General features: G+C 35.3%; 5 protein-coding genes and 1 non-coding gene across 6 annotated transcripts; 3 read left to right on the forward strand and 3 right to left on the reverse strand.

Annotated features, from left to right (window-relative positions):
• Positions 1-632: 632 nt before the first annotated feature.
• LOC123665486 lies at positions 633-1,734 on the reverse strand. The gene is made up of 2 exons (XM_045599783.1): positions 1,503-1,734; positions 633-1,003 (listed from the first exon to the last, which is right to left on the reverse strand). Exons 1-2 carry the CDS (start codon positions 1,638-1,640, stop codon positions 824-826), a joined length of 318 nt encoding a protein of 105 aa, XP_045455739.1. The 5' UTR covers positions 1,641-1,734; the 3' UTR covers positions 633-823.
• A 746-nt stretch (positions 1,735-2,480) lies between these two features.
• On the forward strand, positions 2,481-32,949 carry LOC123665476 (ubiquitin carboxyl-terminal hydrolase 20). The gene is made up of 21 exons (XM_045599775.1): positions 2,481-2,803; positions 6,728-6,847; positions 10,915-11,019; positions 11,888-12,020; positions 12,954-13,104; positions 13,667-13,754; positions 14,281-14,373; positions 15,095-15,194; positions 16,986-17,064; positions 17,577-17,677; positions 19,441-19,573; positions 21,893-22,007; positions 23,332-23,469; positions 24,073-24,188; positions 24,571-24,749; positions 25,126-25,315; positions 26,526-26,639; positions 26,991-27,134; positions 30,201-30,327; positions 31,353-31,481; positions 32,012-32,949. The coding sequence occupies exons 1-21, from the start codon at positions 2,726-2,728 to the stop codon at positions 32,495-32,497; spliced, it is 2,919 nt and encodes a 972-aa protein (XP_045455731.1). The 5' UTR covers positions 2,481-2,725; the 3' UTR covers positions 32,498-32,949.
• Positions 32,950-36,744: 3,795 nt separating this feature from the next.
• On the reverse strand, positions 36,745-38,244 carry LOC123665505 (zinc finger protein PLAGL1-like). Its single transcript, XM_045599798.1, has 2 exons — positions 37,755-38,244; positions 36,745-37,619 (listed from the first exon to the last, which is right to left on the reverse strand). Exons 1-2 carry the CDS (start codon positions 38,242-38,244, stop codon positions 36,745-36,747), a joined length of 1,365 nt encoding a protein of 454 aa, XP_045455754.1.
• A 3,551-nt stretch (positions 38,245-41,795) lies between these two features.
• On the forward strand, positions 41,796-48,696 carry LOC123665705 (elongin-C). The gene is made up of 4 exons (XM_045599967.1): positions 41,796-41,921; positions 44,093-44,175; positions 45,678-45,870; positions 47,875-48,696. The coding sequence occupies exons 2-4, from the start codon at positions 44,097-44,099 to the stop codon at positions 48,014-48,016; spliced, it is 414 nt and encodes a 137-aa protein (XP_045455923.1). The 5' UTR covers positions 41,796-41,921; positions 44,093-44,096; the 3' UTR covers positions 48,017-48,696.
• A 3,922-nt stretch (positions 48,697-52,618) lies between these two features.
• On the reverse strand, positions 52,619-98,330 carry LOC123665469 (focal adhesion kinase 1). Its single transcript, XM_045599771.1, has 26 exons — positions 97,891-98,330; positions 88,023-88,132; positions 79,537-79,721; positions 78,692-78,847; positions 77,029-77,108; positions 75,565-75,721; positions 75,218-75,362; positions 74,457-74,578; positions 73,499-73,585; positions 72,809-72,890; positions 72,459-72,494; positions 70,864-70,986; positions 69,832-69,912; positions 69,122-69,274; positions 67,811-67,943; positions 66,879-67,011; positions 66,249-66,390; positions 65,793-65,997; positions 65,036-65,183; positions 64,031-64,773; positions 62,955-63,069; positions 62,215-62,323; positions 61,516-61,589; positions 57,101-57,303; positions 53,813-53,923; positions 52,619-53,498 (listed from the first exon to the last, which is right to left on the reverse strand). Exons 1-26 carry the CDS (start codon positions 98,328-98,330, stop codon positions 52,970-52,972), a joined length of 4,602 nt encoding a protein of 1,533 aa, XP_045455727.1. The 3' UTR covers positions 52,619-52,969.
• A 43,294-nt stretch (positions 98,331-141,624) lies between these two features.
• Positions 141,625-141,697, forward strand: Trnak-cuu. The gene has a single exon. It is a non-coding gene; the product is annotated as a tRNA-Lys (tRNA).
• The last annotated feature ends 2,482 nt before the right edge of the window (positions 141,698-144,179 follow it).

Consider the following 144,179-nt stretch of genomic DNA (forward strand, 5'->3'; position numbering starts at 1 on the left):
TAATAACATGAAATAATATATTTAGTTACTAGCTGTGCCCGCAACTTAATCAGTGTGGAATTTAACAAAAAAAATAATTCAGTTCGCAGTTATAAAATAAATAAATTCCTAAAATAAAATTAGCCTAAGTTACTCCTCACTACATCAGCTATCTACCAGTGATAGTCCCGTCAAAATCGGTTCAGCCATTTCAGAGATTAGCCAGAACAAACATACATACAGACAAAAATTATAAAAAATATTATTTTAGTATATGTACTGTGTATAGTGTAGTGCGTGTAGTGACAGTTGTAGTGACAAGGCATTATTTTAATATTACAAACAGACACTCCAATTTTATTTATTTGTATAGATTTGTTTGCTTTTTACTGCTGCCATTTATTCAGGCTGGTTATTAGAGTAATATTCTTAAAAATCAATAAATAAAACATACTAATGTCTACTGTGAAACCTTACTATTTGTCTTCATTGGACATTATATGAATATACAAACTCGTATATTTATATAATGTTCAAAGAAGAAAATGTTACAAATTGAAACGTTACAAAATTGCTAATATCTAAAGTTAAATCCGTGCAAAATGTATTATAATGGTGTTTTCAATGCCAATGTTTTTGAAATAAACATAATATTACTTTATGCAATTGAAATATAATTAACAATATAGAATATAATGTGATAGATAGTAAATTTAATGTACAGATGTACTACTCATTATATCTAAGTTAGACACGCCTATCATTAAGGTAGTTAATATAATTTAAGGCAGTTTAAATAACTATTTCTGCCACACATTAGTAGTTATAAATATAATTTTGTTTATCATCTCTGCATCATATTGATCTGTTCATTAATCTCTGTCAACATTTGAGCAGATTTGTGGATATTTTCGAACTGGTAACCCATGTGTACTGATATAAGTTGCATTTTCTTAAGATGTTCTTCACTGCCCTCCATCAAATGCTCAGTAGCCGCAAAATCTCGTGCAGCCTTTGACAGGAGCTGAAAAATATTACAATAATTAGTCACGCTACTCCTTACGTAGCCATATAATAACTTCTATAGTATTATTAGTATTCTTTAACAATGCACTCGACTAGCAAGTATTAAACTTAAAATTTATTAAAATAATTATAACTTTATTTTTAAGCCATTTTTTTGTCTCCTATTACACTGCAATCTGTCGCCACAGGGACATTTATCAGTGGGTAGATTGGAATTCTAAGCTCAATGGTAAATGTATAAGTTGCCTTTAAGTTAGAAATATTTAAGACAATTCGACAACCCACTGATTGATAAAAGACAAAACTATCAAATATCAACGACTCGTAAAAAATTGGTTAGAAGGCAAAATACCTATTAGCAACGAAAAAATTGTGTCAAGCTTCGTTATGGCTATATCCGATAAGTAGCAGTACAGCATTGCAAAATATACTGTAATTAAGAATTTTTAGTAATAAGTGCATTCATAATTATGTATAAAAAAGTTTAATAAAGTCACCTCATTAGATTTCGATCCTCTTTGAATCTGCCGAGCCAGTGAAGCTATGTTGTTCATATTAACTTGCACCCTTTCCGCTAAACGTTGTTTAGATTCAGCGAATAGAGTTCTCGCACTACTTGACGAAGCTGACGTCATGTTTTTAGATATATATTTTTTTTTTACTTAAACCGTAAAAAGGTATATTAGAGGAAAATGTTGATTTATTTACATTTTGAACTTCGATCTGTCTGTTAAATTGAAGTCATCTATCATCAGTCATCTGACATTTTGGCTACGTTCCACTTAACGCCCGTAAAGCTGTCGACCACGACTACTGAAAATTGCCGTTCCACTAAGATAAAAACGCCGCGGCCGTTGTTGGTGGATTTTATAGGTGGAACGCATATTTGAGCGCTGAGTGCTCGCAATGCAATCACTGTGTGGCGGCATGATAAAAACATGCAACTGTGGAGGTTGCGAGTAAATATTCCACGTCGATTAGAGTAAAATTTAATAATATTCGGAGGATTTTCGAGGGTTTTCCGCGATTTCTCTGAGATCCCATGATCATCTCCTTTCCAAGAAAAAAAAAATATCAAAATCGGTTCATAAACGACGAAGTTATTCCCGAACATATATATATATATATATATATATATCAATACACGGTTGAATCACAGACATATAAGAGGAATATATGTCTGTGGGTTGAATTGAGTAACCTCCTCCTTTTTTGAGCTCGGTTAAAAAAAGAATGTTTGGACAGATTTTTAAATCAAAACAGGCGAAGTTAGTAGACATATTTATCAAAGCTATACTCAAGTTTTTTGTTTATTTTTTTTTTATATATATTTTTCGTAACGCTCATTCCTCATTCATTACTACTGGAATAAATTACCTAGGTACCAAGCTACCAACCTCTATACTTTTAATTATTTTACTATTGTAACATTAAATTATAAGCAGTCAAATATGCATATTTTATCTATAGAATTCTGAACTGACTTTTCGCTCGTCACGGAACGTTTTGTGTTAGAAATTTCTGTAAATTAAATTAAATTATCAGCCTTAATCAGAGATGTGCTTTTCTAATCTTATTTTTCTATCATTTTCTTCTATTTTTACAACAGTTTCAATAATCTTTACAATATAGAAAATGTTTATTTGCGGGACTACTGTGATTCAATAATTTCTTATTGATATTTACCTATTTCCTTAACTATAAAATCGTATTTTTCGCAATGGACAAAGGCGTGACGTGTGAACATTTAAACAAGCTCGTAGACTTCCTGGAAAAGGATCTGTGGCAGTCCAAAGAGGTAAGGTTCAATATTTTTATAACACATAACCTCTAACGTTATATCAGTGTAATTGGTAATTAGCATTCTTTACCTGTGCTCTCATTGTGTAATATACTAGCCTATGTAAACTACATTGAATTGGCCAGGAGTTACGGCTCGTACTCCTGATACTTTATGACTTCCTGGAACTTTTGTTATTGTTTACATATCTTTTAGATTTTTTCGCCTAACGTTCGTCTGTCTACGTTCTTAAAGTCAAAATACTATATATTAAAAACTGCATAATACACAAATACTCGTAAATTTTATTTAAGTTACATTATGTTATGTACTGTATATAATAAATATAAATATGGTTCAGAGTCCAATGTAAGCTTTCAATTATGTATGTCTAAAGCAATGTATGTATATAAATATTTTGAATTGCATAACAATGGATAGAAACATTTTTAAATATTTATAAAGTCATTTTATTTTGAAAAGTTGATTATTTTTGACAATATTTGTTTAATTAAAATATTTATATTGATATTATTTACTAAATATTGTTGTAAGTAAATGTAATATAAATTCCAATAAACTTTCTTTGTCTGAGTTAACTTAAATATTTAAAATAAATTATTTCAATGTAATCACTGTTTCAAGATAAATTTTTAATAATTATTTAGGTATATTATGGATATAAATAGTGACCTTATATATTTTGCTTTTTCTTGTGATAATTATTGTTTAGTTATATTATAATTTCATACTGTAAAAGTATTGAACTGTATTAACCTTTTAATTAACAGTAACATAATAATTTAAACTAAATATTTTTTACAAAGTATTTATGATGTAGCAGTGTGTACAGTATAAGTTTTACTGTAAAATTGAAATTGTCATCCTCAGACTGAAAAGTTACTAAAAGTGGAAATGAATATATTAAAGAAAGTTAATTGAGGTAGGGCACAGCAGGAAATATCCTGCAAAAAATCTGGAGCAGCATGACTGGGAAAGTGCCTCGACCTTACAGAAGATCACAGCTAAATAATACTAGTTTCAAGAAGTTTTGTTGTGGTTAGTATGGTGACCAGAGCTCCGGGGGGATTTGGGATAGGGTCAGCAATGCGTTTGTGATGCTTTTGGTGTAATAAGCTATGATAATTACTTTGGTTAGCGTTGTGCTAATTGCTTATACTGTTAAAATTCTTGGAAACTAATTTGATAAAAACACATAATTGTTATTTAATGTGTATAACTTATATTAATCTATTACAAAATCATTTAAAATTTAGTAATAATAATTTAGCAATAAGTTACCATAGCTAATAAAAAAACCCTTGAAACGCCTCAATAATGTTGTATCCAATAGTTTTGAGTACGGTTACAGAGCTTAATGACATCCCTAATACCAAGAATGAGTAATTAAAACCTAAGCTAGTTAGTTTCCTTTGCATTAATTATTTGCTTCATATAATAAAAAAAAAAAAAAAAAAAAAAAACAGGAAACATGACATAGACAAGCAGCGGTTGCTTATATTTCTATTTAATATGTACTATGTTGTATTGAAATTTACGAATAATGTTTTTTAAAATAAAAAAATAAAAAATTATATATTATTATTCAGTAATTTATTCATTTACTTTGTTAAAATATAAAATGTAATTATTTTTAAGTTAATAATAAAAACGAAATCATCATCAGGTATGATGCATTCATCTCTATATTTAAAATCGTTAGGTCATTGACTCATCATGAAATTTCAAAAACCGCTAGACGCATAAAGATGAAATATGGCAGGAAGGTTAGTAGACGTCCACTAAGAACGGATTTTTCGGTAGGGCCGGATTCCAGGGGTCTAAGGACTCACAGAAGCTTGAATGAAAGTCTTTAATTTCTTGTACTTGTAGTACAAGCTTCTGTCTTAGATATGATATATAGCCTATAGCCTTCCTCGATAAGTGGGCTGTCTAACACTGAAAAAATTTTTCAAATCGGACCAGAAGGTGCTGAGCATTCAAACAAACAAACAAACTCTTCAGCTTTATAATATGATTTTTGCATAAAGCTTTGTCTTTTTGCTTTTGAAGTTGTAAATATTATTTTACTCTTTATTTTTAGACCAATTACATTAGCAGCAGTCAGGAGGTCGAAAAAAGCCAAATAGTTATTAATTATTTATTAATATTATCTTAATACAATTTTTATCTTATAACTAACGACTACTCTACTCGAAGTGTGAATAAAAAGTGATAAAATAATGTTACGATTAATAAAATTATAAATTCAAACAATAGGACATTGAAAGGCTAATATGGGGAAATCTGCTAGTACGGGAAACTAGCCTGTGTGGTTGCCTGGGAAGATTCCATCAGTTTGGTACGTCAGCATATTCTTGGGATCAGGTTCCATTACTGATCCAGTTAGGTATTGGTTAAAAATAAGTAAATAAAAAAAATTAATTAAGTGTGATTGTCTTACGCTTCAGCCTGTAACATCCCACTGCTGGGCATAGACCTCTTTCCCCATGTAGGAGAAGGATCAGAGCTTAATCCACCATGCTGCTCCAATGCGGGTTGGCGGTTTTCTTAGTCTTGATTTAATTGTACGTCTCAATATATCTTTAAAAATTTCCTGTCATATTGGAAGTAAAAATTTTTGAAGGATGCAATTTTATATTTAGGGTTTTAATTGTATAGGTATGTCATAAATAAGTATCTCAACGTTTATGAAAATTCTGTATTATAAAATAGGAGATTAGTTGGTAGGGCACAGCAGGAATTTCCTGCTCAAAATCTGGAGCAGCCCGACTGGGGTAGTACCTGGACCTTACAGAAGATCACAGCTAAATAATACTGTTTTCAAACAGTATTGTGTTCCTGTTGGTGAGTAAGGTGACCAGAGCTCCTGGGGGGGATTGGGGATTCGGTCGCCAACGCGCTTGCGATGCTTCTGATGTTGCAGGGGTCTATAAGCTACGGTAATTTCTTAACATCAGGTGAGCCGTACGCTTGTTTGCCGACCTAGTGATATAAAAAAAAAAAAAAAAAAACTACTGAAATTACATAAAAATGGCTTGAGAAACGTAATTGAATGTTGTTTTTCGCACGAAACAATCAGAAATGGTACATGGTAAAATGGTAACAAGAGGTCACTTTAGCCCCTCTATGAAAGTATTATCAATTTCTACGCGAGCGAAGCTGCGGGCAACTCCTAGTTAGATATGTAGTTATTTAATGTTTACCAGACAATGCTCTCTATTATTGTCCATTGTGATAAAAGATACAAGTGTCAACATTGCAACGTAAGTTACTTGAATGTATGTTTTTAAATTCGAGCCTAATCAAAATTTACTTTAATGAAATAGTCTTTTTATATCATAATGTTAAAATATTTTACAGTTATTTAGACGATGTCACCTTGGTGTTCAGGTTTTACGGAGAATATGCAGGAAAACCTCAACTCTTACTCTTATAAAATTTTATCAGCTTAGCGAAATGTCTTCGTGACAACCTGCGCTCCTAACCACTGAGAGAAAAATATGGACAGTGATATCGTATGAAACAGTAATGTTTACTGCGTATACCGATTTTGATAATTTTTGTTTTCATCGAAAGCTGGTGCTTGTTTTGTGGTACCATTTTAATTTAATCGAGATCTAATTACCACTTTTACATATTAAATATCACGGTTGAGGTAAGGAATTATTGTTGTTATGGAGTCCAGACGCGTCGGACCTGACACACATTTTTTTCGAAACTTATATATACAGGTTTCAGCTATAGTTTGCGCTGTAATATCCCCACCTGTAAATCACGAGTATTTGTTATTATATGTTAATCTCGTACCGTTTATTATATAATATTTTTATATATAAATAAATATTTGTTAAATATATCGAATATTTGTTATTATATCTTAATATCGAATTACTATAATTAATTTTGAATTATTTTCAGAGTTTAACATGTTTCGACTGTGGCTGTCCGGGACCAAACCTTTGGATCTGCCTGCAACCTGACTGCCATCATACAGGATGCTCCGAAGTTAAAAATGACCACAGCACTTTACACCAAAAGGTAAAAAAAAAACAATATTTCTTACTTATTCTTAATGCCATTAGTTCTTGCCATCACTTTTTCGTATTTCTCCCATGAATAAATAACCACAAGTAAATGAGAAAGGTTTTGTGTTTTAAAGTAATATATAATTATATAGATAGAATTTGTTTTTTTTTTTAATGTAAACTATGTATGCTTTATAAATTTTCCCAAATACATGTAATCTTATACATATAAGTTGAGTGTCTAATCGCAGTAGTCCAAAGTCGTGGTTTTTGATCAATGTATTTCTCCATTAAAGAAATAAAGCGCAGTAGGTATATAATTTTATTTTTATTTAAAATAAAATATTATGGTATAATTGATAAAATATAAGGCTTGAAAAATTTACTCAAAATTAAAATTTGCTAGTTTACTAAGCAGTTATATCACGCTTGCTAAGGGAAGTTATTTCACAAAAAGGACATTAATTGTAAACGACAATTAATCTCGTAAACTACTGGAAATACGCGTAGCGAAAATCGCAAGCAAGCATCACTTGCAAATCTATATATCTATAGAAATAAATAAAATTGGAGTGTACATAAATAAATAAATAAAATTTAAATTTATTTGTGAAAACACACTGCATCAGGTTAAAATTATATAAAAAGAAAACACATAGTACATAATTTACAACAAGGACTAACTACAAAGAGTAAAACGCAAAACAAAACAAAAAAAAAGAGATACAACAAAAGCTTATCGATTTAAAGTATTTAACAAAATACATTGTTTATATAAGTTTGCAGCATGCCTCACAAAATGGTGTGACCTCAGTTTACGTTAGGACTGTTAGTCCTAACACTGGTTTTCAGGACCACCCTAAGTTTGTAATTAATTTTCATTTTGGCGGCACTCTGATAGAAATACACATACACATGGATACATACATAAACATAGAATACATACCAAAATAACATTTTTTACAATTTCTGTCTGTCTGTCTGTCTGTCCGTCCGTCCGTCCGTCCGTCCGTCTGTCTGTCTGTATATTGTTATCGAGCTAGGGCACAGCAGGAAATATCTACTTCATCCTTACAGAGAATCACAGTTTTCAAGAGCTCCGGGGGATGGTCAGGGATAGGATCGGCAACGTGTTTACATCGCTTCTGGTTTTACGTCCATAAGCTACGGTGCACGTTTGTTACCGGAACCGAGCGCTTGCTTGCCACCTTTGTAAAAAAGTATAAAAGAACAATTGAAAATTCAATATAACTATATTGAAACTAGGCTTAGAGAAATCTAAAGTCGTGTGGTCCATCGATAATTACAAAAAGTATTCTTTCTAAAATATTTTTTTCGCAAAATATGGAACCAATTTAAAAACATTACGCCAACAGACTCTTGGTGTTCGGGATTTAAGTTGATTCTTACATAAAGAGAACCTTTGCCAACTACTTCGGTCTTTTAAATTAATAGCAAAATTTTAAAGTATTCACGGTTTGAATTTTATATTAAATTCTTTTCTTCATTACTTCAGCCTATCGCAGTTCACTGATGGACATAGGCCTCCACAAGTTCAACAACTTGTGTGTGTTGCCCATAGTCACCACGCTGGGCTGGCGGGTTGGTGACCGCAGGGCTGGCTTTGTCGCACCGAAGACGCTGCTGCCCGTCTTCGACCTGTGTATTTCAAAGCCAGCAGATGGATGGTTATACCTCCATCGGTCGGCTTTTTCAGTTCCAAGGTGGTAGTGGAACTGTGTTATCCCTTAGTCGCCTCATACGACACCCACGGGAAGAGAGGGCGTGGCTATATTCTTTAGTACCGTAGTGAATGATTTCACTTTAGGGTAAAAAATCCAAGTTTATTTAATAAATTATTATATTTAAAAAAAAAAAAAAAAACAACAAGAGCTTCCTACTTACTTGTGATGTGTCTATAAATAACTTATTAGTTGGTCAAGAGTTCAAAGGCCAATATGAACAAGTTGACAAATACATAACTCCTCTTTGTTACGCATAATTGCGTTAGGCACAAAGCCAAGTCTGTTGTACCTACTCGCAGGATGTAACTTGTACTAGATTTAGATAAAGGCCTTCGTGTACTTAACTCTGTATTATTGTTGATATAGTTAACTGAACAATCAGTATTTTATGAGCTTTTAACAGTTTGATCTTTTAAAATAGATATTCGTGACGCTTTTAACTACCTTTTTTATTAATAATTGTCAATTATATGTTGTTTTACAACTCCTGATCCGGCTTTAAATACATGTAGCTTTAAATGGTGCAAAAATTTTAATCAAATTTAGAATTTAACATACTTATCTGTCAGTTATGAGTTATTAGTTCAGTTAAAGGTAAAAAAAAAAGAAAAAGTAGGTACTCTTTTTTAAAATCCATAATAAAGTTTTTAAGTGTAACATTTAAAACGATATTATTTATATATTTGACGTGTCATTCTTATTTATTAATCCTTTAAAAACATCGTCTGCGGAAGTGATAAAGAATTATAATATTACTAAGTCATTCGTATAAATACGTACACACTGACATAGAATGCAAATATATTTTTATACGACTAGGGCTGTAAACAAGCGTACGGTCCACCTGACAATAATCGTTTACCGTAGCCTATCATAAATATTAATACACTAAGGTAATATGTGCACTGGACTCCTTCTCTATTTAAACTATAAGTGTGCGAAATTTCATACTCCTCCGTCAAGGCAATTTTCGTAAAAAGGGGTACAAAGTACTATACGTATCATATATATTAATACGCTAAAGTTAAGATGTTTGCCTCCCTTTTTAGAAGAAACCTCACAATCACTCCACATAAATTGTATATCATTTTATAGATAATCTCTTGCTCCACCGGTATCCGCAACTAAAAAATTTAATCTATTTCAAAAGGAAGGTTAGGTATGCTTTAAAAAGAAGAAAGGCTATTTTTTCCTCAAATCAACGCAGGTGAACCGCAGGGCCCAGCTAGTACTCGATAGACGCCTGAAGCACCAGAAACATCGCAAGCGCGTTGCTGACCCTACCCCCTCCTCAGTAGCTAGCCATTTGGCACTAGCACACAAAGCAGTCTTTTTTAGTTGCAATCTGCGGTAACGTTGAGCTACTTCCCCAGACGGACCGCAATGGATTTTGAGCAGGATATTTTCTGCTGAGCTCTATTTCAATTAAGAGCATATAAAATATATAGACGGCTAGGTTTTTTTAAAATTTACATTGGTCGAAACTAATTTATCTCCAGTTTACTTTTATCCATGCGGAAATACTGTTTTTGTCATATCCAGATAACGAAGAGATTTTTAGGATTTATAAATCAGATCATACTTATTTATCATAACAATGTTACAATCGTATCTATTACTTATAATGAATCAAAATTTTATACTATTTTTAATTTCAATTCAAATGACAATTGTCATCAAGGAATTATTATTTATACGACTAGCCTGTTGGCGCAGTTCGTAGTACCATGCTTTCTGGTCCCGGGTCCCCGGTCCCCGTATATGTATTTTCTCTAATATATAAAATTCTCGTGTCATGGTGTTAAACATTGAACTGCTCCGAAACGGCTCGACCGATTTTAATAAAATTTTGTGGGCATATCGGGTAGGTCTGAGAATCGGCCAACATCTATTTTTCATACCCCTAAGATATAGGGGGGGGGGAGATTAAGCGGGTTAATAACATATATGGCAAAACAACGTTTGCCGGGTCAGCTAGTTTATATATATTATTTATATGTATGTTTATCAAAAAAAAAAAAAAAATATGCAGCTACACTAGTCGGCTGTTACCTATGACACAAGCATTAAGTTGCTAACTTTAGGAACAGACGACCGTGTGTGTATGTTGTAAATATCTATTTATTCATTTATATGCTTACCTATAATAAGATAATACTATTTTTGTGTGATGGTAATGGATACAAGTTTAATACTTCTACTCTGACTTACATTTAGACTAAAAACTTACTTTCCTAATGTCTATTATTAGGCTATTTTACGCAAAGACTTGACAAGCAATTGACAAGCTAAGATGTAAATAAAATAAATAATATATAAAAATATTTGCTTACAGAATAATTCATCCCATTGTGTTCATATGAATGTATCGACAGAGCGAATATGGTGCTATTTATGCGAGAAAGAGGTCCACATCAGGGCAGCGCTCGCGCAGGCGAAAGTAAGTCAATTACATCAACTATAATGAATATATTTTATATTATTTTTAGATATTTGTCATTATATATTTATCTACTTATTGATATATGCGACTTTTATTATTATTGAACATATCATTATGTAATCAATACAAACAGAACATAAAACAATAAAGAATTGTTTTTGCTTGCAATTGAAAAAAAACTGATTTAAATTACATCGACCAGTAGGAATACAACGTAGGTCGACGATAAAAAAGTTTAGTTAATACTCATTGTTGAATGACTCAAAAAGTACTAGTCAGATCTCGATTAACCACATGAAAATTGCCAATTTTCTTAATCTTCGATAACGACTATTTCGTCGATACTTTTACTTGTCGATGTAACTTCAAACTCGGTTTTCTTTTTACGTTTGCGAGCAAACACAATTATTTGAAGTTGGTTAACAACATTGAGAAAAACAAATGCACACATTAACTTGGTTTTTACTGGCTTTGTAACTAATTTTGCTATTATAATCTCGCTTCAGCCTGTAATATCCTACTGGGCATAGGCCTCTTTCCCCGTGTAGGAGAAGGATCAGAGCTTAATCCACCACGCTGCTCCATTTTAGTATAATCTAATATGTAATATTATATAATCAGATTTTATTATAATCTAATATTTAAAAAATTTAGTCTGATATATTGTGTATGTTCTCCGAGACCAACACAATGATTCAGCCTATACTATCCCACTGCTGGACATAAGCCTCTTTGTCCATGTAGAACGCTAGACAACATGTTACAAATAAAAGTTCTTTTGTGATTTGTGTGCTATAAAAGTAACAGTAATCTTAAAATACGGTAATTCTTTATAATTTCTGTAAATCAGTTAAAATATTCACAGATGAATCCAGATTCAACAACCGTGGAAGATATGACGGTGAGAACACGTCAGGGGTCGATCGGGATAGCTGTGAACTCAGACGATGACCTCGATCCCGACGACATGGAGAATGATGAGGAACAGCGGCCTAAAGGTATCAGAGCCTTTATTTGTAACAGCTTCAGATAATGAAGCGTTTAATTCTAGTGTGTGATCAGATATTTCAATGCAACATTAAGATGTGTTCCTATCATGTAGTAAAAGTACATTAAAAAAAAACACTTATCGTGTTCTTATCAATTTATAATAATCATTTAATATATATATTATGTTAAATCCCTCTTCATTTTTTTCTGCTCTATTATTCATGCTATAAATATAGTTAAAGTGGCGATAAAATTCCTGAATTTACTGATATAATTTAAAAAATGAGCAAAAGATCCACGAAAGTTCCAAAGATCGCCATCTACCTGGTGAGCAGAAAGAACTCTTTCCCACTAGAACTTGTTGCCCCACTCGCAATGTCTTGTGTACCTAACCCTTTCTCAATAAATAAAGTAAATCCATTATCTAATAATTCCAACCTATCCGAAAATTAGGCTTTAAAGGGACACTTAGGCTGTATGACTGACGCTTAAATCAGGATTAGTGCCTCCATACTCCTCGGCAATACATGTCTTGTGACCATTTTTCCGGGTCTATCGGTCCAGCCTGCTCTATAAACCAGTCGTGTCATTGTCTCCATTTATGAAAAAAAATATATATAAATTTTTGAACGCCATCTTTTGGGTCTGTGGACTATTTATTTATTTTTTTATACTTTATTGTACACCACAAATATATTACAAACAAAGCATAAAGATAGTTACAGACAGTGAAGTACAATGGGCGGACTTATGGCTAATTAGCCATTTCTTCCAGACAACCCATTATCGTGTAGCTGCTGGCACAGCGCTCTCTACTTAACCTTTCGCTTGCCGGTTTGAGTCTCGTCAATACACCGATCTTCATAGTATAACATTAAATCCCTTACTTTAGGAGCAGACGACCGCGTATGTTGTAGACATTAATTTATTTTGCCGGCCAGGCCTGGTGGGGCTGCAGAACATGGGCAACACGTGCTACATGAACGCCGCGCTGCAGGCGCTCAGCAACACGGAGCCGCTGTCGTCGTACTTCCTGCAGTGCGCCGCCGCCGTGGCCGTGCTCGCCGCCGACAAGAAGCCGGGCCTCAGCCGGTAACTGCCCCGCGACCATATGATGACTACCGGGGCACGACACCCCGCAGGGACCATCCCGAGCGGGAACCGAACCCGCAAACCGTTGCTGTTTTAGGCGACTACTAGCACCACTTCACCGGAGCGATTCTTATAACTAGCTCTATATGCTACCGCCTCTGTCTCCATGCTAAAGAGTATCTAACACTATTCAGTTAATTTTGATTATTTAATGCTCCTTTCTTTACTATTGTTGCTTGTTGTACTTATGTCACTATAGTCATTATTAATTCATAATAAACGAACACACATATGTACAGGTTTCATGTTTATTTTTACTATTTTTTTTTTTGAAACAGTAGTTTTGTTTGAAACTATCCTGTAGCTTAAACTGTGAATAATTAGCTATCAACAGCGTTCGTGAGGTTCAAACCCATACACGCATACACATTATAACACACACAGCAGTTCAAACTAAATCAAATCAATTTGTAATTTTGTATGAATATTATTAATTAGATATAGTTTGTTATCAAGAAAACAAACAAAACTAGTAATAATTTGTAAAATATTTTCTTTTCAGAGCATACCAAAAATTAATTAAAGAAATGTGGAGTAAAAAAACTAGAGGCTACGTTGTACCTAATGGTATTCTATATGGAATACGAAATGTAAGTAAAATCTTAGATTAAATACGTCAAATAAAAAAAAAATCCTTATTTTTTTCTAAAGGTATAGAGAAATTAATATATCTATACAAAAAAATAAAATTGAAGTGTCTGTTTGTAATATTAAAATAACTGCTTTTTACTAAATGCAGATGGATGTATGCACGGTACATATACCAAAATAACATTTTTTATAATTTTTGTCTGTCTGTCTGTTTCGGCTAATCTCTAAAAGGTCTGTTTAACATTGTTTTTACTCTATTTAAATTTACTGTGAGGTTTCCATCAAATATAAAAAATAAGAAATTCTTCTATTATTAATAAAACGAAATAAAATTAGAATAGAAGTTATTGTAAGTATTTATTTACATAACTAACTGCTAAGATACAAATAACCAGTATTATATGATATACTCATACTCAGTGGCTAGGATTTCTGTTTATCTGTCTAGTTATTATGTGTCAATAGTATGCAATTTTTGTGTATTTTCTAAACAATTACATGAGTAATAGAATTTTTTCCTGTCAGGTTCACCCCATGTTCCGAGGGTACCACCAACATGACACTCAGGAGTTTTTGCGGTGTTTCCTCGACCAGTTGCATGAAGAGTTGAAGGAACCGGTCAGTATGAAGATATATTGATGATGAATCTGTTGAATATATACGACTAGGTCGGCAAACAAGCGTATGGCTTACCGGATAAAGCTACTGTAAGCAGTTACCGTAGCCTATAGACGCCTGCAACAATCCCAATCCCCCAGGAGCTCTGGCAACCTTTCTCACCACAAGAACACAACACTGTTGCTATCAGTATTGTTTAGCTGTGATCTTCTGTAAGGTCGAGTTACCACCCCAGACGGAATGCTCCAGATATTGAACAGAATGTTCCCTTCCCTTCTTTTCCTATCCTCAATAAAATAATACATTCTTTCTATATATTTATATAGAGCTGTTTAAACAACTAGCAGTACTATAACACATGCTGTTATAGATTGCAAACATGCAATTTTTTCTATATTATAGCTAAAATTTATCAGACTGATTTTAAAAGTTCTTTCACACTTTCAAACTAATAAAAATCCTAAATTTTATTGAAAGAAAATGTGTGAAGGAAATTTGTATAAATTTATAGTTGTAACCTATATCAATTGTGTCCATATTGTGAGCAAATTTTATCCTCAGTACAATTGCACTAAGATTGGATAGAATTCTTTTAACAGCAACAAATACTACATCTTAGATGGTTTTTTTCTTTTGTAAGATAATAGTGTGTCAAGGATGGATTATATGCAATAACACAGAAGTGTATATAATATGGTTAACTAAATCAAATTTATTTCAGGTGTGGGATAGTACGTCAGAAGACAAGCTGACCTCAGAAGCAGACGGCGACCACGACATCCGAAATGTACATATTAGACGTAGAGCCGCTTCTTCTGGAGGTAATGAAATATTTAAATTTTCGAATTCGACATAAAAGTTATTGTTCAGTTTACAGGATTATCAAATAAATAAATTTCTAAAATAAAAGTAGCCTAAGTTACACCTTTATTATATCAGCTATCTGCCAGTGAAAGTCCCGTCAAAATCGGTGCAGACGTTTCAGAGATTAGCCGGATCAAACAGACAGACAGACAAACAAAAATTGTAAAAAAAAATATTATTTTTGTATATGTACCGTGTATACATCCATATGCATTTAGTAAAAAGCGGTTATTTTAATATTACAAACAGACGCTCCAATTTTATTTATTTGCTTAGATAAGTTATTGCTTAGATACGCTATTACTACAAGATCAATAATTTGAATGTGGTAATATAATTTGTCTATAGACTTTAGGAGATACCTCAGAATAATCTTTTTATGTTTCTTTATTTGCTTGATGGGTAGTAACATAAGGATATGTTTATGCGATTAGAATGTATGCATTGGTAAGTCTGTTGAGATAGTTCATAGGCTGTAAAAAAATCCCACTACATCATCGGCGTCGTCTAACTAGACGAACTTCTAATTGAACTCAATTATGCAATTATTTCTAATGGTCTAAGATCCGAACATAAATCGATCTTCACCGAGCCGATAATAGAATGAAACATACTTTATAATAAATTTAGTATATTAGATAATTTAAAAGATAGATCTATCATAATATTCAAATACTTTTTTTCCACATTGATGAAATGCTATACAGAATTCTTATTATTTAGTCTCTAGTGTTGTTGTTACTCTTTTTTGTTTATTTGTGTAAAACGAATGATTATTCAATTAAAAAGACATATTTAATACATAAAAATATTTACTAAGATTGTTTGCGTGTTGTTAGTTCTGACCTATTTATTGCAAACCGTCAAATTTACCGTTAACTGCATCAACCGGCGACGTTTCTGTAATTTCAAGTTATCACTAATCCCCATTACGATCGCACTTAAAAAATAAAAATTTATATAAAAAATTATCATCCCCTCCTGTTTCCCGCCCCCTTCTGCCTTCCTGATTCCGATTCCCGCCCGAGACTAGATGGAATATTTGTATTGATATATTTATATAGGTATTATTTCTATGGATATTTATCAAAACCATATTTACCTATAACAGTCGACTGTTACCTATAACACAAGCATTAAGTTGCTTACCTGAGGAACAGACGACCGTGTGTATGTTAAAAGATATTTATTTATTATATCTATTTGCTTATAAAACCCACAGAACAAACCTCGGTTATTATTCCCTCATCCCTAGACTGAGTAGGCTCTACAGAGAATTTACAGTTAAAAACAAGTCATTAGACATCTTTGCAGATAACTTAGCTGTATTTAAAAAGAAACTATTAAAGTCATTTGATTCCTCAAATCAAAAGTTATGTAGCACTAATATTAACTTATCTTAATTTATAATAGTAATAATTATGTATTTAGTTCTTTATTTTGTATGTATTTTTTTTTTAATTTAAATCCTATATGTTTAAAATATTTTGATGCTGATGACTCAATTGTCTAAAGCGCATGCTGTAACTACCTTTAAGAGGAATTATATGTATATACTTGATACCTTTGCATATATCTAATTGTAAATTTTTTAAACATGCAATTCTGTTGGTGGTTCTAATTAAATAAATAAATAAATTTATTTATTTCATTCGGAAAATCTTACTCGGGTTACTACTATTGGGTTCTACGTAGGTAGAATTTCGGGAAATAGCGACTAAATAGAAACAATGATTGTATGCCGATAGCCAGCGACGCGCCCTACTTCGCCAGGATGAGGCGGAGATCCCCCGCGCCCGGCAGCGACCCTCGCGACGGGTACTTCCGGTGAGATTTATTTATTTTGCTATCTTTTGTCCCTAAATTCGTCTGCATACTATTATTACTTAGAAGAGCATTCGATTTTAGTAATATGTTTATTTTTATTAATAAAATTGTTTTAAAACGGGATATTTGGCATGTTTTTTTATTTTCATTTTGCGGAGTCTCGTGAACAAGACATTCGTAGATAATATCGAAATATTGAGCTCCACAAAATGAAAAAAAAAGGCAAATATCCCGTTTTTAAATAATTTTAAAGAGCATTTTTGGAAATAATATAACTTTTGAGGTTCGCATATACAAATTTACTTTTTTGCATCTTCGAATATAAAGTATTTTAACGCAAACATTTTTCTTCTTGCTAAAAGTCTACCCCTGTACCAAATTAAAAAAAGAAGTATCCGATTGACAGTTTATTAAAATATATTGCCTCCTGTATAATATACATTGCATACTAAGTAAAAAAAAAACACTTAAATTTCATGTTTTTTTCTAATCTAGTAAACTTTTCTCCTCAGGGTACAGTCACAGTCAGAAGGCATATCGCGTCACCGGAGGTCGGCCAGTTTCGCGGGCACCCACCACTTTACTTATAACGTACTCTCACATCAAATGAATGGTAAGTATTAAAGCTAAATAAGTTATTATATACTAGCTGTACCCTGCGCGCGTTGCTACGCTCTTGTTTGGTCGTACCATCTCAGAAACCTTTGTGGGATTATGCTCAACACTTTACTGAAGATCATGACGTGATCAAATGCATAGTTTACGATTCTATAAAGGACATACAGACAAACATTCGTTTTTATATATATAGATTAAACCTATTTTCTAATATCTGTCTAAAAATTAAAGTAAAATTCTATGTTAATAAGTAAAATATTTGTAATGTCATTGATACCTTTAAGGCAAACATAACCGCGGGCTGATTTAATAGTAATCATTTATTTCAGAAATAAATCCCATGTTCTAAATTAAATTATGTGCTAGTAACAAGTACACTTAAAATAAAATAAAACAAAAATAGGGTTAGTAACAATTACATTATATAAATTAAATTAAATCAAAATTTGTGGCTTCCGGTGAGACTCCCGTGCTAAAACATAGTAGTCCGCAGCGAGAGCACGGAGCTGTATCCAGCGATAAATCAGTGGGAGTCCCACCGGTTGGCCGACACACGCACACTCGGGACGGTGTTGTTCCGCGCACTCGGCCAGTGAGGCGCACCGCTCTAACGATCGCGTGGGAGCATCAGTGCTGCATCCTGAGCATCCTGAACGCGTTGTTGCATTGACACGCAGCGCCGTGAGCTCGCTGCGTGCAGGCGACCCACAGGCTGCACGTGTAGAAAGATTGGCAGGAAGCTTTGAAAAGCGTCAGTTTGGTTTGTTTACTACAGCGTGCGAGTCTGTGAATCGACATGTTACGACGAACAGACAGCGCCCTACGCTCTCTTTCAATGTCAACCGTGTCTGACAAGTTCCCAGTGCCCCAGATATTTGAACCAGTCAACTCTTCAGCTGAGATCCACCAAGTAACACAAGTAACTCTCCTACTCCCCGTATCCTTAGCCCGAAAAACCATTAATTCACTTTTAAGCGCGTTATATTTGAGCCCATGAGCCACTGCATATTCCTGACATAATTTAAGCAACTTAGTCAGGGCACCGATAGACAGGCTCAGCGACACCATATCATCTGCATAGCTATTGATGCACGTCCCGCCTACAGGGCATCCTACGTAAGTGCTGCTGAGCCCCTCGATCAGTTTATTCATATACAAGTTGAAAAGCTTTGGTGACGTCAACCCCCCTTGCGTCACTCCACATTCTAGCCCGTACTCATCCGACCTCAAGCCAGCCCATTTAACGCAATTCCTCTGATTGTCATGTTGGGTTGGTAACCGTAAATATGTGTATATATGTATATATAAGAAAATATCTAAATGAAATATTAAAATATATTTACAAAATGAAAATAAAGTTTAGTTTCTTATATTTTTGAGCGATAGATGTGTAATTGATATGACTTAAGTGAAAATGCGCACAGTGTATAAGCACACTTAGGTTTTACCCGAACTCCTTGCAAAATTGCTTAGTCTACCTGTACATTAGACAAATGTATGAATTAGCTTTCAACAAATTGTTAGGGCACAACCAGAAATATTTTGCTCAAAATTTGGAACAGCCCGATTGGCGAAGTAACTCAAACCTTACAGAAGATAAAAGATAAATTATGCTGCTTTTAAGCTCCTGGGGAGGGTCAGAGTCAGGGTCGGCAACGCGGTGGCAATGTCTTTTGGCCAATATACATAGGCGTTTCTACGCCAACTTGTAGTTAGTAAAAATTACACACTTCTAACCAATCCCACAACATATTCCAGGTACAATAGACTCAAACCAAAGGGATGTGGGTTCGGAGTCAGAACTGTCGTGCTCCAGTGAAGCGGAGGAGAGGTACGAGACATGTTCGAGCGGAGCCAGCGACGCGCCCGACCCCAGGCCGGACCCCGCCCCGTGAGTTGTCTAAAATATTCTAGAATTTTCTATTTATCCTGTAGTAAGTTATTAATTTAGTTTCTGAAGACAAATGTTGGTATATTACTGAATTTGGAAATTGTTATTGGTCTGTTTGGTTTTAATAGTAAAACAATGGATTTAATGAATGAAGTTATTTAAGGTAACTATTATTATTTAATGTTTAAAAACTAGCAAAATTTATTAACTCCACATTTTCTAACAAATTTCGAACTAACATTTACAAACTAAGTGGCTAATGTAGGTTATGGTCTATTAAAGTTTTAGATTTGGTCTATTAAGCATTTGTGAATATCATATCAAAAATTGACCGCTACAGCGGGGTTCGAACCCGCGTCTCCGACTGACCGTGTCGGCTCTCTAGCCAATTAAGCTATGGAACGATGTACCCGCTAGATCGAAATTTTTGATATGATGATTTTTATATTCGGTTTTGGTCTATTAAGGATTTACTCTTGATGACGCGTTAGCGCAGCGGTCACAGCAGTGGCTGTTGCGCTGTTTGTATAACGCTACCCCTGGTACCACTGTCACACTTCGAAACTCCATGTTTATGGAGATATTCATGGTTAAAGTTTTGAGGTTAGAAGAAGAATTTCGCAGCTTTCACACGTTATTTTCACATTTCACAAGCGTTTTTTTTTTCACATTTCACACGCTATTTTCACATTTATTACGTTGTTTTTATGTTTCATAAGTTATTTTCAAACGAGTACGTAAAAACGATCTCAACTCCAAGATCGACAAACAACACAACTTACGTTACTCATGCTTTCTTCCGTAGTTTTCACATGTTATTTTCACATTTCGCATATGATTTTAACATTTCACACGTTAATTTAACGTTTTCACACGGTTTTTTAACAAACGATACAACTGATGTTTTACAAGTGAGAGATATGTTTTAATAAAAACAACAACAACAAGCAACGTAAGCATAAATTCATTGTTTTTGTTTAAATAACTATAAAGGCAAAGGCCTAAGACCATACAGCCTTGTTTCATGTTATGTTTTTTACTCAAATATATTTTATTTTTATTTATTTACTGTTATATACGAAAAATACTCAATATTTTTTTTTTTCATTTTATATGAAAATAAATAAATAAAAAATATATATATATAGTGAAGTGAAAAACATGACATGAATAAAAAAATTACCCTAATCTATCTGACTTCAGAAAGGGCCGTTTATAGGCATAATTCCGTTACAAAAAAAAAACCCTTACCTATCTAATTTAAAAATTACACTTTTTATCGACAGTTTCGTTACAAAAAAAAAATAACCATAACCTATCTAATTTATATACCTATATAATTTTTTTTGTAACATAGTTTTCTTACAAAAAAAAAAAAAACCGCAATCTATCTATTTTAAAAATAACTCTGTTTATAGACGTAGTTTTGTTATAAAAAAAAAATAACCCTAACCTATCTAATTTAAAATTACTCTGTTTATAGACATAGTTTTTTTTACAAAAAAAAAAAAAATGAATTTATGCTTACATCACTTTGGAGTGAAACGATAAGTGGTGCGCCATTTTTTTAAAGCATCTATATCTCAGTCATTAAACATCAGTTGTATCGTTTGTAAAAAAAAACCGTGTGAAAACAATAACTTAACGTCTGAAATGTTAATATCAAGTGCAAAATGTGAATATAACATGTGAAAGCTATGGAACTAAGCATGGTTACCGCAAGTTGTATCGTTTGTTGATCTTGGAGTCGAGATAATTTTTACTTACTCCTGTTCGAAAATAACTTATTAAAGTTGCGAAACGGCGCATGGGTGGCACTCCCCGCAGCACCGGAGCTAAGGTGAAGTCAGGCGCGGAGCTCAAAGGTATTATAATAGCTTTAAATTCTTCCTAATCTCAAAATTTTAACCATGGATATCTCCATAACCATGGGGTTTTGAAGTGTGGCAGTGTTATCTTGTATAGCTTCCCCTACACCCTCCCCCATCCACCCCCAAAAACCCTATAATTCGTTTTTTTCTAATCTAAAGCTTAGCCAAAATTTATTTTTGAGTTTTTCCAACATGTGTTTGTATTTTGCCTCATGTGGACTCCAAATAACTGTGTTACTTTCCAGAACGCTTCTTACGAAGCTATTGTATAATATTTTCATAAGTGCGGCACTTTCAAGGTCAGAAGATTGTCTAAAAACATTTGTAATATGGTCGGCAAAACTAAAATCTGGACGCATTAAAATTCTCAAGTCACTTATTTTTATACTTTCTTCTTTACTTCGAAAATAATGAAAATGCTCAATGTTTCTAGTACGCATACGTGGAGCGCTGGCGGTTCGGGCGGCGGCGACGGCGCGGGCTCGGCGCGCTACCGCAGTATCGTGTCGGACGTGTTCGACGGCAAGCTGCTGTCGTCCGTGCAGTGCCTCATCTGCGACCGGGTGAGTTGCTTCTAGTAATCTATATATAACAAGCTGGGCCCCGCAGTTCCCCGTTGACTTAAGAAAAAAAATTTTTATCTCCCCTCTCCTTAATGCATACCTAAACTTCCTTTTTAAACAGTTGAAATTTTTAGTTGTGGATGCCGGTACAGCAAGCTATTATCTATAAAATGATAAGTAATTTCACGCTTCACGCTTCAGCCTGTAATATCCATACTACTGGGCATAGGCCTCTTTCCCCATGCAGGAGAAGGATCAGAGCGTAATCTACCACGCTGCTCCAATGCGGGTTGGCGAATATATTCCCTACTATGAGTAACGATCGCTATCAGGTGTGCATGATAACAACCGGGACCGACGGCTTAACGTGCTCTCCGAGGCACGGTGGGGAGACCCACAATGACTGCACAAACACCCAGATCACGGCAAACACCTGTATGGCCAACACAAATGTTTGTCATGTGCGGAGATCGAACCCGCAACCGCCAGCGCAACAGGCACAATCCATGGCTGTAACCGTTGCGCCAACGCGGCGTCAATTTATGTGGATAAGTAATTTATGTGGAGTAATTGTTAGGTTTTATCTAAAAAGGGAGGCAAACATCTAATCCTTAGCGTATTAATATATATGATACGTGAAGTAAAAACTTTATACCCCTTTTTACGAAAATTGCGTTGACGGACGTTATAGTTTATATAAAGAAGGAGTCCAGTGTACATATTTTTTTAAATTATGCATAAAAAATACAATAAATAAATTAAAAAAAAAAAAACATTACACACTATAACTATTAACTAGCATATATTTGACACACACACGCATATATACTCTTTTATTATTATTATTATAGAAAAATAGCCTTAATAATTTTCAAACTTATAATTTAAATTGAGTATGATCAAATTTTGAGCACTGGGCGACCACTAGTAATAATAAATATATAAATAAAACTTAAAGATTCCTCTAGGATTATCTCCGGTATCGAATACACACAATATGCAAGCATAAACATCCATACCACGGCAAACATCTGGCAAATACAAATGTTTGCTACGTGCAATTGTCGAACCTGCAACTGCCAGCACAAAGGCCGTAAGCCAGGGCTGTGACTTTTTATGTAAAGTGTCGACCAACTTAGTTTAAGTTACTTTAGTGTAAGACCCGGCCTAAGAAATATACCCTCATGTGCTTAATGACAATTTAGCTATGGTCTTCTGTAAAGTTGAAGTACATTCTCAGTCGGACTGCTTCAAATATTGATTTCTAAAAATACTACTTAATATTGAAACTTGCTAAGCGTTTAACAACTCCGATATCCCGCAGGTATCTACGCGCGTGGAGACGTTTCAAGACCTGTCGTTACCCATCCCGTCTCGAGAACACCTGGCCATGCTACGCTGCCAACAACCACCTCTCAGCCATACACCACATGCTTCACATGCGCATGCGCAGGAATCTTGGGTGAGTGTGTGCTTGTGTCTTGTTAACCGACTTTAATAAATGAAGAGGTTCTCAATTCAATTATAACGTGAAGTGACGTTGTGTTTAATCGAAAGTGGTACTTGTCGTGTGGTTCCATTTAAAGTTGATTGAGATATGACGAATATTTTTTGAGCTATCACTAATATGATTTACTTGACAATCTCTAATGCGATTTACTTGACAGATTTTTCGTTTACCTGCGTTTTATTGCTTATATAATATCATAATATGTAGTTGAAATCAGTTTTTTCGTTTACCTGCGTTTTATTGCTTATATAATATCATAATATGTAGTTGAAATCAGTTTTTTTTTTTTTTTTAATTTGCTAACAAACAATTATTGCACGTTATTTTCTTCTTTTTTTTAACTAATTGATTGATTTCACACACGAATGAATTTTCCTTAATTTCATTCACATTGAGTATCAGCCAATTATAATTTTATTTCATGATTGATTGATTCAGCCTGTATCATCCCACTGCTGGGCTTTAGCCTGGAATGGACAGCATTGAAAAAGATTCCAAATAGGAGAAATTTTCTTCTTCTTACTTGCTTCTTAGTTAGTATAATATTTCTTACAGATCTGGTGGCTATTGAGTTGGTTAAGGTCTTGGTTCTACGGACCCGTGGTGTCTCTACAAGACTGCCTCGCCGCTTTCTTTAGTGCTGACGAGCTCAAAGGAGATAACATGTATAGGTAAGTTGTAATATTTTTAAAGTTTTGTACCAAAAAAAGTGTCAAAGAAATTACATAAACTTTAAAATAATATAGTATGCTACAAGAACCGAAATGCAATAATGAGGAAACTAGAAATCTCGTGTTTAAATAAGACCTTTTTATACCCATGTAATACTAATCTAAGAAAACCACTCCCCTTAAAACAGAATTTTAACAAGTTCATAGAAAAGGTATGTTTAGTTTTGTTGGAATTTATCAGCATTTCTATAAATTTATATATAGAAAATTTCCATTTCAAAATCAATCCAACTCTTTTGAAAATTATTCTCAAACAAAACTCTTTTTAAATGTGTACTTTCACCTATGTAACAAAAATTACTCATTAAATGATTAATTTCAGTTGTTCCCGCTGTAACAAACTCCGCAACGGTGTAAAAATGTCAGGCGTGATCCGTCTACCGGAAGTTTTATGCGTTCATCTCAAGAGGTTTCGTCACGAGTTAATGTTTAGTGCGAAGGTTGCGGCGCGGGTGTCTTTCCCCATTAATGACTTGAATATGGCGCCGTATACTCATAAAGGTGAGTTTTTTTCGTCTATTCATTAAGGTAGGATATGGAAGAACATATCATTACAGTGATTCATTGAGGTAGGATATGGCAGAATATGTCATTGCAGTAGGGTACAGCAGTATATATCATCCAGGTAGGATACAGCAGGATATATCCTTCGCAAAATGTAGAGCAATCTGGGAAGTATCCCAACCTTACAGATCACAGCTAAATAACACTAATCTCAAGCAGTGTGGTGTTCCTGTGGCCAGAGCACCTGGGGAGAGTTGGGAGAGGATTAAAGATTAAAGGAATATAAAGTAATAACTTATTATTATAGTAATGATACGCTTAAAAGAGAATGACAAATGAGAAAATAGATTTAAAAAAATGAATTGTCGTTCAGAGTGCACATCGAAAGTCAGCCGCTACTCGCTGTGCGCGGTGATCTGCCACGCGGGCACGGCGGGCGGCGGCCACTACACGTGCGCCGCGCGCGCCGCCGACGGCCGCTGGGTGGCCTTCGACGACGCGGCCGTCGCGCCGCTGGCGCCGCACCACCTGGCCGCCTGCGAGGCCTACGTGCTGTTCTACCGGTGAGCGCCCCGCACACTGCACACTGCGTGCCGGTGTACTCTGTACACACTACACGTGCGCCGCACCACCTGGCCGCCTGCGAGGCCTACGTGCTGTTCTACCGGTGAGCGCCCCGCACACTGCACACTGCGTGCCGGTGTACTCTGTACACACTACACGTGCGCCGCACCACCTGGCCGCCTGCGAGGCCTACGTGCTGTTCTACCGGTGAGCGCCCCGCACACTGCACACTGCGTGCCGGTGTACTCTGTACACACTACACGTGCGCCGCACCACCTGGCCGCCTGCGAGGCCTACGTGCTGTTCTACCGGTGAGCGCCCCGCACACTGCACACTGCGTGCCGGTGTACTCTGTACACACTACACGTGCGCCGCACCACCTGGCCGCCTGCGAGGCCTACGTGCTGTTCTACCGGTGAGCGCCCCGCACACTGCACATTGCACACTGCTTGCCGGTGTGTTCTGCACACATTGAACGCAAACTACGCGCACACTACAGACACTGCACGCACACAATACGGACATTACACATACACAACACCTACATACACAATTCAAGTCATTTGTTATAATATCATCAGGTCAAATAAAATTGGACATTTCTACACCATATGCATACTATACGTACAACTACAGTCACGTTCATATGAGGCTTAAGTGGCAACATACGTACCCAATTTTTTTTATAGTGTAGTAAGAGGTGACTAAAGGATAACACAGTTCCACTACCACTTTGAAACTTAAAAAGCCGGCCAATGGCGGGATAATCATCCAACGGCTGGCTTTGAAATACACAAGCCGAAGACGGGCAGCAGCGTCCTCGGTTCGACAAAGCCGGCCCTGTGGTTTCCCACCCGCCTGCCCAGCGTGGTGACTATAGACAAAACACAGAGTTCGTACCATTTTTGGCGCAAACTTGGGGAGGCCTATGTCAAGCAGTGGACAGTGTGATATGCTGAAGTGATCTTCTGTAAGTTCGTGTACTTCCCCAATCGTTCTGTTCCAGATTTTGAGCAGAATATTTTCTGCTGTGCCCTACTACATCAGTTAAATGTGCATTATATGTGTTCATATAACATACTTGTGATGGTAAATAATTATTTTAGACACGCATGTAACCCACAATTTTAACAGTTAGATTAAGGGTGAATTTTTTTGTTTGTATTTGTAGGGTTTTCCGATTTTTAACAGTGTAAATTACTTTTACAGAAAAGTTAACCCACAAATGACAATATTGCGGCAGAAAGCAGCGGAAATACTAGAAAATGCAAGTTCGGAGCCTAATGACCTAAAATTCTACATTTCAAGGCAATGGATTAATAAGTGAGTTTTATGAAGATTAGTCCAATTTATTGTAAATAGCTGAATATTATAATTCTTCTCTACGCGTGGTTGTCACTTAACTACTTCTAAGCGGCGGGACTGATTTGGTTAAAATTTCGTGTGTCCATTTCAATGGGTCGATGGATGGTTCGAAAACAATCGGACCCGCTAGGTTCCGCCGATATCGGCATGTAATTAAATTCGATAGCTGTTATTCCGCCGGGACAATGTCTACCTGGTCCGCTAGTAGTATATATCCTCGCATTTAGCCCGTAACATCCCAACGCCGGGCATAGGCGTCTTTCTCCGTGTAGGGGCTCGCCTCACGGTTACAATCGATGTGTGCGCCAGGTTCAACACGTGGGCGGAGCCGGGCCCCATCGACAACAGCGACTTCGTGTGCGTGCACGGCGGCGTGCGGCCCGAGCGCGCGCCGCACCTGCCCGCGCTGGCCGCGCGCCTGCCGCAGCCGCTCTGGGACTTCCTCAGGGACACGTGCGTACGCTGCTAGCGAGCATTGACATTTCTTTGTATTGACGATTCAAAGGTAGCCTGAAGCCTAAGCTATTTTTGATTCTAATTCTGATTTTGACTGACAGCTCACTTACACCCACACACACATACACACAACAAACAAATGGACAAACACACACATACACACATAGTAATTTACATAAATATGTACACTTATAGGTAGATGCGTATTTTAGCAGCATACCCATGCAATAATACGCATTTACATTTAAACGTACAAGTAGGTAAGATAGTTTATTTTATAAAACTGCCCTACCCAGGAGCTCTGGTCACCTAACCACAGTAACACATTACTTGAGAGCAGTACTATTTATCTGTAATTTTCTGTAAGGTTTAGGTAATTCCCCAGTCGGGCTGCTTCAGAATTTGAGCAGGATATACCTGCCTTTTGTTATTTTATTATATACCTGCTACTGTATCGTGTCCTGTGCTCAAAGATTATCCGGAAGAAATTGTTATTATCTATAAGATCGCCTTTGTACATTTTATATTGCAAAGAAATCACTGACACGCACACTTTATCTATTTCCCACACAAAAATAATCGTCTGTCACTACGAAACTTACACAGGGGACACTTGACAGAGGGGAACGCCTGTACATGGCTGCTCCCCTCCGTGTTGCTCTATGTTATATTGTATCTTTCTTTATACATGTCTGTATTTCGGTGTACATTAAGGATAAATAAATAAATAAATACCTGCTTTGTCTTACCTCAATAAGTTGCATAAACACACGGCACGTATGTTCCACGAATACAATTACATTTTGCACACTCAAACGTGCACGCACAAACAATTGAATGATTTTGATTTTGAAAAATATCTTATTTTTAGTTTGATACTGCAATTATCGACATATTAAAGAAAGATATTTCATACTGAGTTACCAATGTATTTTTAGTCATATTCTTATAAAAATTATTGATAAATAAAAAAAAAGCTCAGACACATTGCAAGAAAAAATCATACCTTATAACCACGCTAGATGTACGAAATAATCGGAACAGAATAGAAAATATACTTTATAGCACAATCTTTATTCACATATACAAAAGCGGTCAATCGTTCACTCTCATCATCATAATTATACAGAGTGACTGGTGAATTACTATCAATATTTAAGGACGTAATATTTGACGATGATATATGACAAATTAATAATGATACATAAAACATAAATATTAATAAACTTCTAAGTAAAGTTAACCAACAGTTATCTTCTTAATTATGCGTTTTCTGGACGCCCTAGCTGCGCTGACGACACAAAACAAGTGTAGTTACATTTAGTTATCGCGCGGTCGTTTACCTACGTCCAAACGCCGCCTCAAGTTAACAGGGTAGCAGGCTACTTTTGATAAACAAGCATGATCCAATCCCCCTTCATACTTCTATCCTGGCTTAGGACAGGCAAAAATACCAAGATAAGAATAGGCTGACCCCCTTTTTCCTATTTAATATTTATTACATAAGAATCTAAAGGAAAAAATGAACACACTTTTGATTTGTTTTAATATTTATTTTTATTTGTACTTACAAAGGTACTAAATTTTTTTATTTTTTGGTAGTTATAAACTTTGGCTTTAATTATTGATCTTTACCGACATAAGATTTTCAGTCCAGAGGCTCAACGCAAGAAACAAATAAAAGAAACTATTCACACATTCAATAATTCAATTACGATTCAACTACAATATTAAAATCATCAACGCAATAACGAGTGTTGTTTACGCAAATAAGTGACGACTAATCCACAAGCGGGAGTTCCCGGGGGCCGCAGTGCGGGTGGCGCGTCTTCGTTGCCATGGAAATGAAAATCGTTTACCTATACGCATCCGAGCCAATCCCAGCATTCGCGCGGTTGGCCGCGATTTTTTAAAGTATAATTTTAAATTTGCGCATTTTTGTGATCTTACCTAAGAACTAACGAGACTCCCGTCCGACGAGGTGGGAATCTTGTAAGAAAAAAGACATAGTCGACCCCTCTCGGGGGATATAAATCGTCTTACGTAATAAATGTTTCTTTATTGATAAGCCAAACCTAATTACTAAAGACAGGTCACATTCACAGACGACATATTAGGTATACGCATAAGATCGATCACAAGGCGCGCGCGTCGGAAGATGGACGTACTCCGGCGTGAAAACCTTACGGCGGCGCTCGCCCAACTGACCTAGTGACCTACTAAAACTAATCGAATTTAGCGGGAATCAGAATTGGTGGGGGTGGCGGCGGGCGGTGGCATGCGACACAGTACAAGGCCAAGGCCGCACGCGCCGCCGCTATGGCTGGAAATTAATGTGCCTACATTTCATTTATTTAAATTAAAATGTATGGGAATTTGGTAAAAAACTAAGTACCTATTTTTTTTACATAATTCGAATAAGAATCATTATTATCTTAATTATTAATAGTAATTCACCAGTCACGCTGTATACTAATATACTAAGGTGTTTGCCGACTTAGATTAAGAACCATCGAATTATGGAGTTTTGAGGGATGGAAGGCGGAAGGGGGAGTTATTTTCGAAAAAGAGTCCATAAAAACGATCTCGACTGCAAGATCAACAAACGATACAACTTACGTTACTCGTGCTCCGTTCCGTAGTTTTCACATGACATTTTCACATTTTGCACGTTATTTTTACATTTCACACGTTATTTTAACGTTTTCACACATTATTTAAAAAAAAAACGATACAACAGATGTTTAACGACTGAGGGATATTTTGCTTTAAAAAAAAATGACGCTCCTCTTAACGTTTCGCTCTAAAGCAATGTAAGCGTAAATGCATTGTTTTTGTCTAAATAACTGTAAAAGGCAAAAGATCTAAGACCATACAGCCTAATTTCATGTTATATTTTTTACTGAAATATATTCTATTTTTACTTACTAACTGTTATCTACGAAGAGTATTCAATTTTTCAGTTCATTTTTAACAATTATTACTGAATATATATAAAAGTGACTAAGTAAAAATAAAAATATATTGAAGTGAAAAACATGACATGAAGAAACCCGCGAACAGGTTCGGCGGCGGACCGGCCGTGTCGCACGCGCACGAGTGCGGCGTGTGCGCGCGCGCTGCGCTGCGGCTGCGGGCGCGGCGCGCGCGCGAGCTCGCCGCCTTCGCGGAGCTGCACGCGATGTTCCAGGTGAGCCTAGCGAATATCTGTATGGCCAATACAAATAGAAAGAAAGAAAGAAACACGTTTATTCGGAGCATCACTCAAAAACGCAGACAGTTTTTACACAAAAAAGTCACACTTAAATAGACATAATAATAATTAATAAATAACTACATATAGAAAAAAGAAATTTGCAAGACCTATTGGTCTATATTATTATATAGACTACAAAAAACTATAACATCAAAAAAAAAGTAAAAAAAAAAATGTAAATACAAAATTCCAAAGAAGTTATGAAAAAAAAAGACGAATAAACAAGAAATGTCCTGCGGCTAAGTGCTGTGCCACAAAAAGGTATCACTCAGCTTGGAGTTGGTTTGTCGTGTGCGGGGATCGAACCCGCAACCGCCAGCCCAACCAGTGCTGCTGCGCCAACGCGTCGGGGAGTTAGATCCCTACGGGTAACGCTGTAATCACGTTCATTGTTTTATAATGTTTACGGAAATTCCTCTTATTATAAATGAAACTACTTTTTCGGATTTTATCGCGGTTTATTATGTTTTTTTACCGGAGTTATCCCGTGACCATGGTCGTAGAAAAGTATCCGAAACCTCGGGCATCTAAAAAACATAATAAAACGCGACAAAATCTGAAAAAATTGTTTAACAATAATAATAATATCTTTCATCGTGAAATGTGATTACAATATAAGCTACACTGAGTCTTCCCAATAAGTTATCGGAGACACTTATTGTGGTAAAATGCGTGAGCCAGTTGTGCCCTTACTGCGATCAGACCGACCGTGTCCCACTGCGGGGCGAAGGCTTTGTCTCTTATGTTGGAGTAATCGCATCCCCCGAGTCAGTCCTTCGTGAGCCGGATTTACGAGTATCAGAATATGATGAATTTAATAATATGTTAAAAATTACATTCTGTCAATCAATTTAGTAGTATATATAATGACAGGTTTAATATACGTGGATTATAGATCATATCCGTACTTCGACAGTCAGATAAAAAAAAACAATAAAACAAAAAAATGTTATTTACAGGAACAAGAACATCCCCGCGCTATTTACGCGATCAGCATGCAATGGTTCAGACAGTGGCAGGCTTTTGTACGGAACAAGTCGCGACACCCGCCGCCCCCCGTCGACAACTCGTCTATCGTTACCAAACAGGTGATGGCATTTTATTGACCAATCATAACGACCATGCATATTCTCATAAATATTCTATTTTCTTAATTAGTGGCTATTAATAACATTCAGCACTTAAATTGGTGTTTTATTTATTTTTTATTTACTACAAAGGTGGCAAACAAGCGTACAGTCCACCTTATGGTAAGCGGATACCGTAGCTTAGGGACGCCAGCAACACCAGAAGCATTGCCAGTGCGCTTCTGATCCTACCCCCCGATCCTCTCTAGGAGCTAACTCTACTTTACTCGCCACAGGAACACAACACTGCTTAAGAGCAGGGTTGTTTGGCTGTGATCTTCTGTAAGGTTGAGGTACTTATCCAATTGGGCTGCTTCAAATTTTAAGCAAAATATTTTCTGCTCTACATTACCTCAATAATTCCTCAATTATATAATTTTGACTATGTTATATATATCTAAAATACTTTGACAAGCCACTACGTTAAGTTTTTACTCCATTTATTCACTCCTCAAAACATATAATTCATATAATAAAATTATTTTAAACAGGAAATCGACGGCGTCACCACCTACGTCCTCAAACCTGGCTCCGATCACGCGCAGCTCAGCGAAGAACTATGGCGGTTCTTCACAGAGACATACGGTGGGGGGCCCGAGGCGCGGCTGTCGCCCCCCAACCCCACTCCAGCCCGCCCCCGGACCTCCCGGAGCTACTCTTCATCCGATAGAGAAGACTACTGCAGCAAGGTCACCTCAGATGTCAAGAACCAGTCATTACAAAAGAACCAATCGCTACAGAACATAAGACCCCGTCGCGCTGACTCAGACGATGACGTCGCCTACTTCCAGTATCGACGCGAGACCAATGGGAACTGTGACTCGGATGAAGATATCGAACCCCGTGAAAATGGCTTGGACTCCGACCGCGATGCCACCGACAACCCCCTCGATCCCCCCGACCTTGAGACTATGTCCCTCAAGTACAGACCGAAAGCGGGCAAAGTGAGAAAGATCAAAAGACGGACAGTGAAATGATTCCTTCTAGCTCTACAGTTCGTTCACAGACTGATGCAGAGGTCTCCGACCGCGGACGATTCCGTACATTCCTATAGTAACTGGTGTTGATGTGCGCATTTACTAGGTTTCTGAACGGTACTTCACATCTGGCACGGAAAAATTAAGAATATTTTTCTATAGATATACTTTTGTCCCGCGGCCTCGCTCGGATGTTAGTGTTTAGTACAATTTTAGTTCAAATTCAGATAGTTAGATACATGCCTCCGTGTCGCTCGGATCTATCTGTAATATTTACAATTGAATGTATGTGTTTACAATCTATCAAATGTAACACATCGTGTAAAGAAAATTCATATTTGTAATGTATATATTCTACACCTGCATTTCTTCGTTCGACTATTATACCGTGGGTTAGGTATTTATTTTTGTTATTCCTGGTTCTAAGTCTATATGTTATTTGTTAATGGATTGATCAGCAATAAAAATATATTTCAATTAAATGCACAATTCATTCATTTAATAAAAACCATTCCATTTTTACATTTTATTTGAATAGTTAAGCAAGTTAGTTAGCAAGAGGTTGAAAAGAAAACGAAATTGATGTCCAAAATATTTATTACAATGAAGACCATATTACATTGTGTTATTATAAAACAGGTACAATGTTTATAATTATTTAATAGGCGTTCCTGCGAGGATACATTCGGTTCACATGTCCCTTTACGTGTTAGTACTAATGTCAAACTACCTTCATTTTACAAAATAAGTTAGATCAACGATCTCAAAGTTTATCGATAAATTTCTATTAAAAGTATATTTTATAAATATTTATATTGACGATAAAACTGTGTCAAAACTTGTAACATTATTTAATATTTTTTTTCCATTTATTTTTAGTAAGTTTATAACATTTGATAAAAAATGCCTTACTCGAAAAAAGCGTAACAAAATAGATTCTTTGTATTTATACATCGTCGATATATCAAAATATTTTTTTTTCTTTTGTTATAATTCGAACAACTAGATGTTTTAAAGGCCCCTATGTTATGTAACATTAATTACGTATACCTACGGATCAGTGTCGCACATTGCTACGAGTAAAAAAACTACAGAAGTAATTAAAATAAACTGTAAATTTAGTTAATATACTACAGAAGGTATATTTTGTGATGATTATTCGAAAATTTTATTTAAAAAAATATATTAAAATTTTGATTTTTTTTTACTTTTTCTTACTCGCAGTACTTTCGTTGCAGTTAAACCGAACTTACGCTTACATTTACATAAATAAAAAAAATATTCGAATTCTTACAATTGTAAACACAAAATAGAATTATGTAATTATTTGGTATTACACAACGTATTTCATTAAATATATATAATTTTATATATAAATACAACGAGTCACACTCATTACCTGATAGAAAACACTGGGAAACGAGAAAAATAACAATAAAAATTATGCATAAAAATATTTTTAAAAGAAAATAAAAGTGAACACTTTGTGTCTCAAAAACAACATACATTTACAATTTATCGTCTGTTGACTGCTGCTTAATAAATAAATGCCAACCACTATGTACTCTAACATTACATATCGACGAACAGCGGCAAACAAATCTTCATACAAGTCTTTGATATGTAAAAACAATTAAGGTATATTTATAATCTAAAAACTTTTTTTTTAAAATACACAAATATATTGCATACATCGTTGTATATCTCTGTATAAATACTAAAAAATATATGATATATAAATCCTGTGCTTTAATTTCTATTTGTACTCAGAGTGGATCTGCACCTAATGTTATTGTAAATATATTATTAATAGAAATCGGTAAATATCACCTGGTAAATTACTTATTTGATATACATCACTGCTATTGTATGACTAGTGGATTAAGACTGAAGTAAATGAAAAACTAATTGATATAGAACAGTTCTTAAAAGATTGGATTATTTAAAAGTTGATAGACAAATAATTGTATTTCTTATTGCCTGCCTGAGAAAAGTGGACAATCTTTCTTTATCTAAAAGTTTATCTTTGTATGTATGTATGTATGTATGTAGGTCTGCAATAATACTATTATGATTTTTGATTGATATTCTAAAATAGGCTGTATTATAATATTTAAGTGGAAATATTGCTAATTGTTATTTTGTTCTGATTATACATTTAAAAAAATTTTTTTTTTTGATTTTATAAAATGAATGAACATAGTATAATATATATACCGAAATTTGTTGGAATGGCCCTAAATTATGAAAAAAAAAATATATTAAAAAATATATTTTTTTTTTGTTCAATTAAAATTTTACACATGTTATAATAAAAACTACAATGTCTTTGATTAGCATAGATGTAATGTACTCAGTTTATCCAAAAATATAATCAAAGACAAATTATAATTAATTACAAAAAGCAAAATGATACATAATTAAAAAAATTAAAAATAAAGATTTCGATATTGCAGCACACACTAACATTAACACAAGATGTTAAATGTAAACCAGCCCTAGGTTGCGTGTATTTCTCAAAGAGAGAAAAGTAACATTCTCTTTTCTCACTAACCTAATATAGTAATTACATTTCTAGACGTAAGAATAAGTTTCAATTGAGGTAGATTAAATTTTTTACAGTCCTATTAACCTAAAAGATTAGAAATATTTACATATTCTATAATATGAAGCGTGTACAACATTGGATCCTTCCGTAACGTGTTTATTTCTCGCTTTTACTAGACGCCCAACATCGATAACGACTATTATTAAGAAAGAAAAATTTTAACATAAAAATTTACGATTAAGTTTTCAAAATCGAAAAGGTTTAATAAACGTAGCTCTCAATTACGAAGCCCTATTTGTTACAATTTTAAAAGACAAAGATTTGGTTTTGTTGATATTTGCTTAACAATCGAAATTGATGTTTTTTGTTCAAAACGAGTGATTATACTTAGGGAGGGTAACCGATTTTAGTGCTTAACGTAGAGCTAAATATTCGCGAAGGTTTTAAAACATATCTATGCTATTCTCTTGGGTGTTACTTTTACTTTTATTCTTATTTATATTTTAATAAAAATTAAAAAGAAAACATTTCTTCTGCAATTGACTCGACAATTTATATGTTTTTAACTCTTCAATAAGAAAGAATAAATGTAAGGCACCTAATAAAGCTGTAACCCTTTCATTTCTTTTCAATCGTACCAAATCGTTTGAATTCCTACAACATTTTTTACAGACGTCTTGACACACTCACCTAGTCTCAAAGTGAAACTTACTACAAATTACATAATTTGGCTCATACTCCTAAAAATATGCTGAGACTATTTTTTGTTTCTCTTTTTTTTCGTATTTGTAGTTTATTTTTATTTAAATTCGATATACATCAAAATAAGCAAGCTTCTTTTGTTCAATTTGACAAAAGAGTTATTGCTTACGTTTATATGTTTGAAATTCTGGACAATTAAGGAAATTTGGCACATTTTGTTTAATCATATCATATCATATCAAGCTCAGTGTACGTCGCTCTGCTTTAGACCCAATCTTTTATTGTCTTAAATGCTAAGGAAACACATAGTGTTTCTGAGGTAAGTTTTCTGAATTTTGATATATAGAGTGTTTGAAGCTAAACTGTAAAATTCAATATAATTAATTAGTCTCAATGGTACGTTTGATATTTATTCGTTTGGTTATTTATAATTGACAGATCTGATTCGATTCCAACCAACAACTTTTTAAGACTATTCTCCAAACAAGGATTATGCTCTTTGTTGTACTAGCTTCGCGTCGAAAAGCAGCACGCCTCTCTAAAACATATCATACAGCATACTGCTTTCAAGAGTCATAAACCTTCATACTAATCTTGCTCACTTACTGTTATTGTCCTAAAAATATTAAATCAGAACTAAGACATGGACTACGCGCGCTGTTACCCTTCTTACAGCTTAGTGTTGGTCCCATTTATACACTATAAACGTCATACATAAACGCTATAAATAAACAATTTACAATTCCGAAAGTACATACACGACTAGATAACATTCATGTAGAATTCGGAAACATTTTGGTATACCTGAGACAAACGCACAATTTGGCAAATTCAATCTGGATCGCGCATTCTTTAGTCCGAGAGAATGTCGTTAGAAAGTGTAAACACATGTTAATGCACTACTCCAGATTATATTTTACAGCTTAGACCAATCTTACCTAATGAGGTAGCTCGGTATTGACATAAGCTAAATGCAGCTAATACGGTACGGGCGAGGCTAGTGAGGCGGCGGGGGGGGCGGAGGAGGCTTTGGGCTCTGAGCTGTCTGGAAGGCCTGCGTGAAGGCCGGCAACCGTTGCTGCACGCGGCCCTCCTCAGTTGTGAATGTCGGTTCACGTTCCTCTAGCAATCCTAGCATTTGACTCGATAACCCCGACGGCCCCTCCCCCGGGTCCATCAACAGAGAACGAACATTGCCTGAACCGAGCAGATGAACATCCAGTGGGTCGGAAATAGGCTGCGTCGGCATATATGGCAAGTCGGACGGCGTCTGAGGATAAGGCGGTGGGACCATATACACTACAGGGTATTCGAGAATTTCACTGGGTGAGGGCGGATTCTCTAATTTTATATCTAAAGGCTCCACTTTTATATCCAGGTCTGGTGGAATTGCAACAATTATATCAGACGCAGGCACCTCTGGTTGACACTCCTGTGTCTCTTCTTTTGGAGTAACGGATTTCCAAATATCAAAACTGGAGCTCTCTATAGGGAAATCAGTAAAGGTCTCCTCAAACGACGAAGCTTCAGGGAGTGGATCTTTTGAAGTACCAACTGCGGCTGACTTCCATGATTCATCTGGATGAGCATTTTTAACGTGACGAACCAAATGATCTTTACGTCCAAATTTTTGTGGGCAGTAAGGACATAAAAAATCTCGTCTACCTGTGTGCACAACAAGATGCCTTCGAACATCTTTTGCTGTAAAAAATCTTCTGTCGCAATGATCACAGGTAAATTTTTTATCAGTCTCGCTCTTAGGTGTGCGACTCCCTGTATGAACTTTGAGGTGATTCACAATGTCTTGTTTGGTACCAAAGACCTCATCGCAAATTTTGCATTGTAAGTTACCTTCTTCGGCAGAGTGTAAAGCTGCATGTTTCCGATAGCTCAGTAGAGATGTATAAGATTTCCTACAATCTGGCCGTTCACAAGTATAAAGTTTTTTAATGGGATTATGCACCCTAACATGATTAGTGAGATGATCTTTACGATTAAAAGTCTTACCGCAAATATTACAAGCGAAGGCTCTCGCCTCACTGTGTATGAGGCTGTGGCGCACGAGTTTAAATTTAGAATTAAATCGCTTGTCGCACAAATCACACGAAAAGGGAAGCTCACCAGTGTGGGAGAGAACGTGCTGGCTAAGCTTGCCGGGGCTGGAGAAGCGCTTGTCGCAGGTGGTGCAGACATGACGCTTGCTGCGGTTGCGCGGGCGGCGCTCGGGCGCGGCCCCGCTGCCGGCCGCGCCGCCTGCCTCAGGCTTCTTGGGCGGCAGTGTGGGCACTCTCCGAGCGAACTTGACGGTACGGAAGGTGTGCTTAACACTGCGGCCTGTACCACTACGGGCGACGAATTCCAGCTTCGTGGGCAGCTGAGAGGCGGGTGGCGCTACGAACGTCTTCTGCGGGGCGGCCGGACGTTGGCCGCCCGTCTCCTCCGTGAACTCGGACCCGCTCTCCTCGCCTTCTCTTGGGTTCGGTGACGGACTGGCCATCTCGCGCACATTTTTGACGAGCTCGGCCTATATCTCCTTGTGTTTAGCTCGCCTCAATGTCGTTTCGGCTCCGCGGTGGCGCTGGATCGTCGCGATGGCAGAAAACATTTCTGTCACATTGACGGTCTGGAAGCCCTTTTTCGTATTCGTGTCACATGGTTCTCGCGGAATTTCTGGAGTTTATCCTCGATTTCCTGTAGCGCTCGTATCGCACTGATATCTTCGCTTTTGAATTTGAGTGAAAACGGCGCAGGAGGACAGAAAAATTAGGTGAATTTGATTTTTTTCAAAGAAATACGTAGCGGTTGACATCGAAATGTCAAAATAATGAAATGAAGCCAAAAAGCCATGTCAAAAAAAAATCCGCCGATTCGTCGTCGTTTCTCCTTGTTTAGTGATGCCATTTTTTTTTAAAATACCATGAAAATCTTTTTAAAATATTTATTTGACTTACAACAACTTTACAGCTTTTTTTATTTCAAACAATTGTGTGATTAGTATGTTAAACAATTTATTCATGATAATTACAATTAACAACTGACTAACATAAAAAAGCAAAATTACTGAAGTTTAAAAGAACAGAAAAAAGTAGACTACAAAACGTGTACGACTAGTGACCCGCCCCGTATTTGCATGGATAGTAAATTATGATCTAAATCTAGTTGTAGATGATAGTGAAGGGGCTGGTGCAGGGGTGGTCGCATCAAGCATTTTATATTGGTGAGGCTTGCGCTTGGATTTACTTTCTCTCACTGTTTTTTTTTTATGATAATTCCTAAGTAATTTATCTTAGATGATATAAACCATATATGGTTCAGACATTGCTATATTGATTATTTATTATATATATTTTTTGAACTACAAGGAAAGCAAAAAGCGGTATGGTCCACCTGATACTAAGACCATACCGCATTTTATGGACGTCTGCAACTCCAGGAGTATGACAAGCGCGTTGCCGACTTTAACCCCGACATCAGGACTTGGTAACGATCCCTAATTCTCCACTTAGAAACCAATAAATATTTATCAGTTTCTAAGCGGCTTTTGTCGCTTTTGATGGGATCCTAATGACATTTTTTTAAATAAGGATACCGATAACGTCGTTCCGCGCATCGAGTTAATCAATTTTTGCGCGGAGTGGCAACGTCTCAGAGATGACGGTAAAAAGACGAGTATACTGTAGACCACACGACTGAAGTAAAACTTCTTTAGTTGCCCCTATACTTACAGTAATATACGAAACATAACTCTCATAACTAACTTGTAGTGGTGTGTGGAACAGGGTGTGAAATTCCTCATCCACCACCGCAAAGGGAGGATCCTCCAACCAGACGGGTGTAGTGTCTGGTGGGGTAATGCCCGAACGGTTGTTTGTCGGGTTCTTGTATATATACTCGCTCTGAAAACTTTGATAGCGCGATGTTGCATACGTCAGTTTTCTCTATTTACGTAGTTTGGATACTGCTCGATAGATGTCGCTACAAACTTATACGTCCCTCTCTTCTTCCGTTCACATCACCCGATCACACTTTTCGTAACGCTTTCATCACGAATTCACCAGTTTACTACCCAAGTCAAGCATGCGTAAAAAACTCTTACTTCAAAAAACATCTTTATTTAGTGAAGTTAGAGGTAACGTTATTGGTATCATTACCAAGCCCTGCTGGACACTCTCTAAGAGCTGTGGCTACCTTTTTAATCACAAGAAAGTTATAAGTAATGAAACTAGTATCGTAATATTGTTTACGTGTTTCGTACTATATCTACTTATTTACATTTTAACATACATTAATTAACTTTTAAAAAATTATTAATTAATTGGTAGGTTTAATAATGATAAGATTTTACCGATGTTCATAGCAACACTCGATATCTCCCTGTAATAGTAATTTAATAATTTTTCTGTGGTTAACTATACCCTGTTTTTTTTCGCTACGGACTAAATTGACACATGCAAATGTCAATTTTCGAAATAATGATACCAGATTTTTAGTAATAGCGTTGTACTTACGATACCGGTTTTATGAATCGTAACTTTTTACTTTTCCCACATAATTTTATTACTATTTTTTGACGAATCTTTTAAAAAATCATGGTAACTATGGAGCATCACAGATAAAAAAAATTTTTTTCAATTTTAATTACTCATTATACGGAGTAAATACAAAAATTATTTATTTTTTGTTAAAGAATACGCAATAACAAATTAGAAATCGGTTGATAGACTGTAGCTAATGCCATAAAAAAAACGAAAACATGGCGCTTTTTTGAGTAAATGGCATTCGTCCTTCAACCTCTGAAGTGTTTGAATGCGCCCGTTGTAGTATGCGATTTCACGTGTTATTTGTTTCCTTTTCCTTGAGTTTGTTTGTTTTGTTTGTTGAAGTGAAACTTCGCTAGGTTACGCGTCACATTTTTCGGTTACGCGTCACATTTTTCCGTTACGCACCATCTTTTTCTTATCTTTCAATCTACCACGGTTGATTCGAATGGAGTTTTTACTTGGTTACTGAATCTTGTGGAATGTAAACAATATATTTCATATTTCAGTTACCATAAGCTATCAATAACAAAAATATATAATAGCGATAACATGATAGTAATAGTTCTATTACAATTAATGAAATGATGTTATAATCTTAGTAGTGATAATATAAAATGAAATAATTGTATTATTTGTATTCATGTCTATGATAATAAAAGCCTTTTGTTAAATTTTATCTAATTTAACTTTAATATCCAATTTCTGTAAAGTTGAATATAGTAGATCATTTTTCGAAAAATAAGGTCATAAAGAAGTTTCACTTCTTAACTGTGTACACAAGTACATGAACACATTTTTTTGTTACGTTGTTTATTTTTATTGTGTTGGACGCTCAGCCCTCAACTTTGTCGCGTAAACGCGATGAAGAAAACTTTTCGCCAAGAAAAAGACAAGAATATTTCTTTCATCGAAAGTGAAAAAAACATGATAATGAACGCGTACAAATATATATACCTCGAAAAGAGAACAGAATCTCCAACCGAAACGCCCAAGAAAAACGAATGTGTTTTAAAAACTGTTGAAATACGATACGAACTGACATAAACCACAAAGACAGCATAGACTGAGATAGATAGATTTCCATGATATCTCCATAACCATTGGTTTCCAAATGATGGCAGTGTTACCTAGTGTAACTCTCCCTCCACTCTCTACCCTCCATCTCCCAAAACCCCATAATTCTGTAGTTCTTAATCTAAGGCATAGCCTTAATTTGCATGTGATTACTAAGATTAATAAATATTAAAAAAATAAGTGTGTTTCATTTATCATATCTATACACTACCCATACAGGTACATATATAGATATGCCTATAGGTACATTACGGTTGTCGCCACATTCTAAAGTTTTAAAGATACGTTTTTGTAATTATTGCTGAAAAACGATACTCGATTGTAAATTACGTAAAGTTACGGTAGTGGCATATCACTATTAATGATTCGCAAAAAACTAGCAACACCGCTTATGTCAATTTAGTCCGTAGCGAAAAAAAACAGACTATAGTGATTGAAAATTTGACAATCCTAATACAATAACCTGAATTATTTAGTTTAAATATATCTTTAACGAATTTAAACATACAAATAAACATTATAATATTGTTTGTAATAAACTGTTTAGTGAATTAAACTGGTATGTATTTTATAATTTAAAATATATAAAATAACATTGTTACGGTGTTGAAAAGTTGACCATAATATCAATTTGTCCACATCTATTTATGGAATATTTTAATTTTGTTTAAAATAAAAAGGATAGAAATGCTTCGTAATCCAGTTTTGATTCTTAATCGTTTTTATTTTAATCTTATAAAAAGTATGATTTTTTTATTTAAAAAATTTATGAAGATATAGAACCGAGTCCAAAGTATACAATGATAGGGTCAATCTCTAAGATATAACTTTCACTGCGGCAGTTGTAATATTATGTATAGCTGAAAATCTTTTCTCATATTATTGGTGTATTTTATTTTATTTATTTAAAGTACAGTAAGTAGATACTATACGACGATCCTGAATGATGAAAAATATAAACAGGCTTATATTACTAAAAGCTAAACAACAGTCTAAATAGTAATAAATTCATGTGTGCGGCTTAATAAGGAATTTGTGTGGAACTCTATTTACTCGGTCTTAAATTTTTTTTACAACTGAAAGTTTAGTCTTCTAAAAGGCCATAAGGCAGTCTATGCTGCATCTATTAGGAAGTCACTAGTCTTCCGTTAAACTTTTCATGGTAAGGCTTTAGATTAAGAACTGTCAAATTACCTAAGCTCAAAATTTGACCGTTAATTGGCATAATTTCGTTACAAAAAAAAAAAATAACCCTAACCTATCTAACTTCAAAATGAGGTTCTTGATCTAAAGCCTAGCCCTTTTCATTAAATCAACTATAATTAAGAAACAAATATTTGAATAAATAATCAATTAGGATATTCGGACATTAGCATGACTCCAGTGGTAATTTAGCGTGATTAGTGTGACTGGCACTAAGTACAGATTCAAATCTATTGTGGTTTTGTTTCCGTAATTTAATCACATTGAATACCCCTAGAGTGTTCTGTAGATGCCAGAGATCCCGTGGAATGAAATTATGCCAATGAACGGTCTAATTTTGAGCTTAGGTTTGGTTAGTTTTTTTTTGTTCTTAAGAAATACCAGTCACGCTATATTATCGCTAGAGTCACGCTAGTGTCCAAATATCCTCAGTCATGTATAATAGTAATTAATATTGTTTTGTTTTCTTTTTTTTTTTAATCTTATAACATACACACGGTCGTCTGTTCCTATGGTAAGCAACTTAATGCTTGTGATACAGGTAATAGCCGACTATATATATATATATATATAGAAATAATACATATATAAATATATAAATACAAATATTACACCCATACTCAGGCGGGAATCGAACCCGCAACCCGCGGCACAGAAAGCAGGGCCACTACAAACTTTGCCAATGGGCTAGGCTGGTATGTTTCTCATTACACCTTTGCTGTTTTGCCAACGGGCTAGTAATGATTGTAATTAAGATAAATTTACAACAAAAGAACTTAAACAATATCTATCTATTTATTTGATAAAAAGACTAGTTTGAGACTAGTGAGATTTAAGTTGATTCTTACATAAAGAGATGAACCTATGCCAACTACTTCAGTCTTTCTAATAAATAGCAAAATTTTTAGGTATTCACGATATGAATTGAATATTAAATTCTTTTCATCATCATCACTTCAGCCTATCGCCGTCCACCGCTGGACATAGGCCTCCACAAGTTTGCGCCAAAATGGTGTGAACCCGTGTGGTGCGCATAGTCACCATACTGGGCAGGCGGGTTGGTGACCGCAGGGCTGGCTTTGTCGCACTCAAGACGCTACTGCCCGTCTTCGGCCTGTGTATTTCAAAGCCAGCAGTTGGATAGTTATCCCGCCATCGGTCGTCTTTTTAAGTTCCAAGCTGGTAGTGGAACTGTGTTATCCCTTAGTCGCCTCTTACGACAGCCACGGGAGTGAGGGGGTGGCTATATTCTTTACTACCTTAGCACATACTGTTAGATCTCCATCAAATTGAAATGGGAGTGCATGACAAGTAGAGAAAGCTAGTGCTTTCGATTAAAGAAAAGAATCATGAAATGGTTATTACACTTGGTAAAAAGTTATGAGATAACAAATAAAGAGTATAGTCAAACTAAGAACTTGAAAGAGAGACTTTCAAAACAGACTTGGCCTGGTATATCCACAGGCTATGTGTTCAGACAAACTAATTATTTTTTTATTGTATTATATTGTTCATCTATTTTTTCAGCAATATGTCTGATAACGCTGTTCCCTCTGCTGCCCCCTCTGCTGCTAGCGCTTCCGATGAGCAGCGCTCTGGTACTGCTTCTGGTAATATACAATTTTAGATAGTTATGATGACTCATAATATTTCTTAAATAGTGATGTAAAATATATATGTAATTGTTTATATAAATATATGTGTAAATGTATGTTATCAATACAATAGCAATAAAACATGGGAAAAACGATGTCAGAGTACATCTTTCTTCTTCTCTTCTATTAGATAATTGATTCAGCCTGTAACTTCCCACCGTTGAGCATAGGCCTTTTTCTCTATGTAGGAGTAAGATCCACTCATCATTCACCATCCTGCACTGCTTGTTGGGGGATATATTATCAATTACGAGTAATAGGGTACTATCTCTGTCGGTCTGATAACAACTGGGACCGACAGCTTAACGTGCTCTCCGAGGCACGGGGGGAGACACATAAGGATAGACATCATCATCATCATCATCATCATCATCATCATCATCATCATCATCATCATCATCATCATCATCATCATCATCATCATCATCATCATCATCATCATCATCACCATCATCATCATCATCAATGCTGTCCAAAGTCACTATTCCACGAGGGCGAAGTCGCGGGCACAGCTAGTAATATATGTTTAGTTATATACACATATTACAAATTGTAATAAAATACCTTAAATATCAACGTGTAATGTGTAGTGTACGAAAGACTAACATAATATCTAATATATAAAATTCTCGTGTCGCGGTGTTTGTAGTTAAACTCCTCCGAAACGGCTTGACCGATTCTCATGAAATTTTGTGTGCATATTGTTTAGGTCTGAGAATCGAACAACATCTATTTTTCATCCCCCTAAATGTTAAGGGTAGTCCACCCCAATTTTTTTTAAATTTTTAGATAAATTATTTATTTTTTATTTTATTATGATTTGGCGTTGAAAAATACAACCCTAGATTTTTACCCTTCTACCACCGGGTTGGTGGTACTAAATTTTTCGTTTAGCGGCAAGACAACGTTTGCTGAGTCAGCTAGTATTTTTCTATAATTGTGTTTGTTTTCAAACAAAAAAACTTACTTCAATTTACAATCTACAAGTGACAAAACACATTATTAGGGATGATTCCAAAACTACTCGTGAATTCTCACTCAAAAAATTGAACACCATTACAAGCATCAGCTAATGAATAAACAATCATCAAAATCGGTGCACTCAGTAAAAATTTATGAGGTAACACACATAAAAATACAGTCAAAGTTAGAACCTCTTCCTTGTTTAACACAACTGGTTCAGCAAACAAGCCAACGGTCCACCTGATGGTAAGCAGTTACCATACCCTATAGATCTTATCCCTGACCCATCACAGCAAATCTGGTCACTGGTCACCTCACTCACCACAGGAACACAACACTGCATGAAAACCGTATTATTTAGCTGAGATCTTCTGTAACGTCGACGTACTTCCACAGTCGGGATGTTCCAGATATTGAGCAGGATATTTCCTGTCAGCTTTAAATGTAAGAATTTCTCAAAAATGGAATATCATAAACATTTCATTGTTCAACAGGAACAGAGGAGAAAGTATATGGTGGCTGTGAAGGACCAGATGCCATGTACGTAAAGTTGGTGTCTTCTGATGGTCACGAGTTCATAGTGAAGAGGGAGCATGCGCTCACATCCGGAACTATTAAGGCCATGTTGAGTGGACCTGGCCAGTTTGCTGAGAACGAGGCTAATGAGGTCAACTTCAGGGAGATACCGTAAGAGTCTTAAATTACTAATTTTTGATGCTAATGCAGTGTATCAGTGTGCAATGAGGCCTTTTTTTGAATCTCTAATTCTTTTTTAGTTTAATAATAATAATAATAATAATAATAATAATAATAATACTACTCTTTATTGTACACCATTAAAAGAAACAACAGAGAAAAAAACATAAAATGAAAGATGTACAAAGGCGGTCTTATCGCTGAAAGAGCGATCTCTTCCAGACAACCTTTGGGTATAGGACACGAAATAGAAACTGCAGTTAGGAAGTAAAAAAACGATTGGTGGGCGAATTAGAATACTCGAACAAAGTACTAATAGACAATATATAATAATGATAAACATACATAACACATATTGAAATACACACACACATACACATATATATATAATAAATATATATTATATCATACAAAGACGATATAGGCGATCATGACGTGCTTAGTGACAAATAATGTAGTTTAAGGTATTTTTTGAAGGAGAAGAGAGATTGAGCTTGTCTAATAGGAAGAGGAAGAGAGTTCCAAAGTTGGACAGCTTTAACAGAGAAGGAGTTAGAGTAATGGGAAGTGGTATAAGACGGAGTTTTAAGGATTAAATTGGTGTCAGATCTAAGGGAACGATCATGGGTGTCGCAAAGAAACTTAAAGTGTTCCTTGAGGTAAGAAGGTGAATCAGGACGAAACAACACGCGATATAGCAGTGAGAGGATATGAGTATTCTTGCGGAAGCGGATTGGGACCCACTTGAGTTGATTGCGGAAATTGGAGACACGGTCATATTTGCGAAGACCAAATATGAACCGTATACAGAGACTTTGGAGGCGCTCAAGTTTATTTAATTGCTCCTCCTTAAGGTTGAGAAAGCAAGTATCAGCATAGTCAAGAATAGGTAGAAGGAGTGACTGTGCTAACGCAATTTTGGTGGACAGTGGAAGGAAATATTGTAGTCGACGAAGTGAATTGATTGCAGCAAACACCTTACGGCTCAACTCGTTCACCTGAGGTGTTCAGGAGAGAGAGTTATCAAAAATCACACCGAGATTTTTTACTTTGTCACAGAAGTTAATAGCAGTTTTGTTAAAGATGACACGTGGAACAAGTGACCAATCTATTCGACAAGTAATAAATGTTTCCTGACACTACTTAAATGTAGAAAAGTTTTGATGTTGGCATGGTAAAGGATGGTTGTCAGAGAAAAGGCAAATAAATAACATGGTTCAACGCCTTTCATGTTTGACGACAAGCCAACACCACTTGTTGTACTGTGCAGCATGTAGTGTTGTCACAATTGAACTGATAACAATTGGGATGGACAAATTTTTATAATAAAATAAAATATAAACTATTATTTAGTCATTGAAGTTCTTCATAGCAGCCAATAAAAAGGCGTTTTGTGAAACAAATTCCAGTAGAGTTTTACAATGTTTTATATAATATTATGTAATTAAACAATAATAAATGAATTTACAAATCACCTATTATAAATGGCCAATGGACAAATATTTTCGATTTCTATAATAGATTTACTGGATTTGAAATTTCTTTTATGAAACTTAATTATTAAAGATTCCACCCAAACAAACACACATATGTACTTATGTATGTTTGTTTGGGTGATTGTATTTTATTAAATTCTTTTGACACATATTTGAACTCTTATACCTGTGTCCACTTAAACATTGCTACTCACACATGCATACATACAGAAAATCTTTGAAATTATAACAAAAACATTCCTTTATTTTTAACAATCATACTTCACAAACGTGATAGAGAACAGACAGATGGGCCTTCAATCAGCAATATTAGTCCTGTTTTATAACATTAGGGTGGTTAAATAATCCCACCTGATAGTATGCGTTACCTTACTCGTCACAGCTGCTTGAGAGCATATTACTTAGCTGTGATCTTCTGAAAGCTTGAGGCACTTCCCATACTGCTCCTGAAACTAAGGGTTTTCTTGGCATTAATTAACAATAACGTTTTGTTCTCCAGGTCACACGTCCTGCAAAAAGTTTGTATGTACTTCACATACAAAGTTCGCTATACCAACTCGTCGACCGAGATCCCAGAGTTTCCCATTGCACCAGAAATTGCTCTCGAATTACTCATGGCTGCAAACTTCCTTGACTGTTAATAAATCTTATTTGAGTAACATAACTAATTTTTTTATGTGTCCTACTCGGCTAGATTCAGGATTTACAATATAACAATTTTATGTATTTTGGGTTTAGTGCAAAACCGCGTATAAGCCACGTGAATATAAATAACCTTATTTTATGAATTATTATGTTGATTACACGCTTTTGCACTGTTCTCTGTCTTATTACAAAGAAGGTTCCAAAGCGGGCTACTTCCTTTATATTAATTTGTTTAAATATAAAACTTGTTAAGAAAAATTGCAATAATAATTTGTTAAAATTGCTTTATGCTATTAAAAACTTAAAATAATATGCTACAGATAAGTCATTGACTGAAATTAAAGATTTACCTTTCTGTAAGTCAAAAATGTTTAATTGTATTTTATTTAATATACATTTTCGACTTCGGTCAAGGGTTAATAGTTAATTTAGGAAAAATAATAGTCAAGCTAGGTATAAGCTGTGTATTTTTTTTGCATTAACAAATTTAGCATTTTTCTTACGATATTAACATTAAAACTGTTTTAAAATGCTTTTCGCAGAAAAACTGGAAAATATTGAAAGCATTAATGTGTTATAAATAAATACCAGGGAATGTTTTTTTGTAAGTCACTCATAACGTGTATAACATACATCAATTTATACTTTGTATTATTATTAAAGTAGAATGCAAACAGTTTGTCTTTTATTTATCATTTTTAGGTAGCTTATATGATAAACAGCAATGATTTATAAATTCAGCTGGTAACATCCCACTGCATAGGCATTTTTCTCCATGTAGGAGAAAGTTCAGACAATCCACCACGCTAATCCAATGCGGGTTGGCGGATATATTCCCTACTATGAGTAACTATCGCTATCAGATGTTTATGATAACAACTGCGACCGAAAGCTTTAAAGCGTTCTCCGAGGCACGGTGCGGAGGACAGCCACCTAGAGCAGAAAGAAACATTGTACTAATACAAATATCCAATCTGAGCGGGAATCGAACCCACAAACCGTCAGTGGTTTAGGTGACTACCGTACCAGAGCGGTTATTATTACAATACTGACTGCAAATTAATTCGACTTGATTTAAGCCTCTACAATCACAACTGAAAACCGCATCCAATTATACGTTACAGATGTTGCGTAATGGGATAACTAACAAAAATAATGAAAACAAGTGTTTTTCCTCCTATGGCTCAAAAAGACACCTATAATTTGTTTTTCCTACATATATCTCATGTACTTGAACACTACACAGATAATGTAGGCTGGATACAACTATATCATATGAAAGGCCAGAGGGGAAAAAGGATTAGATTTTTTTTTAAATGAGTTTTTGATCTGATTGTTATCACTTTAGATGAATAAAATGTAGAGGACTACTAATAAAGAAGACCCCTTTCCCCCATTTACTTACGAGAAAAAAATAAGGATGAGTCATTTAGTGGTTGAATTTATACTTCTTTTTATTTGGCTCTTACATTAAAAATGGCTCTCCAAAAGTGTGGTGAAAGTGACTGAAAAGAGTGTAATTAATTATAGGTATGCTGTTACACTGTTCGTTACATTCTCCGTTGGTCTGAAACACATCTCTGGCCAGTAACATGGGTCAAAGAGTTTCTTGGGTGAGCGTGGCTATTTTCGTTTCATTTCTTAATCAAATAAAATTCATTTCTTAGTTAAAGCAACTATTGCTTTTTGTTTCCATGCAGTGATCGCAATTATTTGTGACAATATTAAATAATAATTTGATGATTTTTAACGCTATTTGTACATGTTGTTTTCGTGTTTCTTGCAATAAATAAACAATATAACCTTTAATGGTTTAAACCTATACTAATATTATAAAGAGGTAAACTTTAAAGATTTAATTTTCGCAAATACTGATCCGATCATGAAAATTGTTTCACTAACAGAAAGCTACACTATTCAGGAGTGATATAGGCTATTAGTCCAGTCATTATAGTAAGTTCACCTCGGAATTCGAGATACTCAGCTGTAAGTCTGTGAATACTTGTATACTGACACCCTAAAAGTTGTCTCAAAACCTACATATGGTAGGGTTACGCAACTATTAAATTTCAAGGTCAAAGGTCACAAAATATCTTTTTTGCACTTTTTTGTAAATATCTCATTTCCTATGGGTTTTTTGCTATTTGGTTTTATTATCAATATTGTAGAATACAAAATTCTCTACAAAATTTGTTTAAATTTTTTTTCATACGGTGAACCGTTTTCGAGATAGAGGGCGGAGAGCGCGCGGTCACAGCATCACTTCAGGTCAACCGGTGCCTCATCTTCGTTATATGCATTACGTCAAGTCTACAAAACTTAATAAACCTGTGCAGCTTTCAAATAATCCACCAACAAGCGCAGATGCTCATCAACATTTCAAACGTGTATACAAGTTCAAAATTGGTTAGGGCATGATTTGGAACCCCAGGTATGGGATTAGGCAATGCGAAACGATTTTCTGGAGCCTATCATGACAATTTTACCACCTGCTCCAGAAGATTTGCTAAATACAATTTTCTACAACTGCAAGAGTGGTTGTGGTTCGCGATGCGGATGCAGGAAAGCGGGCTTGCAATGCTCTTTAGCTTGTGGCCAATGTAATGGGCAAGCTTGTCTCAAAGTTATGCGGATTTTCGAGAGTTTCCTTCGATTTCTCTGAGATCCCAGCATCAGATCCTGGTTTCCTTATCATGGTACTAAAGGATATAATGTTCACCATATGAAAAAAATTTTTAAACAAAATTTGTAGAGAATTTTGTATTCTACAATATTGATAATAAAACCCACAGGAAATGAGATATTTACAAAAAAGCAGAAAAAAACGATTTTTGTGACCTTTGACCTTGAAATTTAATAGTTGCGTAACCCTACCATATGTAGGTTTTGAGACAACTTTAAGGGTGTCAATATACAAGTAACTACAGACTACAGCTGGGTATCTCGAATTCCAAGATTCTTACCTAATTTAAGCTTAAATGACTGGACTATATATTTTATTGTTATTAAAGAAAAAACTCAGTGATAAATGTATATTTAAATCAAGTCAGAGAAATGTGAGCGAGATGATAACTTTACTATATATATTTGCATCACAAAAATAATTAGCGCCCAACGAAGTGGGCACGGGTCGGCTAGTAAAATAATGATAACAATTTATTAATGTTGTATAATCTTTTATCGATAAGTTGTTCTTTTGTTCTATTTATTACAATGAAGTAATTGCATTTTATTTGTTTTTGTACGGTACTTGTTTGCATATCTATTTTTAAATAAACATAGGCTAATCTAAATCTAATGTTCAATATTTATATAATTTACACGTGCTTTTGCAAGTACGTGTAAATTATATGAATATTGAACATTAGATACGGGCTTAGATCTTCTACAAGCTAAAGATCAATAAAGTGTGTTCCAGAGCGTACAGGGCTATATTAAATGAAAGACAAAATTTGACCTGTCCTTTATTCAGTTTAATGCATAAACAAAATCCAGTCCACGTCACAGGTATTTGTAAAATAATCTCGAGCGACTCACGACTACGATACAGGGACTACGAGCGCTTACAATATCATATACTTTGGAATGACATCCTGTTACTCTAACACATTACAAAACAACTTTACAAATTATACCGACAAGATTCATCAATAAATAAATTCTGATACAATTGTACAACTAATCAAATAAACGAATCTATCGCTACGAAATTCCGTCTGAGATCTACTACGCTTATAATAAAACTTTGGATAAAAATTAAAATAATATTATGGACAATCGTTTCGTTTTGTACATTTTTACAAAAAAAAAAAAAAAAAAACTATATTTATTTCAGTTAAATACTGAGTACGAATCTATTTCGTGAAAATAAATGCAGCGTTGTGACAGATTACGCACCTTAAATAAAAAATATACACATTTTTTTAATACATTAATATTACAAAATAATACTATATAAGATAATCATAAAACGATATTAGTACCACGTATAATATTTATTGTTTTGAGGCAGTTTTGATTTCATTCATAATATTATATGAGCATTTTTGGATTGCAATTTATCGAGTTGACTAAAACCACATAATAGGAACATCGAAAAATTTTGACGTGTTCACACCTGAGCAACATTTGAAGTTTTGTGATGTATATAATGTTTATACGACAATTACTTTAAATTAAATTTTATTTCGTTGAATGAATGAACATAGAATACGAGTTACAAAGTTTTTTTTTACATTGAATAATTGAAACAAGCTCTAACAAGAAAAGTGATATACATATATGTTAAATTAGTGATAGATGTACATGTACACATAATTCTGTATGTATAGATATGTAGAACAACAATTTCACAAAAGCGTCACGATAACATGATTTACTCGAAGCGAAACAATGCCGATGATATGTCGTTACATATGTATGAATACGATGTTCATTTTAACATGAGATGATTGAAAACTAGAAATCAGAATTTCCTAAACGAAAAACTATATCTTATTTATTAATTTATTTTGCGGAAAATAAATTTCAAGTGTTCTAAAAACAAATTTAATACATTTTTTTCTATATAAATACCTAAAAAAATTAAGAAACTATGATACGGGTCGATAATATTTATTTAAAAACATTTAAATCACATAAACTCCGAATGTCCAATAAACGAAATGTTAATAACAGTAAATAGACGTATAGTCGAAGAGTAAATTTTGGCTCAACAATAAAATCCACAACATTCGCTAAAACATTGAGCAATCGAGAATGTCTTTTCGAAGCTTCTAAATTTAATTTAAAAAAAAAGCGGCATTGTATACTTCAGTATAAAGTAAACCCATCGATTAACTGTAAGTACTAGTCACTATGCGTCATAGCCTCGCAACAGTAAAGCTTCAGAACTCCGGGCCCACCTTCAACAAAACTGGCACTACAAGCGAACTAAAAACGCCTCTCACTCAGCCCTGGTCGGCTTGCACAGCTTGCACGGTTTGCACGTTTTGCACGCCTTGCTCGAGCAATTTGCCTGTCAGCGCTTGTACACGGCTCCTCACCGACTCCCCTGGCTCGCCTTTGCTCTCCTCGTTCCCATACACGTGTTCCTCGCGAACGTTACCATACAAATTGTAGTTATGTATGAGAGTCGACACGCGATTGGGTAGGCTGCTGTGTTCCCGGGGCGGTTCCCGGGGCGCCTCGAAAGACTCTGGGGCGGTGACGGGCTGATTGATGCGGAATTCGGGACGTGGTTCATCCGAGGCGGGGGACGTCGGCGGGTTCTGGGGCGCGAGGTCGGCGCAGGGGGGCGCGTGACCCCGGGGCGGCTCCGGGGCGAGGCTGGGGCAGTGGGGCGCGCGCGCTCGGGGCGGCTCCGGGGCGAGCCCGGAGCGCCAGTCGACGTCAGGGTGTCTCTCTCGGATGCAGTCCACTACGTCGAGGAGGTTCTTGGCGTCCATGGCTAGCACGTGGGCGGCGGCCAGCATGCTCCTGTGGGCGAGGGATGTTTGATTACTAGGCGAGCTTGTGGTATTATTATGTTACTTGTAGGAAAATAGAGATAAATCAATGATCTTGTATGTCATGACTAGTTGTGCCTTAGTTTCACCCGCGGTGATTTGCGGCAAAAACTTATTTAAATACTTTAAAACTATATATATAGCCTTCCTTGGAAAATACCCAACACAAAAATAATTTTTCAGTTCGAACCAGTGGTTCCTGAGTAACGCGTTTAAACAAATAAATAGACATAGAAATTCTTAAACTTTATAATAATAGCAGAGATAGTATCCAACGTGTCTCACTTGGTATAATCGTGGTGTAGCGTGGTCCGGCAGTAGTGTATGGCGAGGCGCATGGCCTCCACCAGCGCCGCCATGTCCTTGCTGAGCACCTGGTGCGCCATCTCCACCTCACTGTAAGCGCACCACCAAAAAATTAAATCATATTCCACAAAATTTACGTTTTTTACCTTGAATATAAATCAAAATAAAAAATAGCTATTCAAATACGCCTAAAAAGCACACTCGAATTACCGTTAAAAATTATTGTAGATTTTGCAAAAAAAGAGCGTCGCAGTTATTCTTTAAAATACACATGTCAGAAGTGAAACTTCTTTGGCTTCTTTTCTATGGAGCGCGGCACTCACCGCTGCGCGGGCGGCGGGTACAGCGCCACCAGGTCGTCGACGGTGGCGCACAGCTCCCTCAGAGCGCCGCCCACCGCGCGCACGGCGTCCAGCAGCGCGGCGGGCTGCGGGCCGTGCGCCGTGGCCGCGCCCGCCAGCCGCATCACCTCCGTATGTAGTATGTAGTATGGAGCGCGGCACTCACCGCTGCGCGGGCGGCGGGTACAGCGCCACCAGGTCGTCGACGGTGGCGCACAGCTCCCTCAGAGCGCCGCCCACCGCGCGCACGGCGTCCAGCAGCGCGGCGGGCTGCGGGCCGTGCGCCGTGGCCGCGCCCGCCAGCCGCATCACCTCCGTATGTAGTATGTAGTATGGAGCGCGGCACTCACCGCTGCGCGGGCGGCGGGTACAGCGCCACCAGGTCGTCGACGGTGGCGCACAGCTCCCTCAGAGCGCCGCCCACCGCGCGCACGGCGTCCAGCAGCGCGGCGGGCTGCGGGCCGTGCGCCGTGGCCGCGCCCGCCAGCCGCATCACCTCCGTATGTAGTATGTAGTATGGAGCGCGGCACTCACCGCTGCGCGGGCGGCGGGTACAGCGCCACCAGGTCGTCGACGGTGGCGCACAGCTCCCTCAGAGCGCCGCCCACCGCGCGCACGGCGTCCAGCAGCGCGGCGGGCTGCGGGCCGTGCGCCGTGGCCGCGCCCGCCAGCCGCATCACCTCCGTATGTAGTATGTAGTATGGAGCGCGGCACTCACCGCTGCGCGGGCGGCGGGTACAGCGCCACCAGGTCGTCGACGGTGGCGCACAGCTCCCTCAGAGCGCCGCCCACCGCGCGCACGGCGTCCAGCAGCGCGGCGGGCTGCGGGCCGTGCGCCGTGGCCGCGCCCGCCAGCCGCATCACCTCCGTATGTAGTATGTAGTATGGAGCGCGGCACTCACCGCTGCGCGGGCGGCGGGTACAGCGCCACCAGGTCGTCGACGGTGGCGCACAGCTCCCTCAGAGCGCCGCCCACCGCGCGCACGGCGTCCAGCAGCGCGGCGGGCTGCGGGCCGTGCGCCGTGGCCGCGCCCGCCAGCCGCATCACCTCCGTATGTAGTATGTAGTATGGAGCGCGGCACTCACCGCTGCGCGGGCGGCGGGTACAGCGCCACCAGGTCGTCGACGGTGGCGCACAGCTCCCTCAGAGCGCCGCCCACCGCGCGCACGGCGTCCAGCAGCGCGGCGGGCTGCGGGCCGTGCGCCGTGGCCGCGCCCGCCAGCCGCATCACCTCCGTATGTAGTATGTAGTATGGAGCGCGGCACTCACCGCTGCGCGGGCGGCGGGTACAGCGCCACCAGGTCGTCGACGGTGGCGCACAGCTCCCTCAGAGCGCCGCCCACCGCGCGCACGGCGTCCAGCAGCGCGGCGGGCTGCGGGCCGTGCGCCGTGGCCGCGCCCGCCAGCCGCATCACCTCCGTATGTAGTATGTAGTATGGAGCGCGGCACTCACCGCTGCGCGGGCGGCGGGTACAGCGCCACCAGGTCGTCGACGGTGGCGCACAGCTCCCTCAGAGCGCCGCCCACCGCGCGCACGGCGTCCAGCAGCGCGGCGGGCTGCGGGCCGTGCGCCGTGGCCGCGCCCGCCAGCCGCATCACCTCCGTATGTAGTATGTAGTATGGAGCGCGGCACTCACCGCTGCGCGGGCGGCGGGTACAGCGCCACCAGGTCGTCGACGGTGGCGCACAGCTCCCTCAGAGCGCCGCCCACCGCGCGCACGGCGTCCAGCAGCGCGGCGGGCTGCGGGCCGTGCGCCGTGGCCGCGCCCGCCAGCCGCATCACCTCCGTATGTAGTATGTAGTATGGAGCGCGGCACTCACCGCTGCGCGGGCGGCGGGTACAGCGCCACCAGGTCGTCGACGGTGGCGCACAGCTCCCTCAGAGCGCCGCCCACCGCGCGCACGGCGTCCAGCAGCGCGGCGGGCTGCGGGCCGTGCGCCGTGGCCGCGCCCGCCAGCCGCATCACCTCCGTATGTAGTATGTAGTATGGAGCGCGGCACTCACCGCTGCGCGGGCGGCGGGTACAGCGCCACCAGGTCGTCGACGGTGGCGCACAGCTCCCTCAGAGCGCCGCCCACCGCGCGCACGGCGTCCAGCAGCGCGGCGGGCTGCGGGCCGTGCGCCGTGGCCGCGCCCGCCAGCCGCATCACCTCCGTATGTAGTATGTAGTATGGAGCGCGGCACTCACCGCTGCGCGGGCGGCGGGTACAGCGCCACCAGGTCGTCGACGGTGGCGCACAGCTCCCTCAGAGCGCCGCCCACCGCGCGCACGGCGTCCAGCAGCGCGGCGGGCTGCGGGCCGTGCGCCGTGGCCGCGCCCGCCAGCCGCATCACCTCCGTATGTAGTATGTAGTATGGAGCGCGGCACTCACCGCTGCGCGGGCGGCGGGTACAGCGCCACCAGGTCGTCGACGGTGGCGCACAGCTCCCTCAGAGCGCCGCCCACCGCGCGCACGGCGTCCAGCAGCGCGGCGGGCTGCGGGCCGTGCGCCGTGGCCGCGCCCGCCAGCCGCATCACCTCCGTATGTAGTATGTAGTATGGAGCGCGGCACTCACCGCTGCGCGGGCGGCGGGTACAGCGCCACCAGGTCGTCGACGGTGGCGCACAGCTCCCTCAGAGCGCCGCCCACCGCGCGCACGGCGTCCAGCAGCGCGGCGGGCTGCGGGCCGTGCGCCGTGGCCGCGCCCGCCAGCCGCATCACCTCCGTATGTAGTATGTAGTATGGAGCGCGGCACTCACCGCTGCGCGGGCGGCGGGTACAGCGCCACCAGGTCGTCGACGGTGGCGCACAGCTCCCTCAGAGCGCCGCCCACCGCGCGCACGGCGTCCAGCAGCGCGGCGGGCTGCGGGCCGTGCGCCGTGGCCGCGCCCGCCAGCCGCATCACCTCCGTATGTAGTATGTAGTATGGAGCGCGGCACTCACCGCTGCGCGGGCGGCGGGTACAGCGCCACCAGGTCGTCGACGGTGGCGCACAGCTCCCTCAGAGCGCCGCCCACCGCGCGCACGGCGTCCAGCAGCGCGGCGGGCTGCGGGCCGTGCGCCGTGGCCGCGCCCGCCAGCCGCATCACGCGCCGCACCACCTCCGTCGTGCACGCGTACACGGGCTCCGGCGCCGCTCCCCCGCCCTGCTGACACTCACGGTATTTATATCTTCCACATACATACACAGTCGTTTTTTCCTAAAGTGAACCTTTAAGCTTGTGTTATAGATTACCGCTACTAATATAAATAAAATATTGCCTAGTTAATACTGAGAACGAATTCTTAGGGCCGGTTCCACCTGGTATGGACTAAATTTATCCTGTTGTCACGGTTTCCCCTGTCCACTAAGGAAGAAAATAAGACGCCTGTCGTGTTATTTTCCATGCATGCATTGTCATATACGGGGTTACTTGTAAAACACCAGCATCCTCACAGGACAAGATAACTATAACATCATAAGTAACAACGTTTGTTCTACGACTTTTGATAATTTGTTAGATTTTACTTTCATACAAAAAATAATAATAATAATTTTCCGTTTGAATGTTATAAACTCTACGCGCATCCCAAAGATTAGGTAAACAATTACAACTTGCAGGTGTGAATGTGGGGGGAAAGGTAGAGATGGAGCGGCGCAAGCGCCCTTGAACTTGAACTATTTAGCTACCCGCGGCAGTCGGAGCGGCGACTTTGATGCGCCTTCGTCATACGATTTTGTGTGTCACTCGTATTTATTTTATTCGTATCGATCGATGTATTGTATCTGTACTAAAGTAATTATATCCATGGCGTACCGCTATTCCAATGTCGAATACACGGAAATGGTGGTGATGCTTGCTAGGTGTGATGACGATGTGTCGGAAGCCTGTCGGCAATATGCAGCTTCTCACTGAAACGATGCCAGTGTGGGAATACGAAAGTATACCTCTCGTCTACTTACGAGATGTATTTTCAACATATCGGCGCACCAGCGCACTATTGTCGTGAGGTACGACAACATTTAAACACGGTGTATTCCGGTCGATAACCATAACCACTTTCATTAATTTATAATAAGTCACTATCATCTGGTACATTTCCGGCTGTTTGGAAGAGAGCTTTAATAGTCCTCTTGTTCAAAACGGTGATACCGAAAACGTTAACAATTATAGGCCCATTTCCATCCTATCAGCCAAATTTTTGAAAAACTTTTATGTTCCTATATCACATGACACTTTAAACAAGTTTATTAGCCCTCATCAGCACGGTTTTCTCAAATGTAGATCTACATCGACAAACTTGATATCCTTTATAAACTCCTTTTTCACGGCAGTTGATTCTCGCCAAAGCATCGATGCTATCTATACAGATTTGAGCAAGGCGTTCGACAGGGTTCCTCATACTAACTTTACGAATACGGTATAACGGGTATTTTGGTAAATTGGTTTGAATTTTACCTTAACAAAAGAGAGTAGAGTGTTGTCGTAAATGGCTATTTATCTAACGCATACATTGTGTCATCAGGAGTTCCTCAAGGTTCTCGCCTGGGACCGATATTGTTCAACATATTTATAAACGATATAAATGAATGCTTTGTATACACAAAAATATTCTTGTATACTGATGATCTTAAGTTATTTCGCATTATTTCTTTTCCCGAAGATACTGTTGTACTTCAAAGTGATTTGAATCGTCTCATGGATTGGTGTGATTTTAATGGTATGAGTCTAAACCATAAAAAGTGTCATGTCATGTGCTTTACCAGACATAAATTAGTGAGTCAAAGGGAATACAGTTTGAATCAGTACACTTTAAAAACGGTACATACTATTCGCGACTTGGGTGTAATGCATTACGATTTAATAATCATATCGAAGGAATATGTAGTAAGGGTTTCAAGAATCTGGGATTTATACTGCGGAATAGTAGCGAGTTCATCAACTCCCAAACTACTATAGCTTTATATAACGCATTCGTTCGCAGTGGGCTCGAATACTGTAGCGTTGTTTGGAACCCTTTTTACAATATTTATATTTCTAGACTGGAACGCATTCAGATACGTTTTATGTGGCACCTTACTTTTAAATTTGGCTTAGCTAATAAAATACCGCATTATCGCGATAGATTGAGTCACTTTAATATAAACACCCTCGAAAGTCGAAGATGCTTGCTTGACAACCTGTTTCTGCATAAACTAATTAATGGTGTACTGTCATTGTCCTGTTTTGCTTAGTTCGGTTTGCTTATCGGCACCTACTAAATGTCTACGTATAAATAAACGAATGCTATTTTATTGTAACCTCAGCTTGTTCTAACTTGGGTTATCAGGCACCTTTAAATAGGATGATGAGATCCTACAGCATTATTTCAAAAATTTAGGACATAGACATTTTTAACGACACAAATTTTAAATTTTAAATAATGATTAAATTGTATTTATCAGCAAAGTGATCAGTTTTTAGTATTTTTACAACTTATTTTTCTTTAATTCTTTAATTTCTTTTGTTTTAATCTTTTGTTGTAGTTAATTTAATTGTATAACACTATCTTAAGTTCTTGCCATATGTATGTTATTTATGTATGTTATTAGTGTATGTTAGTCAAGTTTAATGTAGTTGTCTATACATATAATAAAATGGCCAGGAAAGTCAAAACTGTACATTAAATATTTTTTTAAAAGCATACTTGGGGTGTGATCTTCAATCGATACCGAAGTCAAAAATATAGTTTTTAGAATTTTTGTCTGTTTGTTTGTATGTATGTCCGGGATAAACTCAAAAAGTATTGCATGGGTTTACTTCAAATTTGGCACGACTATTATTAAGAAGTCGGGTCAACATACAGGCTACATATTATCATGCTATCACCTACCGGGAACGAGCAGTGAACCTTTATTTCTTTAACGCATTCTGTAACAACGTGTAATCGAACGACGCATATTTGAATGTTGTTGTTATTAGGTTAAACACCATGCTATATAAGCTAGCTTCACACTATAAAAATCACGCAATATAAGTAACTAAGCCGATAAACACAATTAAATGAATATAAGTAGACAAGACAATTTTAAAGCAGCGCCATCTATTAGATTTTTCTGTAGATATGAAATGTACGTTCACGCAGACGACGTCGCCGGCAGCAGCTAGTCACCTATAATAATTAAAGTTACACCCAGACTCTACTGTTATTGTATATGTACTTGAAATATGGTGTATACTTTGTTGGTGTTCTATAAATAAATAAATAAATAAATAAAATAAAATTATTATTCCATGCAAACAACTCAATTTATTAAAAAAAATATATATTCAACGCGGTAGTAATGACATTTAATAACCGACGGGGTTGAGCACTTAACCCACACAAGTCCCTAAGCCAAGTCGGTGAAGGTACTCTCCTGCACCACGCCGTGTAGATAACCATCCCGGAAGTCGCAAACTGGAAGCCGCTGGCGACCGGTGGCAGCAGGAGTGGGTAACCACACGAATCGGTAACCCGAGCGTTAAATATATATATATTTGTTGCCGCGCAAGGCAGTTTAGTTTATATATATTTTTTATAGTAGTATTAAAATTATTGTAGTATCTATTATCTGTTGTGTAATTATTATCTGTAGTTTGCTTTATCTGTTGTGTAATTATTATCTGTAGTTTGCTTTATAGAATTTATTGTCTTTTTGCATAGTCTATTGTCTATAACTTCTTCCGGCCGCTCTTCCAGTTTCAACTTGTCACCTCGTAATAAAAGGAATTAATTGTACTTAAAAATTTCTATTGAGTTTTAATCAATCCATTAAGCTTCCATTATGTATCAAATAAAAATATTTTTAAATAAATTGAGTTGTTTGCACGAACCCTGTCATCTTATTTTCTTCCTTAGTCGACAGTGGAAACCGTGACACTTGACAATGTTACACTGTAAATAAGCTCCGAAGACTTTATTACTAAAAGGTAGAATAGGCCATTAGGACCTGATTCTCTTCAATTTAGAACAGAAATTTTAGATTTATACTATTTTGTGAATAGAAATATCTCAAATGTACTGCCATTCGATAGTAAAAAACAATAATATATTAAAAACTTTAATTTCTTAGATACCGTTATCCGTCAAATAGCGTTAACCATAACCGGTGAAACAGGTCCTCAGACACTTCAGCAATATTGAATTTACACAGAAAATATTCTAAAATTATTTTAAATTAAAAAAATAAATAATTGCAGAACTTAACAGCACATTTCTTTATGTATATAACTGATTATAACAAGGAAAAACTTGTTGGTCATTACAAATATGAATATATAAATCAAATGAAGACCATTAATTAAGAAAATTATATTTTTCTTTATAATAGTTATTTCTTATTTCAAGTTGCTTACCTTATCTTCACTAGGTGTTCTATTTTCTTTGGATTTAACGGTGTTCGCCGGACTTGTCTCTGACGAATTTGTAGCTGAAATAGTAATAATAATAATAATAATAATACTTCAATTAAGATTTAAAAGAGGAGAGTTTATTATACGACATATTAGTGCATAACATACAGGCGAATTAGTATTGGCTTTTTTCAATCTACCAAAACGATGTATTGAGCTTTATGACGTCATATAAAGTACAATCCATATCTATTAAATTTTAAATATTGTATGTGTTTCACGAAAGATTAATTCACGAAACTCTAGGTACTTAATTCATTTCCAAAACAATATTTGAGTTAAAAATATTTTTTTTAAGAGACAATATCAAGCATTATCCTAAAATGACCAGTAACTAAAACAATCAATCTAAATGCAGTTATCAGGCGGAGAGAGCGAAATAAATATCTTGCTCAAAAACTGAAGCAGCCCGACTGGGGCAGTACCTCGACCTTACAGAAGATCACTGTACTGTTTTCAACCAGTGTTGTGTTCCTGTGGTGAGTAAGGTAACTCAGAGGGGGGGGGGGGGATTGGGGGTAGAGTCGATAACGCGCTTGCCATGCTTCTGTTGTTGCAGGCGTCATAGGCTACGGTAGTCGCTTACCATCATGTGAGTCGTGAGCTTCTTTGCCGACCTGGTTGTATAAAAAAAACACTTACCGGAATGTGGTTGACTAGTAGACTTTGTTTCTTGAGCGCTCGCGTGCGCAGCCTCCGACTTCTCGACTTCTGTCACCGGAGGCACCAGCTGAACGTTTGAGAGACGTTTCTGAAATTAAAATAAATTATGAATTATTGTTCAAGAAATTATGAAATTAATCGCGACTAGCCTATTTAGTGCAAGTGTACAGTCATTCTGGCGCTCTTTTGTACAAAGTGCGCGGCCTAAATTGAATTGATATGTATAACACAATAGACTAAGCTAACCGTAACCATTTAAAGGCGGTTTTACACTTGAAATACCATTTATTGGTATATCATTTAAATTTAATCGAGATCTGCCAAGTACATTTTGAGCGCTTATGCGTATTTATTTACTGTCCAATTTTTAATTGACTAACAACTTCGTATTGTCGACGTAGTTGAAGTCGTTTTTTTTTCGTTTGCCAACAAACACAAAATTATATATCTATGGTAATAAGTATAAGAGCTGTTCGACATCAAAGTCTAAATACAGGGCGCTGGCACTGCAATCGGTACAGCTCATGCTCTATGAGCTCTATGGGCTCTATGGCCTCTGTGGGTATACACTGTAAGCTTCACTGTAAAGCGGAGTTTGTAGATGTCTAAGTGGAACTTCTAATGAAATTACTAATGACGAAAAAGAATGACATAGTGTCCTTCCAGCTCTGGTGCTACAGTCTCGCTTTACAAGCAGCCCCCCCCGCCCCCCCACTCACCAGGTTGTCCTCCTGCATCTGAAGCCAGCGCCGGTCCTCCTCGCTCTGGTGCTGCTGTCTCGCCAGCTCTGCCAGCAGTCTCCTCTCCACCGCTTGCTCCGTGTCGAACTCCGGGCTCTAAAGCCATACACATACGTGTCATTTTTGCTAGAATCGTTTGCTCAACCAACATTGTGGTTAGTAGTGTTTCTAACACTAATATTATTTAATTGACATATTTCAATTATAATGGCATTTACTTGATATACATAACAATCGTAAATATTGTGAAGCAGATATAATCCAAAATATAAAATATATTATGTTACTTTTATACACATTGTTTTTGTACTCCAGCCTGGAAGAACCCATGTTAATTTCGTTTATTCTTTCACCATTTTTGATAGATTACCAACCACAATGTTAGTTCTTAGGAAGACAGTTTAATTTACTTTTGGAATTTCCATCATTCAATTATAAACTTGACAAAACTGTTGTAAAAAACAAGTACGTATTTAAAGCCAAATAAAAGCAAAATAAAAAAATAAAACAATTTGCCAGTTTCATAAATACAAAATTATAAAAGAAATTAAAACCAATTCTACCGCAGATACCAACGGGCACACATACTCTGAAAAAAGAAAAATAACAGGCACTTAACAAATAAATAAGGAGGGGGAGGGGGAGGAGAAGGATCGGAGCCAGGAATCTATATAAATGTTATCGTTCGTACACCGTTAACTGTCCTCACCGAGTATCCCACGTTATCACATTCTGTTAATTTTCAAAGTTTGTCCCTCACAATAATCATGAACCGAATCCATCCCGGAATACGCACGAAACCGGTCCCGGGAGAGCGCGACCCGAGCGCGTGGAGATATATACAGAAAGTAATCGAAAAACCAACGACACCGACACGGGGCATGCGCAAATAAAAATCGAATCTATCTACAAACAAATCGATGCAAAAAAATTTCGAAAGAAATATGCCAATCATGCTCCCCGGCGCAATCACCTGCTTCGCCTCGCCCGCGGCGGCGAGGGCGGGGGTGGGGCGGGCGGTGAGGGGGCTCGCCGGACGCAGCGGCGTCCGGCACGCCAGGGCGGGGCGCGCGGGGCGGGCGGGGCGGAGCGCCGGGGCGCGCCCGCCCAGCGCCCTCTGCGCGGCGATGGCGGCGCAGCTCTTGACGTGGTCGCCGCCGAAGTCGTAGATCTCCTCGACCAGCGGCGGCTCGGGCTGCAGCCGCATCTTGTTGACCACGCTGGCGGCCAGCTGCGCGTTGAGGGCGCCCTGCACGGCGAACTGGCCCACGTCGGGCTCCGGGCGCCCGGCCAGCTGGCGCGCCCGCTCCAGCGAGCCGGCGCGCGGCGCGCCCCGCTCGCCGGCCCGCGGGGCGCGCTCGAGCGAGCCCACGCGCGGGGCGCGCTCCAGCGAGCCCACTCGCGCGGGGCCCCTCTCGGGCGCGCTCGGGGCGCGCTCCAGCGAGCGCACGCGGCTCGGGCACGGCTCGGGCGGCTCGGCGGGCGGCGGGGAGGGCGCGGGAGGGGAGGCCGGGGCGGGAGGGGCGCTCAGGTTGTCCACGCTCTCGCGCGCCGCCACGCGGCCGAGCAGCGCGGGCGCGGGCGGGTCGAGGCGGTGCAGGCGCGTGGCGGGGATGGGGCGCGTGTGCAGGGGCGGCTCGGGGGCGGCGGGGTCGGCCGGGGCGAAGTCGACGGCGAGCGTGTTGAATACCGAGGCGGGCGTGGTGTAGGCGTGCGGGTCGGCGCGCGGGTTGTCGCGCAGCAGCTGCGCCAGCACCTGCGGGCTCTGCGCCACGATGTACGTCTGCGGGCCGCCGCCCTCCGCCGCTGCGGGCACGAGAGGGAACCTCTATACTGGGGACTTTACAGAAGATCACAGCAAATACTATTAATATATTTTTTTCAAGCAATTTTGTGTTTCTGAAGAGAGTGAGGTGACCGGAGCTCATGGAGATCGGGGGTAGGGTCGGCGACACTCTTACAATGCTTCTGGTGTTACAGGTGTTTATGGACTACGGTAATCGCTTAGTATCAGGTGGATCGTACATTTACTGTCGACCTAGTTGTTTCAAAAGTAAGACCGCAGTCGGAGGCCTACCGCCGGCGAGGTTGGTGCTGGGGCGCGACGGCTTGGGCGGAGGCTCGTCGCCCCAGGAGGCGGCGGCCACGCGCCGGTTCTCGCGCCGCATGGTGTCCCACGCCGTGTTACGTTCTTCTTGCAGGATCTCGCTGAGAAAAAGCGAGTATCGTCATCATCATCATCATCATCATCATCATCATTATGAAGCAATTAATAACTAAAGCTCATTATACGCTGCAGGATTATACTAATGATAATATGTGGATTTAGTAACGTTTTATTTCACGCCAGATAATACCGATTTCATATTAAAACACAGTTATTCCTAAAAAGTAACTGCGAAGTTTCGTGCCGATTCTTTCCTGTAGAATCTACAATCCGAATCAACGATAACTTCACTATTAACGATGATTCAAATTTTAATTTGTAAAATGTCGATTCTAAGGTGCTTTTGAAGCCTATTTGAATAAAGTTACTTTTGATTTTGATTGATTTTGATATAGAAATGTCTAAAGTTATGTTTTGATTACGATAATTAAGTAAAATAGCTGTTAAAATAATTTACTATATCTATATAGTAAATTATTTTAACATCACTATACTTATACACACACACACACACACACACCCATATATATATATATATATATATATATATATATATATATATATATATATATATATAATTTATATGTATAAGTACAGTGATTGAGCCAGCGCAAGACAACTGATATATTGCATCAGTAAACAATACTTACAAAAGTGTTTCCTTAAGTTGGTGAGCGGTAGGCCTCTGTGAGGGTTCGTAGGCCCAGCAGCGAGACATGACTGAATACAGCCTGGGGGGACAGCGCGGTGGAAGCGCCAATCTTTCACCGTTTTCAAGTTTTCCTATCACATCGTTGTTCTTGACACCGCTGAATGGCTTCACTCCGAGCATCAAGATTTCCCACATGCAGACGCCTAGGATCGAAATTAATTTTAGCTATAAAAATACATTTTAAGCAAAACTTATAAAATAAAAAATATTTAGCGTCATTATATACATACATTTATGGACTAAACTGTACTTTTATCTCTTACATGTTATTTATCTCTTATAAGAATTGTCTCATAAACGAATTAAATGTCGGGCCAAGTTACATATAATATTTTTTCATTAATAAAATCAGGAAAATATATAAAAGATAAACAATAACATAATATATATTTACCAAACATCCAAACATCTGACGCGGACGTGAACCGTCTGAAGTTGATGGACTCGGGAGCCATCCACTTGATAGGCAACTTTCCTCTCGACGCTTTGTAATACGACTTGTCCTCAACCATTTTCGAAAGTCCGAAATCCGCCAGCTGTTGACAAAATACAAATACATATTGGTGTTTAGTGATAGTGTGATAAATGATATGATGATAAATTATGAAATTGGCATTAATTTTAATTGCTATACAAGAATGAGCCAAATATTTTCTTCATGTTAGAAATTTTAAACATCAAAAGGTGTATGTACTATTAAAAGTATCGTGTAAATAATGACATTCTAAAGTTAACTTAAAATGAGACACGTTTTTGTTTCATAAGTTGGTTATCGTGAAAAATTGTAACCAAGTTTAATCATCACTAAAATAACAGAAAAAATTCAGACCCAAATTTGAATTTAGGTCTGCGTAACTATTTACACATTAAAAGTGTATATCACCTTTTTTTATGTGGGGAAAATCCATCATGGATACTCTCCGGGCGGGGGTGCCAGTGGGTTATGTCAGACTCCTACTGACTAAAAACCAGCACGTGTGAGCAATCCGCTTGGGTGGGGCGAGATAGGGTCGCGCTAACCTACCTTAACACATGTAGGCGTCGAAACAAGAACATTTCTAGCCGCTATATCTCTGTGCACGAACTTCTTGCTCTCCAAATAACTTAGCGCTGTTGATAACTGGTAGATGTAGAGAACCAGGGTGCATGTCTCTAACCTGAAGAAGAAACAGTATAAATGAATTTAATTTTATGTTATTTATATTTTTTCTGGTCTGGTTGTTAGTCCTTGTGGGTCTCCCCACCGTGCCTCGGAGAGCAAGTTAAGCTGTCAATCCCGGTTGTTATCATGTACACCTAATAGCGATCGTTACTCATAGTAGGGAATATATCCGCTAACCCGCATTGGAGCAGCGTGATGGATTAAGCTCCGATCCTTCTCCTAAGTGGAGAAAGAGGCCTATTCCCAGTTGTGGGATATTACAGGCTGAAGCGTTCTTATATTAACTGAATTAAACTGCATTTTTGATTAGTACTGCGGTCATGGAACGTGTGAATGCTACAAGAAAAAAAGTAACTCTATGGCTACATAATTATTACCTGCATCAAAATCACGCCTTTTTTTTTAAATAATTACGTTGAAATATTTTATTGTAAGTTCGGACAAGTCTATCCCGTCCATTGCTGTTTGGTATATTCTAAAAGATGTAATGATCATCTGTAATTTGGTCCCACTTGGGAGACTTAGACTGGGTAGTTGTTATTTCAATTCGACCCGGTAGGTGGCGCTGCTATCGGTATTTAACTCCGGAACTACTGAACCAATTTTTATCAAATTTTGTAAGCATCTGTAATTTGGTCCAACTTGGGAGATAGGGTAGTTTTTATTTCAATCGGACCCGAGAGGTGGCGCTGCTATCGGTATGTAAGCAATCAAATTTGGTAGCTGTTTTCCGTTCAGGACAACGTCTGACGGGTCCGCTAGTTTTTATAATAAGAAAATGTGTGAGTAGTTACCTATGAGCATTCTGCTGCAAGTACGCCCTCATCTCCCCTAAGGTGGCGAGCTCCATGACGATCCAGATGGGAGGTGTGCTACACACGCCCACCAGCCCGATGATGTGTGGGTGGGAGAATTGCTGCATTATGTCTGTAGAGGATACGGGGAATTAGATATGGTACCTGATCGATAACAGTATGTAGGGTAAATAAATAAATAAATAAAAACTAGAGTGGTCGAAATTCGACCATAATTAATTTAAATTATAAGTTTGAGCTGAGTGCTGTGTGGCTACGGCACTAAAGAATTTAGCCACCCCCTCTCTTCCCGTGGGTGTCGTAAGAGGCGACTAAGGGATAACAAGGTTCCACAACCACCTTGGAACTTAAGAAGCCGACCGATGGCGGGATAACCATCCAACTGCTGGCTTTGAAATACACAGGCCGAAGACGGGCAGCAGCGTCTTCGGTGCGACAAAGCCAGTACTGCGGTCACCAACCCGCCTGCCCAGCGTGGTGACTATGGGCAAAACACATGAGTTCACGTTATTTTTGGCGTAAACTTGTGGAGGCCTATGTCCAGCAGTGGACTGTATAGGCTGTAATGATGATGATGATAAGTTTGAGCATATGTATATTACTTATTATGTTTGACGTTCAGTAAAGACAAACAATATTAATCTATAGTCTATAATCTATTCTCGATTTGATTGACTTGTGTGTCAAATTTGTGGTAGTGTGTCTAATGATTTTTTTATTGATTTAATGTATTTTTTATGCATAATTAAAAAAAATAGCATTCTGCACTCCTTTTCGATATAAATTATAAGTGTACGAAATTTCATACACCTCCGTCCGCGCGAATTTCTTAAAAAAAGGGTTGAAAATTTTTGCTTCACGTATTAACATATAGATAATATAAGTAAGCTTATTCGAGAACTAGACTGAAACATATTAATCTATAAGTAGGTATTAAAAAGACATGCAATAATTCTATTTTATGGCAAAAATGCCTTTTATCATTTTGAAACAAAAAGTAAAACTTACTTAAAATTGCTGTTGGGATTATTACCAAATATGCCAACCACTAACGCAAGGAAGCTCGCCTTAAGGTGAAAAAAAAACCGCAAAGAAATAATTGTGTCCGTTCGAGAGCTATGATGCCACATAAACACACATAGGCAGACAGCGGCGTTTAAAAAAAGACCAGACAGACACACATTGGCATCTAAGTTAGGTGCCTACATTTAGAGGACGATTCGTTTTGCAAGACGACAAGGAATACGTGTTGTTCGTAGTTGTATAATAATAATAAAGCAGTGTGCTCACAGGCCTCCTCGAGGAACTTCTCGGCGGTGTCGAGGTCGGCGTCCAGCTTGCAGGTCTTGACGGCCACGGGCAGCGCGTCCGCGCCGTCCGCGCGCCGCGCCGCCAGCTGGCGCCGCAGCGACGGGTGCGTGGCCGACGACACGCGGCACGTGCCTGTCGCACACACCACAGGACTATGTTAGCGCGGCACGCGGCACGTGCCTGCCGCAACACGCACACGACTTATGTTAGCGCGACACGCGGCACGTGCATGCCGCACACACGCACACGACTTATATTAGCGCGACACAGACAGAAACGCACACGCACACGCACACGCACATGCGAACGCACACGTACACGCACACGCACATGCGAACGCACACGCACACGCACATGCGAACGCACACGAACACGTCCACGCCCACGTCTACGCACACGCCCACGCACACGCACACACACAAATCTTTCTACCACGGACAGACTGTCCCCATGAATTATTGTGTAATACTTATCTAAATTAATACTATAAATTAAATATAGTTCCTACCACGGACAGACGGTCCCCATGAATCATTGTGTAATACTTATCTAAATTAATACTATACATTTAATATAGCTATAGTCGTTAAAATTTTGATAAATAATAATGAATACAGACTGTTAATCACTTTTTTAAAATATATATACTAACGTCGAATAAAGTATATAAAAATACAAAAACAATTTACCTTTATGAACGTCACCAAACTGCCCCTCTCCGATGATGCTGATCAGTTCGATTTGATTACGAACCAATTCGTAGTCACGAACTGTAAAAAAATATATAAAATATTTAAAAATGAAATATATATATTTTTTTTATTTCTAGAGTATAATACTTTTTTCTCGGATAAATTAAATAACTTTATTGATACTTTAGGCAACAAGTTCAACAAGTTATATTGTTCAACAAAAATCGTATGTTTTTTTCAGTACTATTTATGAGCTCAAGGGTATGTTCAAGGTATATTTATTTACAAGTTGGACACTCATTAAGTTAATTATTCCCGCCCCCACAAGGGGATGTGTATAACAGGCTAAACTTTTCTCACTAAGCTACCTATCGCTTACAGCTACACAATAAGTTAGTCCTTGCACTTAACTCTAAAATCAGCTTTCAGCCATTTATATATTATACTAGCTACGTTATTGATGTTCAGCTCGTTTTGGTCGTAGTGAGATGTTACATAGCCTATATATAGCCTTCCTCGGTAAATGAAACAATTTTTTTTTCAATTCGAACCAGTAGTTCCTGAGATTAGCGCATTCAAACAAACTAACAAATAATTCAGTTCAGTTTATTATTAATAATATTAGTTGAGATTGATAACGCCTTATGGCAGTAAATACTAATCACATTACTGACTAGTTGTATTGGCGATTGTGTTTTCGGCCGTACAAGTGTTATCTGTGGTCTGGGCGTTTGTGCTTATGTATTGTGTGTTTCCGGAACCTCAACACGGGAGTAAATAATCCCGACTGGGGTAGTACCTCGACCTTACAGAAGATCACAGCAAAATAATACTGTTTTCAAGCAGTATTGTGTTCCTGTTGGTGAGTAAGGTGACCAGAGCTCCTGGGGGGATTGGGGATTGGGTCGGCAACGCGCTTGCGATGCTTCTGGTGTTGCAGGTGTCTATAAGCTACGGTAATCGCTTGCCATCAGGTGAGCCGTACGCTTGTTTGCCGACCTAGTGACATAAAAAAAAAAAATTACTGACCCTGAGGCGTGGAGTAGTCGGCGTCGTCGTCCACGATCTCGGCGTAGTCCTCGGACAGCAGCGTGGCGGAGTGCGCCTCCCACGAGCTGGCCTTGCCCTCCGACGAGCTGCTGCTCATCTCCGCTGCAGCGTTCATTGCAAACACTCGTATTCAATGTGGGAAACTCATCATTTATTTATTTATGTATATTATAATTACATGTATTACGTAGCGGTCATAGCATGTGTTACGCTGCCGGTCGTGGGGTCGATTCCCGCTCACGACAGACATTTATATCGACCATATAGATGTTAGTCGTGCTCTGGGCGTTGTGTTTGTATATTATGTCGATGGCTCCTAAGTATACTGAGTCAACTAACAACTTTTGACTATTTAATTTTTTTAAGATATTAATAACATTTACTTCATTTCCTATCTACCTATGTAACAAAAAAATAAAGTTATTAGAAGTAGAGTTGACTCAGTATACTTAGGAGCCATCGATGTGTTTCCGGACCCCCGACACAAGAGAAAATTCTACTGGGGGATCCGTTGAGTGTGAACCGTTTATTATTATTATTATTTCTTTTATTCAATATAATTTCTTATGATTACATTTTTAAATATATTTATAAAAAAGACAAATAAAAATATTTAAAAATATAAAAATAGTAGTCCTCCGGTGGCAGGTTGAGGCCCAGGCCACCGGTAGTTAAGGTTCCAGGCTGAGGAACCTCCTCACAATGCGGGCCGTTTCAAGCAACACTGCCTTTTGAATCCGACCCTTGATCCAACAGTCAAGTGAGAGTTTCTTAAGGTGTTGGTCGAAACTCTTCGCTAATAGACCATTAACCGATACAACAATAGGAACAATTATTGTTGAGTCTACATTCCACATGCCGGTAATCTCGTGGGCAAGGTCTAAATATTTACTTAATTTTTCTTTTTCGGCCTTTACGAGATTATCGTCATGTGGAACTGTAATGTCAACAATAATTGCTCGGCGCGCTGATCGGTCTACTAGCACTATATCAGGTTTATTGGCTGCAATAAACCTGTCAGTGACAATAGATCGATCCCAGTAGAGCAATGCACGACCATTCTCAAGAAATGGCATTGGGCTATACCTATAATAAGGCAACTCATTTTCAACGAGGCCGTATCGAATAGCAAGTTGTTGGTGTATAATCCTGGCTACTTGGTTATGTCTGTGCAAGTACTCACCGTTAGCAAGATGACTACAACCGGAAACAACATGTCTAATGGATTCTCCAGGCTTATGGCAAGCCCGGCATTATTATTATTATTATTATTATTATATAGCTCTCACTCATATCACATATATTGTATACATATTTATTGAACAAACATATCCGCACGATACGGTGTAGTATACAACGGATTTAACATGTATTATGCATCACAATTTTTTTACTGGGAGTACCGATTATGATAATTCTTTTTTTAATCAACAGCTGATACTTGTCATGTGTTCCTTGTCAACTTGTTTGTGTCATTGTTATCATGTTTTTTGTGATTTTTGAACAATCTTTGAAAACGCGTATTTATTTGATGGCAACATAACTTATGTAATGCTATTAACGTGTACACTTACTTTTACATTGACAGCTGAGCGATTTCCATACAGTTGCTTGTAAATAACGATAAATACATAAATAATAATGTTGTGGTAATTATAAAGTATAGATGTAATAAGGTAGATTCTGACATCAGTGGACTGCTATATAGTTTTTTATTTTAAAACTTCTCATTAATTGATTCAATATGACTGATAAAGTAGATATAAATATTTGGCAAATTATTATTTGACAAAAAATGCTACCGTATTGGTGAATTTAAGAAAATTACGCATCTGCTACGAAAAGAAAAGTGCCAATTATATAACATATTTGTCATATTTTTATATGTGTGACATATTTGAAATAATCTGAAATAAATGCTTACTCGTTCTATTCCAAAGCGAGGTTTGCGAATCTGTCACTAATCTACAATAGCCGTCTACTAAATCTGCTAAACTTTCTGCAGCCTGGAAAAAAGAAGACTACATATGAAAAAGTTTTCTGAAGTACACAAACTATTGAGCATATCGAGAAAAAACATTAGATCTTTAAAATTTATCTTAATAGCTACTAATTTTTGTATTAAATACGATATTCTTTTTAACCGACTTCAAAAAAAGGAGGAGGTTACTCAATTCGACTATATATATAGTTTTTATGTATGTTCGGGGATAACATCGTCGTTTATGAACCGATTTTGATAATTCTTTTTTTGTTGGAAAGGAGATATCTAAAGTGGTGTACCATGTCAAGGAAACTAGGATCGAAAATCGTAGTGACGACTAGTGCGTTTGTTAATTTTTTTCGTCTACTGACGTTGTATTACTTGTCGATGTAATTGAAGTCGGTATTTTTCGTTTGCGAGCAAACACAATTATTCTACATGAAGGAAGAGACCGCAATAGAATGTTGCAGGTTGAATCAATACGACAATTAATATGGGACATTTCTTTCTATGTTAAAATAAAATAAATAAAATCACGTAACTTACATACAAAATATTACACACATGAAGTAAGGAAGTTCTCCGAATGCGTTAAAAATAAGTATTAATTTATAATAAAATATAGCGTACCTCAACACTGCTGCAAGTAATAGTTAACGTCTCCGTGGCACCCTTCACTCTCAACTGTAGCGCTGCTTTACCGCAAGATGAGTTCGTCTAAATTAAGTAAAACTTATATCAGTAGAGTCGGCAGAAACATCTTCAGAAAATTACTTATAATTATTATTCAACTGTAATCTTTCTATCTTAGATATTTCCATACCATGATTCAGTTGTGTTTACTGATTATAACACAAATATAAAACTCCCTCTACAGGGATTACATAAATCTATTACCTGTATAATGTATTTAACAAATGAATCGGTGAAATGTATGTATGTGGCCATAATTATCACTTGACTGCACCAAATTGGATAATTCATTTTTGTTCTGTTCATTATTATTAGAACGAGTTTTATAATATAAAAAAAATCAAAACATCCTTATAATCACGAAAGAAAAAGTACAGCGATACTAAGTTCGCCGGTTCAGCTGGTTATATATATAGGTGTTCGACTCCTAACCGCGGTCCTTCAAATAAGGGTTTTTGTAGATGTTATAGATCACGTTCCGCGTAAAGAAAAATTACAATTTTGATATTGTTTAAATAGACGATCTACTTTAATGTACTCGTTCCGCACGTACCTTTCGTGAGCGCGTAGCACGGCTATAATTTACAATAAAAATCATTCTATGAGAAAAAGAATTCCTTTCATTTTATCGACGTTATTTAGGTCTAAGAAAAATTAGTATTGGACGGTTATGCAGAAGAACGTCGCCAGAGTAGCTCGTATATTAAGACACATAAAATTTAAAATACGGCTAGGATTTTTTTTTAAATCAGAAATATGATCTGTAACACCTACACCTACCCCATTTGAAGAAACGCAGTTAGGAGTCAAACATCTATACATTTGATTTTAAGATTTCTAGTAGATAAAATTATAAAAGAAAAGTTTAGAGAAAACAGTTAGATAATGTTATTACCTGTGTCTGCGACTGTTGCGTGCAATTAGACTTGAGAGTCTGTACCGCTACGATGTCACTGAAGGACGCTATCTTAGTGTAGGTGGGGGGCTCGCCGGCCTTGTGCGACACGTACGATATATCTACGAAGAAAATAAATACACATGTTTATTATTTTGATATTTTGATAAAAAGTTTGTGTTAGATCATGATGATGATGGTGATTATTTTGATATTTTGATAAAAAGTCTGTGTTAGTATGAGCCTTCTACTGCATGCATGCCAATTATTATCTATTAGCTCATTCTTACAGACGGTAACAATGCGAACAAGTAACAAACAGACTTTAATATTATTCCGTTTTATTTTTCAGTTTTTTTTTTTTTTTTCGTAAACAAAGACGAGATACATGAAGTTGTTTCACTATTCGTAAAAGAATCGAATTACTTGCAAAATTAAAAAGCAATACTTAGCCTTGTAGATAACGTGATGTAATGTGTAATATGTTGTATGTAAGATGCAACATGTATTGTGAGATATAACTAGTATTGTAAGATGTAACACGTAACATGTATTGTGAGATATAGCTAGTATTGTAAGATGTAACACGTAACATGTATTGTGAGATATAACTAGTATTGTAAGATGCAACACGTAACATGTATTGTGAGATATAACTAGTATTGTAAGATGTAACACGTAACATGTATTGTGAGATATAACTAGTATTGTAAGATGTAACTCGTATAATAAGGTGTGACATGTAGCATGTATCTGCCCACCGATGTCGGGCCCGATGGCCAGCTCGACGGGGATGGCCCAGCCGGAGCCGAGCGCGCCGGTGAAGGTCTCGCGGTCGTAGCCGTAGTGCGTGTGCATCGTCTCCAGGTACTTCAGCATGCAGTCCGTGTCGCTCAGATTGGCGACCTGGAAGTTTTAAGCTATTTAAAATTTAACTAACAAACACAATATGTTACAAAATTTAAAAAAAAAAAGTTGACTACGATGACGAAATGAAGAAAGGAGACAAAAAAAAAAGATAAAAAAAGAAGAGAACAAATACTCACAACGTCTATATATACAAACGCCTTAGTTTCTAAGCAATTAAAAAAATAAGCCGTCTCTATACCTTTTTAAACTGTTGTTGTATGGCCTTTTTTAGAACTTTCGGTTTGATAGCTTCCAGTACGGACTTCGGCAGGAACTTGTGCAAACCGAACTCTTTCTCCAGGTACTCTATATTGGACTTCTTATCGAGAGAGATCTGCATGTCCTTGCAGAAATATCTGCAGCAATAAAACGACTGTTTTGGGAAACTTGTATTATCTATGGCTATTCTGCGGAAAAAATTGGGAAAGGTTTGTTTTAAACACTATTAATGCAACGTTAAAATAATATAAATAAATATCACTATTTCTATTTAAAAATACTGCCAGGAAGCATTTTCTTACAATTATATACATTTATGTATATGTGCATTCATGTATGTATATATGTATTTATATCTTAGAAGTTTGCATTTCAGCGATAAGAACCCCTTTTTTAACCGACTTCCAAAAAAGGAGGAGGTTCTCAATTCGACTGTATTTTTTTTATGTATGTTACATCAGAACTTTTGACCGTGTGGACCGATTTCAACAAATTTTTTTTAATCAAAAGGTGGTGTGTTTCAATTGGTCCCATTTAAATTTATTTGAGATCTAACAACTACTTTTCGAGTTATATCTAATAATACGTATTTACTTGATGCTTTTTTCGTCGACCTACGTGTATATAACATCGTTACTACTAACGTTTATTTATTAACTACGTTGTATGTAACATATCCGCATAACTTTCTACTGGATGTACCGATTTTGATAATTCTTTTTTTGTTGGAAAGTAGATATCCCTAGTTTAGTACCATAATAAGAAAACCAGAATCTGATGATGGTATCTCAGAGAAATCGAGGGAAATTCTTGAAAATCCGCAATAACTTTTTACTGGGTGTACCGATATTGATAATTCTTTTTTGTTGGAAAGGAGATATCCCTAGTTTAGTACCGTGATAAGGAAACCAGGATCTGATGATGGGATCCCAGAGAAATCGAGGGAAACTCTTGAAAATCCGCAATAACTTTTTACCGGATGTACCGATTCTAATAATTTTTAATTTAATCGAAAGCTAATGTTTGTCATGCGGTCACATATTAATTTTATTGAGATCTAATAACTACTTTTTGAGTAATCTTTGATAACGCGTAGTTACTTGACTATTTTTTCGTCGATCTACGTTGTATTACTCGTCGATGTAATTGAAGTCGGTTTTTTTTTTGTTTGTGAGCAAACACAATTATTATAAATTATAATGCTTTGTTAAAATCAATTTTGCTATGTACTACTTCTGTTTTGGTGTACGGTAAAGTGTATTGTATTGTATATTTATTACACCAAGACTCGGGGCGGAAATCGAATCCACAAACATTGGAGCAAAAAGCAGGGTCACCGCAAATTGCTTTAGTGAGCTAGCCAAACATTGACGACATTTTATAGTTTATCGGACTAAAAATATGTAATGTAAAGTTAAGACGTATACAATAATGTACAACTTACTTTATTTCTAAACAACATATCTGTATCGCCAAATCCTGGTCCACCATGGGATGATTGGCGTGCAGGTAGTCATGTCGAACCTGTAATAAAAGTAATACTGTCATTTTTGTTTTATTTATTCTCTTTAAACATTTATATATGGATAAAAGCTTACTAATTTATTTGCTTGATTAAAACCTTTTTGATTCGAAATTAAGTCTAAGATATTTTTTTATAAATTAGTTTTTTTTTTAATTGTGGTAAAGTTTCTAGATTTTAGCTAAAATAACTGTAGTAAATCAGTAATCAAGAAATCTGGAATTATGTGTAACTGGTAAAATTCTCAAATGAAATAATGTTAATAAAAGAATCTTAACTCAGATATTATTAACCGACTTCCAAAAAAGGAGGAGGTTCTCAATTCGACTGTATTTTTTTTTTTTTAATGTATGTTACATCAGAACTTTTGACTGGGTGGAGCGATTTCGACAAATTTTCTTTTAATCGAAAGGTGGTGTGTGCCAATTGGTCCCATTTAAATTTATTTGAGATCTAACAACTACTTTTCGAGTAATATCTAATAATGCGTTTTTACTTGACGCTTTTTTCGTCGACCTATGTTGTATTATACCGCATAACTTTCTACTGGATGTACCGATTTTGATAATTCTTTTTTTTTGTTGGAAAGGAGATATTCCTAGTTTGGTATCATTATAAGGAAACCAGGATCTGATGATGGGATCCCAGAGAAATTGATGGAAATTCTTGAAAATCCGCAATAACTTTTTACTGGGTGTACCGATTTTGATAATTCTTTTTTTGTTGGAAAGAAGATATCCTTAGTTTAGTACCATGATAAGGAAACCAGGATCTGATAATGGGATCCCAGAGAAATAGAAGGAACTTCTTGAAAATCCGCAATAACTTTTTACTGGGTGTACCGATTTTAATAATTTTTAATTTAGTCGAAAGCTGATGTTTGTCATGTAGTCACATATAAATTTCATTGAGATCTGATAACTACTTTTTGAGTAATCTTTGATAACGCGCAGTTACTTGAGTATTTTTTCGTCGATTTACGTTGTATTACTCGTCGATGTAATTGAAGTCGGTTTTTTTTCGTTTGCGAGCAAACACAATTATAGTAAAAGTAACTGTTTCATTTCTGTTATTAAGATATACTTAGATAACAAATTATATGAAAGACCTTCATAAGACCAGCAGAAGTCGTGTGTCTGCATCATCTGTATCTGTACGAATAATCTATTGCATTGAATTCATTAAAACTGGTGCATATTCATCTTAATACGTGGCTCAGAGCCCAGATATTCAACTGAATTACTTTAACTGAGGTAGGGCACAGCAGGAAATTTCCTGTTCAAAATATGGAGCAGCCCGACTGAGGTAAGTACCTCGACCTTACAGAAGATCTCAGCTAAATAATACTGTTTTAAAGCAGTGTTGTGTTACTGTTGGTGGGTAAGGTGACCAGAGCTCCTAGGGATAGAGCTCGGCAACGCGTTTGCGATGCTTCTGGTGTTGCAGGCGTCTATAAACTACAGTAATCGCTTATCTTCAAGTGAGCCGTGTGCTTGTTTGCCGACCTAGTTATATATTTAAAAAAAATACTTTTTTCCCAAAATAGGACGTTTTTCAGGTCAGACAATAAGAAATAAGAGCTGACCTGATCGTAGTAGTAGTGGAAAGTGACGCGGTCCGAGTCGCAGAGGTCTCGAAGATTCGCGGGCAGGTACCGAACACGTAGCTCTAGACGCCACTCGCTGGCTGGCCATTTTGTTATCAGCTCTGACACCGGCGTGTCTTGGTGTATCCATCGGATCTGATTGATGTGTTAAATTTATTTCAATTGATTTTGTTAACTTATGATGTTAAAAGATGATAATAGAGCAGGAGTATGTGTGAACTAATTCAGAAGTAATGTTAAAAACTGGTATTTAAATGGTAACTACAAATTTATAATGTTAATAAACTAATTCCATCAACCAACCAACCAAGAATTCTATATGGTCAATAAGATCCTCCAAAAAAAAAAAAAAACAAATATCTGGAAAATTGTATCATAACAGTGCAGTTGAATTTAACAGTTTCTAACATAATCCAGCTAAACTATATAACTTGTTATTACAATTCTTTCATAGTGGAACATCGGCATTTGATAAGTACGTAAATATTATTGTGGTTTATGTCGACAGTTTTCAGCATCTATTAATGTAATGTGTCGATATTTCGATGTTGAAACATTTCCCAAATATACCTACTAGATATCATGACGATCCAAAATTATTTGACAATCGCGACATCGTACTGAGTGTCCCTCCACATCTCCTTAGGGGTTGATTTATAATCATTATTTTCCTTGATATATATTTTTAGACATCGGAAATTAGACTTACACTTCACCACAGTCTTGCCCAATGCTAAGTCTAAAGACTGATAGATTTCAGGTTCGAGTATCTAACTTGTAAGCGTTATTATGGAAGCTGGAAGAATATTATAAAAACTACTTACTTTGCCAGTGGTCAGTCTCCTTGCCCTGAGCGCGTAGCACGAGGCGTATACCCGTTCGCCCGCCGCTAACCTGGCAGCGAGACATCGTAGAACAGACCGGACATCCTCGTCTGGAGACGCCCTAACAACGTTGAACCCACCGTTTGGAAGGTGGACCTTCAACGTTGATGGGTCTGTTGCCGCTCCTGGAAGAATAGTAAAGTTTATTAACTTCTACCAGACAGCCTAATATATAGGTAGCTGTGCCTCGCGGGTTAATCCGCGTTGTTGTATAGCATATAGCCCTATAGCCTTCCTAGGAAAATGGACAACAAAAGTGTTTTTTTAATTCGACACAGCCAAATTAGCGCGTTTAAACAAACAAACAATCTCTTAAATAATGTTATAAAGACAAATATTTACTAATCTAAGTTAAAAGTATTAAAAGGTACACAGAGTGATATGCGTATTAATGTTTTACCGCTCATAATTAGCTACATACAACACAATATTATAACAGCTTGATGGCATCTCTGCGAATTCTTTAAATTTTTGCAAATATTTACTTATAGTATAAAGCACAAAAAATATGACCGGACACATGTTAAAACATATATATTTTTATGACAATATAGATATTATTTAGTGATATAAAAAGCGGATGTACTTGGATAAGAGTTTCCGAGATAAAAAATTAATATACTTTAAGCGGCAAAATCTTAAGAATAAAATAACTGTTTCGCTAATTATTATTATTATTTATTACAACCTCTTACAACATCCTGTCTACTTTTTAAATCTGTACTAATATTATAAAGTAGAAATATTGTAGGTATTTTCGAAAAATATAATGAATAAACTAAAACTACTGATTTTAAAAATTGGTAACAATGGTACGTTTTCAGTGTGTGACATAGGCTATATTTTAACGGGAGAACGCACACGAGTAATGCACACGAGCGAAGCCGCGAGCGAAAATCTAGTTATATAAATATATATATAAAATACATATAATAAAATGGTAGGAAAGTCAAAACTTTCATTGAATATTTTTCTAAAAGAATACTTGGTGTGTGATCTACAATCGATACTGAAGCCAAAAATATAGTTTTTTAGAATACTGTATGGATTAACTTCAAATTTGGCACGAATATTATTAAGAAGTCGGGTCAACATTTAGGCTACATATTGAGCAGTGAACCTTTATTTCTTCAAAGCATTCTGTAACAACGTGTAATCTAACGACGCATATTTGAATGCTGTTATTATGTTAATAACCATGTCATAAGCTAGCTTCATACTATAAATAAAGTCATTCTGTAGTATATTTAGTATCAGCATTGCACCCGTGCGAAGCCGGGGCGGGTCACTAGTATATTTATAAATTAGTATCATCTATCAAGTGAAGGAAATCTTATTGTTAATGATAATTTAATAAACGATTTCACTTTTTTGTCACATTTAAATTTCATCGAGATCTGATTACAACTTTTGGAGTAATCTTTGATAATGCGTATTTACTTGACTATTTTTTCGTCTACCTACGTTGTATTACTTGTCGATATAATTGGAGTCGGTTTTTCTTCGTTTGCCTGCAAACACAATTATTTGCTTGTATGTTGTGTTTGCTTGTATGAAGCTACCTTTAAATAATTACACAAATAATACCTAATGATTAAAGTCGTAGAGTATGATAACTCATACAAATTCTTGCATGTCTATATTAAAATTTTAAATTCCCCAACGGTCAATACGACGGTTTATGGATAATAAATAAATTTGAATAAAGTACTTAAAGACAATTGTTCTCTGAATTGAGCGCTGTAGGTGTTGAATTTTAATTGACCTTTTTGTTGACACCAACGATGATGTTCTAGAAGTATTTCTTGTAAAGCCTTTGGTAATTTATATCTTACACTGAATAGTAATATCATGATTTGACTATAAATATATGTAAATTATGATGTGTTTGTACACTGAGGAATGAGGACCACTTTGTGTTAGGAGTGTCTGATAAAAAATCCGAATACTTTTAAGTTACATAATAATCGAAGTAATTTTAAAGAAGATCAACAACTAGTCAATAATATATAAAATTTTACAACATTTAACAATAACCTAAAGTGAATTAAATAACCGGCGTAACAAATAAATCCCCCAAGTTATTCGATCGGTGTTACTACAGTATCAGCAAGTTTAAGCCACTTACACGGTTTTAATACAAATGGTTCAATACCGGATTAACATTGATTCCTGTAAGCGTACTGTGACCCAGTGTTACAATTTAAATTATGCCGATTTTGAGATTTAACATAATAAAATTAAGGTACTGCCGATGAGATAAACACATCGTGTAAGCCAATGAGGTCTGGAATGGTCTATCTAGAAAATAAAATAATATAAAAAATGTATAGATCTCGCTAATAATTTTAGTTTTAGATCACGTAGACATAATCAATTTAACAGAAATCGAGGGATAACTTTTTACTGGGTGTACCGATTTTGATGATTTTTAATTTAATCGAAAGCCGATGTTTATCATGTGGTCACATTTAAATTTCATCGAGATCTGATTACACATACAACTTTTGGAGTAATCTTTGATAATGCGTATTTACTTGACTATTTTTTCGTTTACCTACGTTGTATTACTTGTCGATATAATTGAAGTCGGTTTTTCTTCGTTTGCCTGCAAACACAATTATTATTTATTAAGAATATTAGGGCTTTCGGGTGTAATTATCTCTATCCCTCTCCAATGGTCTAAGTTGATAAATAGGTCTATCTTGTTCTACCATAAAGTAGTTATCTAGAAGAGCATCGAGTGCTTAGGATGCAAATAATGTAGCTCATTGAATAATCAAATTGTATAGTTTACTGGAACTCGGCTAAGTAATTCACGGCTGGAAATGTGACAACAGTAAATTACCGGAAAATTAGGTTTCTTGCGTATTCTATTAGGAAATTCTAGAGTCGTTTGTTTCATAGATTTTCCTCGCGAAATATCGGCTCTTTTGGATTAGGTAGTTCGCATTAGGTTTAACAGTATTTTCTTTCGCAAAGATTTTGAGATATCAGCTTCGACAAAAAATACTCAGTGTAAAAATTAAAACCTAAATGCCTTTCGCGAATCTATACATCAAATTAATCACACTTTCTTATTCTTTCAATATCCTCTACTCGAGAAGGAAATGATTTTTACGGCGTAAATTTTATCAATTTCTACCAATAATTTAGAGGTATAACGATTTTTGAAATAATTACAAACATGAACCATTACATTAAAAAAAAAAAACACGAAAAAACAAACATAATTTTACATGCAACGGAAATGCAAAGATTACAGGAAATTAATTTGTTTTTTATTTAATTAATATTACTTAGTTGATTACACACTCTCTACAGATATACAAACTTTGAACACGTGAATTAACATCCGTATGGTAATACTTGCTCAGTTCTAGATGTCAACGTCGATATCAAGGTGATTCTCAATTTTTTATCACGCTATTAAACAGGAAATACGTATAAAAAAACTGCCACTGTCATGCAAGTGTCAATAATTCAATTTAATTGACATAATGTTTTGTTAGTTTATACTGAAATAACATTTCAATTAAATGCTGTCATTAATCAAGCGATTTTTGCGATAAATCAGAATAAATTATTTATTCGACACCAACGTTTTCCGTTACGATTGTCTCCTTAGACATTTTATTAATTTGAGGTAAACCGTAATTTTAGTTATTGATTTATTTACAGAAAAACAAAATTGATGTCACAATCAGTGCCACAAAAACAATGCCCAGTTTAACAAAATGCACTGCGTTTCTAGTATACTTTTAAAATGTTATGATATGATGTTACTTATCATCATTTTTTCCTATATTTTTTTCGTATTTACCTTTACCACTAACTAACGTTGACAGCCAAGTCAACTGTGAAATCGAAGGTCATACCAATACCCATAGAAATACGATCTAAACATACTTAACAAAACAACCATATATAATTTAATATTTAGTATGGATACTTACTTATACTAACAACCTTAAAACGGAATATATATACGTTTCTTTTCTAAAACCAAACGTTTCTCACGCTTTTCAAGCAATACTTTGTTCCATAGTCTTAAGGTTACAGCTGCATACCTTTAACCTTTTCGAATGAGCAATTTAATTACTTCATTCGTTACTATAAGAACAATCCTTTAAATATTACAAGTAATACCGATTACTCATTTAGTATATATTTTTAAAATAATAAATGAATCGTTGAAATTTATGTACGCACAAAACTTCCAAATGACTGCATGAAATAGGATACATAATTCTTGTTTGACCTTCTAAGGACGAGACGTATTAAGAAAATTAAAAAAAAGGCAGTATGAATATCGCCGGGTCAGTTAGTAAAAATTAAATTGAAGACATATGGAGAATAACAAATCGAAGCGATTGTTGTAGATTTACATCAATCACGTGTCGCAGCGTAAAATTCGTGGTGTTGATGCGGGCGGAAGGATGTCGCCGGAGCCAACCTGATAGGCCATAAATAAACTTTGTCTGTTCGTGTACCGACAACCATATCCCATTATATAATATGTTAGAATTATTCATGAGCGGCCTTTGACAAGATGATCTGATCTATAACTGTTATATATCTAGATTCTAGATGTAAATATGGGTAGTTCTAAAAACTAAGGAAGAAAATGGGTCTGATTTCGACCCTACATTTTTTTATACATTTTGGTTTCGGAATTCATTCTAATAACAAGAGTATAAATGTGTAATGTCTTTTAGTTTGTCCTAAGCGGAATAGAAAAAAAAATTAAGAGTTTTTTATTTATGGGCATTTAAAGAAAACAAGCCAGAGAAAATTGAGAGTTTAACCACGAAACTGAGGAATACAACAAAAATCAATTGATATCAAAGCTTGTATATAATTTTTATAACGAATTTTTAAATTTGCCTTTCCATTATGTTTTAACAGTCAAAGTATCTTTTAAAATAACGAAAAATAGCCTAATGCTTGGATTTGGATACTAATTATATACTCAAAACATTCTCGAATAGTAGTTGTGCTTTTTGTCTGTTTCTTTGATTCTTGTGATATGTTTTACCTGTACACATCTACTATACTTGTCATCTTCCGAAAATATTTGAACCATCTTTTTTAAGCATTTTTTTTTTTGCTTTCTTGACTCCAAATGATTTTATAAGTTTTAACTTTGTTTTTGAACCTTCAAATCCTTGTTGCGCTTACAATCTAGCCCTAAAGTAATTTGTTTGCTACTGTCTTGTCACTTTATTAATTTTTTTAAATTATATTAATACCATACATTTAGCCGAAATAATCTAGTGAATAAAGTAAGTAACTCATAATGTTGATTATTTATATATAAGTGAATACCGTTTGTTAATTTCATATTTCATGGCGAAAAAACCTTCACATTATGGACAGATTTCAAAGACATACCTGTTAAACCAAGTATCTACTCACCAGGTGGACATTAAAAAGCCGATAATGTAAGAGCTTATAAGATTGTTTGTGTAAATTTAGTTTTACTTTCAACCTTTATTCGAGACCAACCACAAATCTGAATTTCAATTTTTTTCCGCTCTCATTCTCATGACTAAGTATAAATGTAGACGAAAGTGGTCAGGACAATAGGTTGGGGGCTTACAGGCTTCAAACAATGTAGTAACTCGTGAAAACAATAACAATTAATTTGAACTGTGCTGTGTGGCTACGGTACTAAAGAATTTAGCCACCCCCTCTCTTCCCGTGGGTGTCGTAAGAGGCGACTAAGGGATAACAAGGTTCCACAACCATCTTGGAACTTAAGAAGCCGACCGATGGCGGGATAACCATGCAACTGCTGGCTTTGAAATACACAGGCCGAAGACGGGCAGCAGCGTCTTCGGTGCGACAAAGCCAGTACTGCGGTCACCAACCCGCCTGCCCAGCGTGGTGACTATGGGCAAAACACATGAGTTCACGTTATTTTTGGCGTAAACTTGTGAAGGCCTGTGTCCAGCAGTGGACTGTATAGGCTGTAATGATAATTTGAACTGTAATAATACGCTCGATGATTAAAAAGCAGTTATGGGCTTACAAAGTACTACAATATCGATTTTCTGGATGAGGATTATCAGCATCAGGAAAACCCGGATGAGGATCATCGGAATAGAAAAAATAACTAGGTTGACAAACCAGTCAGATTGATGGTAAGTACTTAAATAAGAGTACGATTGGCTATAGATGCTTGCCATGCTGGGAGCATGAGAAACGCGTTGCCGACCATAGCAAAATAGCACATCCACACGAACGAAGTACCTAAGTACTACAGACATTTCTTACCATAGGAATACATTGAACCTGACATTTTCTGCTGTGCTCTACTTTAATTTAGCACCATTATCCAGATTACATTATCCGCCAAACTATAGTGGAGAAGCGTGATGGATTAAGCTCCAATCCTTCTACGTGGAGAAAGAGGCCTATGCCCTACAGTGGGACGTTACAGGCTGAATGCGAATCAGATTAAAAAAAAATATTTATTTGGAACAAATAATATATATTAAAAAAAACCTTGTCGTTTAGAACTGTAAAAATAGCTAAAAATAACGAAATTTTGAGGGTTCTTTTGCACGTGGAAGCCTTACAAGGCATCGAACGCTCATTAGTGACCACGTGCCGGCGGATAGGAAGTGACATCAGCGGGCTTCTACAATCACGTCATCAGTTTCGTTTTAGTGGTGGGCGACCCTTTAGCGGTGTCTTTTTATTGTAGTATGACTTAAATCGTTAACAGGACATATTATATTTTGAATATATAGTTGTAATGGTATCATTAGCAAGCTTTTCAATTGCATTGAATTTTATTTTTTTCTATTAATTGTACGATATAAAAATGTATGAACTTATAAAGCCTATCTATATATCTATCTAATCTAAACATGAAATACATGCCATGCATATATGCATGTCCATTAATTATAATAAGTATTTCGAACAAGTTGGACAATAAAACATTGTTAGAATCGCGTGTTACTGTTAATAGAAATGTTACCTTTTTTTAAATAAATTAAATTAATTTAGATTTTATTCGGGATGAAAATGGATAAAATTAAAACAAAAAACGTAACGCTTATATTATGTTCAATTCGTGAACAATATAACAAATAAATGTTATAAGATGGTCGTCTGTTCTTACGGTAAGCAACTTAATGCTTGTGTATAGGTAAAACCTACTTATATCGCTAAATATATTTTTTTTTTGATGAATATACATAGAAATAATACATATATAAATACAAATATTACACCCAGACTCAGGTGGGAATCGAATCAACAACCCCCAAAGCAGAAAGCAGTGGCCACTACAAACTGCGCCAACGGGCTAGGCTGTAGGCTTGTGTTTGACAGGTGGCAATAAAGGACATCGTCTGTAGAGTATATTCTCATAGTACATGTACATATACTTATTATATATTCTTTATATATATACTTATTATATATTATATATTCTTCAAACAACATAGCTGTAACATTTAAATTCAATCAAACATTGACTGAAACTCCCAATAGCGCTCGATAGGCGAAGTTAATTAAAATTAATACGATACAAAAGCGAGGAATAAGATCGTTGTGAGTTTCGTCTCGTTCCCGATAACTTAAAATCTATATAAAATTTAAACGTTTAATTAAAGTTATTTCACGTAACGAGTAATACGATAGCTTTAGTTAGGGAAATGAAGACAAGAATTGAAACGGTAAATTCCGTTTTATTTTTAACGGTGCAACGCCCTTGGATTTCAAGGTTGTCAGTAGGTATTTACACAAACGTATTGTGTTTAGCTAGTTTTTTTTTATATATATAACAATTACACAAAGAAACATAAAGGTTTTATATGGTTACAAATAGGTTTACAGATAAAACATTTATGTCTAACACTTTAATCCAATACATGCATGACCTGAAATTTATGTATTTATTTATGTATATGAATGAGCTTTAAATCATAGAACGGTAGTAAATACAAATCAATTTCCATTTATCATTAGTAGTAGCGGAACAGATTTTGAGTTATGAATTTGCAGAGTCAACACATCCCGCCGGCATCTAATCATCTAGCAGACTAAATTGATATAATCATAAAGTATTGTCTATTCGCATATTATTCATTTGTATACAATTTGATTAAAAATATTTAATAATAACTCTTAAATAAATTTGTTTTTATATTATACTCGTAGCAAGCAAATAGGTACCATATACTATATAGTAATACATACTATTATATTTGTTTGAAATTGATAAAATTTAAATTACTAAAACGATTAAAAAAATTTTTTTTTCGAGATATAGATTATAAAAAGACCTCATCTAAATGTAGCGTAGGCTATACAATATCGTGCTATGACACTCAATAGAGGAACAATAGCTATCAATGTCAACGCAAGTAAAAATGCAAGGGATGTATGGAAGAATAAAGGAATCATACCGTGACCAGACGCCGGCGTCGCGTGTCGCTTGGGCGAGCCGCCCTGCGGGGCGGGCTGCATGGCGCGCGCTAGCGGCCCCTCGCACCGGCCGCCGCCCTCGGGCTCATGGCTGGAACAAACAATACACACATATTAAAAATTAGTTATATTTTCGGATTTAGATGCGTAATTTTCGATTTCGTCACATTTTAGAATTATGACACTACATATTCACCAGCCCGTAGAGTTGTGAATTAAACGCAGATCCTTCTGCTACATGGAGAAATAGGAATATAACCAGTCAATCAAAAAATCAATCGAAACACTACTTGTCAATTAGGTAATCAAGAACTTTATTTATCTAAATACAATGATTAATAGAATAGCAAACAGTTTAGCAATCTCGTTATGAAAGAAGTTTATTACTCTTCATCTATCCTCATAAACGTTCGCGTATATATTTTATACGGTTTATTCACATCAACCTAGTTTGATCACAATTAAATAGACCATTTTATTGTTCATGTCAATGAACCTCCTGAATGTGCAATATACTATTCAATTTAAAAAGCGAGTGACACTGAGCAATAGTTTCCGAGCAAAATTTTAGTACTGCCCATAAATGTAATTACAATGCACGATCGAAGTATGAAACTTGGTCCACGAGTGTTTAGTAAAAAGCCATAAAAGGCTTAACGCCTCATCGCCTCCATTGGACGCGCGATTGCTCATATTTTACCGAGACTACCGGAAAAAAAAAACAGATGAATCGGGGCTTTTTTCTATTACCCCCTTTTACCACAGACTGATATGTTCGCGTGCAGTATAACTTATCAATTATTTTTAACTTATTACATAAATCACTTTTCCCACTATGTACGATGTTACATAGTCCTTCACTAAAGATACTATAAAAAAATTATGTCATCAACTCAGAAAATTCCAAAACTATTTTCCGAAGCAAACATATTAAGAATTGTAATATTATTGTGCATCAAGTATGTATTAATTATATAAACTGTTTAGTTCTAAGATCTGAAATAAAAAGACAAAACCTATAAGATAATGCATATAACAGTTAACGTGTAAAACAAACTTTACTAGAAACATCGTAATTGGTCAATACTCGTACATGGCCTTCGTTTTAATTATCCTCAGGCCGGTGGCTTTGTGTTGCTGCAAGATACGATGGGGAGTGCAGGGGGTAATGGGGGTGTGCCATCGATTGCCAGCATTCGGAGCATGCAAATGCGCTGTGTGTATATGAAAGGGACTGACAACCCTTTTAGTGGTCGATGGCAAAACGATTCCATTGTGTTAGCATGATGTGTTTAATTTTATGAAACATAACCTAGAGGGGTAGGTATATAACCAATTTTTTTGTGTACTACTATAGTTCTCGAGTTTTATTGTTCTGAAAATACTAGAAAAGTATGGTTCAAAGGAGATGGGAACGATTCCATACATTCTCGAGCCAAAATGTAATGAAATGAAAATGGTATTAATTAATGTATTTAGGCTTACTGATCCCTCGCTGAAAATTTTCTATATATTGGCTACGTGAGAGTGGAGTTATTAGACGTTTTGTAAAAGTGAGGTTATGTTACAATGTCTATAAAAAAACCTGATCAGTAAGTTCTTAAAGCACTAATGTTTATTATATTTACTGAAGAATGTTTGAAAAGTCATTACAAATATCAATAACCTGAAACCATAAATAAATATATATGAATGGACTCAGAAGGCATCGGAAAACAGTAAACAAGAAACTAGTGACGGGATACAAGAGGAGATGGCGCGGTGGTCGGTGCGGAAAATACACGGCTAGTATCAATGTCAGTCAGCTGTCAAAGCTGTCAATAAAAATATGATTTGTTTTCAATCAATACGAAATCGATAATAATTTTGGTTTATCAGAAATTCATTGATATTTTCGCTATTAATGTAAGTAACTTTATTTAAATGCATTTTATTGTTTACAACTTAAATTATGTATCTAAAAACTTTGGAGTTAATGAACTAGTGCGAACCTTTTCTTTTTAAAATTCTGTAATCGATTATAGTTGAATCGACACCCAACTAATTTGACGAAAACTATCTTTCTCATTTTTCTTCGCTTCCAGATGCAGAATTGAGCTGATAACATTAAAAAATGTTTTTAAATATATATCTCTCTACTTATTACATTTTGACCTACTAGTGCCCATCTCCTTTGGAAAAAATAATTTCTTTAAAATATACTTTATTGACAAACTTCATGAGCATAGATTTATTAAGACATAAATATTTAAATTTAGGAACAGTAACACATATTTCTTGTTTAAAGACTTAAAAACTCAAAACGCAGTCAAACATACTGTGATGCGCTTTAATTTTTTTTAACGTAAATTATTCCTTCTAATATTAACTTTAGAAAATGTATATTGAATCAAATATTGTACAAGTTAACATAAACATGCCACTAGCAAATATAATCAACTAAATCGCTTAGTAATGCGCTAAGTTTATCGAAATGAATGCGTGGTTGTTAGTGTTGCCCAAATGCAAGAACAAGACGAGACTTAGCCAGTCTTGGTCTTGGTCTTGCGCCAATACACCTGGTCTTGGTCTTGGTCTTGGTCTTGCGCTCCCAGTCTTGGTCTTGGTCTTGGTCTTGCAGCAAGAGTCTTGCAAGTCTTGCAATTACCTATTAGTCTATTACTATTTATTAAAGTTTACTTTAAATCTTAGAAAAACGTATTAGAATTGGAACATTGTGAGCTTGAATTAACATAGCCATAGTAAAGATCAAGCAGATTAATAAATAACTGAAGATTTGATAAGAAATTCGAAAAATCAACTGACCTATATGTCGTTTTCCATGGAAGTAACTGTTTCTTAATAAACATTTATGATTTATAAGCTTACATTTGCTAAAACATGTAAAAAAACAAATTAATTACAATAACTTGACTGTATTTTAAAGAACAATACTTATCTGTCTAGAAAGAGATTGAACCCTCAACTTATAAGAAATTTAATAAAAGAGTTTTACGATTTATCATTTATTTGAATAAAAAATAAAATACAACACAAATCAACAGCTTTATCATTAGGTTATGATACTTTATATCAATTTTTTTGACTAAGAATTAATACAAAGTAACCATCTGGCTGACTCATCACTTAACCTATTTCTATGTTTTCTAATTAATAATGATGCTTTAGAAAATAACCTCTCAGCAGGTACTGAAGTTGCAGGTATTGAGAGAAAATCACGGGCCATTTTCGATAAAATCGGACACTCTGTCTCATGCGTCCTCCACCAATCTAAAATGTCTTCCGAGCTGGCAGTTCTTGGTTTTCTCAGGTACTCCTCCAACTCGTCTATCACTAAGCCTTGAAGACAAGATCCAGATGACGTCGAGGGACATTCATAGAGTTTATCAAAGTCTATTACGTCTTCATCTTCATCACATACTTTATTTTCTTTTTCTGGTAATTCCAGAGATTTGTTCAGTGAGTGTAGAATTCCTAAGCGTACCTACCTATACACCGAACTGTTACACCTAACTACTCAGTGAAATAGCGCTAAGTCCTAGCTGCAAGACGCAAGAGTCTTGCAGGCTATGTCTTGTTCTTGCTCAAGTCTTGCACGGTCAGTCTTGGTCTTGGTCTTGCTAAAAATACGCGGTCTTGTTCTTGGTCTTGGTATTGCAAAAACGCAAGAACAAGACCAAGACTGCAAGACCAAGACTGAATTTGGGCAACACTAGTGGTTGTAAGCACATCCACTCGCTATATAACAACATTCATAATACTATCAATATTTGTTTCGAAATAAAATAAATAACGAAACGTGTAGGTGTTGTCATATGTAGGACAAGTTAGAACATGCTAAGCAGGTGAATCATAATAAAAAATATATTGTAACAAATGTAAATGTGTCAAATAATTTAGATTATCATTCATCATCATCATTAGAAATAGAATGAAGAATTATGACATATTGATATGTAATTTGGCTACCTCAAGAACTGATAATCTGGAAAATACGCAGATGATAAAAATGGAAACAGATTGCAATAGAAATGAGAATTATTGATAATTATGACTAATGATGAACAAGTTGATGACATATTAACACGGAATCGAGTTATCTTAAAGCCTGGTAAAATCTAGAGAATTCGCAGATAACCAAAGAAGGAAATTTCTATATTTATCATATTTATGATTAGATTTCATCAGTTATCGACGTTAAGGACATTAGGAGAACTTTATTGAAGACAATACTACAAGTATTTAATAACAAAATGTAACAGACTAAAAGCTTTGATGGATTCTTACTTATTTAATAAAAATGGCCACTTCATGATCAAAGTGAATGAAGTTTTCAAGTTTTGAAGAAGTTTAAAACTTAACGTGTTAACGATATATAAATATAGAAATACTCGGTCATTTTTCCAGGCATTGTTGGATACGCAGATGACAGTACGATTGTTGAGAGATATTTGTCCAGCGCAAGAGACAGCAGGGACGTAATACGTTCTCAGAGAGAGGCCATGGTGGAACGAACAAATTCAATACTGGGGCAAGTATCCCAATGGGGTGATTGCAACCTGGTCACGTTCAACGCCGCCAAAACGCAGGCTTGTTTGTTCTCCGCCAAACGGAGTCCTTTCAACTTGACTCCTACTTTCCGTGGTACACCTGTCCCTGTGTCCGATACCCTCGACCTCCTTGGCATAGAGTTGAATTCTAACCTCTACTTTGGCAATTACATTGAGTCCAAAGCGCAAACTGCGGCCAGAAAGCTTGGTATCTTAAATAAGGTTAAGCGATATTTCACGCCTGAACAGCTTCTTGCGCTGTACAAGGCTCAAGTCCGATCGTGCATGGAATATTGCAGTCACTTGTGGGATGGCTCAGCTAAATATCAACTCGCCACACTGGACTCAGTGGAACGCAGAGCCAAGCGGCTAATCGGTAATGCCAGTTTGGTGAAATTTCTTCACACTCTGGCTCACCGAAGAAAGGTTGCCAGTCTAACGGTTTTTTACAGGTTGTACTTTGGGGAGTGTGCCCTAGAGCTGCACGAGCTCATACCCCCATCTCCTTTCTTCCATCGGACTTACAGACGCACCGCGGGCTTTCATCCCTACCTGATTGATATACCTTTCATACGTACAAAGCGCTTCGAATCATCTTTTTTAATGCGAACAGCCAAGGAATGGAATTCCCTGCCTGCGTCTGTATTTCCGAGTTCATACAACCCGAACATGTTTAAAGCACGAGTGAACAGGCTTCTTCTGGGCGAACTCGCTCCATCTTCGACCTCGTCTGTGCTCTAGAGCTAGACTGAGGTCAAGAGTAAGCCCATAACATAATAAAAAAAAAAATTAATTATGACACAAAAAAAAAGTGATAAAAGATGAAAAACTGCATCATTGCAGGTCGAAGACCTCAATATGAATCGCAATAATTGATAACAATATCACACTTACGAAACTGACCACAACCTAGTAAAGATGCAACAATTGCAAACATTTGTTTTAGTATTATTTACGATTAGAAGATCTTAGATACCTACATACTTTCAGAATTTAGTGACTTTGTCACACTGATCATTATTACATTTGAATTTGTTTTGACGCCTAATCTTACAATCATTTGAGTTCAAAGTATCGCAATAAATTGACCAGTCTAGAATATAGTTACATTAAGAATTCAAATGAAACAATCGAAAAGTGAATCAATTTATTTGTCAGTCCTACCGTGACTATGGTTGCTGTAAAGTGTCCGAAACGTCGGGCATCTAAAAAACTTAATAAACCGTGATAAAATCAGAAAAAGTTGTTTAATTATATTGATTTATTGGATTAAAATTAATCTTTGGCCTTAGTCTGCCTATTGCAGATGATTTAGACAGTGTCAGACAGACACTGTGTCACCTAGGACACTCTTCAGGAAAACGCAGCGTTGTCTAAGCTCTGCGCCACCCTCTCGACTTCACTGGCTAGGCCCACAGGAACGACGAGTCGCTACGTGTGTAGCCAGCTCGGCTGCAGGATTCTTTCGAATTGTAGAGCTATGTCGCGAATGCTTGACGGAGATCCCATTCCAGGTTTCAAATGAAGTTTTGCTTCTCCAGGACCCTGATGATTTTGAGCCAGGTTTATTCCTCGGTCGCTTTTTACGACCTCCACGGAAAGAAAGGGGTTGGTGCTATTCTACTCGGCCGATACCACACGCCATAAAATTAATACAACGTTAAAAAATATGAAGTTATGTATCAATTTGATTTCTCAAATTATAAACATCATGAGTCAGCGTGAGTAAAAGCTATAACAAACATTAATATAGGAATTTGTCTTCCAAAGGCCAATGATAAACATTGCTAAAACGTAAACAATTTACAAAGGGAATTTCTCACGTGTAAACAACAAACTGGTACAGTGGTACGTAATTAGGTCGAGTAATTTACTCTTACAGTATCAACTACTTCGAAACTTGTGAGTAAATAAGTGTTAATCGTATTTCGCGCTTTGAAATCATTGATTTGTAACAAATCGACAAAGTTGTGAAACGATTGATGGAGCTTCGTCAATAAAATCTTTGATTGGTGGCTTTTAGTTCCATTGATAAGGATATTTCGAGGACTTATACTGTGAACAAATTAGTTCATTTGTTTATTAGATTAATCAACGGTTATGATCATTATCATATCAACGAATTATTTGCATGTTTGACAACTATCACGTCACGATGTAGATATAGATGACTGTTGAATTTACATTTTAAAAACAAACAAACACTAACACCCAAATACTGCGTTGCTAGTCTTGAGTTGAACCCTCGCCCTAAAGATTTACGATGATATGATACAGATGAAAATGTAGAATAGAATACAAATATGTATATGTTACTATTAAACTTAACATGCAGGCAATTAAATTAATGACGTCATATCCCACATGCGAATTTCTACGAAGCCAACGAAACTTTATTGAAAGCGGTTAGGTGTCACTGACATTTGCTTACAAATTCATTATCCTTACAAATACCAACATTAACTATTAAGTATTAAAACTTCGTACCTAGTGCTATAAAGTGAAAAATACTGACTAGAATTTGTCATTATGATTATATTTAAAAAATTTAATTTAAAATTATTTTTTTTTGCTAAATGTTGCTAATAAACAAATCTCATCATAACTTGGTTATTGAAACCTTATTAAAACCGTTAGTTAAATAAATGTGGATATTAATCAAATAAATATCACGTGATCTCACGCTGTACAGTTAAAAACGATAGCTTTTTAGACATTAATTCCAAGTTGACAGGGCTAAAGTAGCTGCTTTAATATTAAATTGAATATAAATAATATTATCTCTTTGAATACAATCAATATTTTTCTTAATATTTCAAAGTAATCTACACAAAGTTTTCACACGAACAATACAACTATACTAGAAATTCCACTAGTCGATTGTCGTATTCTCGACCTTGGGCACTACCACCTGCGGTCTAATTAAACGCTTTTATAATGATCCAATGAGATCACCGCGTTTTATCAAAGTTAAGATTGTTTACGGTTTAAGCTTTTCTCTGTTAACGAGGTAGGGAGAATTATTAGTAGCATTAGTTTGCGGGATGGTATTATTAAATTAAATGAGCTTATTTTTACTCATTAAGGTGGCAAAAAATTTAAACTAAACTTAATTGAAATAAAACACACCATTAAAAAACAAAGAGAGATCGTTCTCCTACATGGGGAAAGAGGCCTAAATAATCAATTTCAAATTAAAAATTTTTTTTAAGGATAGGCATTAGTAAAAACTGCCAGAATACTTTGCAGTTTAGCTTTTAACAGAGCTCGTTGAAACAATAAAAAAAAATTAACAAAAAACCTTGTCTCAGAATCATGCAGACGGCAACTAAAAGTTTGTTTATATCTAACAAAGTTTGATAAACAAAAAAGCACAGTACACAAAATTAAAGTAAGCGTATGCTTGCATGTCAGGCGTCGGAATTCTTTAGTGATGCGCAGGTTACATTTTGTAAAGAATGAACGAAGAGAGACTATTCGTAAGTCAGGTTTGCTAGGTACGACACAAATAAAAACTGGTTGAATTTTTTTCTAATATGGTTAAATCAGAAACTACATGAATTAAAGAAAAATACTCAACAAAGTCTCAAAATCGGTAAACATATCCTCTGTCTGTCTGTTGCTGTCAATATTGGCTAAAGAATTCGTGGGAACAAATCACGCTTCGCAAAATGGATAACTCAATAGTTTGCAAATCAAAGATATTTTTTTTTAGGTTTTAATATTTAAATTAAGGCCAGAATTATTTAAAATACCAAAATACTTACTCTTGCATTATGGACATTATTTATTAACAATTTAGACAAATTCTAAAAGGTACAAAACTTCGAGGAGAGAGATGACTACGCAGTCATCGTACATTCAATTTTATGGTCATGGAAAACACAATGTCAACGGTCGGAATTTTATGATAACTTTATTTTACTGGACGTTAATCATAACGGGCGGCGCGGACGAGACTCGATTATTAATTTCACTAATTACGTTCATTGTCCTCAACTATACTTTAATTTTTTTTTTATAATAGCATGTATTAAAAAACGCCCAATTGTTATGACAACTCAGTCAGTGAACAAAGTCCATAGTTCGTTTTCGAAAAGTAGAGAGTTAAAAATATCACCATCTAAATCAATAATTTCTATATTCAAGTAGTAAAAGCAATTTGGAATCGTCATTTTACAAATTAAAATTATACGTAATATATAAATTGTATTATAATTTGTAAACTTTTATCTATTATTTATCAAAATTACAACGAAATAAAAACCTAAAAAAACCTGCAGATAACTACGGTCAAATCACTTTTATTATATATAGACATTTAAGGGCTGGCACAGTACAGTGTATTTTTATATTATTTATATTATTTACTTAAGCACATTGCTTAAATTATAGCAATCGTAAGTAATCATATAACTTTGGTTGATAATTTGTCAATACAAATCTTATTAGAAACTATAAATATAACTAGACATCTCTTGTGGCTTTACCCGCGTTGATCTATATATTTATAGTTTGTGTGTATGAACAATGAGCCGTAACGTGATTTTAAGTAACATTTCTTAACAATGAAATATTTTAAAACAAAATTAAATTCTAAAGTCGGACCAGCAGATCAAGAGTCGTGTGTTAACATCGACTTACGTAACACGTCTCTATAATCATATTTCAAATATTAACCAAAATATGCAACAGCACTTAACATCATTAATACTAACACACAACAAACATAGATTAATTAGTTAATAATTCAAATAACACACCTGTTCATAAATCAATGCTATTAATTTGAATCTATCAAATTCCATCACCGAACAATCATATGTGATATATCTCTCAGCCAGCCTTCAAAATACAACCCACTCTCCGCCCACGTTTCGAGCAAGGTGGAGACATTTACGATAACGAGTTTAAGGGAAAGTAAACGAATTAATTAAATCCAATCATCTGTAACTTGATTCCGATATGTAATTAAACAACGCACGGTTTATCAATCTTCAAAGACTAGGTCGATTCTTAAACACGATTAATTTATTCAGATACCTAAAAACACCAAAAATCGTCACAAATGAGGACAATTTTACGTAACGTAATTCTCACGCTTCTTATAATTTGAATGCTAAATCCATTTATATTTAAAGTATAAAACTGTTTTTCTTGAATGACTAAAAAACAAATCAAAAATTAAATGGCCTACAGGGGACTGTTTTACCAAAATTACCACGTTTATTTATATCTTTAATGTTTTAAATCTATGTAGATTTTAAATATTAAAATAATAATAATAAAATAACCGAACCTTTTTGATCGAACCCTGGTGTACCGCCATGTGTTACTGCTGTAATGTCCTGAATTCGACGGACAAAGTAGAAGTTGGAGACTGTTCGGTCTCGGCTCTCTCTGCCTCTTCTTCGCTCTCAATTTCACAACCTCATCTTTCTTAGTTTCTTTAACTGGTGGCTTCTTAGAATCTACGCTCCATCTGCACTTATCGTCTAGGCTTCTTCTTAGCTCTATCTCGTCTTCCAGATTCAAATGATCTAGGTTATCTTTAATAAAACTTCTAGATCGTAACAAATCTGGGGTCTCATCTATTCTATCATGCTTTCGTATTTCGATCGGCGATGTCGGTGGTCGTCTCGGTTCAAAAACGACTTTTGAATATTCGTTGCTACGACGCCATAACCGCGGAGATAACGGCCAGAATCGCCCATTGGGCTGTGCAGACTCCATTACCATTTTTTTTATCACTTTTACGTATTTATATTATTGAACACTTCAACTTTCATTTAAAAAGTATCACTTCGACTTTATCGATGTTTATCACTGCATAAATAATACGAGAGTTACCAGTAGCACTGAGTAATATCGTACTTATTACACGTTTTGCGAAACACGTTATTGTATTAAAGATAAACGTGCGCGATATCCGAAAGTAATTCATTGACTACATGAGGTGGAAGCAAAATGTGCATAGCAGTCCCCCTCCAAGAGACCATACGTTACGCCTACGTCCTACAAATTCTAGATAAAACGGAATGATGTGAATGAATCGAACGTCGGTTAACACGTAACGCATATGAATAAGGTATAGGTTCCTTCCGATTAATGGAAATAACAATGGCTTATCAGGTAGATAAGTGCTACTGGAATGAACATCGGATACCGGATTTGGCGTTATGTATTGAATCACAAATGCATTTTTTTTCTAATCATTTAATATTTTAGCAGTTGTTACAATATTCGACTTTAATAAGAATTACATTGAAACTTTTTTAACAATTTTTCCTTTCCTTTTTCAAATTCTGCTAATTTTTTTTTTTTTTTTTTGAGTATATTTACTTTATTTGTTATGATTTTGCAGAATAAATATTTTTTTTATACTTCTAAGTAACGATGACATATTCTCGATAAATCGATGAAACATGCCTAATATTATACAACTGATAAGGAAGAAGTTTCGTCAAGCGATTGCAGTTGAATGGAATGAACTCTGGACGTTTTGCATTGTTTTACTGGCACGTCGGACAAAATGAAATTTCATTCAACTTTCTTTATTTATTTTAATTTGTTACTTAATTTGATTTTATAAAAATATTATTATAAAATTATAAAACAATTTTAAAATAAGAATTTTTTTAAACATTCCAATTGTTTATTAATTATTTATTGTTTTATAATTTTGTGACGTGTTGTTGTTAACCGTTCTGTTTCTGCAGACTCACCGAATGAATCGCAAACAACAGATTTGTTTAGAATAATTTATACAAAATATTTTGAATTTAAATCCTTACAAATACAATTGGCAATGCAATTTTTGTACATATTCTTTCCTTCCCAACCCTTTCTCAACATTTATAATTGTTTGCTCGGGAACGAAAAAAAAAATCGACTTCAAGTACATCGACAAGTAATATGACGAAAGTAGTCGGTAAACAGTTAGTAAAATACGCATTATACTAACTCAAAAAGTACTCGTCACATCTCAATCAAATTGAGAGCCCCTTCTTTAAAGGCTTTAAAGCTTTTGAGTTTCCCACGTTCATGTCCAATATCTGCATGAAAACGGAATAATCATAAAAACGCTACGGCATGTTATGGTAACAGTCTCACAGTAGGATGTATTGGATTAACGTTGGCATACTAAATGGTCGCTCAGGAAACGGCGACAGGACGCAATCTATTCGACATTTTAATATTAACTAAACTAAATTGTCCCTCGTGTTTTCAGCTGTATCGACCTCCAATTTTATTAGATTTATAAATATATAAAATATCAATGTCATTCGGTTAAGGAACATACAACTGTGTTTAACATACATAAATATATATACCTACTTGTTTATTTATATCTATGTTTATTGCTCAATTGTTATGATAGATCCCAATATTATATAGCATACCTCGGTAAACAAACTATTTAAAGCAAAAATATTTTTTTATACATAATAATAATTTTATTTAAATTTACAGTATAACTTTTTGCTTTAAAAGAAAACATAGCGCTACGTTTGATACTTTCAAAAAACCAGAAAAGGTGACGACGCGTTGGCGCAGCGGTCACAGCACTGGCTGTTGCGCTGGCCCCGCTCATGGCAGACATTTATATCGACTATATAGATGTTTGTTGTGGTCTAGGCAATTGTCGTCTATTATGTGTGTTTCCGGATCCCCGACACAGTTGTGTGAAGCATTGACTTTGTAATCCTTGAACCAGAAAAGGTCGCATTAAAAATATATGTTTATTAATAATTGAACCACAAAACATTTCGTGTGACCTGTCAAATATATATTATAGACATTTATCTTAATGTACACATTTAAATAAACGGAAATGCTTTTCATTAATACCTACAGCCCTACAGTCTATTTAGTTCCATCAGATCTAATAAGGCATAATTATATGATAATTAATATCATAGCAGAATAACAATGAAATGAAGATATTAATCCAATGATGATACGAATAAGGCTGCCCAGTGCAGAGCCACAGGAAGCCCAATTGAATCACAGGAAATAAAACTATAAAATGTATAGACATTATCGTTTCTGTGAATTTTGAGTCCCTGAGTCAGACCTGTCAGTTTCAGACACTCGGGTCGTATATGTATACTACGACCGACGACCTTCAAAGGCGTTAGAGGACTTTAGGACGATTGGGATATTTAAGATAATCTGTAATTATTTTGTATAGTAAAACCAACGGACTACCGCTCGAATTTTCCAAGAACCAATGCAATAAAAAAAATTTGAACTAGTCCTAGTACAAGATGAAACATCTAAAAACTGTAACTTATATTTAGCCAGATTAGGCTTTGCCATAGGGCCTGGATGTTGTGTAGCACATTTAAAGTTTTGTTAAATATATAACAATTTTTAAACTAATACTTGCTATTATGTAAAATAAGTAAATGAGAATCAGCAGTTACATTTATTCCAACACATTACTCATTCGTGTTTAAAAATTTAACTACCTCATTACACTTATATCTATTCATAAAAATAAATCCTAATAGCGCCTACTTTAAAATAAAAAACTGTGTGAACTTTTTTTGTATGCCACCGTCACACACATGGTCGCGGTTTTTGGACAGACATTCTAAGTAATCAATCAATGATATTTTTGTCCCACTATTATAGAGGGTAACTCGCATACAATAGCCGGAACGAACAATACAGACAACGTAATTGGTAACATTGATACAATTACATTAAAATTATAAATTAACGGATTTTGGTCCTTGTGAACCTGATTTTAGATCACATTTTCCTTTTCATGTATGTGTATGTAAGGACGCAAAATACGTTTAAAATGGTTCACCTAATACTGTATGCATTGTGATCGAATGACAGTTGCTTGGAAATTGGAAGACGATACACATACGTTATGCATACATGAAGTATTGACTTGAATGGAATTTTAGATGCTGTCGGCAACAAATGGAATTTATATAACGTGAAATTAAATTTTCTGCTAGATTTAACACTTCTTCATTTACTGTCATATACTATTATACTATAATGTATTATTAAGTATATACTGTAATGTAACTGCTATGAAACGTCCTAGAGCTGATCCTATGCCGTCATAAAGTGAGCTTTAATGCGTCTGGTCTACTAATTTCTTCCGAAACATTCATATTTCTTTACGATTTTTTCCTCTATCGTCGAACACGAAATAACCTTTTAAGACACATTTAGCACTAAAAATTCAACGTTTCCTGCCCAGATTTGACCTGCGACCGTTTGTTGTCGATTCATACGATAGTCAGTGTGGCATTTTTGTTTTAGTTAGCGATAATTTTTCATAGTAGCGTGAATCACTGAAATAACAGGAAAACGAAACAATGTAGTTTCACTTTTTTTCCCACAAAATTAAGTTGGAACGTATTGAAGAACCCAAGAACGGTATGAAACGGTATAAAGCGGACACCGTTTGAAATTTTATAAGGATCAGGTCATCACAGCTTGAAGTTAAATTATTAAGTGAGAGATTTATTGCTTTATTTTTTGTGTCTGTTAAGTCTAATCAGTGTTGCAATGATGATATAAAACGATTGAAATTGTTTTGAGCTGTCATTCGCCATCATACATCACGGCCGATATTCTGCTAACGGTTAGTTTTAATGGTGCGTATGATGCAAATGTAGAAGTCATCGATGTATGGATGACCCGTGACTCGATTGATGGACGGCGTCAATCACTACGACGGATATAGGTTTTTGTTGCCAAAGTCAGTGATATTCATTTTTTACTTAACTAAAGGAGCTAAGAGTTAGGATATTTATACGCGCTTCTTAAAGGAAAGTATACTATCGTTTGGGGTAATATTAACAACAGATAATAAATATCTAAGATTTTATTTTTGTGTTACCCACATTAGGAATTCTAAACATTTTTGAATATCATATCAAAAATTGACCGCTCCAGCGGGGTTCGAACCCGCGTCTCCGACGTACCGTGTCGGCGCTCTAGCCAATTAAGCTATGGAACGATACACCCGCTCGAGCGAAATTTTCGATATGATAATTTTAAATTACGGTTTAAGCGAACCGTGGCGCCGTCTATAGTGAGCTCTTTACAGAAACCCGTAACTATTCAAAGTTTCATATTACAATGAAAATCTTTGACAGGAGACGACACCGTGCTATTTTTAATATCTAAGATTTTATTTTTGTGTTACCCACATTAGGAATTCTAAACATTTTTGAATATCATATCAAAAATTGACCGCTCCAGCGGGGTTCGAACCCGCGTCTCCGACGTACCGTGTCGGCGCTCTAGCCAATTAAGCTATGGAACGATACACCCGCTCGAGCGAAATTTTCGATATGATAATTTTAAATTACGGTTTAAGCGAACCGTGGCGCCGTCTATAGTGAGCTCTTTACAGAAACCCGTAACTATTCAAAGTTTCATATTACAATGAAAATCTTTGACAGGAGACGACACCGTGCTATTTTTAATATCTAAGATTTTATTTTTGTGTTAGCCACATTAGGAATTCTAAACATTTTTGAATATCATATCAAAAATTGACCGCTCCAGCGGGGTTCGAACCCGCGTCTAATTATTAATATTAATTTTAATTAGACGCGGGTTCGAACCCCGCTGGAGCGGTCAATTTTTGATATGATATTCAAAAATGTTTAGAATTCCTAATGTGGCTAACACAAAAATAAAATCTTAGATATTAAAAATAGCACGGTGTCGTCTCCTGTCAAAGATTTTCATTGTAATATGAAACTTTGAATAGTTACGGGTTTCTGTAAAGAGCTCACTATAGACGGCGCCACGGTTCGCTTAAACCGTAATTTAAAATTATCATATCGAAAATTTCGCTCGAGCGGGTGTATCGTTCCATAGCTTAATTGGCTAGAGCGCCGACACGGTACGTCGGAGACGCGGGTTCGAACCCCGCTGGAGCGGTCAATTTTTGATATGATATTCAAAAATGTTTAGAATTCCTAATGTGGGTAACACAAAAATAAAATCTTAGATATTAAAAATAGCACGGTGTCGTCTCCTGTCAAAGATTTTCATTGTAATATGAAACTTTGAATAGTTACGGGTTTCTGTAAAGAGCTCACTATAGACGGCGCCACGGTTCGCTTAAACCGTAATTTAAAATTATCATATCGAAAATTTCGCTCGAGCGGGTGTATCGTTCCATAGCTTAATTGGCTAGAGCGCCGACACGGTACGTCGGAGACGCGGGTTCGAACCCCGCTGGAGCGGTCAATTTTTGATATGATATTCAAAAATGTTTAGATAATAAATATTCTTATTAGAATATTTTTATCTGTTTTATATCTTTAGTAAATACGAGTTAATTTAATTTCTATTTAACTACAACTAGATACAACAAAAGAACATTATCTGAATTATCTGGAATAACACAAAAAAAAAACTCTTACATTTATAATATAAGAGCAATATTTAATCAAACTTTCATTCTCTTTCTTTAGTGTTTTACGGGCGCTATTTCCTACGGCGTAGTTTATATTCGATTATCTAAGATAAACTGTTGGCGAAGTTTTGTTTTGAGACGTGTCTGTCGGTACGCGGAACCGTAACAGATAAACTGAATGGAAATTCTATTGAAATAATAAAAACAAACTTTTATCGGCAGCTACTTTCACGAATACCAGATTTTTGTTTTGGTATTATTGTTTGGTAAGGTTTGTAGTTCAATTGTTTTAATAAGTTTAATGAAACAATGCCACTTTTAGATATTTAGAATAATAAATCAAATGTTGTAAAGCAATTTTTTCAACTCTCATTACAACTGGATACTCTCCTTATTTATTTTTAGTTTATTTATTTATTCATCAATTTTTAATATTTTAGTTTCGTAGTAATCGTTAATTTGTTTATTTAACACTTTGATGTACTTATTTCTGCCTTTTAAGGATTTAGCGACTACAATTATTACTTACTGAGTTTTTAATAATATTATAATTTCCTGTAATGGAACTTGGGAGGGATAATATTGAATAATTTATAATTCTCATAAAACTCATTGAAAGTCCTTCGTACCCTCTTGTTTAGTCAATACGTTAATTATAGCATAACAAGATTGAATAAGCTTCTTAAACAGAAATAACAAGGAGAAAAATTCGATTACAAAATTAAAAAGGAAAAGGACTGATCCTTTCCGTATAATACTGATATTAAATACATCGGTTATTAGCAAAAGATTGCTTTGAATTTTAATAAAATATATGAACGTTATTTGAGTGTAATCTATATTTAAAAGAATAGAATGTTCTGTGTGTAGAATGTAATTTTTTGTATGTTACCTCATAACTTTTTACTAAGTTTACCGATTTTGATGATTCTGTTTTTAATCGAAAGCTTGTGTTCATCGTGTGATCTTATTTAAATTTGAGCGAGATCTGACGGGTTCCTACATTTTGATTTGTCGATGCTATGTTTGAAGATGTTTGAAAAGTCGATGTACTCGTAAATTGAATTCGGTTTTTTCGTTTATGAGCCAACACAATTGTCACAATAAAAACGATCAATTGTCGAGAGCCTCAAGTACAATAACGACTTATAGCGAAGTGGCTGAGAGCTTTGACATGTAAACAAAGGTGAATTTTAATTTATGCTAACCGCCAAATGTAGCAAAAAATTATTAAACTTAAGTAAACTTAATTAGCATTAACATACTTATAGTAGATACCTACGTCTTTTAGGTTTTATCTGCTCTCAAGTTCACAGTTCACAGTGTTTCAGACCTTTCTTTCTCAAATTCTTACTTACTAAAATAAGACAAAATCACATCATCATCATCATCATCACTTCAGTCTGTCGCAGTCCACTGCTGGACATAGGCCTCCGCAAGTTCACGCCAAAAATGGCATGAACTCATGTGTGTTGCCCATAGTCACCACGCTGGGCAGGCGGGTTGGTGATCACAGGGCTGGCTTTGTCGCACCGAAGACGCTGCTGCCCGACTTCGGCCTGTGTATTTCAAAGCCAGAAGTTGGATGGTTTTCCCGCCATCGGTCAGCTTTATAAGTTCCAAGGTGGTGGTGGAACTGTGTTATCCCTTAGTCGCCTCTTGCAACACCCACGGAAAGAGAGGGTATAGCTATATTCTTTACTGTCGAAGCCACACAACAGAAGACACAATCCAAAAAACTAATTTAAAGCGTAGTGTCTTATTCTATGAAAATACCGGTTTTAAAAAAACATGTCCTGAATATAACGTACACAGAAAAGCATTATAAAAATTGACGCAGTCGTTTGATACTCGTATTACCCGCGTTTATACACTTCGGCGATTATTTTTTATGTATTAACGTCATTTAATTTTATGCACTAAAATAGATATAATAATAACATACTGTCTAGACATAACGTACAACAGTTTTGTTTTAATTTTAAATTAGCGTGACGTAAGAAATGTGACATTAAACTTTTTCACAAGTTTTTTTTTGGTGATTTACACATTATTTATAATTGTATGACATTTAAGTAACATTATTTTTAATCGTTGTCAGGTGTTTATTCAAATTGCATCGTTTAAAAAATACTTAATTCTCAGTATCAGATTTTAATTGCTTTAATTAATGTTAATTACTGAATTATTCGTATAATATCTTTAAACGTGAATCGTATGAAATCTTAGTTTATTAATACTGACACTGAACTGATTGAAGACACAGATAAGGTTCTTAATTTAAAATAATTTACTCATTATTTTCATTATTCACTAGCTGCCCGGACAGTCTTCGTACTGTCAAAAGATAATAGTGAAAAAAATTTTTTTTTTGTATTAAAACCTCCCGTGGGTTTAAGGAACATACAAAAAATAAATCAGCCGAATTGGTCGAGCTATTCTCGAGTTATGCGTTTAGCAACATTCATTTTTATTTATATAGATTAGGAGCTTTCATTAATGAAAATAATTTTAATTAAAAATATAATACGCAAACGTTCTAGCGCGCTTTTAAACAATAATATATATATATGACACTGACGCAGGACTCGCACCTTTTATCGAATTAGATTTTTATGATTTAATTTCTTCATTTATTATTCACTAAAAAATCCAGCAAATTGAGTATATTTTGAAATACAGATAATAGTAATATAAATACATCCGAATGGTTTCTAAGCAATTTTATAAATGTAGTAAAGTCATAAAATAACTTGTATGTGTACTCTCGAATTCAACGTTAATTCACAACATCAATTTCGTTCTCAACACAAACCGCAAGAGATAATTAAAACCCAGTTTCTGTATTCAGAAAACGGTTAGTTTTAGATTTGAAGAGATAAATAAAATTAAATGAAAAATAAATAAATAAATAAAATGTCTTTTATTTGTCACAAATATTATTACTTACGTATATTTGACACCTATAGCTCCTTGTGATTTTTTTTACATGTTATTATATAAGTAGGTGGTTATAATTGAATAAAAAAAAATTGGAAATACAAATAATTGACTACATCTATTGCAGGTATATCTTTTATAATTACATTTATTCTATGTATTTCTTTATCCTCTAGTAAGTATATAATTCTTTTCTTGCTATCTATATAGTATCAACTATTACACTACCATTATACTATTACAATACAATACTTGTCCTAAGTTTACCGTACGTAAGCAAAACGAATCGTTTTCTAAATACAGCCAACAGTCATAAAACACGTTGCAGTTTATTATTTATTGGTATTACAATATTAGGCCGTGGTTTGGCACGACGCCAAAGGATTCATGAATTAGAGCTCTAATCAAAAATGTTCGAGACGTTTTATACTTTTACTGATATTATCTCCTTTTAATTGGGTGAAGTAATATGTCGTCATATTTGAAAAGAGATCCTTGCACGTACAAGGCGGTGCAAGGGAAGCAAGATGGATTCAATGTAGACACATTTTCTTTGATAATAAAGCATGTTCTTGCAGTGAATTTATAAGAGAATAATTTTAAGATTAAATGAGAATCAGGTTCGTCAACCGATGCATTAGTTCTACAGAGAATTAAAGATGATTAGTAAAATGCAATGAGTAATTGAATTGATAACAGTATAATAATTAATAAAATGTGAAGTATATTTGTCAGTGTTTGATTCCTTGCATAAATAAATAAACATTTCAACGTTTAATAGTTCAGTGTGAATTATTCGAAAGCCACAATCAAAACCGCTAGATCATTAAAACGGCCGTGCTCGCGTTGTTTATTATTTATTACAAACTGGATCATCGCCAAAGGATCGGATGAATCACAACAGGGAATTCCTGTAACAGAGACCGTCTGTGTCATTGCGACATCGATATATTTAAGCTTCCTTGATTTTCGATCTTTGTTTTTACACCGCATTTAATGTTTTACGTCACAATGAAACATATTATTTTAGATTAAATTATCAACAGAGGTAATACAAAGTATCAAGATTAAGTAATGAATGACGGTAGTTTATAGCAAAAACAGATGTTAGAAGTTGGCGATATTTAATGACAATATGTTATCGAGGAAATAAAAGCTGTCGTGAGAAAATGTATCATAGAAAACATGTTTTGCGATTAATATCCGATACTTTGTAATCGTAAGTTCTTTATTAAATTTTTAGAAATATTAAGAAAATATATTTTAGTTAATTATTCATTAACACGTCAAACACCGCCTTGATTTTTTTTTAGTTTTTCTGTTTGGTTCACAGTCGACACACAGTTGGTCCGTTGGTGACGCGGGGGACACCGCATGACCGCGAGCCATTCAACTTAAAAAATATGACTTACAAAAATATGTTATTTAGTGTAAGGAAATATAAGTAAGATCTTTAAGAATGGATATGGTAGTGCAATAAAAAACTTATCATAAATTTTTGTAAATAAGGACTTTTAAGCTGGCTCCATTGACTACATAAGTGAGGCCTAACTGGTGACCCCCAAATAGTTTTAATACGTTGAACGCTATATAGCGTTCAACGTGTTAAAACTATTTATGACCATATTTAGTAATTAAACATATTAATGAGACGCAAAGACTTAACAAATTTACGGACCAGGTAAATTTACGGTACAGGTTTTTTAATTATTTTTCTATTTAATTTGTTATAAATAATCTAATATTTAAGTACCTAATTGCAATACACAACTAAGAATTATTAAAAGTGATATAAAAAAGATTCAGTACATTATTAAACATTAACAACAAAAAAAGCGACAACTTAATGCAATATTACTTCACGAGCCCACAAATCGATGACCTCTTTCGCTCGAGTTGAACACTCGTCACCGATGTATGTCACTGGATAATAACCGAGAGAACTAACCTCGTTTTGGTTTAAATGACTTGCCATTTCTACTGCAATATCATTGTTATTGGCGCATAAAAGATTCGACATTTCGTCGTTCCAAAGAAACATACACAAAAAAGAATTAAGGGTATGAAAAAATTTCATCTAAAACTGGCCAAGAAAGCCAGGCCAGTCCGTTCCAGATCAGGATAGCCTGATGTAAAATATAATCAAGTATGGTAAGGCATACTGGATCAGGACCCGGTCGGGTTCAGATTAGGATAGCCTGAAAGAAATTACGCGAACTGAGCCTGAATCGCGCTATTAATGTTTTTAAGCGCACTTAGTATATATACAGTTATCAGGACAGTCTAGCAGGGAGTCCATTTCTACACAGTGGAGCAGTCGTAAGTAGTAGGAAATAGTTAATTAGTAGTTAATAAATAAAATTTAATTAATAACAATAATTAATTAATAACACAAAAATAAATAAAAATAATTAATATTTAAAGTATTAACATAAATAAATAATACATTGGAAAAAATAAACGGAAATAAATATCATAATAATTATGTTAAGTAAAATATTTATAATATCAATTCGTTTTTTTTTTGCTAGACAATTTTTTCAAGAATATATTACATTCGTGTTTTTTAAAAGGACCGGACCGAACCGGCTGATTAGGATGAGATGAGATTTCCTGATCTGGATTCGATCAGGAAATCTCATCTCATCCTGATCAGGTCCAGACCAATCATCTGCGTTACATGCCTTATCTAGTCCTGATCAGGCATGCTTGGTCCGGTCCTTCTAAGGAAGACGAAAAAATTTCTACTCGGGTTCTTTAGAATCGTCATAAAAAGAAAATGCGTCACAATAAAGAAAAAAAAAACATTAATGTATAGAAGAGAATGAGATAGAAAATAATCTCTCGTAGATTGCTTCTCAGAAGTTTCACTTCTTCCGTGTTTCACTTTTTTTTTTCAGAAATTGTAATATTACGCAAGTCTAAAATGTCAAAAAGCGGTAACTAATAACAAAATGGAATCACACTATGTAAACAGCGAAAATTGCCAAAACTTTGCTATGGCAATTTGGCTAATGGACGAGTCGCACCCAGAAATTGGAGAAACGACGCACAATGGCAATTAATAGTCACAAAATATCTCTGCTAAAAAAGGTAAAACTTAAACCAAACGTAATTAGCGGAAAATTGTTTGCACAACTTTTTATAAAGCAAAGATTTAAAAAAAATAATTGAAAAATACGTTTTTGAAATGCGATGACATTTTGGATGCAAATTCCATGTTATACTGAACCAAAATGGAAATTCACTTCTAGAATTTCTCGATCTTGGTGCCAGGCGTATGGTGTTTATATAAAATATTGCTTATACCAAAGCTAAAGTATATTTCATACCCTAAACAACATTTGTTGATCCAAATAGCTTATATTACTTAATTTCCCTTAAATTTTCAAATCAGCCGAACAAACATCAGAAACTTTAGATCAGCAAAATTCATTCCTTAAAATTAAGTTTCTGATACTTATCTATAAAAACTAAAACATAATTTAATTAACAGTGTATATAATTTTACTGTGTTTATGAAGAGATTATTATATAGTAATCAGTAACAAGAAAACGTCCAGTGTTTTATTTTAATAACAAAATTTATAACCTTATTTAATCAACATAGTTTACCCAATGAGTCAGTGTCAGTCAGTTAATTGCACATAAAAGAGGCAGGGCAATGGATTCATAAAGTATATCATTACGGTAAATTGGAACACGCCATCCTAAATTCAATAGTTCTCGCGAAACTACGTCAATGAATGACAAATTAGAGTAGTCATAAAAATAGTCACAAAAATGCAATATCTGTAAGTGTTTGTGACAAATGAATTAACTCATAAATATCCTTTTTACTTTTTTTAAGTTTAACAAATCTGTATCAAGTTTGTTAGCACGTAACAATCTCAGGGTTTACTTGATAGCGGCTATATTTGTGATCGAAACTCAAAGAATTTTGTAAAAGATTACGCGAGCTTACAAGATTGAATGGAGCAACATAGTACGCACTAAAGTGTATATCGCAATACTGATACGAAAAAAGGGTTGACATTGTCGAAGCGATAAAGTTTAAGTGTATGAAGGGGTTCCCGAGCAAGCTTAAATAGACGAAAGTATTATTCAGCAATCATCAGCTTTTACCATTTTCGCTGTCAGCAAAAATGAAAATAAAAAGTGGGGAACATTTTTATAATAGACTTTTCGGAAATGTTATCGTAGAAGGATAGCGGTTTATATTTAAGCGTTTTTCGCAAATTTCCCTCAAAGATTTTAGATACCTCTTCAATATTAAAGACTAATCTGAAGACAGCTAAACGAACAATTCATAAAGAAGAAAAGTTCACGTTTCAAGGAGACTAGAATTATCTACGAGTATACATCTATCTATACAAATAAATAAAAATTTATTAATTTCAATATTTTTATTTTAGAAATTTATTTATTTTATATCTCTGCGAACTGAACAATAACTTTTTTGTTAAATTCCATGTGGATGAAGTCGCGGGCTCAACTAATAACAAGATATAGTTTAAAATAATTATACTACGGTTCTCTATGTTTTGAAATAGAAATATATTTTTAGTCAAAAATGTCCAATGGATTAAATGATTGATTGAATGTCCATGACCTTTTGGTTGGATCTAAAATTTCGCGACATGATATTCTTTTCTTTAAGATATTGTGAGTTCAGATGGTATTAATAACCATTCTCTTAGTATTAACGACCAAATACCTACTTTTCTTAACCCTAAATAGATGAACGTGAATTTTTAACAACTTGAATGTGTTAAGAGCAAATAAATGTCAGTACATTGGACGCATTCTGGAACTCCTCTATTATTCACTATTCTTACAATAAAAAACTAAAAATACTTTATAAATATCCAATTACAGAAAAAAAACATTACATCTAGTTAATAAAACGGCGACGTTATTGGTGTAAAAACAGTGGACGATCAAAGCAATTAAGATAGCTAGCGTTGATAACATTTCTTCATAAACGTCGCTTGCATGCCGCGGCCCATAGAAAGTTATTCCAAACTGGTCGAATACCAAGGACATAAGCCAAGACCAAACTACCAACTTTGCGGGTATGTAAGTGACATATATATATGTATAATGTATAGAGGAAAGTTAATTTCATGTTTTCCGAAAAAAACTATAATAATTATCAAAGATCTATAACATTAACGTTGCGAAATACAATCGTGTAATTACAACTAGGTGTCCCTCGTAGTTTAACCTAAACTGTGTTTGGATAGTGGTAGACATTTTTGGTAACATCTTTAAATCGGAACGTGATGTTTTTTAGCCGATAAGATCTTTATAAAAAGGTTTCTAGAGGCAAGAAAGAATCTTCCACATCGATTATCATAAGTTAAGTTCGATTCTAAATTTACCTCTAGTTTTAATGTACATACATGATTACTATTTCGCTACCTTATAATATCTGTGTGGCTACGGCAGTATAGAATATAGCCACCCCCTCTCTTCCCGCGGCTGTCGTAAGAGGCGACTAAGGGATAACACAGTTCCACTACCACTTTGGAAATTAAAAAGCCGACCGATGGTGGGATAACCATCCAACTGCTGGCTCTGAAATACACAGACCGAAGACGGGCAGCCGCGTCTTCAGTGCGACAAAGCCAGACCTGCGGTTACCAACCCGCCTGCCCAGCGTGGTGTCTATGGGCAGAACACATGAGTTCACGACATTTTTAGCACGAACTTGTGGACGTCTATGTCCAGCAGTGGACTGTAATAGGCTAAAATGATGATGATGATCCCTTATAATGTGGTAGGTCAATTAAGTACCTTATCTTACGCAAACGAACAACCAGTTTACTAGATAAATTAGATTATATTACATTATAGATTATATTATTTATTTTGAAACATCAACAAAAAGTTGCACTGCACTTACATAAAAAATAATACTTAAAAATACGTTTAAATTGCCATTCCAATTATAGTTGAATACAACTATATATGTGTTCGTTTGCTACATTAAATTTCTTTCCAAAAATTTAATAATATTTATAATATTATCTTAATAAAGCCTTTATATTGAACTGTCAAACGCTTCTTGTCTGCGACAGATCCTCTTATAAATATTTCTGTTCCGATGTTTGCATTAACGTGAACATAAGTGGTTGTCCTCTGCAGAAGCGAGCCAGCGTAATTATCCACTCACTGCGGTTAAAAAAATAATAACTCTAGAACTTTTTTGCAACTGTCGACACCTCTCAAACAAAAAATATAACAATATTTTTACATATAAATGTTATTAAATGATTATAATCTCAATTGCGTGTAAGTGTTACGAGAGTGATTTCATTTAATGTATCCTACTCAATATAAATATCGACAGTCAAGAATAATCAAATCTGTCAAAATCAGTAGAACTTTTGCTGATGATATAATCTTCTATGCATAATAAACCGTCATTGGCTATTTGTGGGAATACACCAAATTAAAGGGATGCTATTTCAGGTGTATAGAGCTAAAAACAACACTAGTTATTATAAGACTTATAGCCATATCAGTTATAAAAAAAAGAAATCAATACCGTTGATCTAGCAATACTCACATCAGCCCCTGACAGTCCACTACTGGACATAGGCCTCCACAAGTTCACGCCAAAAATGGTGTGAACTCATGTGTTTTGCCCCTAGTCACCACGCTGGGCAGGCGGGTTAGTGACCGCGATGGGAAATCTAGCAATACTAGCACATTTAAAATCAATAGTTTAAATCACCTGTGACGTCTAGTCATACATACGTTCGAAAATAAATTACCCTATACCTGAATATTTGAAACTACCGTAAGCTAAAGCATATTTTTCTGTAAAGTTGTCACTTTTAAAATAATATATTTGTTTTAATTTATTTAAATGGATGGATCTGGCCGATGGTTTGGATATAATATTCTATTCTCGTAGTTAGAGCTAACAAAAGGCTGACCTTACACGCTTTCCGTATGTTTTGAAGATAATACGACCTTGCCATGTTGCTTGAGATCACAAAACTTCGCCAACTAGATAACAGACTTTGTAGCGGGCGTTTGTTATTATAAACCCGATGGACACAGAACTGTGTCAAGCTTCGCGAATATATTCAAATAAATAAACATTAAAATGATTTCTAGACTTATTGAAGTATCTAATATGGCCACGTCGTAATCTAATTAACAAAAAAACTTAATTTTCTTTGGAAACATAAAATCTCTTGCCTGCGAATATACCTGCGACTTAAATAGTTTTTTTGAAGGTATACTTTTTTGGCGCATTAGGGAAAAATTATGAGTGTAAATTTTTCGAAACGCGCGCACACCGTCACGAAAAAAACCGACACCCTAAAGTTAGCTAGTCAACGAAGAAGAAGTTAACATCGTGAAGTTAGCTAGCTATTGAAGTATAACTTCTTACGTGCGTACATAAGTATAGACACACTTTTTTATCACTTTCTATCATATTAGAAAAATTAACCTTAAATAACTGTAAAAAAATTCTCACGAGGAAACTAGAAATGGTTGATTTATATAGTTTTATATTAAAACCGTGTATATGTCGCAGCAATCAAGTATGATTTATTGATGTTATTTATATAACTTTTTAAATATATTATAAACTAAAGATTAATAAAACTACTTTCGTATATGTTTATAAACAAGTTTTTATATATTTAGAACGATCGTTTTACATTGAAGCACAGATTATTCTGTATTGCAGTGTAAACTTGACTAGCCCATTGGCGCAGTTTGTAGTGACCCTGCTTCTGCTCCGAGGGTTGTGGGTTCGATTGCCACCCCAATTCTGGGTGCAAAATAAATATTTGTTTGTTTATTTATATATGTGTTATTTATAAGCAAGTTTATCGAATATATATATGCAGCTATACCAGACGGCTCTTACCTATAACACAAGCATTAAGTTACTTACTTTAGGAACAGACGACCGTGTGTGTATTGTGTAGATATTTATTATTATTATTTTTATAAATTAGATAGGATTATAACAAATAATCTTTTGATACCAGTAATACATATGTAGGATATTTTTGTACAGTTATAATAAGTACTGTGTAAATAAAGACAAAATAATAGACTTACATTAAATATTATTAATTCTATGTACCTGCATTGTATTTTATAAGTACGAACGCTACTTAACGCCACTGTCATTATTTACATTAAAACACACTTAAATAGACTTAACGAAATACTATTGTTGATAGTAATCACACTTTACAGTACACAGTTTCTGAAACACTAAATAAGATGTTATCAGGCTAGCAAACTTTGTTTACAAAACAATATACTTCGCAAAGTTTCTGTTTCGACATTACTTCACAGTATATTAATACAAAGACTTTACGCAGTTAATTTATTTCTAATTTAATTACAATGGATTATAAATTAAATTTAATAAAGTTTTTAGATTATCATAGAAAAGCAATAAAACAAAATGAAAAATTACACTCGAATAAACGTATTTTTGTAAAGAATGGGTTTCAACTACATCACATTGTAATTATAATTTTAAATTTGCAACTCACACTCACTCAATCACAAAACCCGCAAAAGTTTTTAGTAACAAATTATAAACGTATCACACGTTTTTGTTGTTTCTTAGAAACCCAGGCCCCAACCCAATGTTAACTAAAAGTACTAAAATTAACAGGATTAGGCCACTCTGTCGCTAAGCATCCAAAATGAGAATATTGTTTTCCACGATATACGAACATCATAACAACTGGCACTTAAATCCTTGACCTCTCAAAATGACGGTATTTAAACACTGATCAATCTTCAGAATTACCAATAATGACATGGAAGTAGGTGATTAGCCATGTTTGTTTGTGGGAGGTACCCGTTTCTTATTACTCAAAATTAATCTCATATTACACGCTGACCGTCACTTTTTAATTCCCATTTTTCCACAACTTCCGGGTGTTTCTACCAAGGTTATACGAGTTACCGTATAATCATTAACTGGTATGAAAATTAAAGCTGTAAAATTAAGTATACAATTTACACGTCCACTAGCACACGTCGAAAGAATTTTCGCCTTCTTTTTTATCGTGATAACAATTATGTTAATCGCGTTGACCAGTTCTTGTTTTTCAATTGCAATTAGTAATTACTCGTAGCTGTATAAAAAGTTTCAAATACTATAAATAAATAAAAATGTCATCTGTTCCAAAGTTAGTCAACTTAATGCCTATGTTTTAGGTAGGCTAGCTGACATAGATACTTTTTTTTTGTAATAATTCTACACATAAATAGTACACAATACGAGTATGTTAATAAAATTTCTATCACACCCAAACTAGGAGCGGGAGTCGAAATCATAACTCCAGGAGTAGAAAGAGAGATCAGTGTAAACTACGTCAACGAGCTAGACAACATTCCACTTCGCTTATTAAAAAATCAGTGTTCGCCAACAAGATGAGAGACATCATCACCCCAGAAACTCGATACTTTACTTAACTAAATATACATCTTGAACTGGAACCGTGAATCAGCACGGGCCTATTTGTATAGACGCTATTCGTTCAACAGCCGTTGGCTGTCATAAATACGCACACTGGTGAAGATGTAGATATACTAGGCTAGATCCGCCAGCCGGCTTCACCCACGTTAATTTGAGGGAAAAAAACGTACTAAAATATAATATAGCCTACAGCCTTCTTCTGTCGATGGACTATACGATTCGGCCTACAGCATTCCACCTTTTCCTCTATATAGGAGGATGGTCAGAGCTTAATCTACCGCGCTGCTCCACTGCGGGTGGGCGGTTATATTACCCACTATGAGTAACGATCGCTAGCAGGTGTGAGTACTTAACGTATTCTCACAGCAACAAGATTGTACAACTAGACCGAAAAGTAATATCTGTATAAATACCAATTTCCGTCTCGAGCGGGAATTAAACACGCAATCGCTGTTATGTGATTGCCCACACTACACTAGAGCGATGTCAAATGCACAACACAACACGTAAATAAATTATCCATTCGAACCAGCTGTTCCTGCGATTAGCGCTTAGAAACAGACAAACAAACAAACTCTTAAGCTTTATAATATTAGTATAGATGGTATGAACCCATATTCCAATCGAGTTCACATTCCGCGGTTAAGATTAACTTCAAAGATCTGTATCGACCGAAATACCAACTAGTACTAATAAGGACGTGTACTGGATGTAACAAGAACTTCGAGAAGAAATACTACGAGAAATTTTCATAAGAAAATCCTTAAATGTAGCAATTTGTTTTGAGTTATTGGTAAGATAATACAAAATCTATTTGAATTTAGATTAAAAACTACTAAAAATACACTAGTTTGCATGACAAGGAATGACAATTGGCTCCATGACTTCTGACCTCTCCATTGACATTTGGTTTCTCTGTTTATGATTATATCTTCGTTATTTCGTAGCCTGTAATTACCCGGACTTAATTACTTTTTACAGCAAAATTAAACAATCTTGAGTGTTCAATTCAAACCGGTCTGAAGCCAACGCTTTTTTTAGGACAACAAGAAAAGAATACCTACGTTCTTAAAATTTACCCGAGAAACACAATTTTTTCGTCGAATTATTAAATATTAAGTATTATAGTTATCAATATTTTGTACTTATATCTATATCTGTAGAAATAAAAATAAATTGTCGAAATATACGAGTATGTACGCGCATTATTTTCGAACGACGCACGAAATTTGATATTCTTATTGTTTGTTGCAAAGAATAGAAGAAAAAAAATTGGATATAATTATTAATATATATATATATATATATAGTTATCTGGGTCAGGATGTTTATTAAAATTCAGTATGTATATTTGTAAGTGTAAACATATTTAGATTGTTAAGAATAAATTTCAACATTACTCTGCGTTCGGTTTCCTCAAACAACGCTTTGCGGATCTTCGAAATGGGTTATTACGCCGGGCCCATAATTTCTAGACGCTTGCGTAAACTCTCTAGAATTATAGACGAAGTATTACGACAGACGTGTCTTTAAGCTTTTACGCGGGCCGTGATTATTTACGTCGAACGTATTGTTAGGAACGTTTAAGTTAATGCTCTGAGGATTGATAGGAAGCGTTAATGTGTATGAATTTTCATTTGAAGTGTACTTAAGTCTTTTTATATGTAAGCATGTGGGTGTCGACTCTGCGACGTATAATCACCGAGAAGCTGCGGACCCCGATCAATTTCAATAAGAGTCGTGGGACCGATAGAAATGTCCGAAACGTCGATGACTGATGTTACGAGAATATTAATGTAATGGTCCTGTAGATCCTATTGAAAGCCTGTAGATTATTACTACACATTTTTATACATCACAGCAAGCTAGTCTAAGTAAATAGCTATTTATTACTACATAGAACGGTAAAATCTTAAGCTGAAATTATGATAGAGAATTTCGCATAAAATTCAAAAGGTTAACACATATTGTTTTCTAATGTTTACGCGAATTTTACTCATTTAATAAAACACTTTTTTCGACCAGTCCTCCCGTGACCATGGTTGCTGTAAAGTATCCGAAACGTCGGGAATCAAAAGTTAACAATAAACCGCGATAAAATCCGAAAAAAGTGTTTTATTAAAAAAGGTTAACACATTTTGGAAAAGAAATAGAAAGTCGCGAATAAAAATTAATTCATATATATAATTGACGTCAGTTGGTTGGCTGGACGACTTCAAACACAAATCACTAGAATCCAGTCACCGTATATTTTCTCCAGAAAACTAATGAAAAAGTCACCATGACAGTTAAAATCATCGTCCTATTTCCGACTTACTGACTCAAATGAGTCACTGAGTGAGTAGTTTTGCAGTTTGTTTTTAAAAAAAAAATTAAAATTTATAAATGTCTATTAAATTGGAACTACTAATATACAGTTAGAATTATAATTTCCATCAACATTTTTATAATGGATAGTTCGATCTGGTAGCTTTTTAAAAGAAATTTCATTCAGTTAAAAACGATCATGCTATATTTAATTTTATCGATTTATTGACCATGACAATATTTTATATTAATTTTTAATTTACAAAATTATTTTAGGTTTTTGTATGATTATAGCTTTTTCAGTAGTTTTATTGTTTGTAAATTGTAAACCTTGAAATTGCACCTCAATTCCAATTTATTGTGTCGAAAAATGCATTAAATGTTTCGATTAGAATGTACAAAATGTAATTGATACGAGTTAGTAGTAGTTAGATACATAGGAGTTTTAGTACAAGGACGGCTCAGATCTTCCGAAACGGTATGCTTGATATAAAACTTCCTAAAACTGCTTTCAATGTAAATAAGGAACAATGTTTACGACGAAATAGTCGTAAATTCTGTTTCGGCGCCCGACTGGGACAAATTGAGATCTAACAGCTGTTGTTAAAAAGGTTTGTTTAGGTTTAGAAATAGGTTATTGAACGGGGATTAATAGGGTCAGTTTGATTAACATTTTTCATTCTATAATTTTTATTTTTATATGATAATTTACTTTTAGGGATTATATCGTATTTTCGTCAAATGTTAAAATATAATATTCGCATGAAATTGCAACGTTTGAGAACGCAATTACTTATGTCAGGAACTTCAAGTCCGAATCGATAAATTATTTTAGTGCTGAATAGCCTATTTATATAGAAGACTATAGGCTATATAACATCACACAACAGCCAACAGAAGCGGAGTATCAATATCTGCCGATGTTACAGACATATAAACTAAATTCTTCCTAGTTTTGTTAGAAGTTAGTTGTAAAATAAGTAATACTTATTTTAATTATAATAATAAGTCCGCTTCGCAATGACAATTTTAAGCTAAACTTCTTAACTAATTGTATCAGTTTCCTTCAAATAAATATATACAAGTTTATTATATATCTACATTTTATTGGAGATGATACGTTACAAAATAAATTTAACAGGTCTATGAAAACTAGAATAATAACAGTACATCCACATACAATATGTACATACAACAACAAGTGTCTCAAAGTGAAAGAAATTAGTTCTTCCAATGAATTATTGTCTTGCAAGCGTGTTTCAAAAGATCCCTGATCGAGTAGACCATTGTTCTACACGTCACAATACAATGAAACTATCAAGCCAATTCTGAGTTTTGGACGTTTTCCAAGTTTCGAAAAGCGTTCAACTGTCTAATCCTCGGAACAGACGCCGCTGAACGTGGCATGAAAGAACTAGGGGAATTGTGTTTATCGTTTAATTGTATTTATAATGAACGTGAAATTAAACTTACATATTTCTTCGTTTGAATTTTTAATTGTAAATAAATGTAATGTTTTGTTACAATTGTTTCAACTCCCTATTAAATGTGAAAATTTCATTTAATTATAAAAATGTATTGTAAGAATGAGAACCACTTAGCAGAAAAAATATAGAAAAAATGGTGACTAAATTAGTTTTTTGTGGCTTAATAAGTTACAAAATTTAATATATTTAAAAATGTAAGAAATTTTTTATAAAAATTCTATTCCTTGTAAGCAAAATTTGGGTTGTGTGGAAGAAACGATTAATTAACTAGTTACAAATCCGCCCATTATTACTACACAATCTGTAATATTAAAACTATTTTTAATCACATATTGTTTTAATCACAAATGTGTTTTTACAAATTTAATTTTTAGATTAATTTATTGACTAAACATTAATTTTTAATAAAAATAAATACACCATTAGAAATTAAAAAAAAATGTCTACACATATCTATAGACATTGGAAATATAGAATTGTCTAAAGGAGTAGTCTAGAAAGTGCTCATTAAAATGTTAGAAGTAAGAAATTTGAATACGAAACTTTGCTAAAGAAAATTGATGTCACGTTAAATTTGTCTTGTTCTGTTCTTGTCGCACACGAAGATCATTCGAATTCAACGTATTTACGTCTCAAATTTAAATCACTTTCGTCTGGCGATGCTTTGATTCTAGGGATACTATTGTTACAAATATTTATTACATAATTTTTTCATAACATTGAGTATATTGTAGTACGTAATTTACTTTGAGTATATTGTAGTACTGATAGTGTATTTTGTTTGTTCATACTAGACGGCTTATGTGGTTTCATTTTCGTTGACGTCAGTTACTACTTTTACACCAATGTAAAGCCTATTGAGATGTCTTTGCTTTAGAAACATGCTTTCTACTCTTGAAAGTAAAGATTTAAAAAAAGACTACTAGATTCTTAAGACTGTCAAAGAAAACTTTTCAAACAAAAATTACTAGCGCGGTATACCGAAAAATAATCTGCAACTACAGTACAACCATCATTTAGGCAAAATATATGAAATCTTAACATAAATACTGCTAATACCTATTAATATTCACAATATTATCGCTGCATCGATAAAATTAAAAACAAAAGAAATAACTGCACTTACTAAATATAAGACACTATTTCTTAATATTAAACTGTTATTAAATGAGAAGAGAACCAAAAAAAAAAAAAAACTGTTTGAAAAAGCTTTTTAAATGTGATTCGATCTTTTCCTGTTAAATCTTTGAATTATGGATTTTTTTCTTGAACGTATAATTATATTCATACGAATACACTTGATAATAATTATGTTTTTATTAACAACTCATTGAAATTATCCATATAAAAAATTATCTGTAAGAAATAAATTTAAAAATATACTTAAAAAGTATAGAACAATTAATAATGTAGTAAATTATTCTACTGGCAACTCATAAATAAAGTTATTAAAAAAGAAAAAATCACACCATACAATTTTATTTCACAATCGCGTTAAAACATCGATAAACTTCGATTTTTAAATTTCGAATTTCGAACGTGTCAATTCATCAAAGCGGATTGGATAACACGTTATAGACGCGCGAACGGCGCCGCACGCGCAGCGAGACTGACCGGAGACGGTGTGTTCAACACAAATCATTTACCTTTAACTGCTATTTCCTTTCCATTATCCGCATAAGTGCGAAAGAGACTGCAATAACAATATCCCAATCCCAAGGTGCGAAGTAGGCATTGTTTCACTAATCCTCTCAAGGACGAAATAAGCTAAGAAAATGTGTCTATGAAATGTTAGCTGTGCTGCGCCTACATGGTATTTTACGGCACTTTTAACTGCCGTAGGCGATTCGTAACTTTATTTATAATTCGTATTAACATATGTTCCGAGATAATATTGGGTCGTTAAGTTTAACGAAATAACTTACGCAACGAACAAAATATGCAGATATCGATGAATAATTTATTAGATATAAAGTATATAAATTATATTTTTTATTATACAAACGCACACGCACAAATAGACATGTGCGTGCTACATATTTACGTATCGTGAATAAAAATTATTTAAATATAAAAACGAAATTAATAATTTGAGAAAACAATGCTGATGATGATTTTCCTTAGAACAAACAAAGAAGTTCCTGCCAATAGGAAAATATTCTATTATTTACATTACGTACATTATTTACTAATGTGTTTATTAATATTTATTATTTATTTAAAAAATCGACAATGCGGAACAATCACGCGGAGGTCGTTGTACAAGCGGCGCGGGCGCTTACACGTAGTATTGAGATCGTGAGTCATGTAAATAGGGTGATCTTGTGTACGCAAGTTTATTGGACTACGGCGTTAGGCTACGATGTATTGAACAGTAGGATTTAAGAATGAGAAGTTATGTAAACTTTCATCTATTCTTAGAAAGAATAGGATACGTATAGGAGAAGATAGTCGGATCAGAGAGTAGGTATAGAGTAAATAAAGTTTCTTAAATTTTCACTATTAATGAAGTTCGTTTTGTATTTGAAAAGGAAAATAAAATCAATATACTTATACTGTTGTATTTTGTTTTATATACATTAAATGTAAAAATAATGTTTTTTTAATAACCTCGTATGTATCGAAAATTTAGCAGACAATAATTAATAATAACAGATATTTAAAACGTAAAAGAGAAATAACAAGATTAAGATTTTAAAGAAAGTTTTAAAATATTAAAATTAAAAACCTCTATATAGGAACTTAACCGTCCAAAAATTATAAATTATAAAAAAATATATGACAAACTGAAAGCCGATGAAGATGAAAGCAGTTCCTAACAAACACAATAAGACAATATCTCCTAAATATTTCTATCATACACTAGCCAGTAAATCATCATTAGAGACGCGAATATATATCATCAGTCGTCATTTCGTTAAAACATCAACATCCGCTTAAACGAAACAATTAAAGAATGGATCGATTTAAACGAATGATATCAATCATTATTCTGAATGTTTGAATAGAGTCGACATCTACAAAGTGATAGCAAAAATAGTTTTGTGCTGATAGCGTACTCTTCACCTATACATGGGGAAAGAGGCCTATGGCCAGCAGTGGTATGTTACTGGTTGAATCAGTCGCAAAAAAACCTGGTAGTGTAATGTTCATTCATCATTACTGTTGTTTTCAGTTCATTACTCCCAAAAATTTCCTTGTACAAGTCAAAGTGATTCAGCTATCATCAAAAACTACCATTAGCAAATCTACATTTAGTAGTTACTGTAATACACCATTTATAGAATATCTCTATCTAAAAAGGTAATTGATTCACGCCCGGTTTCCGAAAGGCTGATCAAAGTAAAATTAACAAATCATCTGTCAAATCTCTTGTTAAGTATCAAATGAGTTGCGTACGACGACACAACTCATTACATCACAACTAACATTTTCTGTAGGTTTTGATACATCACAAATATATAAAATAATATTTAATTATAATGTGACATGACCACATGTTACAAACCGAATGTCAAATCAAACTAATCGAGGCTTAGTTAATTTTGCTGTGAATGACATTTCCGCAACTCAAATTGATTTGACAGCCGTGTTAAATCTAACAGCCGTTTAGTAGACCTATACTTTGACAAACGTTTCAGAAACCGGGCATCAGTCTTTGACTTTAAATCTCTTTAACCGACTTAAAAAAAGGAGGAGGTTACTCAATTCGACCGTATCTAATTTTTTTTGTATGTTCGGGAATAATTTCCTTGTTTATGAACTGATTTTGATTTTTTTTTTGTTGGTAAGGACATATCCCTGGTGTGGCACCATGATAAGGAAACCAGGATCTGACGATTGGATCCCAGATAAATCGAGGGAAACTCGAAAATTCGCATAACTTTTTACTGGGTGTACCGATTTTGATGATTTTTAATTTAATCGAAAGCCGATGTTTATTATGTGGTCACATTTAAATTTCATCGAGATCTGATAACAACTTTTTGAGTAATCTTAGATAACGCGTATTTACTTGACTATTTTTTCGTCTACCTACGTTGTATTATTTGTCGATGTAATTGAAGTCGGTTTTTTTTTCGTTTGCCTGCAAACACAATTATTGTATATTGATCAAGCAATCAGACTTCCCGTAGGCCCGTAGCGATATCGACATTTGAATAATATGTCACTTGCACACGTTGCCAATTAAACGAGCCGGAAATTTGATTTGCGAAACATATTGATATATACATATAGACTATGTGTAAAATGAAAAAGTATAGGTACAGAGGAAAATTTGCAGAAATGTTAAACAATATTTAAGAACTTCATTATTAAAGTTATTAAATTTTATAGGAATCATGAACATTAACTTAGAAGATGAAACTTCAGCTGAAATTTCAGTCGTTGTTTGTTAGGTACTTCTGTCAGTCCTAAATTTAGTAGTGTGATTATGAAGTTTTTTAATAGAAGAGAAAACGACCTTTTCCACGTCTTTCGATGTCCAGTGGTTTATATAGTACCGGTTTAGCTTAGAGTATCAACATAACTGCTGTGTGGTTACGGCAGTAAATAATATAGCCACCCCTCTCTTCCCTGGGTGTCAAAAGAGACTAAAGGATAACACAGTTCTACTACTACCTTGGAACATAAAAAGCCGACCGACGGCGGAATAACTATCTCACTGCTGGCTTTGAAATACACAGGCCAAAGACGGGCAGCAGCGTCTTCGATGCGACATAGGTCACTAACCCGCCTGCTCAGCGTAGTGACTATAGGCAAAACACATGAGTTCGCGCTATAATGTCTGGTGCCAGCTTGGGGTGGCATATGTCCAGCAATGTACTGCGATAGGCTGAAGTGGTGATCAACATAACTCAATATGGTGGTATATCTCAATGGAGCAGAATATAATAAAATAGTTGTTACCAGCGAAGTGCATACACCTAGTAGCCTTCACAATCATAAATTATTTCATTCGTATTGTGTTCATTTAACTATTAAAACGTTTTAACTCTGTACTTAAGAAGTTATTAAACGTATTATATGTTTTTACTAGCGTTAAACCCATTTGTGTGCATTTACTACTTGAAATGATTTGACCTTTACGGTTAATACTCTACTAAAATAGAGATTAATATTATATTATTAATTATATTAATAATATTATATTATTATAGTTAACTGAGGTAGTAGGGTACAGCAGGAAATTTTCTGCTGAAAATATGGAGCAGCCCGCCTGGGGTAGTACTTCGACCTTACAGAAAATCTCAGCTAGTTAATACAGTTTATAACCAGTGTTGTGTTCATGTTGGTGAGTAAGGTGACCAGAGCTCCTGTGGGGGGATTGGGGACAGGGTCGACAACGCGTTTGCATCGCTTACCATCAGCTGAGCCAGTACGATTGTTTGCCAACCTAGTTATATATTTAAAAAAAAAATCATAACTAAGCCTTCTGATTTCCTTTTGTAAAGACGTTTGTTTCCATATGTTCCAATTGGACAAATATTTCTATAAACTATATCAATGTATTGATTATTATATTACACCTATTTGGGTATTATGTGGCACCTGTAATGTTTTTACAAAGTATTTAAATTATGTTTTTCTATCATATACTTGATATTTACTTTTTATTATACGAATAATTTTATTAATTTAAAGGTTAGTACTATGAATATTAAATATTTTGAAATACAAATTAACAGATATATTACAAAAAATAGCATGAAAAGCAAAGCAAACGAGTAATTATTAAATTACATTCACAGAACCAGAAAAAAAAATCCATAGCAAAATGTAATGTATGTACGTTTTGATTATAGTCCGAGATCCGAACTAGACGTGATCTTCACCCAGTTACTTAATGGATAAAAATTAAATAATTATCTTCTTTATATGTTAAAAATAAATCGCGAAAGGGTTGACTGGAAAATTACTGGTCATTGGTGGAGTTCGTCTCTAGTTCATATCTTCTACTATTACACATTATCATTAATATTAAACACTCGTATTTTGTCGTGTAATATTTACTATTGTATTAAATGAGCTTAAAAATATATTTTTATTATACACTCATTCGTTATCCCTACATACTAATTTTACTATCATTAGTTTGGATTTTTTTAAAGTATAGGCATAACTATTAAAAAACATAAATAAATTTATAAATAACTAATTAAAACTGACATTTGATTGTACCTAATAACGTTACAATCATTCTATGCATATAATTAAAAAAAATTAAATGACAAATATTCTGATACATAATTATTATAAGCTGATCAGATATATATCGCATTAAAAAATAACATAATACAAATATAACCTAAATTTCAAACAACCGCAACATTATTGCGTTGTAATTATCGGCTACGTAGATTCTCTATTTTATTGGCCTGCTCTAAATTCATATCTTTGCTCTTAAAATTACCGAGATCGGATGTCGAAAGGATCCAAGATATGTTTGACCACTCCTTATCATCCATTAACGTTGCAAACTTTACGTCGGAAACGACAGCCTTGACCTTGTGGGATGCTAGTCGCTTAATGGACATGCGTTATATACGATGGCATATTAAAATTATTGAATTTTCGATGATAGCATTAAGGAGTTAAGATCCACCATATCCATTTAACGAAAAAAATCGTAATTTTTATTAAGTCACTTTTTTAAGTACAAAATTTTTGGAAAATGTTCTCTTTGTGCTCGATGGTAAATTAACATCGTACGTAAGGAGATCTGCGTATTTCCTATTTCTCCTGTCTTTTTAGAACCTTTTAGGGTAACAGAACATTTTGGTAGAGATGACTTGGTAAGCACAATATCATACTGTAACAGTAGGTCACACTTTTCCGCTACATAACAATTGATAAACTAAAAACTACTAAGGCATAAAAAAACCTAAATTGTCAAAAATGTATAGATATTTTATTTTATTTTGTATTGAGGAAATAGGTTATGTATGATGAGCGTGTGTTGTCTGGTGTATACGTATAATAAATTGTCTTTTATCACTTGTCATTGATTTTTATTCCTAACAAATATATCAAAGGTTAAGGGTCAAAGATAAATAATTATTGCATAAATATTACTTAGAAGTCGATAGTAGTCAGTAATTGTGAGTTGAAGTTTAAAGTATCTTAAAATTAATTATACAAAATAATATAAATATATACATACTAGCTGTGCCCGCGGCTTCGCCCGCGTTGAAATTAGTGTGTCACAAAGTTTTCCCGGTAAATTTCCAGTGAAACTCTCATCAAAATCGGCTTAGCCGTTCCGTAAACCTTCCTCTTGCCAGTGGTGGAGCCCTCTCTCCAATGGTGAAACCGCATGAAAATCAGTTCTGTAGATTTTGAGCGAATCGATCACATACACTTTTGGGGACTTTGTTTTATAGTACACTAACTGTTGTCCGCGACTACGTCCGCGTGGTTATGAAGATATGCATTACTATTAAGATGGTGAACGCAAATTATTTTTTTTATTTCAGTCACTTGAAATGCTTATCAAACTGAGTAACTTTTTAAAAGGCACAATTTAGTATAATTTAATAGTTATTTTTATAAAACCTCTCTATACACCACATTTTTAGTTTTGTTTTCAGGCTGTATATCTTTCATACAAACTATCAACCCTAATTAAACCCCCTTAGCGGTGGAATATTGTAAAATCCGTTCTTAGCGGACGTCTGCTAACTATAATCTACCTCCCTGCCAAATTTTATCTTTGTCCAACCTGGATGGATAGACCATCCAGCGGTTTTTGAGTTCTCGTGATGCGTGAGCTATTTACCTTTCTCTTTTATATATATAGATAACGATGCATTATTTGGACACCTCATCACCATCTAAAGAGCGTACATTTTATATTTCAAGTCTCTTACTTCAAAAACATAGGACTTTCATACAAACTTCCAACCCCCGTTTTATCCTTTTAGGGATCGAGTTTCGTGAAATCATCTCTTAGCAGATATTTAGGCCCTATAAGGAACCTACCTGCCAAATTTCAAGTTTGTAGCTGTTATAGTTTCGGAGATTTCGTGATGAGGGAGTCAACCTACCATCCCCCGTTTTAACCCCAAAAAGGAGTTGATTTCTAAAGATACATTATTTGGACACCTTCTCACCATCTAAAGAGCATATATTTTAAATTTCAAGTCTCTTACTTCAAATACATAGGACTTTCATACAAACTTCCAAACCCCGTTTTATCCCCTTAGGGGTCGAGTTTCGTAAAATCATCTCTTAGTGGATGTTTACGCCCTATAAGAAACCTACCTGCCAAATTTCAAGTTTGTAGCTGTTATAGTTTCGGAGATTTCGTGATGAGGAAGTCAACCTACCATCCCCCGTTTTAACCCCAAAAGGGGGTTGATTTCTAAAGATACATTATTTGGACGCCTTCTTATCATCTATAGAGCATACATTTTAAATTTCAAGTCTCTTACTTCAAAAACATAGGACTTTCATACAAACTTGCAACCCCCGTTTTACCCCCTTAGGGGTCGAGTTTCGTAAAATCCGTTCTTAGCGGATGTCTACGTCCAATAAGGAGCCTACCTGCCAAATTTCAACTTTGTAGGTGTTATAGTTTCGGAGATTTCGTGATGAGTGAGTGACCTTTCGCTTTTATATATATTATAGATTTTCTCTTAAGGGTAAAAGGTAAAGGTTTTTAAAAAATCAATTTATATTTTTCCAAGGTGCAAACTCGGATCGATACGTTCGACTGTTTCTTATCCGTGCATTAACGATGCAAACATTATGTCGGCAACGATACCCTTGGGCTTGATTAATGTGAGAACATATTACCTATATGTTAACCACTGAGACGGACACATTAAAGATATATTACTTTTAAATTGAATCTTAGAAGATTTTCGTTCCTGTCTATACGTACAAGTGTCTTCTTACACCGTTTCGAAACACATATTACATTATTGATTGCTGGATGAGGATTCCGGAAAACCAGGAGGACTTCGCGAACTTGGGGAGGCCTATGTCCAGCAGTGGACTGCAATAGGCTTAACTGACTGATTGACTACATTATTGAAAGAATATTTTCGCTAGCTATGTGTACATGTAGTATGTATACATCATAATTTAATAACTCAAATATCATAAACGTTTGATTATTACTTTATTTAAAAAAAAAAAGGAGTCACTGAAAGTATTAACAAAACAAAATCAATCCGGAACCTACTAGCCTTGAAACAGAATTTATGACAACTGTTTTTATTCAAACAGGGCTTCACGATATTAACGTTACCAAAGAACAGTTAAAGGTAATGTATAAATACTTATATATTTTAGACATAAGGCAGTTCCTACTGTGCTTAGATAAAATGACTGCTTTTGTAAAATTTTGACACCATTACGTTTCTTTTATGATTACAATATAAAATATATATTTCACCTTATTTAAAGACCTACATTAATATAACAATGCCATACATACATGTAGTAGAAACAACTCCACAGCTTGAACTTAATTTTCTCCGATTTCCATATTTACCTATACTTTACCGCCTTTTACCCAAGCACGGCAGAATGTTTGTAAGAATAAACAACTGGTTAGTGAACTTCGTTCTATTATTATCAGTAACAATAATATAACATAGTCTACAGATCCTGATCGAGATGCACCGTATCCCACAGTACGGCTGTGAGAACTGGGTTCACATACTTCCGCGTTTTGTTTAAAACACTTTAGTCTCTTACAGCTTACTTAGTAAGTCGTGGGAGTGTTTTCTTTCACGCTATTTAACGCTTAATATTACTTACTTTCAAACCGAAATATTTTACATTTCTCCAACATGAAACAAGAGGCCTACACCCGGCGGTGGGATATTACAAGCTGAATCAAAACCAAAATATTGCTTTATATCAAATATTTAAAAAAGAACTGCGGAGTTTCGGGCTGGTTCTTCTCTGCAGAATCGTAATTCCGAATCGGTGGAAGCTTCATACTAAACATTATAAAATAAACATTGATATACCGTATTACATCATTTTAAAATGACGATTTGACAGGGCTTTTGAAAAACATTTGTTCAAGTATGCACTTGAACCATTTTTCTTTCTTTCTTTTACTATAAAATAAAACTCGCCAACCCTTGTCGAATAAATTGACTAAACTATATTTATATTATGAGGGTCGTGAGGTAGGCCACAGCTGGACGTATCTTTCTTGCTCAAAATCTAGAGTAGCTGAGAAAGTACCTCAACTTTACAGAAGATCACAGCTAAATAATACTGCTTTCAAACAGTGTTGTGTTCTTGTGGTGATTAAGGTGATCAGAGATCAGAGTTGCCAGCGTCTTAAGTTACGGTAACCATCAGGTGACCCGTAGGCTTGTTTGCCGTTCTTGCTATATAAAAAAAAATAAACTATCTCATGAAAATTCTAAATAGTATATGTTAGTTCGTTATTATCGCCCGACATGAAATGGTATGCAAAGGACAATATTAATAAAGTTTCTGATACATTTATTCTGTTTCATAACAAAACTTCGCTTAATCAGTCAGATATTTTTAAAGTTATCATTTATCGTAATATCGTACAAATATTAACAATGTATCAGAGATTTTATCAGCGAAAGAATAAAAAAGCCCTAAGATATTGTATTTGCAAATTTGCAACGACTTACGCTTTACTCCTTCTCCCTAATGAACGAAGGGACTTGTCCGTCCATGAGACAGGTACAGATGGTTACAGGACAGGTACGCTAAATTTACTCTTTAATTAATCCATAAACAGCCGCTCCGCAGTGACTAAGTCATTAAAATGAAACTACACTATAACTCCCATATTGGGAATATTCGTGATGATGGCTTACAGCATATATTAGGCTGAATCTCTACTGGACGTTGATTTGATTGCGCTCTTTAGCTGCAATCATAAATACTGTATTTATACGACTCTATTACTAGCTCTATTAGCTCGTTGGCGCAGTTTGCAGTGAGTCTGCTTTCTGCTATGGATGTTGCGGGTTCGATTTCCGCCTCGAATCTGGGTGCAATATTTGCATTTATTTGTGTAAGTATTATTTATATGTGCTTATAGAAAAAAAAAATGTAGCTATAAAAGTCTACTGTCATCTAAAACATAAGTATTAAGTTATTTAGCTTAGGAAGAGACGACCGTGTGTGTATCTTATAGATATAGATCTTATAGATATTTTAAAATATTTTAAATAATTTAATTTATAAGGGGGGTTTACGTGCACATACATAGGTTTTAGGTAAAATTAAATGATATTACGAGTAGATTTTATTTTTGATTGGAATTTTGATAGAGTCGAATCAAAATTCGGCGGAAACCTAATAAAAACGTGTTAATATATTTACCTAAAATATAAAAAACGAAATTAAAAAGAAGTATGGATTCAATCCACAAATATAAAAATGTTCCATTAAAATTGATTTAGAAAATTTTAATGGAATGTTTTAGTGTAAAGGTTACATACTACTAAAATAACAGTTCACGAACCAACAATTCAATGTCGTCAGAGTCATTGAGACGTTAACTTGTGACAGTAATCTTAAGTTAGGGTAAAAACTATTTACAAGAATACTCTTTTGTTCACAACAGCAAAATATTAACATCAAATCGATTAACACATTTAAAGTATTCTGTCGAATTGGTAATCAAAACAGCTTATGCAATTTTAATCGCTTCCTTAAAATATGTCTATAGTATCGTATTACGACTTAAGACCGTCCAGCATCACAGAAAACCTATTAACAAAGATTTGCATAGCAAAGGGCAGCGTGATCTGCCTATAAATAATCCAGCCATCGATATCGTCCGACAGACGATACAAATAACACATAACGATTAATTAAAATTTATTAAAACGATCTCGGCTCTCTCAAACGTGTAGAGCAAATAAAATTTTATACTTTAGTATCGATTTTACCTTTTATATTCTTTCCACATAACACGTTTTATTGGTTATAAAGAAAGTAATTAAATGAATGTTCTAATGGCAATTCTGACTACTCTCAGCCAATGGTAATACCAGGGTTCAAGGGTATTTTATTTATTTTCTTGTACGTATACTAAAACACTGTAAGTATTACATTTATCATTTCTTCTGTCTAAGTAACGTACAATTTAATTATTAATTACTAGTTTCCAGCCCGATTTTTGATATTTATTTCTGTACCACCTGCTATACTTTTAGATATAAAACGTACATAATGTTTTTTTTACACGGCGCGAACAGGCTAGTCAAGTCTCATCAAGATGTTTTTGTGCTACAAACATCACACACTAAGAAACTATACGATATCCATGTTGTATACCTTTCTTCTTTTCAAAGGCAGTTTTCCGGCGTAGGGTGGCCGGCCTGTCGGTTTTTTATCGGATACACTTCAGAGAGTGTGCGCAAGAACTCCTTGACCTGATTCCCCCCTCCCCCTTCCATCTTTATTTATTTATTAAACTTTATTGCACACACAAAAAAGAAGATACATTTATCCCTTCCATCCCCCTTCCATCTTCATACAACCAGACGCTCTGCGTTACGCCACTCTTATATGGTTGACATTCGCTAGTACATTCTTGATCCGTACGGCCAAATAATGGAACTCTACCAGCGTCTGTTTCCGGAAAACTATAACTTGGAGGATCTTTTAGCCGCGAGTGAAAAGGTAAATACTGCTAGGTAAGCGTGCTCCATCTTAGACCGCATTTCGCTTATCAGCAGGTAAAATCATTGTATAAAAAAACCTTAACTTTACTAACCCTTATCTCTTTGCTTAGAATAACTAACTCTTAGATTATTTCGGAATTTCATTCTGTATACTGTCGAAGAAATATTTACTAACTTGACGTATAATTAACACGAATTTATTTATTTAAACCCTTTTTGAACCGACTTAAACGTGGAGTGTCTCAATTCAACTATACATTTTTAGGTAAGTTACGCCATAACCGATGCTTTCCATGTGGTTCCATTTAAATTTGGACGACATTTGAAGAATATTTTCGTTTTTCTTTGTTTGAAAACAAACAATTATTATTCCTAAAAAAAATAACTGAAACCTTAATTCCGATCTCGCAGCCTTGCAATATATTTGATAGACCACACAGAAACTTTTTATTTTCCATTAAATATAAATGAGGAAAACCGCACATCGCAGCACTTTACAGACGGAACAATTAATCGTCCGTGTTTTTAATAACTATTCATTATGTTTATGATTCAGTTGTCAGCGTTTAAGGAAGACGCGTTACGGTTTCTTGATAATTTTGCAAAAAATTTATAAACATAGTCTAGAGACTTTGGCCAGTCATTTCAAAAATTATTTTACTGTAATCACTACATAGTATAAAACAAAGTCGCTTTCCGCTGCCTGTATGCTTAGATCTCTAAAACTACGCAATGGATTTCGATGCGGCTTTCTTTAGTAAATAGAGTGATTCCAAAGGAAGGTTTATATGTATAATATAGTAGAGAAACACTGATAATTTTAGAGGTTTCTAATGTTATGTCGTTAATAAACACATTTTTTGCGCATACTCGTATATTACATATAATATTATATTTATTTTATTTTATATTTAGTATCAGCATTGAACTCGTACGGAGCCGGGGCGGGTCGCTAGTTAATTGATATAATAATATTCTTATTAATTATACTCGTTTCTTGTGTTGATAAATGAAAATTTGATAATTTAAGTACACTGTAATATACAAAAGCATAATTTAATAATGCTTTTTAATAATATTACTAAAATTAAAGGTTTTAATTGACCCGAGATAACAAAATACCGTTGATTATCGTAAGTGTAAAATAAGCTTAATCTTGATATATATAAATTACGCGTCACGTTGTTTGTCTGCGTTGCACTACTAAACTACTTAATTGATTTTAATCAAATTCGCACACCGTGTGCAGTTTGATCCAACTTGTAAGATAGGCTATATTTTATTTCGATATATATAATTATTATATTCAAGAAAAAAATAAGGCAGTACGAAGTTCGCCAGGTCCGCTAGTATTAGTATGAAACTAAAATAGAACATTAAAAGGTAACATTTAAATAATTATTTTCTTGTCACTACAGTGAGTTTTTGTGTAAGTTCCGTCCACGATTTATATATGCATAAATATAATCTTTCGTAACACGATTTATATAGACAGGCTGACACCGCTGCTTCGTTTTTAAGTTGTGCCTTGACCATACATGAAGCCCTTATCCGTATGATTGATTGTCTGTCCGGAGCGCGTTTAATGGACTATTGACGCTTGCACAAAGCAGGTCTGCTTTATTTGATGTTTAATTTAAATATTTTTACGCTTCGATTGATTTCATTCATCGGATAAGCGGTAGCTCGCTGTGAACTTGATTGTTTATTTAAGTTTCGGTTCTTAAGCCTGCATACATTTAAAAGGTAAGTGGGCATTCAATATATTTTCACAACCTCCTTCCAATTTTCCTCACATTATTGTCCTTATCATAGGAACGGTAGCTTGATATAAATATTTTGTACTATAACCTTCCTCGAAAAGGTAAAACAATAATTTGGAAATCGGATCAATAGAGCCTGTGATAGTAAAGTATTCAAACAAGAAATTGTCACTACACATAGCGTTTTATTAATTTAACTAGTGAGCCGCCCAGCTTCGCACGATTACAAAAACTATCAGTATTCCACTACTATATTACGCATGTATTATACATATAAACCTTCTTCTCTGAAATCACTATATTTACTAGAGAAAACCGCATCAAAATCCGTTCAGTAGTTTTAAAGATCTAAGCATACAGACAGCAGAAAGCGACTTTGTTTTATACTATTTAATGATTACATATTAAATTGATATTAATCATTATTATATTATTGTTTCGTTTATATTTATTATTATCCTAGAAGTAGTTACTTTGTCGATTTGATTTAGGAAGCTTGTGTATGATAAGCCTATAAACATTAAAGAGGGAAATAACTATAAATATTAACTTATCTAGTAAATACATGTAGTCAGTAAAGATTAAAGTCATCATTTTGGAATAGGTATGTAGTATATTATACTATTTATATACTATCAATTTGTAGATCAGCTTTAAGCCTATTCCGACTCCAGACTCTCTCAAAGTATATACAATACTTATGTCGTGATACTTGAGAAATATTTCAAGTAACAACACGAACTCTGTGACCTTGGAAGGAATAAATAAATTTATATATAATATTTAGGTATCGCTCTCCGAAATAAATTGATAAACATTACATTCAACGGCCCTCAATAGGATTTTAACGTTGCGCGGAAAACACACAGCAAACAAGCAAAAACCATTATACTATATTACCCATACAGAGTTTTGTTGTGTTCGGATATCGAACCCATTACCGCTATCGTACTAGTCACTTGCTGTGACTACTGACCTAACGCGGTGCCAATCAATAATTAACATTAAATTAAACTATAAACAAATATTTTTTTCAAAGTTACATACACCTACATTTTTGCCTCTAACTGTACACAACAATGTTCAATTGAACATAAAAATATGAGAGCAGTATCAGTTTCCATAACGACAAATAAAAATATTATAGCTTATAAATTTTCATCGCCGCTACTTGAGTGGACGGTTTCATTCGATATGCAACAATGTAATCAAAAGTCGATGAAAGAACCCGTTTGTTGTTAATGATTAGATATTCCGTAAGAAACGTCTGTATAATTTATGTATGTATATCTGTATAGTTAATTTGAAAGCTATTAAACTATTTAATATTTATTAGAGTTCTAATTTTATAATTAACTAGCAAGCCTTTCGGCTTCGCACGTGACAAATTATATTACTTTTGACCCGACGCGACGTCGGTCGGCGTGCCCAACTGCTCATTTGTAAGTGAAGTTTTGGTTTGCCCGTAGATTAGAAACTATGAACTCATTACTTGAAAAGTTAAAAACATTATTTTCAATTGTGTACCACAAGAAGAAAATTTAATGAATAAATTTTTTGATCACAAATCAGAATAATTTATCAATTAATTAAATATAGCTATTGTTCCTGTTCCTACTATTTTACGGATACGAAAACATTAAAATTTCAGGTGCCGGTTTTGGTAATTTTGATATATTTTTAATATAATTATGAATACATTTTAAGTTACTTATATAACCCGTGTCGCAACGATTTCCTAAATTATTAAAACAGTAATATTTTTAACGGGAAAAGGTAAGGCATAGGTATTATTTATATCAATAGAAGGTAATAAAGAACACATTTACACAAAAGAATAATTATGCGGTGATAAAAAAAACCTTGTGAAAATAGAAAATCAATTACACCTGTCCGATAATAAATAACGTAGGTACGTATATTAAAAGAAAACGGCCTCATTTTTTATGATCTAGTAATAGACTAGATCAAGGCGTTCATTACTAGAATTAATAAACTAGAATCTAGAGTTACAGGAAACCAACAAACTGTTCAATAATTCTCGTTCGATCGAAAGATAACTGTCGCTAAATAAATAAAGGTTTCGCACTCGACGGCTTTGAGAAAGTCGTTTGAATATCTCGAAATAACTTTGTTTGTTTGCAAACGAAAAAAAAGCAGCCGAAAAAATAGTCAAGTAAATACGCGTTATCAATGATTACTCAAAAATGGAGATTAGATCTTAATAAAATTTAAATTCGAATATAAGGCAAGCTTTTGAATAAAATAAGAATTAAAATCTGAATACTCGATGAAAAGTTATGTGGTATAATACAACGTAGGTCGACGAAAAAATAATTAAGTAAATACGCGTTATTAGATAAAACTCAAAAAGTACTTGTTAGATCGTGATTAAATTTAAATGTGACAACATGACACGCACCACCTTTCGATTAAAATAAAATTCATCGTAATCGGTTTACCAAGTCAAAAGTTCTGAGGTAACATACATAAAAAAATACTATCGAATTGAGAACCTCCTCCTTTTTTGGAAGTCGGTTAAAAAGTACCTGCAGTGATCGGCGATTTTGTCGATTGTTCTCTGCAGAATCTACATTCCAAATTAGTGATTATTTTAACTATAAATAATATATTAAAAAACGAACTATATTCATTTGTAAAATGACGATAAAAGTGCTATTAAAGCCTATTTGAATTGTGTAACTTTTTATTTTTATTTCGATAGAATTTGTTTAGTCAGGGTTCTGAAAACATTACGTACACAACAACAGCCGACGGTGATAAATATTTGTTTTACCAAACCGAATACTTCCGAAGAGACGTCTATTACGGTTTCATATACATGTTTATTTTATTTTATTGGAAAATCACAATTACAACATACATATAAAAAAATTAAAATTAAACAAAATATAATAATAATGTATCTAATGTGCTTACATATGTTTATCAGGTAGATTGTCATTTGTTTACTATTATGTATTAAATGTGGTGGTTTACAGCTTGTAATTTTGTACAATTAAATTTCACTTTTTTTTTTAACTTCTGAGATCAGCACTTTGGAATAATAGTTGACTTGTTATAATATAGTTTGTATGTATATATTATAGTCAGTAGGTATAACACATTACTGTTTTATTAAAATAAATATGGCTCAAATAAATAAAAGATATTACTGGCGTTATTAATCATCAGTTGCATTTACCATGTATGGGCATATCATAAACGTATTATTCAGAGCGTGTAAGGTTAAATATGAACATACAAACATAACTCATGTTTTATGATAGAAAGGCGATCGATGTTGGTCAGTACTCACTTACTCAGTATCTGTACATCAGGTTGGTGTAGCGGTCACACTAACTAGGTATCTATTGACGTAAATGTCTCAAGTTCGATGCCTACTCATGATCTATATATATAAAAATGAATGTTTGTCTGTATGTCCGTTATAGAATCGTAAACTATGCATTTGATCATGTCATGGTCTTCAGCAAAGTGTTGTGCGTGAGCCCACAAGTTTCTGAGTTGGTACGGCCAAAAAAAGCGTAGCAACGCGCGCAGGGCACAGCTAGTTTTTTTAAAAAGGGACATTCAGTAGCGCTCAAAGTATTTTGACAAGCCTAATTTTGTATGTTATAAAAAAATATAGGTAAATAATATTTAAATTACATATTTCACTTATTTATAGTAAATCTCGGTCTTACTTATAAACGTTTCTTAATATTTAATCAATTTACTTAACAACGGATTAGAAAAAACCTCACTTATAAACACTATTTAGCGTTAAGAAGTCGTTAAGTAGTGTTTAAATAGCCGTCAAAATTAAACACTGCCGAGACACAGTTTAACACTCGCTAAGCGGCTAGATGGCGGATTTCATATAAATCAGCTGTTCTATTGATCTACTTACTAGCGTTTGTTTGTTAGAAAAAAAAATATTATATTTGTGATTAAAGCATGGATAGATTGGAAGATCTTTGTGATTTCCAAAACGACGTAGCTGATTTAAGCAAGATAGATAGTAGCTGATTTTGAGAAGATAATTATAAAAAAAGTTATTTTGGTATATATACCGTGTATGCATACATATGAATAAAAAAAGCGGTTATTTTAATATTACAAACAGCCACACCAATTTTATTTAGTTGTATAGATGACAATTTAATTAGAATATAATAATCACAAAAAACTCGTTCATTTTATTTTAATTTTCCAATTATTTTAATATCACAAACAGATACTCCAATTTTATTTATTTGTATAGATGACAATTTAATCAGAATACAATAATCACACTAATATTCAATAAAATGTTTACAATAAAACTCATTCATTTGCTTTTCATTTTAATAAATTAAATGAAAATGTTGAAAATTAAATAAGTACTACTATTAAAAATAAAAGATAAAAAAATATTAAGATAGAATTTCCCGCTATAAAATATACTAAATGAGCGTTATCCGTCAAATTCAAGACAGATGATATAATATGGAAAAAATAGAACTTTTAACAATTTCGTTCATTCAATTTCTCTATCTAATCGATTATTTTAGGTAGGTAATCTGTGCCAACCATCTATGTGTCGTTCTTTTTTCTCGATTTTTATAAGTAAGACCGTCTATGTTTAAAAATATGAACTACAAACGTCGTGAGTTTTCTTAATAAACAGAAAAAAATTAATAAATAAAAAATTAACTTATGTCGTTTAGGATTTTTGGTTCGTTTTGATGTTTTCGTTACAGGATACTTTTATAAGATGTTATATTTTAAAAATTACTTTTAAATGGTAGAAAATTCTCAAAGTTACATCCATGTTAAACTTTCGATATGAACCACGGAATGGAACTTCTAGATAAACGACAACAACAACGTGAAACGACCTTGAACTGACCTTGATCATGAATTTCATAAAAAGTGAAATAAACTTCCCTATAAACATTTGAGAAATGAAAGTAACCAGTTTATCTTCAAAAATCTAACCACTACATAGGTATATGTAAGTATGAAATAGTTTAGCTATAAAGATAACCGAGCCGACTAGTGAAAGTTTCTGTAAACAAAAAAATACACCTAACCATTTTTTTATTTCTTCAGTCACCTTTCGAGTTGGACCGCTGTCAAAAGCACTGACACAATGGACGTCAGATAAAAAAACAGAGTTCTTTGTGAGATAAATAGTTAGAGGCACCATTGATGATATAATAAGCCTTTTCGCTTGGATTTTTTTATTTATATAAACGTTTGTATAAGAAACTTCCTACGATCAGCGGATTTACTTGCGTCAATCCTTGTCCCATGGGAACTTCGATATTCGATAGCATACACTTTTTTTACAAATTTAAGCGTTTAAAATGTGTATAGGGATTGAAATAAAATATTATACTTAGATTTTATTTCGTAATGCAAAAGTAGAAGACATATGTGTCATAGTACCATATGACTATTTGGCTAATCCTACTAATGTTATTTAAATATGAATATTCGTGAGGATCGATAGAAGGATGGACTGTTACTCTTCCACGCACAAAATACGCAAGTCAGTAGATAGCTTTTTATCCAAAACAATACACAAAGTACCTACTCTTAATTCCGATATTCCCACAGGATTGGAAATTATACGAGTGAAGTCGAGAGGCGTACTTGTATAAAACAGTCACAGGCCACTTGAAACCACGCCAATTACCATATAAGCATTATTGTGATCAACCCACCGACATGTCACTAGAATAGCAAAATAGAGCGATTTCAAAACAACATATGATCATCAAACAACCAGTAAATTAAAGAAAATCGACGAATTTATAAAATTGTCAAAGTTTCAAAATATCACACGCAACATTCTTATGGTGTCACGATACAAACAATGTGGGCGGACACGGGCTTTATTTAAAATGATAATTTACTGTAACTATGTGTAACATGATTTATTAATTATTTATTATTAGCCTTAGGCCTCGGTTGAACACGTTTGTATAGTAATTTAAATATCATATGTATTTTGGATATGTTAATATTTTAAATATCGTCGGTTTAATTATTTGAAATCGTTATTTTAAAGAATTCAAACTTTGTTTTTTTAATGTCAAAAGGTGCATATTTTAAATAAGAACATAATTATAATGAAATATTATTCATTTTAATTATCAAGAAAAAATACTTTAAAACAAAAAAAAAATTGGAGTAAAAAATAATAATAATTTAAAGCTGATGATCCAAGTAATAACAAAAACAGTACATCTATTAGTTAACTTTGATATAAAATTGAATTACTATTAACGATTTAAAATAAAATAAAAAACTTAAGTTCATACACACAATTTTTTATTAGATATCTCTTTGTACCAAGTTTGACAGTTATGTTAGCTACGAAATTTTATTTGGGACAATTTAGCTTTTCATTTATCAAACTTTTTTAATAGTTAAAAACGATGATAAGGTATAACATTCTGCCAACACGTTATAGACATTCTCTGAGAGTTAAAAGTCAAAATTTTTAAAAAATATCAGATTCCTTACCCTAAGAATACCTACTAAAGAAACAATTTTTACATAATTAACTATCGTACAAGTAAACAACGAGATTTCGTCGCGTGATGAAAATGATCAGGCTACAAGTAGTCTAACAGATGGACTAAGAGATATCGTGACTGCGCAATTACATAATTTCAAAACAAATCTTTTACAAAAATATAGATTTAATGTCAGTTTATCCAGTGTCCTGAAAACATTAATATAAGTAAATAAATAAAGTAAATAAAATAAAGATATAGAACAGACTCAAATTAATAAACATTTATTAATCTGAGAGAACAGAGAACTTAACGCTAGATTGCCAAGGATGTCATCTTGACTCTTTTTAGTTTCCATTTAAAAAAAAATATGTGCACAACAAAATTTCTTAATATTTTGTGACTTTTTAACAACATATAAACACCGTTATAAATGAATACATGACTTCGTATCAGTAAGAGATAAACAATTTTGCACTCTTAGTATAAGCCCGGCTAGCTCAGTCGGTAGAGCATGAGACTCTTAATCTCAGGGTCGTGGGTTCGAGCCCCACGTTGGGCGAATACATTTTTCTTTTCCTTTTTTGAAATTATTTTTATTTGATTTTTATATTATTTTTTTGAATGATTTATCAATAAATTACGTGTTATAGACAGTTCCACAATTATATTAATCTAAAAAAAATACAATTATAGCCTAAAGTTCTACTTATCTTGCAATGCTTTGCTATGCTATGCTAGTGTTGTGTACACTATGCTATAAACTTCGTTCTTTACTGAAAAAATATTTAAACTAGAATTAGTTTTGAAAACACGATAAATATAATTTATATCTGTATTGTGATATAAATAAATACTTTTTGTCAAATAAATTTGTTTATCGGCCAAAAGTAGGTTTTACCGAGAGATTTTGTTTTCTTTTATTTTGAAATTAAAAAAAATATTAGCACGTAACTTCAAACTGATCTTTTTCTAACATTGAAAATCAAATCAGTATATTAAGCACTAAAAGTAGGTACATAATTGTGTTTAGACAAAAAAAACCGACTTAAATGGAATCGAAGAGTATTATAACGTAGATCAACGAAAAAAGGCAGATTATTAACTATATAATAAAATGTTGATAATCTATATTGATTGAAATAAAATATAATGGTTCCTAAATTGTGGATTTTTTAAAGTAATGATTTAGTTTACAATTTGGCACCTATCAATTTAATAAAAAGGACATTATCGAAGCAAATTCTTAATACCAGTTTTTCATCATCACAGCCTATACAGTCCACTGCTGGACATAGGCCTCCACAAGTTTACGCCAAAAATAACGTGAACTCATGTGTTTTGCCCATAGTCACCACGCTGGGCAGGCGGGTTGGTGACCGCAGTACTGGCTTTGTCGCACCGAAGACGCTGCTGCCCGTCTTCGGCCTGTGTATTTCAAAGCCAGCAGTTGGATGGTTATCCCGCCATCGGTCGGCTTCTTAAGTTCCAAGGTGGTTGTGGAACCTTGTTATCCCTTAGTCGCCTCTTACGACACCCACGGGAAGAGAGGGGGTAGCTAAATTCTTTAGTGCCGTAGCCACACAGCACCAGTTTTTAATTAAAAAATATTTTTATACGCAGTTAACGATATTATTATTTTATGACGACGTATAGAAAGGCGACATGTACATTATATGTCCATAGGCAACACAATTAAAGCTTAACATTGAATGCTTGACCTTGAGATTTGTCGAAAGCCATTAAAAATGACAGCTTTATGGGGAGTTGTAAAAGTTTAAATTTGTAAGGTAAAGGCGCTATTTATAGGCCGTGAAGCGAGGGCGGCGACGCAGGCACGCCGAGTTAACTAACGGAGCCGCCCGCCCGTTTCGCTGCGAGCAAATTTTTGGGTTTTATTTAATTTTTAAGCGATTCTTTACATTTGTTATTTCACATCTAGCCTAGAAAAGGCAAATATATGGCGGCTTTTTGTACAAGCTTTTTAACAATTACCACAAATTACTACAAGAAATTGATAATATACAAATTTTACAATTCTCTTAAGCATTGTTTCGGTGTATTTTCTACTTTTGTTTCTTATCGCCTCCAAATCTACACATACGAAAAAAATGTAATTAGTGTAACGATTACGCTTCAGCCTGTAATATCCCATAGACCTCTTTTCCCATATAGGAGAAGGAACTAATAACAGTAAATAGTACTTAAATGTTATGCACTTGTATACACAAAGTCCCATCCTGTTGAAGTATGACTATTTTCAGTAGCGAAATCTCTATCAACATCTTTTGACTGGTTTATAGATATTTTAATAATATAAACGGATAAGCTAATATGCATATTTTATACAAATAAAGTAGTACTTTTCATTATTACCTCTTAGGTGTTAAATTGTATAATATATATTGTTATTTCATTTTAAATCAAGTTTATAACAAGACTTATGAACTTAAACGCTTCCGCAAACTATTTTATAACATCAAAATAAATGATAATCTTAGATGAAAATAAATCTCTACGTATCATTTCGAGGTTCACCCTAACACCATATTAGCGATTGCATCGGTTGGCACTCGGCCAGTCGCAAATTTATTAAAAACTACGGCATTGTAAACATCTGCTGTACAGACCTAGCCAATAAACTGAACACTTTATCGGCAGTTACTAAGATAGGTCAGTGACCCGGACTATCATTTTATTGTATTCATTTTTCGATCGAGGATCGAGTGGGACTGTTTTGACTTTCGGCCGCTTTTTAAATGATCTATCTATCTGTGCCTTTGCCTACTAGCGATATATTTTTGACACAATTTGTATGGAAATAACTTCAAAATTCTATATCTAGTCAGCAAATTCAGAGATAGGTAGAATATTAAAACTGGCCGTTTATTTTATTTCACTTACTGTCGATCAATCAGTGTAAACACTAACTTATTGACGTTTCTTCATTTAATCGGGTCCACATTTTAATACACTTTATAAAAAAAATACTTGGAAAATAAATGTGTATAAATTAAAGATAATAAAACGCCTGTGACAAAGAA

Source organism: Melitaea cinxia, chromosome 24, assembly GCF_905220565.1.
Source record: "Melitaea cinxia chromosome 24, ilMelCinx1.1, whole genome shotgun sequence".
Classification (NCBI taxonomy): Eukaryota; Metazoa; Arthropoda; class Insecta; order Lepidoptera; family Nymphalidae; genus Melitaea; species Melitaea cinxia.

What these genes read in the sequence shown, in the direction of transcription:
- LOC123665486 (XM_045599783.1), bottom strand. Translation starts at nt 1,640, where the DNA reads ATGACGTCAGCTTCGTCAAGTAGTGCGAGAACTCTATTCGCTGAATCT. An exon ending in GAGGATCGAAATCTAATGAG is followed by an intron (nt 1,004 to 1,502) that starts GTGACTTTATTA and finishes AATATTTTTCAG; the next exon opens with CTCCTGTCAAAGGCTGCACG.
- LOC123665476 (XM_045599775.1), top strand. Translation starts at nt 2,726, where the DNA reads ATGGACAAAGGCGTGACGTGTGAACATTTAAACAAGCTCGTAGACTTC. An exon ending in AGTGCCTCATCTGCGACCGG is followed by an intron (nt 22,008 to 23,331) that starts GTGAGTTGCTTC and finishes GATATCCCGCAG; the next exon opens with GTATCTACGCGCGTGGAGAC. An exon ending in GCCTACGTGCTGTTCTACCG is followed by an intron (nt 25,316 to 26,525) that starts GTGAGCGCCCCG and finishes TTACTTTTACAG; the next exon opens with AAAAGTTAACCCACAAATGA.
- LOC123665505 (XM_045599798.1), bottom strand. Translation starts at nt 38,244, where the DNA reads ATGGCCAGTCCGTCACCGAACCCAAGAGAAGGCGAGGAGAGCGGGTCC. An exon ending in CTTCGCTTGTAATATTTGCG is followed by an intron (nt 37,620 to 37,754) that starts GTAAGACTTTTA and finishes GGAAACATGCAG; the next exon opens with CTTTACACTCTGCCGAAGAA.
- LOC123665705 (XM_045599967.1), top strand. Translation starts at nt 44,097, where the DNA reads ATGTCTGATAACGCTGTTCCCTCTGCTGCCCCCTCTGCTGCTAGCGCT. An exon ending in GCGCTCTGGTACTGCTTCTG is followed by an intron (nt 44,176 to 45,677) that starts GTAATATACAAT and finishes ATTGTTCAACAG; the next exon opens with GAACAGAGGAGAAAGTATAT. An exon ending in GTCAACTTCAGGGAGATACC is followed by an intron (nt 45,871 to 47,874) that starts GTAAGAGTCTTA and finishes TTTGTTCTCCAG; the next exon opens with GTCACACGTCCTGCAAAAAG.
- LOC123665469 (XM_045599771.1), bottom strand. Translation starts at nt 98,330, where the DNA reads ATGGTAATGGAGTCTGCACAGCCCAATGGGCGATTCTGGCCGTTATCT. An exon ending in TACTAGTCAACCACATTCCG is followed by an intron (nt 61,590 to 62,214) that starts GTAAGTGTTTTT and finishes TTACTATTTCAG; the next exon opens with CTACAAATTCGTCAGAGACA. An exon ending in CTACACCACGATTATACCAA is followed by an intron (nt 53,499 to 53,812) that starts GTGAGACACGTT and finishes CCTCGCCCACAG; the next exon opens with GAGCATGCTGGCCGCCGCCC.